This window comes from Mytilus galloprovincialis, chromosome 6 (genome assembly GCF_965363235.1).
Source record: "Mytilus galloprovincialis chromosome 6, xbMytGall1.hap1.1, whole genome shotgun sequence".
In the NCBI taxonomy this organism is placed as follows: Eukaryota; Metazoa; Mollusca; class Bivalvia; order Mytilida; family Mytilidae; genus Mytilus; species Mytilus galloprovincialis.
The window spans coordinates 27,881,180-28,025,358 of NC_134843.1; the positions used below are offsets into that span (position 1 = coordinate 27,881,180).

Below are 144,179 nucleotides of genomic sequence, written 5' to 3' on the forward strand. Positions count from 1 at the left end.
TACCAAATATGCTTGCTGTTCGGTATGAGTCTAGGATCCGTGTTGAAGACCGTTCCCTGACCTATAATGGTTTACTTTTATAAATTGTGACTTGGATGGAGAGTTTTCTCATTGGCACTAATACCATATCTTCATATATATATGACATGCGAAGCCGTATTGCTAACGGTTATGTCATTCCTGAGATCACTTCCTTTTGTGGCGACACTTTGCGATGCATACGACATAGTTAGTACAAATGTTCGGAGTTGGTATGCGTCTTTATCTAGTTTATCCATAATCATGTCTTTTTGATTTTGTTTTTCATGTTCATATACGAACCTTTGATTAAAGTGAACGCTTTCTTTTAAAGATTCTTCGACTTCCATGTCTTACAGTTAATGTATTTAATATTGTCCGTGTTCATCTACGGTGATCTCAGTGAAAGAATGGTGTTATTCATGTATGTTATCTGAATATCAAAATATTATTGACAATACTAAATACCGGATATATGACATGTATACGTAATAATGGAATAAAAGTATCAAACACGATCGAAACAAATGTTTTGAAAGCCAATTGAACAAACATTATTTGAAAAGTTGAACTTGATCAGTTTAGCACATTTGTGTCTATTCGTTTGATTTTTTTTAGCTTAATTTAGAAAGTTACCTTTTCTCTTTTTGAAGATCAGAATTGTTATGATGACGGCACATACAATCATTAATACTACTAGCACACCTGCTACAGTTCCAATTATTGCATTTGCGGATGTTATAGTTTCTGTAAAAATACCTTGTTTTAAAACATAATCATTTAAATGGAAAGGAAATTTAAAAAATCAAAATAAACTTAGAATGCCAAAAAAACTAAACTAGAAGGATACATATATGTTGTATAATCACATTTATAAAAATTACAATGGCAAGTTATTCCTATATTTGTTTCACTCTAAGGTAAAAAATAAATAAAAGAATTGGATATACTTTTTGGGAGTTGAAATATTCATAGACAAAACATATAAATTTCAAGTGTTTTTAAAAATATTTAACAGTAAGTGTATTCAAGCTAAATACAAACAAGAAGCAGAGAACGAAATAACTTCTATACTTTGAAAATCAAACTATGTTATCAAATTTATTCGCTCATAGTGTGTTAATTTACGTTTTTTGATTGAGTTAAGCCTTCCAATTGATATGTTATCGTGTGGTTTTCTATGTTGTGATTTTATGCTATAGTTTCAGAAAAAGGGAGACGGTTTTGTACCATTAAAACGTTTAATCCCGCTTCAAATGTTTGCACCTGTCCTAAGTTAGGAATCTGATGTACAGTAGTTGTCGTTTGTTTATTTGATTCATACGTGTTTCTCGTTTCTCGTTTTTTGTATAGATTAGACCGTTGGTTTTCCCGTTTGAATAGTTTTACACTAGTAGTTTTGGGGCCCTTTATAGCTTTTTGTTCGGTGTGAGCCAAGGCTCCGTGTTGAAGGCCGTAAATTGACACTCACACCACATCTTCCTATATCTATGTATTAATTCTGAAAATCATAGAAATTAAACAGGTTATAATTCAACTAATACCTGACTTTAGAGTTTGTATTGCCTCAATATCTGTATGTTGGCTCTGATTGAATTTATTTTGTGCATACATTCTCAACTCATATGATGTTTCATCTTGAAATCCTGTTAAGGTGTAAACCATGCGTGAGTAAATTTGGTTACTGTTTTGAACTTCCTGAAGCAGCCATTTACTGCTTCCAATTATACGATATTCTATATGAAATTTTTGTGTCTGTCCACCATCATGTCCAGGTATCCACTGAACTGTAATACTAGTTTCACTTGAACTGATTATAGTAAAATTTGATGGAGTTTCTGGTGCACCTAAAATGATTTTTTTTATCCACATATTTAATTTATCCTTATATGCACTGCATACTAAACATATCATGCAGTATTCAATAACGGTTTACTAAAAAATATCACGATTTAGGTTGAGGCTCTAAAGAGCCTGTGTCGTTCAGAAGCATCTCCTGCGGTTAAGAAAATTATGTTAAATAAGAATAAACACATATATGCAATTGACAGTTTTAGATATCCTTATGATAATTTAGGTTGTTTGGTATAATTTAGCTACTTATCACAAATAAAATCAGAAAATTATATTTAAAAGATTGTAAACAATTATAACTCCAATATGATGTCAATTGACGATTTTGGTCCTGTTATTTGTAGATCTGACTATTATTGCTGTGTACAATTTATCTTTATTATAATATTAAAAAATTCCCCAAAATTTGCTTACAATTAACAATTCAGGGCAGCAACCCAACAACGGCTTGTTTGATTTTTCTGAACATTTAATGGGCAAATAGAACTAAACCTGATGATAAAATTGAGAATTGGGCATGTTTATACCCATTTTAGATTTACTTTCAATGCTTTAGCTTCAGAGATAAAAGCCCAAAACTGCATTTTACCTCATTGTTCTTTTCACCCATATCGTCCATGTTGTTTGCCAGGCGGGGTCACCAAAAACATTGTAAATCTATATACTCCTTAATAATATTTTCTTAGTTTGCGGAGAGAGTATTTTTGTAAACGTTGACAACAGATGACGACGGGAAATGACGGATGTCACGCGATGAGAAAAACCAACTTTGCCCTTAGGGCCGGTTTGACCTAAAAAGGTTCAATAGATTGACCAAACATATTTCAAAAAGTTATAAGGTCACTTGAAAGTTTATTTGTTAAATACACCTACGCAAATACACTTGTCTTATATAAACTCATCACAGATACTTAAGTAAGATAAACTGTACTTACTTGCAGATTCCAGAGTGACTTCATGCTGTACGGACTGACTATCATGATTAAGACGTAATGTATAATTGGTAAAGTCAGCCTCCTGTAGATTGATTATAGTCAGTGTAATTCTGTAACCATCCAGCTGTACTTCTACACCATGAAACACATCTTTAACTATTGCAGGTTCTTCTTTAGTGATATATTTGCTTGATAAAAGCAGTACTTTATTTATTTGATACCATCTAAAATTGGAATATTTTGCAATACTGTACACATTAACTTTTATGTCAGTACTGCTACCGAATTTTCCATACTGTATGGAGTTGTCATTATTGTCAGCTGTTATCACCGGTGGAGCTAAAATACAGACATTTGTTAATATATCTCATGAATGTAAACATATCATATGAAAATAACGAATGCGACGAGCATTATTACCCTAAATCCGAAAGATAACAGCTCATTTTTTTGGTGAAAAAAGAAAGATAAGTAAAATGTATAATGTCATAGGGAATGCTTTATAAAGGAAACCAAAAGAATTCATTCAGGTATGCACATAACCTGATTTATTAGCTATTATTTTATTATATAGGACTTTGTCGTTTAGCAAATTATATTGCAAAAAAGTTATCAAAGGTACCAGGATTATAATTTAATACGTCAGACGCGCGTTTCGTCTACACAAGACTCATCAGTGACGCTCAGATAAAAAAAGTTTTTATAAAGCCAAATAAATACAAAGTTGAAGAGCTTTGAGGACCCCAAAACAGAGAAAGGAATAAACAATATTAATCATGCAGTGATTTGAGGTAAATATGTCGCACCATAACTTATAACATATCCTGATCCTGTCTGTTTCAATTGTCCATTTATTCCATTTATACCATTCTTACCAGTACAAACATATTCACCAGTGTCCTGATACCTTTGATCTGCAGGTACTAAAGGTAAGGTCAATATCTGATTATTGTCACTAAAATTTCTGATATTTTCACCATACTTAGATTTATGGCGCCAGGTACAAGTGTTTACTAAAGGATTACTATCTACAGTACTATTGATCTGTCTGAATGACTGAGTCTGTGAAAAAGTTTTATTCTCTACTATGACACCAGGTGCATCTGGAAGAGATAAAAATAGTGATCCGTCACATCTAAACATCGTCCACTAGATATTATTACTACATATACTTGTGTGGTCAGTAGTTGGCAGAGTTTCATATCCAGCTTGGAAAAGGTATCGATTGCAGTTACTTATCCTAATGTTCTTTTCTTGTATAATAATTGAATTTTTCTTGTATTTACTATTTCAAGAAATACAACTTTTTTTAATATTAGAGTATGCAATTTTCAGGACATCATTGTTTGCTTTTAAACACATCAACTCGAATAAAAAAGTACTGAATATGTAATGTCAATATACAAAATTGAAGTATTATTTTTCTGTACTTTGTTGAAAAGTGAAACGTTAAGAAGCTACAAGTAAGACGTAAACACATAAGCAGATGGTATATGAGGTCGAATCAATACACATTCCACTTCAACAATTTCATGGTAGAGCAAAACTAGGCTAGATCATTGTGTTAATAACAGCTTTTCATAAAATCAAGAATATATTTTTAATTTTGTTTTTTGTTTTATTGATATCCATGTCCCGAGCTTATCACATGATTTAAAAAGCGCAACTGCTTAGGTCGAATCCAAACAAATTGCAAATAGAAAGTATTATTTAGTTTGCACATGTAACCAGAGTGCATTGATAGATTATCTCGACAGGATGAATAATGTTATAACTGTTATAAGTGTATCCTTGTTTCTTGCTAAAATGCTTACACTTATATACAAAATTTACGTAAAATTGAAAATGGAAATGTGTCATAGCGACAACAACCCGGTCATAGAGCAGACAACAGTCGAAGGTCACTAATGGGTCTTCAATGTAGCGAGAAACTACCGCACCCGGAGGCGTCCTTAAGCTGGCCCCTAAACAAACATATACACTAGTTAAGTGATAATGGACGTTCGTATAACAAAAAACTAACAAGGTTTGAAAAAATATCGTAAGAATGAAGGGTATGTATTCATTTCATGCATTGTATTGAAAAATGAATTTTTGTCATATTTTTGTTTTCTTATTTACTTTCTGCTAATTATCTGATTTAATTATACAGTGGAGATCAGTTCTAACCTCTCATAAATTCTGTCAGAATCTGTCAGGAGAACTGTTCTAGAACAGTATGTAGAACTGTCAGCCTGACACCTTTTAGTCAGTTCTAGGTTAGAACTGTTCTAGCTAGAACTGATTTGGTCAGTTCTACCTAGAACTGATTTGGACAGTTCTAGCTAGAACTGATCCTGACAGTTCTACCCTAGAACAGTTTTAGACAGTTCTAGCTAGAACTGACCAAATCTTTGACGTTATTTGCTCTTTCTTTCTGCAAATCTATATAGCTGCACAGTACTTCAGTTTTAATTTTAGGTCAAGAGGGACTGTACTATACAAGTTACAGCAATGTTGGAAAATAATTTTGTTCGCATCAATTTATAGTGCCAGCATGCAGGGGCAGATCCAGCCATTCTAAAAAGGGGGGGGGGGGGGGGGGGTTCCAACTATATGTTCCCATTCAAATGCATTGATCGTAAAAAAAAAACTGGGTTCCAACTCCTGAACCCCCCCCTCCCCCCGCCCTTGATCTTCCAATGAGCATGTCCTCTTTTTATTCAAAAGATCGCATCAGAAACAAATATCAGTAGTTTTCATACCTCAGACTGACAGTAACAAGTAATCATGTAACAAAATTATTTGTCTGCATCAATCAAAACTGACCATATTTGACAGCATCAACCAAAACTGACCATATTTGACCGCATCAACCAAAACTGACCATATTTGACCGCATCAACCAAAACTGACCATATTTGCTCTTTTTTTTATGTAACTCTTATAGTCGCATAGTAAATCTGTAATATTTTTATGTAAGGATGGATTGTAAAATCATGAAAATACAAATGATAGAAATATTGGAACACAATGCTACCTAATTTCATTTGCATCAATTTAGAATGCCAGCATGTCCTCTTTTATTCAAAATATTGCATCAATTTAGAATGCCAGCATGTCCTCTTTTATTCAAAATATTGCATCATAAACAAATATCAGTAGTTTTCATACCTCAGACTGACTGGTATAACAAAATAATTTGTCCGCATCAACCAAAAACTGACCATATTTGCACTTTATTATGTACATGATGTCAATCTTAATAGCCGCAAAGTAAATCACGTTTATTTTTATATCAGGAGGGATTGTTTAATATAAATGAAAGCAATATTGGAAAATAAAATTATGCTCACATCAGTTTATAGTGCCAGCATGTCCTCTTTTTCATCAAAATTTTGAATCGTAAACTAATTTCAGTAGTTTTGATATCTCAGACTGACTCATGAATATAACAAAATTATTTGTCCGCATCAACCAAAACTGACCATATTTAATAGCATCAACCAAAACTGACCATATGTGACAGCATCAACCAAAACTGACCATAATTACACTTTGTTATGTAAATCTTAATATATATATATATATATATATATATAGCCGCATACTAAATCACTTATAGTAATACATATTACGATGGATTGTTACCTATAATTCAAATGACAACAATATCAATGAATACATTGGCTACAAAAAAAATTCCACATCAATTTAGAATATCAGCAAGTCTTCTTTTTATTCAAAATATTGTATTGTAAACAAATTTCAGTGGTTTCGATATATCAGACTGAGTGAGAGTTGTTTTAACAAAAGTATTTGACCGCATCAACCAAAACTGAACTTATTTACACTTTATCATGTAAATATACATGTATATGGCCTCATTGTAAACATGGTAAACCAATATTATTTCTATGTGAGGACGGATCGTATGATAAAAATGACATCAACTTTGAAACACAATACACCTTATTGCTAATCCTGAAGGACCCGGCCTCTTGAACTTTTGAAGCATACAACAATGACTTTTCCATTGTGGCGTCAGATATTTTGTTTTATGACGTCAAAATTTTACGGGAACCTGTGTGATATCCAGTAATGGCAGACAAATAGCGACAAGGTGTATTTATACCATATCTAAGAACTTAGCGCACGCACCGTTATTTCCTCTCTGTATCCATAATAATGAACCGTCATTAAACATGCTAAAGTGACTTTTTAACATGTTTAAGTCAGTAGTTTGTGATGTTTTTTTTTAAACAAAACTATTTAATGGCATCATCCAACACTCACATGACTGATTCATATACTTTATTTTAAAAATAAAATAAAAAGTACATGTATGGGAAGTTTTCTTCTTGGAATAGTATACTGTTAATATTATTTGAAGAAGGCAAAGAAAAATGCATGATTTTGTTTGTAGCCGAACGTCCAGGGGCAAATGTTTCATTCATGTTCAGATCCAGTATATTTTTCTGAATTGCAGACTCCCAGATATCATTTATAATCGTTATGGATAAGTCTGGCTAAATTGACGAGATGTTGCAAATGTATATATAGTTTTTTTACGTTGTACAACACTTTTTTCATTAATATCCCATAATTCATCCACTGTACAATTTTCGTTTGAACATTTGTCAAAACAGAATTTTAAATGAATGTAAATCCAAGGCAAACAAGGTAAATTACGATTAAAATTCCATGAATTAAATGCAGAGTTTTATTTAGGAAGAGACTGTTAAAAATGGAGAACGAAGAAACGTAAACAATGATGTTTCCGTATGCAATCTTATAACAATATTTCTCCGATGAGTTCACTTCGATATTTGTACATGTAACGTAATAAAAGTCGTTTGATCAGTATAAAATAATAATAAAAAATATAGAAAATCAGCTATTTAATATATAGCAAAGTAATTGGAAGTGATTTATTTCTTCTAAATTCTAAAGTGCACTTACTGCAGTGACGTCATTTAGAACTGTTCTACAGTCCTGACTGATTTAGTCAGTTCTGCTGACAGTTCTACGGTTAGAAGTGATTTGGACAGTTCTACCTAGAACTGATTTAGACAGTTCTACCCTAGAACTGATCCTGACAGTTCTACCTAGAACTGATTTAGTCAGTTCTACCTAGAACTGATTCTGACAGTTCTACTTAGAACAGTTCTAGGGTAGAACTGTTCAAGGTAGAACTGTTCTAGGACAGGTTAGAACAATTCTATGACAGAATATTCTGACAGTTCTAATGAGAGGTTAGAAGTGATCGCCACTGTATGTCTTTAAATGAATAGACCTATGAATAGACCTATGAGTTACTGTATAATTAGTGTACATAAAATTTTACTTACACTTTACATTTAATGTTAGAGATCCTTCCATAAATCCAGCAATATTGACAGCTCTACATGATAACTTCTGTCCATTATAACGTCTGTCCACACTGTATCTCAAATAAGATGTCACTGTATACTTATCTGTTGATGATTCCTTTTTAGATTGAGATGTAGAGTTTGATGTAATATTTTGTTGTTCCAGGAACCAGTTCATGGCAGCAGCTGGACGACTTCCGGTAGACCGACATGATACATTAAAAGATTTCGTTTCTTCTGTACTCAAAGTATCAAGAGAGAAAGGATCTATAACTGGTTTTACTAATAGCAGAAAATAAAGAAATGAATCAGACATGTCTTTTCAAGATCGGTAGTATTAGTTTTACAGTTTTTTTTAAGATATTCGCTGTTGTTTTACAAAGGCCTAATATTTTATTTCTATATATATGTTATAAGATTAATGACGTCAATTCCTCACGTGTACTAAGAAAGTTATTTATTTGTTTAGTCATGATATATATAAGTAATGAAAATAAACAAAACGGTAACAACTTAACTGCACTAGATGTGCATTTCGAAAATACAAGTCTATTTAGGGATGCTCAAATGTAAGACATTCGAGAAAAATAAAATATGAATAAGAACCAATTGAATAGCTGAACCTGTACAATGAATCGTCTAGGTCATAAAGGTAATATTTTTCTCATTCAAGTTGTGTTTTTTAATTATTGTAGAAATAGGAAATTACAATAAAACATGCTTGATTTTGAGCTGTCTGGTGATTATCAAAGGATGTTACAAGAATAGAAAAAATGCCAGATCTATTACTTTCATTTTCAGATGTATAGAGAATGGCCTCCCAATTAACAATCCACACTTTTCTGATTGGGTTCCATAATACAGCACAATGTTTATAATGAATTTTAGTTGATATTTGCATCTTTTATTTTTTATTTATTTTCAAACTTTTGAATTTATTTCTGGACTTTTGATTTACTAGGGTCTATAGTTTATGTCACTTTTACTGTATTATATTATTTAGTATTGATGCCTATTAACTGACAGTTATGTTAAAACAGAATTGTGGATGATGTGTTTACTTATATAACATATGCACCTTATGGCTACCTTAATATATCATCAGGATTAAAGAAAAATCCTTTGAAATTTTTTTGTATTATTTGAAATTTGATTGAATTTGTTAGTCTATTATACAATAATATGTTGTGTTTATAGGAATAATACTGTTTGTCCATCCATCTTCCTGAAATGATTTTCTCCCAGTTTGAAAGCCTAATCAGAGTCAAGCAGAGAGTCACTTCATGTACCAATGCCATGGAAGGGAATACCAATTGGACTCAAAGGAAGTTTGAATGAAGCAAATCCTAAATGTATGTGTATGATTTGTATTTAATATTGCATAATTCTACCACTCAACTAAATAAATTTCTTCTGCACAATATTTGAATTTAAAATATATATATATATATAATGCTTAGAGATAGTGCTATTACACAACGAGTCAAAGCATTTCATTCTTTTTAGAAGTAATATAAAGAGTTCTCTATAGGTAATTACAGTTAAAAAGTATCTTAATATGTTCTTGATGAAATTAAACCAGAAAAATGTTTGGACTCAGACAATTTACAACATGTTGTTTTCATTTTTTTCCAAACTGCAAAAACAAACGAATTCTTTCGACGAAGGATAGAAAACAGATTCAGAAATATAATATGATACAGATGAAAAAAAATTGAATACAGTGTAAAAATTAGCAACCCTTTCTTCACACAAAAAAATATTCCTGGGACACACATGGATAGGAGTTAAACAAATTTCTTCATGTGTAAGATTTAAAACATACTTTTAACAGTCTAGATTTGTTTTGATTAAGTTACAGTTTTCCACTAAGACCGGGAACACTCTAGATACGACAGGGAGAGAAACGTGTTGAAATTAGATTTGACCTATAATGAGTTTATTTGTTCATTTTGACATCGAGCATCCCTGATGACGGAACTTAATAACTTAATTGTTAGCAGCCAATCTAAAAAAAACAAATTTCTTCAGATTACATGTAAACCAGATTTTATATATGATTTGTAAGAAAACTGCAGGTACAATGTACTACTAAATTAATTGAACAAATGCAAAATGTTGAATTTGTAAAAATGTACATATTCTTTTGTAGATATGGTAAAATATAAACTTTAGAACATTCAATAAATTAAGTCAAATGATGAAAAAGTTATATATCATTATAATGAATACCAAAACAGTTCTCGGCATATCCTTGTTTATTGGAATAACAGGGTTTTTGTAAAATATATACCAAATGTTTTGATAATTGAAAATATTTAAGTGTAAATAATACATTTTTCAAGAGAAAACATCACCATAGCAATGTCTGACTATGTAATAACCTAACTCTTTGAGTTTCAATGGATTACTTTTATGTTTTCGGTAAACATTTGGATTATTAAAAATCATAGATTGATTTCCATGCAGGTATAGGGCTAACAAAATTACATCTAGCATCCATATCAATCACCTAAATACTATGAATGTAGGTTCATTTTAAAGCTAGGAATTTAAACTGTTATATGACACCAAATATGTGTAAGGAATCTCATAACTGCGCAAAAATTTTAAAAAGTCTGCGATTTCCAAAATTTTTAAAACATTTCTTATTTTTGATCGTTTTTTAAAACAAAATATTGCATTAAACTCTATTAATATATGACAAAAAGGTGCGATAACATGTAAAATCACAGAAACAGTCAATGAATTTTATAAACATTTACCGTCTTCTTCAAAATTTAAGATTTTGTGTCAATTTTAGTGTATTTTTGGCGAAAAATAGCTAAAAAAATCAACATCAACGTTGCAAAAAAAAGCTACCTAAAAAAGGGGGGCCTGCCAACATGGTTTTGATATTTAAAAAAAAATTATTAGAAATGTTAGCAATATGTCTGTTAATATTTTTTTGTTGACTGTTTGGATCTCTACATAACTGCATAAAACCAGACCTCTGCATGCTTTTTATTTGAAGATATGAATGTCTAAACATAGCAGTTTATTCAAAGATGCCCTTGACACATAGCAAAAGTAAACAAAAGTCCAAAGTTTTTTTTAACAACTTTGAGATATTGTAGTTTCCTTAATACTGATGTTCCAAAGGACTTTAGTGGCTTAAATCAAAGCATTAAAGAGCCTCATTGCAGTTATGTTGATAGATTGCTTGCAGTTCCTAACCCATTAGATATATTTGGCCTGACAAATAGCCCAAAATATGATATTTTTGCCCTTGATTTCTAAATGGTCATAACTTTTGAACCGCTTGACCGATTTCAAAAATTTTGGCACCAATGAATTTCTTTTTTTTGTGCTCTTTCAGAATAATGTTATTTCATGCACTTTCTCTATACTCCATATTTTGGCTGACATTCCTACTCATGCCTGAGCAGAAAGTTGACGAACAAGGGTTACGTCAAAGAAAGACTAGTCCTTTTTCTAGAATAAAGTTCATTGAAAGATACGAAGATCTTGTTGATAAATATTCCGTATCAACTTTACCAATAAAACAGGATGGTCTTGCAGCACAGATTCTAGGCACTGTGGTTGTTTTCCGTCTTCACAACGTGCTATTGTATTATCTCTTTTTGACTTTATACAATTGAAATAATGTTTAGTACATGTTGAGAAATTTTATTTTGGGGTGTCTCGGTATTTGTACATCCCACTGTTTACGGGTGTCATTAAGTTTATGGAGACAATAGATCGTGAATGAAAACCTAATGGATGTAAAGTATTACGATTGGTTCGTGAAAGCTCTGGTATAGAATCGTTAATTCAATATCGAGAAGCGGTATGCGAGGTCAATTAATAATCTAAAACAATGAATTATACGGACAAATCTACAAAACATAATTACACCTTATGTAAGAATCCTCGATTTTGATTGGTTAATAGCCAGTGTATTTTTCACAAATTTACAGTTATCAAATGAATATCGTTCATTTTTAACGCCGCCGGGGTATTTGCCAAAAGGATATGCTTTTTTATCCTTACCAAAAAATACTCTATCCGACTGGACGCTTGTAACGTCAAGATCATCAATGCGTTTTTAAACATTCGATGTAATTAAACAGATATAGCATGTTCTTGAGGGGTATTTGCGAAAAATACCAGTCTTGAGAATGAATTTCCCTCGCCTTACGGCTCGCAAAATTTAACATTCTTTCGACTGGTATTTTTCGCAAATACCCCTCATGAACATGATATATCTGTTTAAAATAAACTGTCTGTCAAAATGGTTCAACATAATGATCAGTATCTGCGAAAAATCAAGGTTTAAAACTAAACCCGGTCCGTTGTTACAATGGGTAGATTGCTACTCGACATTTCCATGACATTAAATATGTAAACAAACAAGATCTTTTTCGTAATTCGAATGACTCAACTACTTTTTTTCAAAATTTTATTCCATTTTAATGATTTAAATGGTTATTTTGTGTCCGTACAATCAGAAATTTGAAAAAAATGGAAATATTTACCCAACACTGATTTATTATTAATGAATGTTTTAATCCTTTAATATTCATTGATTTTTCTTTATGCTTTCGTGATGCCCATCAATTTCTACTAAAGTATTTGAAGTAATGCTTTATATTCGATATATAAAGTGTTTCATACTTACGCTTAAGATGAATGTTCGCTGAAGTAGTCAACGAGTAGCTTTTAATGCCTTCATATCCTGCTTGACATGTAACATTGGCACCATCATTAGATCTAATAGGTTTGAATGTGAACATGGCTGACTGTTTACCAATATAAGTAGATCCTAATATTATTAATTTTGTATCTGGTGGTGGCTGACCTCCTACAGCTGTACATTTAATAGTCATATCTTGCCTTTCTATACCATGTATCTTATTGTCTGGTGTCACATTTTCTATAATTAAAGCTGATGGTCCAACTACAAAAATCAAATATAACAAATGAAATTTAATAAAATTTGAAAAAATAACACTGTTGACTTTTGACTCAGATTGTAAACAAACAATTCATAACATTATATATAATTATTTCTCTAATTCTTACATTTTTCCTGGCATGTTGATTATTTGTATTTCATCAACGTGTGGTTCATTTTATCTCAGTTCTTCATTGCTCAGAATTTGATTGTGACGTCGAATTTTCTTGCCTTTTCTTATTTCCTATTGTCACATTTAAAAAAAATTAAAACACTGGGCGGGCCTCGCGTTTTTAAACTTGAAAATTTAACTATCTAGAGTGGATAAATATCGTATCACACTCGATGCAGTGGTATAATCATAACATCTTGGCCACAAATTTATCTGTTTAGCATTAAATTTATATTAAGATCCATTTTGTTACATCTCGTGATCCATTTTATTTGACAATCGCCAATGGCAGTCAGCAGGGTTTAAGAACATCAGTTGTTCGACCTGTTAGTCAAATGCGTTTTGTTTAAATATACTTTTTCACTTTTTTGGTCTTTTGGAAAATGTTGTTTGTGCTGTATTAAGACCCTTCTACATCGAAATTTGTTTTACATGCACACGTATAAAAATTGCGGTATTTATCCAACGCAATCATAGGTTTGAACGTAGTTTTCAATTTAGACTCGTCATCAGTATTGTTAAAACTTGTGACACTTGAAGAAGGCCATTTGTTGAGCCGAAATATTTGTCAACACGATTTAATAACAACATTTTCGTATTATAACATCTTATATCAGTACCGTTGTGCAAATCTTTAGACTGATATATATATAAAGTGCCTAGCAAATCAACCTAACGATGTTAGAGTAGATTTGACTCGTTACTTCCTCCCCGGCGCCGGGGCTGGAACCTGTACTTTATTTTCTAACTTCTACGACAACACCGCCTAGCATCGCGCAGAGACCTTATCCCCTCCTCTAACTCTAGCTTATAAAAATAAGCTTTCGTTTCGGGAGGTGTTACCTTTTTGTAGGAATTAAACAAGGATCTCTGATACAATACACGAAGTGTTTATTTTTAGTGTACAGAAATGATCATCTACTCATCTCTTCGGTATAATTGCAGGATGCTAATCTATTTTTAGAAGCATACAATCACTGTAAATAAATATATGTATATGTCTGTCTGTGTGTAGTGACAACTACAAATTATACCTTGTCCATCGGATTTCTTATGATTAAGAAATACCAGGCCTTAGAATATGTATAAAGTGCCTAGAAAATCAACCTAACGATGTTAGAGTAGATTTGATTCGTTACTTTCTCCCCGGCGCCGGGGCTGGAACCTGTACTTTATTTTCTAACTTCTACGACAACACCGCCTAGCATTGCGCAGAGACCTTATCCCCTCCTCTAACTCTAGCTTATAAAAATAAGCTTTCGTTTCGGGAGGTGTTACCTTTTTGTAGGAATTAAACAAGGATCTCTGATACAATACACGAAGTATTTATTTTTAGTGTACAGAAATGATCATCTACTCATCTCTTCAGTATAATTGCAGGATGCTAATCTATTTTTAGAAGCATACAATCACTGTAAATAAATATATGTATATGTCTGTCTGTGTGTAGTGACAACTACAAATTATACCTTGTCCATCGGATTTCTTATGATTAAGAAATACCAGGCCTTAGAATATGTATAAAGTGCCTAGAAAATCAACCTAACGATATTAGAGTAGATTTGATTCGTTACTTCCTCCCCGGCGCCGGGGCTGGAACCTGTACTTTATTTTCTAACTTCTACGATAGTCCTATAACATATGACTTCGCATTCTTATTCAATTTTTAACGTTTTTATACTGATATTTTCATTTTTTATTTTTTTTGAATGCGAAGTCATATCGAGATACGTTAAATTCCTTTAGCACTTTCCGACATGATTTCAGGTCGGAACAAAATTGCTTCAATCTTCTTTCTATGTCAAATATTTAACGGGCCAAATATCATTTTAAATAACTTTAGCACGAAAACTTTTAAAAAAATTACTTACTTGTGATAAAGAAATAGTTAATCCATCACTTTAAGAAAATTTTATTCTCGAGTCGGAGCTCAATAACACCAGTTTAAATATGGCGCCGAGATTAAAATAATTTTCGAAATATAAAATCCAAATGAAAAAAAACGAACTTATGGCATCGTTTAACGAAGATTGGTTTCAAAGTTTTTTAAACGTAGTTTCTAGCTTTAAGATACAGAATAGAATACTACAGTTTGTTTCAAAAAGACAAAAAGGAAATTCTTATTAGCGTTTTTATGAAACGATAATCTATCCTTGAAAGAAGGGAGTTAATTTTTCACACCACATGATCAATCATGCATTGTGAATAGGTTTTTTTTTATATCTCAATCGCAAAAACTCCCACATTTTTCCTAAGAGAACCATTATGTTTTAAAGAAAAACATTACCCCCTACCCCCCCTCTTCTAGAATTTTGTTTCAGAACCTTGATAAAGGAAAACGTCGAAAAATAAAAATAAAAATGTTTTACTTACGTCTATATAATTATTATGTATACCTTAGTAATTTCAACTAATATTTTCATTTGTCAGTCTCTTGAATAGTTCCCAAATATATGATATAAAATGTGCATTTCTGAACATTGTTTTGCATTTAGTAGATATAAAAAAGGGTATGAGTGCCAATGAGACAACTCTCTATCCAAGTCACAATTTATAAAAGTAAACGTCAAAGTACAGTCACTGTCTTCAACACGGAGTCTTGGCTCACACCGATCAGCAAGATATAAATGACCCAAACATTACTAGTGTAAAACCACTCAAACGGGAAAACCAATGCGGTCTAATCTATATAAAAACGAGAAACACTTATGAACCACATCAACAAACTACAACTACTGAACATCAGATTCCTGACTTAGGACAGGTGCAAACAATTGCAGCGAGTTTAAACATTTTAATTGTATCAAACATTCACCCTTATCTGAAACAATAGTGTAACATTGTATTTATAATACCCCGTTCTAGATATTTGACCCCTTCAAATCTGTACCAGGAGAAAACATAACCCAATTTTATACAAATGAGCTGAAAATGCAACCCTGTCTGTCGGAACATACCCGTCTCGGTATCCTATATATAGGTAGTATCCACCAGGAACAAGTAAAATAAAAAATGGCCATTGGGGAAGTGTCACACAAAACAACCATTTCATGTATTGATTTACATACCGATTTTGTTGTATAAAAAGGGTGTCCAAGTCCCCATCGGATAGGGAATTAGTATAAAAAGAACTCAGAGTATGTGTTTAATTATTGAATAAAGCAATCAACGATAGGGTTTGCTTTTTTTTGGAAAGGGGAGGGGGGGGGGCGTACGCCCATTACGCCCTTGCGTGGACCCGCCCCTGAAAATTTCAATAATTTCCTGAAGCTAGATGTCCTCGTCTGCAAACGTTCATGGAATAGCATGTCTTTGGTATTCATTCCAGTGTCTGATAGAAAAGACTGGACACGATAAAAAAATAACCTCTAATATTTTTGCCTTTATAGATACTATTAATTTACGCCATCTTTAGTTCAGACGAGTTGATCGAAATATATCGGTGAGCTCACCTTTTTAATGAACTCGCAAGTTCCAAATTGAAAGATATAAAAAAGAAGATGTGGTATGATTGCCAATGAGACAACTATCCACAAAAGACCGTGTGGCCAAAATGACACAGACATTAACAACTATAGGTCTCCGTACGGCCTTCAACAATGAGCAAAGTCCATACCGCATAGTCAGCTATAAAAGGCCCCGATAGGACAATGTAAAACATTTCAAACGAGAAAACTAACGGCCTTATTTATGTAAAAATATGAACGAATAAAAAATATGTAACACCTAAACAAACGACAACCACTGAATTACAGGCCGGCTCCTGAAAAGAGTTGGTATTGCTTTGTTTCATAAAAAAGAATGGCCAACGTAGATACAATTATCTTGTCTTAGGGAGGGATAAATCCTACTTTGTAAAGGACCACTCTGATTCAAACAAAAAATTCTCTGATACTGACATTATCAAGATGCTTGATTTCTTGATTGACAACATATCTGTTACGTTCGGAGGACGTATTTATCAACAGACTGTCGGCATTCCAATGTGAACAAATTGTGCCCCTCTTCTTGCCGACTTGTTTCTTTATTATTATGAGGCTGACTTCATACAGGAACTTCTTAGGAAGAAAGATAAGAAGTAAGAAATGTCCTTTAACTATACTTTCCGCTATATAGATGATGTTCTTTTACTAAATAATTCAAAATTTGGTGACTATGTTTAACGCATCTATCCCATTGAACTAGAGATAAAGGATACAACAGATACAGTTAAGTCGGCCTCATATCTTGACTTACATCTAGAAATTGACAATGAGGGTCGGTTGAAAACAAAACTTTACACCAATAAAGGGTATATATCTCCCAATTAATACGATATTCCCGTGCTTGCATTTCCTATCATTATTTTCTTGATAGAGGGTTGCTGCTCACAAGGAAGCTAATAAACCAAGAGTTCCAAATGGTGGAGTTGAAATCATCCTTTCATAAATTTTACGGACGCTGTCACGAGATGGTTGACCGTTATGGCATAACCGTTACACAAAACAAATGATATCGGATGTTCCTTACGTCGTTACTACAATCCCCTTCCCTTTCATGAATGTGACCTACCGAATTAGAATATTTACCTGATTTGTTATCACATAAGCAACACGACGGGTGCCACATGTGGAGCAGGATCTGCTTACCCTTCCGGAGCACCTGAGTTCACCCCTATAGGTTTTGGTTGTGTTCGTGTTGCTTATTCTTTAGTTTTTTATGATGTGTCGTGTGTACTATTGTTTGTTTGTTTGTCTTTTTCGTTTTTAGCCATAATGTTGTCAGTTTATTTTCGATTTATGAGTTTGACTGTCCCTTTATATTTCGTCCCTCCTTTCCAAGCCAAACCATTACTGACGGCCTTTCCGACTCACAACTTGCAATATGACCTACAAGTTCTTCTACAAATTTGGTGTTCCTACTTATAGCCACCAAACCTGTCTAATTGCTTACGCACTGCGTGTTGAGGCATTTTGTGTAAAAAGAATGCCACATGTGATTTCCCGCTGATGATCATATTGATATCATAGACAAGTTTTCTTGCTCAATTAATTTAGTAAAGTCTGAAATATTGCATGCATATGACATACATGAAGTAGCATGTATTTAATTAGACATGTTTGATGTCTACAATTATTCAAATAAAGATAACAAAAAATAGTTGTTTGTGCTTAAAGTTCGGTTGCAAGTATTTCACACAATTAAAACTTAATGCCAAAAAAAATGAAAAAAAATCAAATTTATTAAATATATTTTGTTTGCTCTGTCTTGGAGTAAAGGCATATATAACCCAAATAATATATTCATAGAAATGTTCCACAAAAGTACACACCAAGACTCAAAAGATAGAACTTAAAAAGAATTCAAAGACCCGATGTGTGATAGCTATAGTTATTTTGGGTATGGGACTAAACATACGGGAAGTAGACTTGGTTGTACATATTGGATGCCCTAAATCTGTACTCTCTTAGTGGCAAGAGGCAGGCTGTTGTGCGAGAGATGGCCGACAAGAGCTAAGTCTCACCATTTACGACATGTTCACTGTGTCTTTGAAAAATATCGCTAGATATATTGCGAAAATCGTACAGAACAAAGATAGTATGTTTGTCCGTTCGCAAGTATTGTCACTTCTTTCAGACCAGAAAACAGTGGGGTGCAAGTCTGTCGGAAAGTAATATATGCAGTGGATGGGACTTCGAACATTGTGATTGTTCTTCCTGTAGATCTTGTTCTGTGTGCATTGAAAAGTGTCCATGCCAAAAGAGATGCCTTTGCAATGTACAGACTTTCCTTAACCAAGAACGTGTAGATAACAAACTATTAAAGTTAAAAGTTTCTTGTGGCATTTACAACTAATGGGTGAATGAAGATTGCTTTGCTCGCCCATGGAGTTGTACATAGAGACTTGTCTGGTTAAAACTGAACTGCATACTGTAATTCCGACTAATTGGTGAATGAAGATTGCTTCGCCCGCCCATGGAGTTGTACATAGACTTGACCGGTTAAAACTGAACTGTATAATAAATGTCAATACTGTCAATCCGACTAATGGGTGAGTGAAGATTGCTTCGCTTGCCCAAGGAGTTGTTCGGTACAAAATAGACTGTATATCAAATAATGATACTATCATCGGTGTTTCACTTCCATTTTTATTTAAAAACCAAGCATAAACGATAATTATAAAATTATTCAATTGAACCCATGCAATGTTATCAAACTGTAAACTAAATATAAAATCATTCCTGACTTAAAAGAAAATGACAGGAAGACCGTTAATTGAATATAAATCAAGTATACCGATCATTTACAGGCTTTTTTAATATTCTATCTAGTTGTTATTTTCGATACAAAGAAAATCTTCATGTAAATTTATCATATAACATAATAATTTCTGTTATATCTGTACGTTATTCTTATAGTAAGGGTTTACCATCATGTGCTCCTGTTCAAAGGAGGTTTACACACAGAAGAATAAAAGTTCGTTTCGTTTCACGAAGGAATCCGTTTTTGTATTAGCCGTTTTGAAAGTTTGAACGTGATGTTAATGAATGTTGATGAATGTTGATTTGTTATATTATGGCACATTTTCATTGGATTTAAAGCAATATTATATGATATTTCACTTCTAAGTATGATTGGACACACTTAAAAACAAGGTACACATGTTGATTTGAGAATTTTTTTTTGCTACGCGAATTTTGCCTATCGCGATATGACCTCGGGTGGCACATTGATAGTAAAAAAAAATATCAGAACAGTAAATAGAAATAGTAAATAATGCCCCCGAGGTCATATGTTATAGGACTAACTTCTACGACAACACCGCCTAGCATTGCGCAGAGACCTTATATATATATATAGTCTATAAGAATCTACCAACCAGTAAACTTAATAGGTATTGGATCATCAAAGTTGACAATACTACACAAACAGGAAAAATTATATGAGTCTGAGAGATTGTGTAACAATACCGATAAATAGATGGAAAACAAAACACTAAAAAGTGTTGAATATATCATTGCACAAAGATGGAAAAACTGAACAGATGATATAAATTATACAATTATTGCAAATATTTCGGCTCAACAAATGGCCTTCTTCGGTGACAAAAGTTTTAACAATAATGAGATATAATGTATAAGGTGTAAACATAGATCACTAATAATACAGGTAAGTTTTGGTCGATTGATTTTAATCCAAAATCCTGAATATAATAATATAAACACTAGACTGTAAATTTAATTATTTCTTTCTATTGATTCCATCTGGATGGAGGACACCCAGTGTTTTTATCCAAAACCTCTCCCGATTTTCTCTTTGCCTATTTTGCCATGTACAATCCTGTTCGATCACAAGGATCTTCATGTGATCAAAATCTTTCAGATTGTGATCTGGTAACCTGAAATGTCGGCCAACATTTGTCGGCCAACATTTCAGGTATTGTTACACAATCTTTCAGACTCATATATATATATATATATTTACAACTAGTCTAAACATCAACCCAACAATGTTAGATCTGTAAATTTGCTTTCGCAAATTGTTTGTTCTTCCCTCGCCGGGATTCGAACCCATGCAACTGAGATATTGTGACACCAAATCGCCTGCAATGTAGCCGTCCGACTAGACCACACGACCACCTGGGCTTCATATTGATTCCTCCGTAAAATTACCCGATGTGACTTTGACAAAACCATATTTACCTAGATCCCTTTTTTTGGACAAATTAGTCTTTTTACAATTCGGTATTTTATGCCTTATTTTAAAATAAAATTATACAAAGCACATTTTGTTAGAGGAAATCAAAGGTCTAAGTACTAAAGATAAAATCTGGATTGAGGCAATCCTGTACGATATTTGTCGTAAAAGGGTGTAATTGAATTAGTCTCTGCCTGCTAACGATATTGAAGGGGACTACTATTTTACATATACAATAGTTATCAAAAGTACCAGGATTATAATTTAGTACGCCAGACGCGCGTTTCGTCTACATTAGACTCATCAGTGAGGCTCATATCAAAATAGTTATAAAGCCAAACAAGTACAAACTTTAAGGCACATCTATTTCTTTCAACTCACATATTGCGTTCATCTTCAACTTATTTATTCTTTTGTATACATGTATCTAAGCAAGTGTTCTATTTTTGTGTTTTAAGATACCAAAAACTATGGTCTGTTACTAAGTGATAACCAAACTAATAATAAACGGACACCAATGAGTAACTTAAACATAAAGCTGTTGTTTTTGTCAATTCTTTTTTTATCAAAGTCTATTTTTCGAGATAGATTTTTTTATTATGTGATCACATATGAGTATTACACAAAAAAAGAGTAAAATGTCACAGGATCGACGACATAAGAAGTTTTAACTTTTTTTTAACAAAATCTGACAGTCGATGTTAGAACAATATACTAGTATTAGAGCGGTGACTGAAGGAAGATTTTTTTGACTTTAATCTCCCCATCGAACACACACCTATATAATATATCATTCGAAAGAGGAAACCTTGTTCTATAACATTATGTCTGTCGTCAATACTTCATATGGTCACAATTTTTTTAAATCGAGGTCAAAGGTCATATGTACCAATCTGTGAAAATTTTGAAGGGTTTCAATTTTGACATTTATTTCTATTTCTAATCTCTTCCTCAATACAAACGATACTGTTTTAGCTTTAGAAATGTTTGTTATTATACACAAACATTAATTATAACAATTTTTTTTATAAAAAATGTCCGTAAACGACGTTTTATAAACAAAACTGCAAAAATCCAGTTTTCAACCCATAAAATGTTTAGAGCACCGTAGATTTATAAATATTCTCAATTTCAGATTAAAATCAAGAGTCATGAAGGACAGTACTTCCAAATTTTTTTTAAAACTATCATATTGGGTGTGGTATCAAAACGAAGCAATAATACACTACAGTCAAATATGACCTCAAATTGATTTTTGCGGATGGTTCTGTTTTTTCAAAAGAATACTTGTAATGTTGCTTCTGTTCTTCCACAGTTATTGCGGCTTTCATAGTATTATCTGCTGTTGTGTATTATTCTCTTGTTCTTGTCTATTACATGATCGTTCTGGTATCTGTAACCCCCCTTTTTTCCTTCGCAACGTACAACAATCTTCAAAATTATTCTATATAAAAAATAAGATTTGGTATGATTGTTAACGAGACTTTTCGCCAAAAATTACCATCTGACACATTAGTTAATACTTATGTGTCACCGTACTGCCTTCAACAATGATTAAAACATATACTGCTTGGTCTTCAATTCCCAAAATAACAAATGTATACGAATGATGTAACATCCTTATAAATGAACAAAATAAATTAAGAAAACACACACACATATAGCATATAGAAAGAAACAACAACCACTGCATAACAATCTCAGGACTTGAGACAGACACATACAGAATGTGGCGGGGATTAATTATTTTGGAGGCACGCAAACCCTCCCAGAACTTGAAACATTGTGTACCAGCTAGTGCAACAAGCAACACATTTACGCGTTATCTCCGTCATCTTCATTTTCAGCAAGAATCACAAGACGTGTATTAATATTTTTACACATTTCACTTGCCTGGCATGGACACAGGTCTGTACATGAAAGGTTCTGCTCAAAGCAAACACATTCTTTTGGGCATACAGATTTTCCTTTACAAGTACAAACAAGGTCTTGTAGGAAGTCCGAGGACATTTGTCCCTCGAAAAACACAGGCTTCAAACCATCCTTATCAATCCATCCAAAATTTAATGGAGATCTAATAGGTGGTTTTGGGAGGTGCGATGACATCCATATGCTTGTCTGCAAGGATGCTCGAAGCAAATGTTGTGTAAATGTTGATTCACAGGGGGGAAGCTTGGCCAGAGACGTATCTTTAGTTGTCGCTAGTTTTACACGCATTTTATTGAGGTCACTGTGAAGGTTTTTGAATTTACCCTTTCGATCATACTACGGGGCGCCGAATGGGACTCTTGTGGTTTTGTACAAAATTCAATTCTGTCATAACAAAATCATTTTTGTCTTACAAAACTATGTGCTACAGACTTGTTTTGTGAGAACTTCAATTTTGTGATGACAAAATTCATTTGTGTAGACAAAATTCATTTTTGTCATGACAAAATTCATTTTTGTAGACAAAATTCATATTTGTTATGACAAAAGTCAATTTTGTCTAAAAGGTATGCAAATATAAACATATTTGCATACAAAATTGACTTTTGTTACCTGATATGGATATTAAATCACAAAAGTCAATTGTGTGAGGAAAGATTCAATTTTGTGAGACAAAATTAACTTTTATGAGACAAAATTGACTTTTGTGAGACAAAATTGACTTTTGTGAGACAAAATTCAATTTTGTGAGACAAAATTCAATTCTGTGAGACAAAATTCAATTTTGTCAATTTTGTTGAGACAAAAGTCAATTTTGTTAATTTTGTTGAGACAAAAGTCAATTCTGTCAATTTTGTTGAGACAAAAATCAATTTTGTTGAGACAAAAGTCTATTTTGTTAATTTTGTTGAGACAAAAGTAAATTTTGTTAATTTTGTTGAGACAAAAGTCAATTTTGTTAATTTTGTTGAGACAAAAGTCAATTTTGTCAATTTTGTTGAGACAAAAGTCAATTTTGTGACGACAAAATTCATTTTTATGACGACAAAATTCAATTTTGTAACAACAAAATTCAATTTTGTAACAACAAAATTAACTTTTATGTGACAAAATTGACTTTCGTGAGACAAAAATCAATTTTGTTGAGACAAAATTCAATTTTGTCAATTTTGTTGAGACAAAAGTCAATTTTGTCAATTTTGTTGAGACAAAAGTCAATTTTGTCTCACAAAAGTCAATTTTGTCAAAAGTCAATTTTGTCTCACAAAAGTCAATTTTGTCAATTTTGTCTCACAAAAGTCAATTTTGTCAATTTTGTTGAGACAAAAGTCAATTTTGTCAATTTTGTTGAGACAAAACTCAATTTTGTCAATTTTGTCAATTTTGTTGAGACAAAATTCAATTTTGTCAATTTTGTTGAGACAAAATTCAATTTTGTCAATTTTGTCAATTTTGTTGAGACAAAATTCATTTTTGTCAATTTTGTGTAACAAAAGTCGATTTTGTATGCAAATTAGTTCACAGAAACCAAACTAAACTAATTTGAATACAAAATTGACTTTTGTCGCCCAATTTTCAAATTAGGTAACAAAATTCAAGTCTGTGTAACAAAAATGAATTTTGTCATGACAAAAATGACTTTTGTCCGCTGATAGATAATTTTGTATGACAAAATTTTAAATTTGTAGTATGATACAAATTTTGTTAAACTGAACTTATTTTTGTTGAACAAAAGTCACTTTTGTCCGTACAAAATTGAATTTTGAGTACAAAACCACAAGAGTCCCATTCGGCGCCCCGTACATACAGCATAACAACAAACTTTGAGATTCCTCAACATCACAGTTTGCCAGGTTGACTAGATCGGACACATCACAACACACCTGCTTCAGAACTTTGCCTATACCAAACATTGCCGATGTGGTGTCACATCCTGAAATTGCATGTACTGCAGGTAAGCATTGACTTACGATGGAATACAAAGAATTGCATAGTTCATGTATAGGTATAAAACGTCACGAGGACGTTGCGCACGATATTGGTGTCACTTTGGAAATGTGGGTTAGAAGGCGGGTTATTCAAATTCAAGCTCTTATCCTATACAATAAATATCCATGTTATGCATATCATTCGAAAGGAAATAAACCACAGAAATCAAAAACATAGATGATTTTGTGCTTTGTCTATTTTTTAAAAAGAAAAACTTTGCTCATTTCGATGCCTATAACGTCACTTCAAGGGTGTCCCGCTGTTACAATTTTGTTTTATGTGAGTCTTTAAAATCCCAGTGCGGATTCATTAGTAAGTAGAATGGTTAAAAATGTTGCAATTGTTTTGTATTCATTTAACTTAAAATGAAGAAACAGACGTTTTAAACTTTAAGAGAAGGAAGATCGTTAAAAGAGTTTAAATAAAAAGGAGAAAAAATGTCCCAATTAGCTGTTCAACCCGTAAATTTTTTTTCTGTCTTCACTTTCATAAGATATAACGGACGAAAATGGATTTTAATAATATCAGAAAAATTATAAATGTCCCGAAGAAGCTATCTGAAGTCATCATTAAGTAACTGCGGTCTTATTTCAAAAACATCGTCATTTTCCCCGTGTCCAATAAAATGTCCCGATGGACAAAATACCACAAAGAATAATTCAGAGGCTTTTTATCAAACGAAATTTTACTACATCTCAATTTTTTAACACCTGTTAACTGATATGAATGGAAAATACATTTAATTTCCTTTAAAATGAAATGATATGTACTTTTGTTTGAGTTGCAGTTAGAAAATCCGAAACATCTTTGGTGCTAGTTACAGTTCCTGTTTCAAACCATAGTTCTGTTGTGTTTTTCATAGAAGAAAAGTAGTGGACACAAAGAACTATAACATCCGTGTCAGGGGATTTCACTATAATCCTGCCTTTCAAGTTACCACTACCAAACTGCTTATCAGCATAGATTGCGTGCAAAATCATACGAGTATCAGCTTCTTCATGCGTACTGTAAAGATCAACTCAGTCTTTGACAGTTTTATCATAAATGCGTTTTACGATTTGAGAATCGGAAAAAGTTCCAGCTTACGTAAGTTCATTATTACTTACTAGTGCATTAGGATTCTTTGTGTGGTAACCAACTATAAAACTACCAAGAAACTTGAGCAATGCTTGCTTATTTTCGTTAGAAGATAAACACTTTTTCCAGTCTGGAAGGGATCGACCTTCGATTATTTGGAAAACTTTTGCTGTAAAGTGTGATCTACGATCACGTTCCGCGGCTTTGATAGAAAGTTTGACGTCATATCTGTCAAAACACCAACAACGGAAGATGCTTTTGAAAAGCCGCGGAGCTGAGATTGAACGATCTCTGTCCCAATGTCACCAAAAGTTTTCAAATTTTTAGCATTGATACACTGGATAAGAGCCATACCATCCCTTATCAAAACTGTAAGCGATTTATCGAAGTCAGGGAGAGAGTGACAATATGATGTCTCGTTTTCGAGTTGATGACCAAGATCGGCTTTACATGATTTTCTCATGGTTCCATCATCATGAAAAAGGGCTGTAGGGATTACAGTAACAATTTTTCTAACAAAATATATTTTTGATGTTTTACAACAAAGAAATAGAATATAAACATATACAAACAAACTATGTACTATATACTAGTGCACTTAATTGAAAATATTTGTGGCAATTTCATATATTAGTTGAGAGTAATTATTGACCATAAGGTTTAATAATACAAAAAACGTGATGGAAGAGATTTGATCAAGTTCCGTGTTAAAATTTCAGTTTTTTAGTCTATTGTTTTTCCTTTGATATCTAAAGGTCTTTTCATATTTAGGCTCCAAAATTTTTATCAGTAACTTGTTTTATAAAGTACTTTATGGTTAAAATATTATTGGATGCTTTTCAATACTACTATAAAGAAGAAACTAAAGTTTGTGTCTGAATTTGCAGATAAAATTACCTTAATTTTCAACAGTCAAAATTAAGTAAAATTATGAAATTAAAATAAAATAAAATACTGAATATAATTACGGAAGCCCTGGAGTGCCATGCAGAAAAAAAATTTCAACTTGTGCGCACAAGTTACAAACTTGCGCGCACAAGTTACTATCTTGTGCGCACAAGTGACACAACTTGTGCGCACGAGTTACACAACTTGTGCGCACGAGTTATTAACTTGTGCGCACAAGTTGCACGTATTCTTATAGACATGCGCTGTTTGGCTAAAGAGACTACTTTATGGAACGCCGTAGCTGCCGAATACAAACATATGTTTATATACATGAATGCACATACTTTTCAATGTCTGCACATGTTTTTTTCTATTTATACACATACTTTGCATATATATGAACATAGTTTACTTTATATGCACTTATTTTTTATATATATATGCACATACTTTTCCTACATATGCACATCGTTTACCTTATATGCACATACTTTTCTGTATATGCACATTTTTTATATATCTATTTGCACATATTTAACCTCATATGCATATACTTTTTTCTTATTCTACATATGAATGTACAAATGTAGTTCTGCATGTGAATACTTTTCTCAGTATATATGAACATAGTTTTTCAACGTGAGAATTACAATTCATATTAATGTTATCTGGGTTTTTTTCAAACTGAACTAAGCCTAAGGGTTCCAATATCATAAAAGGAATGTTTATTAAGAATTTCATAATGTTGTATGTTGTTCAAGTAAGCAACTGTTGGAATCGTTTTATATGAATTCAATATTATTTTGGTATGTATGATGGTATGGCGCTGTTGTCTTCATCTATAGTCACTTGGTTTTTATGTCAAAACGTTGAAGGAGTCGATTTGTTTTTATCGGACCACAGATGAATTGTCACGTTGTAATTGGTTAAACGCCGTCACGTGGTGACCCCCTATGAGACCGTATGGGGTTAGTAAGCTTCATATGGGGTTCATGACGCGTTAATGGCGACGTCATCTATTAATGTTGTTGTGTTTCATTGTTTATTTTTCAACAAAACTCCGTAGAAAAAGTCCAGCGTCCGATAAATTCGTTATACAGTTAACTACTGACCCCCTACAAATCCATAGAGGGTGAATACAATTCATGGATTTTACTAACCCTCTATGGATCCGTAGGGGGTCAGTAGCGAACCATATAACCTATAGTATTATATTTTAACACATGGATTATTACCACTAACGGGTCAAAAGTTGAAAAATGCATTCTTATAAAACTTAATTTAAATTGCCATTTTCCTTACCAAGTTTAATGTGTTTTCAAAGTATTCAGTATAGTCTAAGATCTCAAAATGTGAATTGTTTTCTATTATTATGGTGTTATAGAAAGGACCAAAGACGGGGAATTTTTTTTATGCCCTGCCGATAGGCGTATGGGGCATTATACATGTATTACCCTTAATCGTCCGTTTTACCGTCTGTCTTTCCATCTTTCCATTTTATTTTGCAGCACTCTAATTCAACTTTGCCTCTACTTGATTTGATAAAGCTAATACACAAAGGTAAAAAAAACTATAAAACGCAAAAGTCACCTACTGTACCACAGTTCTGCTCCTTTATAACTAGGAAAATTTCATTTCTTTTTTGTTTGTTTTTGCACTCTCACCTTAATCCCCAAATGCTGAAAATGTAGACGCAAAACAAGAAATGCAGAGTAAATCAGACAAATCATAATTTAGAACTGCAGCACGTCATATCATATTTGATATTCAAACCTTTTTAAAAGCTTTTCAATACGTTTACTATACATTTTATTTTTACGGCGTCGGCGTTGGCTTCGCAATGTATTAGTTTGTGATTAGGTCTAGTTTATGTTGAACCACAAGTGGTGGTTCAATGATATGTTTTATGCAGTTGTATAAGTATTAGAACATCTCATTTCCATAGATAATATTTGGCCCTGTCCCCTTAGTAATTGTCTATTGACTTTGAAAATTTATTGGCATTTGCAAGTCATATTTTTATTTTGGTTTCAACATTTGCATTGTCAAAATTACAAAAAGTCGTTACATAACCATTTCAGTTTATTTTTTTTAATATTTTAAGGAAGTTATATATATACAGGTCCCTCGTGGGAAAATCGTTGACTACTATTCAGACGTTTTATATATACATAATATAATTATTTTCTGTGACTGTTTCTTACATTAATTTGTAGGATCCTTTACTATAGATAATTTAGCTGATCTGTAACAATAACATCTTCATGCCTTATATATCATGTACTGTAGTACGCCGCTAGATTAAAACTGACGTGGAAAGGTAACACATGGCCAGCGAAAGCTCTATTATTGTAGAGCCCAGGTGGTCGTGTGGTCTAGCGGGACGGCTGCAGTGCAGGCGATGTGGTGTCACGATATCACAGTAGCATGGGTTCGAATCCCGGCGAGGGAAAACCCAAATTTACAGATCTGCCATTGTTGGGTTGATGTTTAGACGAGTTGTATATATATATATATATTTGACCTACTGCATTATTACATACAACATATATATATGACAGACGGAAATTTCGAAACATAAGGCTATTACAAACAAAGTATGAAGCATCCAGGTATTCTATCTTAATACCGAATACAAAGCTCTATAGAAATAGTTTTCGCCATCGCTGGACAGTAATACCTTTGTCTCACTCTATGAAATTTTACATTCACTGTTTATAGATTATTCCAACACCGACAAAGTGCATTCGGCTCTTACTAATGTTTTTACTAATAAAACATAAAACCTGTTTAAAAAAAAAGTTTGAAATCACGAATGCCCCCGCTTAAAATTTTCAATTTTCCAAGTTATAAAGGGGCATAATTGTCCAAAAAAGTACTGCCCAAAATTCTAACTCGGCCTAACTTTGTGTGATTATTAACATTGTGTGTGAATTTCAATAATTTTTGATAAGGCAAATTAACGACAGAGTGCGGAAACCAAACTAAATAAAATTGAGAATGGAAATGGGGAATGTGTCAAAGAGACAACAACCCGATCGTAGATAAAAACTACAGCAGAAGGTCACCAACAGGTCTTCAATGTAGCGAGAAATTCCGTTCTTCAGCTGGCCACTAAACAAATATATTCTAGTTCAGTGATAAAGAACGCCATACTAATTTCCAAATTGTACACAAGAAACTAAAATTAAAATAATACAAGACTAACAAAGGCCAGAGGCTCCTGACTTGGGACAGGCGCAAAAATGCGGCGGGGTTAAACATGTTTGTGAGATCTCAACCCTCCCCCTATAACTCTAGCCAATGTAGAAAAGTAAACGCATAACAATACGCACATTAAAATTCAGTTCAAGAGAAGTCCGCGTCTGATGTCAGAAGATGTAACCAAAGAAAATAAACAAAATGACAATAATACATATATAACAACAGACTACTAGCAGTTAACTGACATGCCAGCTCCAGGCTTCAATAAAACTGACAGAAAGATTATGATTTCATCATATGAACATCAGGCACAATCCTTCCCGTTAGGGGTTTAGTCTCATACCATCATGACATATATGAGAAGAACATAACCCGTGTCATGCCAACAACTTGTTTTTGAATAAATGTGTTTAGTTCCGACGCAAAGACCCTATAAGTGAATCAATATTAATGCCAAAATATGCAATCTTTAATGACCTGACAACAGTATCGTAGCTATATCCCTTAATAAGTCTATTCAAAAGTTTTATTAGTTTCTGAGGTGAATATTGACACCTTTGTGCTTTATAAAGAATATTTCCATAAAAAATTGGATGTGAAATACCTAAACGTATAAGAAGTCTGCATGTTGAGCTATATTTACGAATGATGTCCTTATACCGATGATAAAATTTAGTTCATGGTTTGACTAGTTTGTGATATCGAAAACCCTGGTGTAATAATTTTTCAGTAATACATAAATTTCTCTCGTTAAAATCTAAAACATTGTTACATACACGAGCGAATCGTACAAGTTGAGATATATAAACACCGTAAGATGGTGACAAGGGAACGTCACCATCTAAAAATGGATAATTAACGATAGGAAATGAAAAATCATCTCTTTTATCATAAATTGTAGTATTTAGCTTTCCGTTAGTGATATAGATATCAAGATCGAGGAACGGGCAGTGGTCATTGTTAGTATTAGCTTTATTTAAAGTAAGTTCAACAGGATAAACTTCTTTAATATACATACTAAAGTCGTCATTATTGAGAGCCAAAATATCATTCAAAAATCTAAAAGTGTTATTAAATTTATGTATCAGATGTTGTTTCGATGGGTTTTTGCTTATTTTTGTCATAAATTGTAACTCATAGCAATACAAAAACAGGTCCGCAATAAGTGGTGCACAGTAAGTCCCCATTGGAATTCCGATATCCTGACGATATACGGAATCCCCAAAGCGAACAAAAATGTTATCTAGTAAAAATTCGAGGGCATATATAGTATCAAAGCATGTCCAATTGACATAGTTTTTTTTGTTTATTGCTACTAAAAACTGACCTAAAAGAGTTTGAACATATATATTCACATTCTGACTTTTTAAATGCCCATTTAATTAGGTGTGTGAGTTTTTTCTTAATGAGAATGTGAGGCAATGTGGTATACAGGGTAGAAAAATCAAAACTTTGAACAGATTCAAAATCACCAATATAAGCATGCAATTTATCAACTACTTCCAACGAGTTCTTGACACTCCAAAAGTAATTAATTCCACTATTTTCGAAAGCCTTATTTGAATAATTTATTATCAGGTTTTTAATTGTACCAAGTGTGCTGGTAAGAAGAATAGACAATTTAGTTGTGTAACAATGGCTTGAAGACGAAACAAATCTATATTTGTAAGGTGTTTTGTGTAGCTTCGGAAGCCAATACATAGTTGGAACGTTCATTGTATTTGGCTCTGCTTGTAAAGCGGTAGCTAAAATGCATTAATATAACTTGTGACCCGTTATCACTGAATTGTTGGGACAAAAACCACTGAATTCAACAATCCATTAGTGATAATAATCCTTGTGTTAAAATGTAATACAAACGACTCATACAAAATACAAAGTTATGGCATTAAAACAAGTGACTATAGATGAAGACAACAGCGCCATACCATCATACATGCCAAAATAGTATTGCATTCATATGAAAATGATTTCAAAAGTTGCTTAATTGAACAACATACATCATTAAGAAATTCTTAATTCACATTCTTTTTATGATACTGGAACCCTTAGGCTTAGTTCAGTTTGAAAAAACAACAGAAAAGCATAATATGAATTGTAATTCTCACGTTGAAAAACTATGTCCATATATACTGAGTAAAGTATTCACATGCAGAACTACATTTGTACATTCCTATGTAGAATAAGTTTGTGCATATATAGAAAAAAAGTATATGCATATGAGGTTAACTATGTTCAAATAGATATATAGAAAAGTATGTGCATATAAGGTAAACGATGTGCATATGTAGGAAAAGTATGTGCATATATATATATAAAAAATAAGTGCATATAAAGTAAACTATGTTCATATATATGCAAAGTATGTGTATACATAGAAAAAACATGTGCAGACATTGAAAAGTATGTGCATTCATGTATATAAACGTTTGTATTCGGCAGCTACGGCGTTCCATAAATAGTCTCTCTAGCAAAACAGCGCATGTCTATAAGAATACGTGCAACTTGTGCGCACAAGTTGTGTAACTTGTGCGCACAAGATAGTAATTTGTGCGCGCAAGTTAGTAACTTGCACGCGCAAGTTGGTAACTTGTGCGCACAAGTTGAAATTTTTTTTTTGCATGGCACTCCAGGGCTTCCGTACATAATAGTTCGACATATGATAATAACTTAAGAAAAAAATATATCAATTAAATGTAAACAAATATGTTCAAATTTTCATTTTGAAAAAGGGGGGTTGAAACATTTCAATATACTACTAGTCATTAAAACGACTTTTTAGAAAAATGTGACCATACGAACTTCTGACGACAGGGCAAAAGATAAAGAAGATACATTTGTCTTCAAGTTAAGACCATGTTTAGCCGTGTTTTATTCGGGGAGATTAAACTCGCTATCTAGACGACTTTTTACACTTCTGTCACCGCACTATATATCTCAAACAATGTGTATTAAGCATGTTTAAAAACGTTTAATCCCGCTGCAAATGTTTGAACCTGTCCTAAGTCAGGAATTCTATGTACAGTAATTTATGTAGTTCATACGTGTTTCTCGTTTCTTGTTTTTATATGGATTAGACCGTTGATTTTCTGTGTCATAAACATATGTGTTGAGTATTTCAGAGCACCATTTTTTTTTATCTGGGCTTTCTATAGAATATTTTTGAAACTTGAGCTAACATGGTTACTAAAGCTTGTACACAGGTTAAATAAGGGGAACTTTGATTGGTTCCAGTGATGGTTATTGTCTTATATGCAATGAAATGTTATGTGATTTTTTTCTATAGTACTGGACAGGATAAAACTTTACTCATGCCAATTATTTCTTTATTTGAAACAACACAATTTTTTGACAAGTGCTAATTTAACAAAGACTTAAAATGAAAAATCATTGGTGGTATTACACCTTATATGGGAAGCTGTACATGCACCTTTGACCCTCCTGTGAGTACTCTCATGTGGTAAAATGTCATGCTATATTCAAGTGAAATATTACAAAAAATTAAATACTCTGAGTGAATTGAGTCTCCAAAACTAATTTTATTAGAAAATGTCCTTGAAATAGGACTCTACCAAGAATATTCAGTTGACAGAATTATCCATACTTAGTGTTTTGGAGAGTTTTTTTCTCCTTATTTATTCTATTCTGCTATGATAGAACATGTTCCTAAGAAATACTTTAATAAATATATAGTTATAAGTGAAAGAATTTTTGTTTATGCTGTAACAACAAATTATTCACTAAAAGAGAAGCATTTTATGCCCCTTTCTGGAACTAAGTAATGGTGAAAATGATAAGTTAATATTGATATTAAAAGACCTCCGAAAAAAAAGGGATGTTCAGATCCACGAGCCCGAAGGACTTTTACTGACTTACAAACCGTCAAAAACATAAGAAAAGTACGCAATAAAACACTTGCAGAAACCTTAATCCCCTGAATTGAACCAGTCTAAATATATCAAAATTAAATAGTACTCATACTGGTCTATACAAATAACCGTTACCGAATTGCATTTGAAACGGACCGATTAAATGGCAGAAGATCATTTTATTGTCTATTTATTATAAAATTTTAGCATTTAAATAACACCATAGGATAGTTTTATAAAAAAATAAGACTAGTGTGGAACTAGCCGGCGTTAATATTCATGAGGCTAGCCGTCAATAATATTCATGAGATCAAAACCGCGTTCGATGAAATGTTTTGGGTAGTTATAAGATTGTGACAATAAAATAACTTTTGCTGTTAATATCCATTATGGTTATGCTATTTATAGCAATATAAAGTAATTAGGAAATAGTAAGCCAATAGGTGTCTTCTGCAAGGTCCGCGTCATTTAAAATGAAAGTAAATGAAAAGTTTAATTGCATTGCCTCACACAACACAAAACAATTATGAACATTAAAATGTTGTTATTATTGAATCAATGTAAACTATAGTAATTAAAACAAGATGATTAAATATAGGGTAATTAAATGGAATTAATTGTCATATGGGCATTCCATAATCTGTTCGTTGTCTACAAATATAGTCCAATTCTAAAACTAAAATATACAATACATACGATAGTATCACACAATTAAAAAGATCAGAAAAACAAGAAACATAGTTTATTGAAGGAATATAATCAACAGAAAAATAGAAACTGTCAAATACTATTTCAATGACATCATTCTTCAAAATTACGGAGATCAATAAGAGTCCTTAATCTCAACATTACCAGTCCATTTAATTGCCTCTAAAATGGCCCATAGCACTTATGCCCTCGACCCGTACGAGTTAGTCAGAAAAGGATAAGGGGGGTACCCTGGTATATCACAAATTCGAAAATGAACTATTGCCGGCTGGCCAAACGAAGAGATTCTCCTTGTGGGCAATGATACCAGAGGAAGAGGTACTTATTGCCTTTAAAATGGCCCATAGCACTTATACCCTAGACCCGTACGAGTTTGTCAGTAGAGGGTTCAAAGGGGGGATATGGTATCCCGGATACAACGAATTCGAACTGAACTATTGCCGGCTGCCAAACTAAGAGATTCTCCACATCGACCATTATACCAGAGGTAGAGGTTGGTATTGGCTCTAAAATGGCCCATAGCACTTATGCCCTAGACCCGTACGAGTTAGTCAGAAAAGGATAAGGGGGGTACCCTGGTATATCACAAATTCGAAAATGAACTATTGCCGGCTGGCCAAATGAAGAGATTCTCCACGTGGGCAATGATACCAGAGGAAGATGTACTTATTGCCTTTAAAATGGCCCATAGCACTTATACCCTAGACCCGTACGAGTTTTTCAGTAGAGGGTTCAAAGGGGGGATATGGTATCCCGGATACAACGAATTCGAACTGAACTATTGCCGGCTGGCCAAACTAAGAGATTCTCCACATCGACCATTATACCAGAGGTAGAGGTTGGTATTGCCTCTAAAATGGCCCATAGCACTTATGCCCTAGACCCGTACGAGTTAGTCAGAAAAGGATAAGGGGGGTACCCTGGTATATCACAAATTCGAAAATGAACTATTGCCGGCTGGCCAAACGAAGAGATTCTCCACGTGGGCAATGATACCAGAGGAAGAGGTACTTATTGCCTTTAAAATGGCCCATAGCACTTATATCCTAGACCCGTACGAGTTTGTCAGTAGAGGGTTCAAAGGGGGGATATGGTATCCCGGATACAACGAATTCGAACTGAACTATTGCCGGCTGGCCAAACTAAGAGATTCTCCACATCGACCATTATACCAGAGGTAGAGGTTGGTATTGGCTCTAAAATGGCCCATAGCACTTATGCCCTAGACCCGTACGAGTTAGTCAGAAAAGGATAAGGGGGGTACCCTGGTATATCACAAATTCGAAAATGAACTATTGCCGCCTGGCCAAACGAAGAGATTCTCCACGTGGGAAATGATACCAGAGGAAGAGGTACTTATTGCCTTTAAAATGGCCCATAGCACTTATACCCTAGACCCGTACGAGTTTGTCAGTAGAGGGTTCAAAGGGGGGATATGGTATCCCGGATACAACGAATTCGAACTGAACTATTGCCGGCTGGCCAAACTAAGAGATTCTCCACATCGACCATTATACCAGAGGTAGAGGTTGGTATTGGCTCTAAAATGGCCCATAGCACTTATGCCCTAGACCCGTACGAGTTAGTCAGAAAAGGATAAGGGGGGTACCCTGGTATATCACAAATTCGAAAATGCACTATTGCCGGCTGGCCAAACGAAGAGATTCTCCACGTGGGCAATGATACCAGAGGAAGAGGTACTTATTGCCTTTAAAATGGCCCATAGCATTTATACCCTAGACCCGTACGATTTTGTCAGTAAAGGGTTAATAGGGGGGATATGGTGTCACGGTATACAACGAATTCGATCTGAATTATTGCCGGCTGGCCAAACTATGAGATTCTCCACGTGAGCCATTATACCAGTGGTAGAGGTAGGCATTTCCTCTAAAATGGCCCATAACAATCATGCCCTAGACTTGTGCAAATTTGTCAGCAGACGGTTTAAAGGGGGATATAGTATCCCGGTGTACAACGAAGTCAAAATGAAATATTGCCAGCTGACCGACTAAGATAATCTAAACGTGGACCATATTAGCAGAGGTAGAGGTAGCCATTGCCTTTAAGATGGGCCATAGCACTAACCCTGATTGCGTTGTCAAACATATCAGATGTATGGAATAATGTTGCCTCGAAAATTACCCATGGTTCTTATGTCCTAGATCCGTACCTGTTGAACAGCAAAGGGAAGTACTCTTGTATATCACAAAGACCAAAGTAAGAGTTTCTCCTTGTGGGGTAACAACAAGATTAGCGTAGGTGTTTTCTCTAAAAAGGCCCATGTATCGTATATCATAGATCCGTACGTATTGGTAGGAAAAGGGTAAGGGAAGTACTCTTGTATATCAAAATATTCAAACATACTTTTACTTGCTGGTCATTTTAAAGGTAATTAGTACCTTAACCTCTGTATCATGGTCCACGAGGAGAATCTTTTAGTTTGACTAGTCGTCAATAGTTCAATTCGACTTTCAGATATATAAAGGTGCCCATCTTTCTCTTTGCTGACTAGGTCGTACGGTCTAGGGTATAGTAGTATGGGTCATTTTAGAGGCAATTCCTATTTCTTCCTCTGATATAATGACCCACGTGGAGAATTTCTTAATATGGCCATCCGGCAATAGTTTTTTTCGACTTCGTGATGAATCGGAGTACCACAACCCTTGTTATCCCCTCCTGACAAACTCGTACGGGTCTAGGACATAAGTACTATGGGCCATTATACAACTACTACATATACCTCTTGTGTCATGACCCATGTGGAAAATGTCTTGGTTTGGCCAGCTGGCAATAGTTCATTTCGACTTTGTGATATATAAAGGTACCAACCTTATCCTTTCCTGGCTAAGTCGTACGAGTTAAGGGCATTAAAGATTTTTGTCATTTTTGAGGCAATGGACACCTCTCCCTCTGATATAATGACTCGTGTGAATAATTCTTTCTATTCAAGCTCTAATGTCAACATGTCACACATGTTACAATGAATATGGGCACCGAGAACGTAAAAAATGATTTGTCAATGATCGCCAAAGTCCAATTTACTCTAGATACATAGTCCTGAATCTGAACTACATATTTCCGACGTTAATGTTCTATGTGTTTCCATCTGTGTATCGGTAATATTTCCTAAGCGAATTTATGTATTCCGGCTTCCATCTTTTTATGTAGTTTTTAAGAATTAATGAAAGAAACTTCGATTGTCTAGCCAGTTACTGGTTCATGCGTAGTGTCTTTGGTTCCTGGTTGTAAACTACAGTCTTTAAGGCCGTTATATGGTAGCGTCTTGGTCCGTTTTCAATATAATAAATGTGACGGAGTAAGGGGTTCGTCGTCCGCGTTTGATCCGATGAAACGTATGTTAGTGGGCGATCACTGAGTAAACGTTCTACTTCAGTCATTATCGTGTTGAGTGTTTTATTGTCCATATGTGCTCGTTTAATGCAGTTTTTCGTTATTCCTCTCAATCTCTCCCACCATCCATCGAACAAAATTGTTCCATAAGGATTAAGCTTCTCGGTTACATGATGATTTTGATAAAAGTTAAATTTCTTATGCTCTCGCATCATACAAATCATTAACAAATAATAAACGTGATGCATGGAAGAATTCTAACAAAGCTCTTTGTTAATTAAAGCTCGATATAATATTGTCAACATAAATGTATTTCTTTAACATTGCTGTCCAGTCTGTTGAATTGCAGTCAAATGTTTACGTATAACAGCATTTAGGATAAACGGAGAGAAAGTTGCTCCAAATTATACTGACTTGAATCTGTTTGCGGTTAGTTGACTATTTGGGTCATCCGGGTTACTACGCATAAGAGAATCTGGTAACATCACGATCCTCTTCCTCCAGCCCATAATAAGTAAAGTTTGGCCAAAGATCCATCAAACAATCATTTAAGCTTAGATTAATAGGTGAAGGTTTGCAGCTACAGTCAAATACAATTCTGATTGGCGTGGTTGACGACTTTTTACGGAAATGATGGTGCGGTATGGAATGAACAATTGTTTTGGCTGATCGTTCATCAACTCTCTCGATAAATCTACGTTTTTCTTGTTCATTAATAATTTTTCCGTTTTTCTGTAAAAGTGTAAGTTCACGATTAAGACGCTTAAAGACATTTTCTGTTCTCCGTTATTCGATACTTCTGTTGTCTAGTAAGGTGTGGTATTCCTCCTTACAAGGTAACTTATCAACATATCTTTATGTTTCCATATGGTAACCTCTACCATTTGATTTATATACATCTTGGAATTGTCTGTTTTCAGATTTGTTGTCACTATTATTTATACTAGCAGCTTCAACTTCCATAAATTTCTCCATTATAAAAGTTCTACTCTTCAACTTTGTGACCTACTAATATGTTCATCATTGACGTAAGTGTGTGATCTGGATTTGCAGGTATTCAATTGATTGTGCCGGACAGAAGGTTACGGATTTCCGACTTGACGGTAGTAGGTCCTGTTCCTCATACTATTCTATCATCGACAATTGACCAGTAATAATCGAATTAGATATAATTCAATAGAGAATCTTCAACCATTGGGTCATGTGAGACCGGATGGTCTAATTTCAAGCCAAACAAATACTTTAAATTTGTTATATTACGTACATAAGTCTTCATTGGTACAGCTATTTCTGGTACAATCAAAACGTTGATAGGTAATTTGCCGTTGTCTGTGCCATCACTTGTGTCACAAAATCCTGACAAGTTTATGGTCTTCTGTCTGGTAATTGTCAAATCAAGCTTATTTTTCTGCGATGAGGGCATATGTGCGCCCTTGTCAAATAATGTGTTTGTGTAAGTACATTGAATGCCCGAACTTACTTGCGCTACGACAGTTTTTAGTCTGTGTCTGTGAGTGAAGAACTGTACCCGTTTTCTTCGCGTTGTGTTGTGTTTACTGAATTGTGTTACTAGTAATATATTCATTAGTGTTACTCTGTTTTTCATCTTTTTAACCTCGTCTTTGCATAAACTAGTATGCTGCTTTATTTTACATTTCCTGCAACTTTTGTGTGATTTGCAGTCAGCTGTATTGGGGGTCAAAGACAGTTAAAACATAAACGATGCTGTTTAACAACAGAAATATTTGCTGTTTGATCAATTATCTTAGTGCAATTAACGGGAACATGTGATTCGTTACAAAAGTACACATGATTTTACGTTTATTTGTGTTGATTTATTTTGTACGTACCTTTGCATTGGTGTGAAATGCTGCTGTAGTGGTTTAAGTTTCCATATGATCAGAGGAATTGCCTCTCTCCATAATGTTGAGTTCTTGAGATAGTATATGTAGTAGTTCATTTAATTGCCAACTATTTGATTCATGGTGTCTTGTAAGATTTATGCGTACGTTCCCGGTAACTTTTTCAATATGATAGGGACCAATAATGGGTCATGTGTATTTTCTGTCTGACCAAGGGATTCTAAACCACGTACATATGTTTCAATTTTGTCGTAAAAAATAACGTAATCTCTTGTATGAAGGTATGTAAAATTATGCATTCATGTACGTTTGCGTGATGTTGCGAACTTGTGGCATTTGTGTTTAGCGTTGATGTTTGTACTTAGATAAATTTTGCTATTGGCTGTATTTTTTTTCTAAATTAAATAAATAATCATCCGAGTTAACGATTTCTGTTTCGAAGGTTATTGGAATCAACAAGTTTTGTGCCGCTCTCCCCATTTTTCGTCGAATTTCTGGAATATTCCGGAGACGGCACTACTATGTCCTGCTAGTATCGATTTCAGCTGTAAATTCATCCTGGTCACTTGACACCAATATCGTTAAGAGGTTCACTTGACAACAATATCGTTAAGAGGTTCACTTGACACCAATATCGTTAAGAGGTTACATCGGACAACTATATAGCTAACAATAACAAAAGCGAATAGAATGTATGTATATCTAATTTGACTATAATGTCAACACGTGACACTTACGTAACATTACAATGATTAACAACAGCGAAAACTGATCAATTACTCCTTAACATATTGTCTAAGTATCGGTACCCAATACGATTGTAATACGTAAGTAAGCGTAGCATTGAGTCCGAATTAAGTGAACGCTCGTGTGCGTCTGTCACTATCAGTTTGGTAAGTAAATGATTCGCAGGTAATAAATACGGAAATTTGGTATTCTCTAAAATGATTCCGCTGTGAATCCTTCCATTGCATCTCAAAAAGCTACCGTCATCTATGAAGAGTCACAATTGTCTAGTGCTAGGATATTGCCTTGTGTTTTTATCTCAGATGTTTGGTATATCGGTATATTGGTAGTTAAATATGAACCGATGAACGTAAGCAGTTACTCAAATCACTTTCCTGAAAATTTCAATATTTCCAATTGTCTATAACGTTACTGATATCATAGTGATCGTTATGAACTTCATTGTTTAGAAATTCCTCGTCTTCGTTTTTTTCTGTAATTGTCAATACCGTTAACTAATTCTGTCTTTTTTTAAAGGACACTATCGATGTATTGATCGACGTCAATTCCTCGTGTTAAGAGATTGGTTGGGTTGCATTCTTTTGGGCAATATCTCCATTAATGTTGATTTTGTAGATTTTGTTATTCCTCACAATAAATCGTTTTAACAGTTTCGATGATTTAACCAGTGCAATACTATACAGCTATCCGACCAGAAAGCCACGTTTTTACATTAGAAGGTCGATTTAACATGAAAAGCTAGTCTAGTTCCAATAACTGCGGCCATAAGTTCTAGTTGTGGTTATGTAAGGGTTTTCACTTGCGCTAATCTGCTTTTCGCAATCACTAACGTAATTTCGGTTCCGTTGTTCAGATAGTCAGTCGCAAAATACGTGTAGTTCAAGGTATACCGAAGATTAGATGAAACAAAGGAGAATACAAAATTCGATCAAGTAGAAGTCATTACAACACTAGGAAAACTTGTGCAAACACAAACATTGTTTTAGGACTTGAATGAACAAATTCTAAAGTTAACGGAACCGGAAGATGTGGTAAATTAGATTATTTCATTCAGATGAATTTTCGGTTAATATGATAACCTTGATTTGACACGTACGTAAGTTCATACAAATGTCCAAAATCCTGCAGTCCCGTCACATTGAATCAAATACTAATGTACTAGAACGCACACTTTAAATCCAAAAACTATACCGTTTGTTTCAACGCAAAACATAGCAAACCTACACAACGCCTTGTCGTTTGAAAACCAGTTTGCCCAAGCCATTCTCACAATCAACACGCAATAAAGTACATTTCCTGCAACTTTTAATCAGAGTAACGTACCAAAACTTACGCTTCCAACTTTCGAAGGCACGATTTCAGAATGGCAAACCTTCTGGGACTCATGTGAGTCGTCCGTACATCTTAACTAGTTACTTAAAAATATACAAAAGTGTAACTGCTTGAAAGCTCATGAAGTAGAACACGAAGCACTAGATTTAGAAATTCCTTCGCCTATAAATCAGTAAACAAGCTTACGAAGTTTTTTACGATCAAATTGGAGGTAGCGTCAAGGTCTAGAAACTTTGGGTAAGACACATGAAACATACGGCACACTACTTCTTCCCATTATTGTCTACAAATTACCCGTTGAAGTCAGAAAATATCTCGCGCGATGACATAGAACAAAAACGTTGGTATAACGGACCTCCCTGAAAGCATATTAGACGATATCGTTATACCGGACACAGGACAAAAGAGTCGACATCCGAAATTGGTGAAATATAAATCTTACAAGAATATTGAGACTAGACCTAGCGTTTAATGTCACGAAATACATCCACCAACTCATTGCAGTAAAACAGCCGACACATAATGCCGTATGAACAAATTTGTTATCTTTAACTACCTTGGTATACACAGACTAAACGAATGTAAATCTAAACGCACATTGTAATGAGAAACACCACACAAACTAATGTAATGCACGTTAAACCCACTATCTTCGAATTCGCCCAACGTTCAACTCGTGAATGACATTGATGATACGGAACATAATACTACTATTTTGTATTCTCAACGGACAGAATTACAATCGAATGTACTTTTGAAAACTGCCGTGGCACAAGTAGGCTCAAATCAGTTCTTTATCGATACGGATATTCTTTTTGACGAAGGAGGGCAAACATCTTTTGAAACGCAAAACTTAACTAAATTTACAGATAGCGGGAACATAAATAATATATTAATCGGCATTTGGAGGTGCAGAGAAAAACGTGAGACACATAGAAAAGTCAACAATCTATCTGAAAACCGATGTAGGACACGTATTGTCAATCAAAGTACTGATAGTACAGATGATCGGCATGCCTATACAGAATCACATACGTAATATTGATACACAGAACGGTTATTTGCGTGGTTTAAAGATAGCGCACACGGTGACAAAGCACGATTCATTCGAGATATCGTTGCTGGTAGGCGCATATCACTACGGGGACATTGTTAAAGATTATATAGTCCGTGTAAACGATCCGACCGCCGTGAAATCCAATATCGGATAAATGCTTTCGGTACTTACATACGGTAAGAAAACAAACACGTCGAAGACTAGTATGTGTAATGTTCTAGTATCACACAAAGTTAAAGAATTCAATCTGGAGAGATTTTGGAATTTAGATTCAATAGGAATAAATAGTAGGGAGGTAGACGAAGACGACAATGCATATATTTAAGTCTATCAGGACAGATCAATTGAGTTCTGAGAAAACAAATATTCCGCTATGTTACCTTGAAAATGTGATGAATTGCCTATAAATTAAGCAGTCACGAACAGAAGGACAGAAAACGTCCTTCAAAGACTTACTCAAAACTCAGATATGTTAAAGAAGTACGGGAACATTATACAATAACAGGAACGAAGAGGATTCATAGAAAAGGTAGATGAAACAGATGAATTTAAGAAAAGTATCACTACATTCCTTATCATCCTGTACAGAAGGAATCAAGCACTATGCCTATCAAAATTGTTTACGACTGCATTTGTCGACATCGCATAATTCGCAAAGTTTGTATGACTGATTTGTATGTGGACAACATTCTGTTAAGTTTACAGAACGAGGGTGGGCTGACTATAAGGAAGGGAGATCAATGATGGAGGAAACTGGATTCTATCTACGATCCTGGACGTCAAACCGTGTGGATATACGTAAGCTAGCTAAAACGGAAAAAGTACTACTATATGCTGACAAAACACAAAAGTACTTGGTATGCTATGGAATAGCTGATTCGATGATCTGATGTACCAGAAATTAATACAGCCGCTTTGTGAAAAATTGTGCAAATCATGCTACAGGAATAAAATTTGGCATAGACTCAGCTCAGCTGTTACTCTTTTATTCAAGATAAGGAGGCATTTGAAAAAAATGTCTCACATCCGGTAAAAATCTTAAATGGCCGACATCATACTTAAATCATCCAAATATCAGAGGCTAGTGTAAGTGTGTGAAAAGCGGTTTTTATCATGCTGATATAATAATATTTGGAACAAACCTTTGTTATGTACTACTTTTGGATATTTTATATAGATTAGATGTCTTTTAAAACCCTACTTTCGGTAAAATCCGACATGGCGGACATTGTACTAAAATAAGCTTATTTTTAAAGGAGGGTATTGCTACTATCATTAAATTGTTCAGGAACCTTTCTTTGATGCTGCTAATGGATACAATACATAAGACATATGTCTTTAAAAGCATTACTTCCGGTTATAGTCAAACTGGCGGACATGAAACATCATTATTTTACTTTAATATTCAACTTTATTTCAAAATGTAAAGAAACTGGTTTTTTTTTGTGCTGGTCAGTTACCATTTGGTTTTGGCTTTAAGTTATCTTCTAAACCACCTATTGTATTCTATAGATAATGATTAAATACAAAGCTAACACTTCCGGTATATAAAACCAATTTGGAGTAAATTTCAAAGATGAGTCCTCAGTCCATATCTTCGAAATAGAGCTTTTATTTGGATAGATTGATGAAAATAAGATAAAATCACTGTAGTACTAACACATCTTTAAAAGTACAGATCATTTATGGCCGCAAATATTCACAATCGGAAAGCTGATTTTCCTCATTTACTAAGACAGCGGTGGTATTGGTTTTTACATCAATAATGTACAAGCTCCTGATAAGGTGAAGAGGCCTCACAAAGAGTTGTCCAAAGGGGTTCCAATGTTTCATATTTTCCCCGCCATTATAAGCGTCTGGAATAGTAAGCATAGAAACCAAATCTCAAGCTTGTTACTCATCCACACCCGCCATGGTATATTGCACGTTTTACATGATGAAAAACATTAGACCGAGTCGTTCAAATATCATCAATAAGTCTTTCCACTTTCAAAAACATGTTTTCTTGCTTCGTAAACCCCATCTGATAAGTTTGTTCGATCTTACTACAAAACCACGTATCGTTTTATCAATGGCATTATCAAATCCATATCTGGTGATGTTGGTTGATCAATCATCATTCTAAATCATTAAGTCACATCTTCAAACGCCATCCATGTCAACAACGAAGTTCCCTTTCAAGTAAACGTGCACTTGAAAGGTCACGGATAGATTATATCTAAGGCTTTTTCCACTTCCAAATACAAGCCAAAGTTAATCTGCCCCCATGTCACGGAATAATGACACAGCAATGACAGCAGCATCAGTATCGACTGTTCAAGTCATGAGTCAGTTAAGTCTGTGAATCAATGCATCAGACACATGTTTTTTTTGTATATTGATTCTATAGTATAAGCCTATTCATTTTAATATGGGGTTAAACTTGAAACACCATCATGTGGTGAATAACACAAAACATCCTGAGCATTTGTTACTACAACTAACTCTTCCTCAAAATCTATTGAGCAAGCGCCTGTGAATAAAAACTAAAAAGTTCTTTCTTAATGTCGTCATCTCTCAGAAAACTTTACCAATTTTGAGATTTGTTTCGACTCTGGATTCGTCTTTGTATTCTCTTACCCCTAAGTGTATTTCTTTTTTCTTGTGGCAGCATTCAAACTACCGGTATTGTCTATATATGCATTCATCCACTGTTACAGTGTCAAGTTGTTTCATAACGAGTATGCTGATAGGGTATTATGCCCTTATCTTAAAAAGCATGAAACTATTATGATAAAGTTTTGGATGCATATGACAGTTGTAGCAACACATGTTCAGGATATTCTATCTTTACCGCCGTGATGCGTTTCAAGTTAAACACCATATTAATACATATGTATTAAAAGGCTGACACTAGAATCATGGTGCATGTGTCTGATGCAGTGAAACACGAAATTAAACAAGTCATTATTCGAACAGTCGTTACTGATGATGCTGTCATTACTGTTTCGCTATTCCGTGACATAGGGGTAGACGAACTATGGATTGTGTTTAAGAGGAGGAAAAGCTTTGGATAAATATATATAAATGACCTTCCAAATGCACTCGCGATTAGGGATCACACACAAATATTGTGATCCATTTTCCGGTTGTGATACGGTTCTCTGTTTTCTTGAAAAGGGGGAAAAAGACTGTTTGGGAGACATTGATAGCATTTGAAGATGTGACTTTAACTTAAAGAATGATAATTGATCCGCCTAAATCACCGGTGTTTACTGTAAGATAGCAAAAAATAATCATATGGGGTTAGCATGGTTAACAAAGCAAGAAATATCTATTTACGCAAAAGGGTAGGTTAATTGAGGTTATCAACTTAGTCTAGTCTTTTCCAGCATGCAAAATGTACAATATACTAAGACACGTGTTTAGGGGACGAGCCTGAAATTGGCTCGTATGCTACCAAGTCCAGGCGCTAATGGATGACGACGGAACAAAGAGGATCACTTTTAAAAAACTCTTTCTGAGGGCTCATCATGTTGTCAGAAGCTTGCACATTGTGGATGTAAGAAAGGTTGTCGCGGTTGTTTTTATGAGGAAAATCAAGTCTCCCGTGCCCTGCGTCGTGTGCATGTGGTGGTAACTGGGAATTTACAAGTTTTTTTGCCAAATAGTGGTAATTTTTAAAAGGTTTAGTACTTAAGTGATTTTATTTTGATTAAATCAATCTATCCAAAGCTCTACATCGAACATATGGAGTGAGGACTCATCTTTGACATTTACGCCATATTGGTTTTTTTTTACCGGAAGTGTTAACTTTGTATTTAAATATTAACTACAGAATATGATAAGTGGTTAAGAGGATAAATTAAAGCCTAAAGTTGATGACCACCACAAAAAAAAACCCACTTTCTTCACATTTTGAAAAAAAGATAAATATAAAAATAAAAAAATGACATATTTATGTCCTCCATTTTGAATATTACCGGAAGAAAGGATTTTTAAGACATATTTCTTATACATTGTATCCCTTGGAAGCATCAAAGAAATGTTCCTGTACAATTTAATGATAGTAACAATACGTTAAAACACATTTCAATCCCCCTCCCTAAAAAATAAGCTTATTTTAGTCAATGTCCGCCATATTGATTTCTACCGAAAGTAGGCTTTTTAGAGACATTTTATCTATATAATATATCCAAAAGTATTACATAACAAAGGTTTGTACCAAATATTATTATAGCAGCATGCTGATAGATCCTTTTCACATAATGTGGATTCATTATTATTCGTGGGATACCAATTTTTCGTGGATTTCGTTGGTACAGGCAAACCACGAAATTTGATGTTCAACGAATGATAAATTTTACAAAGGCTTGTACTAGTATGCAGACTTCGGTAAAACCACGAAATTAAATATCCACGAATATGTAAGTTTCCCTGAATCTCCGAAAATTGGTACCCACGAAAATAAATGAATCCACAGTACTAGCCTTCTATATTGGGCCAATTAAAGTATGATGTCCGCCATTTTTTATTTAACCGGCAGTGAGACATTTTTTTCAAATGCCTTCTTATCTGAAATAAAAGAGTAATATTTCAGGAAGGTCTATGCCAATGTTCATGCTTATATCAGGATGTGCACAACTCGTCTGAAATATACTTGTGGCCGCCGGACTAAATGTGATATTCCAATACTAGACATTGTAACAAAAAGTGAGATTTTGAAAATTCTTCGAAAAAATACGATCAAATTAGAATACTTAGCCCGGTCACAATACGAACAAAGAAGCTCATACAGGATCTATGGAAAAGTGGATTGAATTGGGATAAACACGTTTCGGAAAACTCTAAGGATTACTGTAGCAAGCGACTTTGAGAAAGCGACACACAACGTATTTCCGAGATATTATTTCTCCGTTAATTCTATTTCGGAATAGTCTGGTATCTTCTGTTCTCCGATCTGACTGATTTCATTTTTTCGAGATCCGGGTCACGGTATCATAAATAAAGATGATAATTAAGGCAATATGTACTACAACAACTGTTCAGCCAGTACATTAAATATACATATTCGTATTCCAAGGCGAAGTCACTGACAGTACGACGTCGACAATGGACAAGTACAATAAATCGGACGTTATGCTCCCGCGATAGGTTAACCAATAATGGCTAACGTGGAGATTCTCTTAGTATGGCCAGTCAACAAAAGTTAATTTCCATTTTTAACCCTCTTCTGAAAAATCTTACGGGTCTAAGGCATCAGTGCTTTTATCCATTTTAAAGGTAATAACTACCTTTGTCCCTGTTATCGTGGCCCTAGTGGAGAATCTTTTAGTTTTGCTAGTCGGCAACAGTTCAATTAACCCCTTTCCCTTTGCTGACTGACTCGTACGGGTCTAGGGCATTAGTGTTATGGGTCATTTTAGAGTCAATATCAACTTCTACCTCTGGTATAATTGTCGATGTGGAGAATCTCTTAGCTTGGCCAGCCGGCAATTGTTCAGTTCGAATTTGTTGTAAACCGGTATCCCATATCACCACTTTTAACCCTCTACTTACTTACTCATACGGGTCTAGGGTATAAGTGCTATGGGTCATTTTAAAGTCAATAAGTACCTCTTCCTCTGGTATGGGCGTCAAGTTGGTTACCTATTCCCTATTCCCTATTCGTTACCTATTCCCTATTCCCTATTCGTTGCCTATTCGTTACCTATTCCCTATTCCCTATTCGTTACCTATTCGTTACCTATTCCCTATTCCCTATTCGTTACCTATTCGTTACCTATTCCCTATTCCCTATTCGTTACCTATTCGTTACCTATTCCCTATTCCCTATTCGTTGCCTATTCGTTACCTATTCCCTATTCCCTATTCGTTACCTATTCGTTACCTATTCCCTATTCCCTATTCGTTACCTATTCGTTATTTATTTGATTTTTAATATCCTTCCCCCTTTTTAATTATGGCATGGAATAGTTTAATATGGCTGCCGTTACCATGGAAACGGCACAATTGTGAAAAAAATGAGCTTTTGGTTTTTGGTGAACTGTTTGGATATGCTTCAACTCAGAATCATCATATTTTAAAACAATGTAGGTGCCCACTATATACAGGTGTTGGATGATTTTGGCGATCATTGGAACTACTATGTTGCCATGGAAACTACACCAAAATTTTCAAAATTCTAAAAATGCTCAAAACTTCATGAAACTTCACAGTAATGATGAGCAACATTGGAGTTGGAATTTCCAAAATAGGTCTTGTTACCATGGAAACAATGCAAAAAGGTCAAAAATTTCAAAAATAAGAATTTTCCGCAAACTGGATGAAACTTTACAGGAATGGTAACTGGCATAGGCAGAGTTGGATTTTGAAGTTAGAATTTTCAAAATGGCCGCCGTAACCATGGAAACAGCAAAAATATCAAAAATTCAAAATGTTCAAACTTAATGAAACTTTGCAAAAATGTTACTAGACATCTGTATATGCTCTCTTTGACTTTGGAATTGTCAAAATAGCTGTCGCTCACCTGGTAATAGGGGGAAGGGGTGCCTTCCGTTATTGCTAGCAATTACAAATCTAGTTGTTAATAGTCTTACATATGGTAATAGTTCTGAATTGGTTGAGGTAAAATGATCTTTTTATGACCTATTTATATGTGTTTGTGGTCAACCGATCCTTTTACATGTTCGATACGCATTTGTTCCTTACTTGTTTTTTATACGTTCTACCTTTTAACTGCTTTATGTCCGTATGTTTGAAGATGGATCTTGGTTCGACGGGATGAAATCACCGTGTTAGCGCTTGCGTAAAAACGAAGATGTGGTATGATTGCCAATGAGACAACACTCCACATTAGACCAAAATGACACAGAAATTATCAACTATAGTTCACTGTACGGCCTTCAACAATGAGCATAGCCCAAACCGTGTAGTCACCTATAAAAGGCCCAGAAATGACAACCTCATACAATTCAAACAACAAAACTGACGGCCGTATTTCATATACAAAAAAATAAACGGAAATATGTAACACAAAAACAAACGATAACTACTGAATTTCAGGCTCTTGTCTAGGGACAGGCACATACTTACATAATGTGGTAGAGTTAAACATGTAAGCAGGGTGTACATCGTTTCGGAGCATGCTATTACCTTCTTTAATTCGTTCCATCACTCGCTTATAATTCGCTTATAATACGTGTATCTTACGTTGCACCTTTTAAAACATGATTTTCAATTGTTTTGTTGTCTCTGGTGGAAGATTTGGGCTCTTAGAGGTGATATAACTCTATAAGTGCATTTGTATCCGTTCCAGCGGTCGGATAATACCCTGTTAAATATTCGTTACTATTTCGCTTTTAAAAAGTTTGTTGTACGTTGCACCTTTTAGAAAAGGATTTCCAATTGTGTTCATATCTCTGGTGGTAATAATGTGTTCTTATAGATGAAATACCCCTATAAGCGCATATGTACTCGTTCCAGCGATCGGTTAATACCCTGTTACCTATTCGTTACCTATTCGTTACCTATTCACTTATAGTACGTTTGTTGTACGTTGCACCTTTTAGAAAAGGATTTTCAATTAAATTCATATCTCTGATGGTAACAATGTGTTCTTAGAGATGAAATGACCCCATTAGAGCGCATGTACCCGTTCCAGCGCTCGGTAAATAACCTGTTACCTATTCGTTACTTATTCGCTTTTAATGCGCGGGGTATACGGTGCACCTTGAAATAAATCGTTTTTTAATTGTGTTCAGGTCTCTGGTGGTAAGAATGTGTTCTTAGAGATGAAATGACCCTATTAGCGCGCATGTACCCGTTCCAGCGCTCGGTTAATACCCTGTTACCTATTCGTTACCTATTCGTTACCTATTCGCTTATAATACATTTTTTTATACGTTGCACCTGTTAGAAAAGGATTTTCAATTATGTCCAGGTCTCAGACGGTAACAATGTGTTTTTAGAGATGAAATGACCCCATTAGAGCGCATGTACCCGTTCCAGCGCTCGGTAAATAACCTGTTACCTATTCATTACCTATTCGCTTTTAATGCGCGGGGTATACAGTGCACCTTGAAATAAATCGTTTTTTAATTGTGTTCAGGTCTCTGGTGGTAAGAATGTGTTCTTAGAGATGAAATGACCCTATTAGCGCGCATGTACCCGTTCCAGCGCTCGGTTAATACCCTGTTATCCATTCGTTACCTATTCGTTACCTATTCGCTTATAATACATTTTTTTATACGTTTCACCTGTTAGAAAAGGATTTTCAATTATGTCCATGTCTCAGGTGGTAACAATGTGTTCTTAGAGATGAAATTACCCTATTAGCGCTCATGTACCCGTTCCAGCACTCGGTAAATAATCTTGTTACCTATTCGTTACCTATTCGCTTTTAATGCGCGGGGTATACGCTGCAACTTGAAATAAATCGTGTTTTAATTGTGTTCATGTCTCAGGTGGTAACAATGTGTTCTTAGAGATGAAATGACCCCATTAGAGCGCATGTACCCGTTCCAGCGCTCGGTAAATAACCTGTTACCTATTCGTTACCTATTTGCTTTTAATGCGCGGGGTATACGGTGCACCTTGAAATAAATCGTTTTTTAATTGTGTTCAGGTCTCTGGTGGTAAGAATGTGTTCTTAGAGATGAAATGACCCTATTAGCGCGCATGTACCCGTTCCAGCGCTCGGTTAATACCCTGTTACCTATTCGTTACCTATTCGTTACCTATTCGCTTATAATACATTTTTTTACACGTTTCACCTGTTAGAAAAGGATTTTCAATTATGTCCATGTCTCAGGTGGTAACAATGTGTTCTTAGAGATGAAATGACCCCATTAGAGCGCATGTACCCGTTCCAGCGCTCGGTAAATAACCTGTTACCTATTCGTTACCTATTCGCTTTTAATGCGCGGGGTATACGGTGCACCTTGAAATAAATCGTTTTTTAATTGTGTTCAGGTCTCTGGTGGTAAGAATGTGTTCTTAGAGATGAAATGACCCTATTAGCGCGCATGTACTCGTTCCAGCGATCGGTTAATACCCTGTTACCTATTCGTTACCTATTCGTTACCTATTCACTTATAGTACGTTTGTTGTACGTTGCACCTTTTAGAAAAGGATTTTCAATTAAATTCATATCTCTGATGGTAACAATGTCTTCTTAGAGATAAAATGACCCCATTAGAGCGCATGTACCCGTTCCAGCGCTCGGTAAATAACCTGTTACCTATTCGTTACTTATTCGCTTTTAATGCGCGGGGTATACGGTGCACCTTGAAATAAATCATTTTTTAATTGTGTTCAGGTCTCTGGTGGTAAGAATGTGTTCTTAGAGATGAAATGACCCTATTACCGCGCATGTACTCGTTCCAGCGCTCGGTTAATACCCTGTTACCTATTCGTTACCTATTCGTTACCTATTCGCTTATAATACATTTTTTTATACGTTGCACCTGTTAGAAAAGGATTTTCAATTATGTCCAGGTCTCAGACGGTAACAATGTGTTTTTAGAGATGAAATGACCCCATTAGAGCGCATGTACCCGTTCCAGCGCTCGGTAAATAACCTGTTACCTATTCATTACCTATTCGCTTTTAATGCGCGGGGTATACAGTGCACCTTGAAATAAATCGTTTTTTAATTGTGTTCAGGTCTCTGGTGGTAAGAATGTGTTCTTAGAGATGAAATGACCCTATTAGCGCATGTACCCGTTCCAGCGCTCGGTTAATACCCTGTTATCCATTCGTTACCTATTCGTTACCTATTCGCTTATAATACATTTTTTTATACGTTTCACCTGTTAGAAAAGGATTTTCAATTATGTCCAGGTCTCAGACGGTAACAATGTGTTCTTAGAGATGAAATGACCCCATTAGAGCGCATGTACCCGTTCCAGCGCTCGGTAAATAACCTGTTACCTATTCATTACCTATTCGCTTTTAATGCCCGGGGTATACAGTGCACCTTGAAATAAATCGTTTTTTAATTGTGTTCAGGTCTCTGGTGGTAAGAATGTGTTCTTAGAGATGAAATTACCCTATTAGCGCGCATGTACCCGTTCCAGCGCTCGGTTAATACCCTGTTACCTATTCGTTACCTATTCGTTACCTATTCGCTTATAATACATTTTTTTATACGTTTCACCTGTTAGAAAAGGATTTTCAATAATGTCCAGGTCTCAGACGGTAACAATGTGTTTTTAGAGATGAAATGACCCAATTAGAGCGCATGTACCCGTTCCAGCGCTCGGTTAATAACCTGTTACCTATTCATTACCTATTCGCTTTTAATGCGCGGGGTATACAGTGCACCTTGAAATAAATCGTTTTTTAATTGTGTTCAGGTCTCTGGTGGTAAGAATGTGTTCTTAGAGATGAAATGACCCTATTAGCGCGCATGTACCCGTTCCAGCGCTCGGTTAATACCCTGTTATCCATTCGTTACCTATTCGTTACCTATTCGCTTATAATACATTTTTTTATACGTTTCACCTGTTAGAAAAGGATTTTCAATTATGTCCATGTCTCAGGTGGTAACAATGTGTTCTTAGAGATGAAATGACCCCATTAGAGCGCATGTACCCGTTCAAGCGCTCGGTAAATAACCTGTTACCTATTCGTTACCTACTCGCTTTTAATGCGCGGGGTATACGGTGCACCTTGAAATAAATCGTTTTTTAATTGTGTTCAGGTCTCTGGTGGTAAGAATGTGTTCTTAGAGATGAAATGACCCTATTAGCGCGCATGTACCCGTTCCAGCGCTCGGTTAATACCCTGTTACCTATTCGTTACCTATTCGTTACCTATTCGCTTATAATACATTTTTTTATACGTTTCACCTGTTAGAAAAGGATTTTCAATTATGTCCAGGTCTCAGACGGTAACAATGTGTTCTTAGAGATGAAATGACCCCATTAGAGCGCATGTACCCGTTCCAGCGCTCGGTAAATAACCTGTTACCTATTCGTTACCTATTCGCTTTTAATGCGCGGGGTATACGGTGCACCTTGAAATAAATCGTTTTTTAATTGTGTTCAGGTCTCTGGTGGTAAGAATGTGTTCTTAGAGATGAAATTACCCTATTAGCGCGCATGTACCCGTTCCAGCGCTCGGTTAATACCCAGTTACCTATTCGTTACCCATTCGTTACCTATTCGCATATAATACATTTTTTTATACGTTTCAACTGTTAGAAAAGGATTTTCAATTATGTCCATGTCTCAGGTGGTAACAATGTGTTCTTAGAGATGAAATTACCCTATTAGCGCTCATGTACCTGTTCCAGCGCTCGGTTAATACCCTGTTACCTATTCGTTACCTATTCGCTTATAATACATTTTTTTATACGTTGCACCTGTTAGAAAAGGATTTTTAATTCAGTTCATATCTCTGGTGGTAATAATGTGTTGTTTTAGATGAAATACCCCTATTAGCGCGTATGCACTCGTTCCAGCGCTCGGATAATACCCTGTTACTGATTCGTTCCCTATTCGCTTTTAATGCGCGGGTTATACGCTGCACCTTGAAATAAATCGTTTTTCAATTGTGCCCATGTCTCTGGTGGTAACAATGTGTTCTTAGAGATGAAATGACTCTATTAGCACGCATGTACCCGTTCCAGCGCTCGCTTTATACCCTGTTACCTATTCGTTACCTATTCACTTATAATACGTTTGTTGTACGTTGCACCTTTCAGAAAAAAGGATTTTCAATGGTGTCCGTGTCTTTGGTGGTAACAATGTGTTCTTAGATATGAAATGATCCTATTAGCGCGTATGTACCCGTTCCAGCGCTCGATAAATACCCTGTTACCTATTCGTTACCTATTCACTTATAATACGTTTGTTGTACGTTGCACCTTTTACAAAAGGATTTTTAATTCAGTTCATATCTCTGGTGGTAATAATGTGTTCTTTTAGATCAAATACCACTATTAGCGCGTATGTACTCGTTCCAGCGCTCAGTTAATACCCTGCTACTTATTCGTTCCTTATTTGCTTTTAATGCACGAGGTATACGTTGCACCTTGAAATAAATCGTTTTTTTAATTGTCTTCATGTCTCTGGTGGTAACAATGTGTTCTTAGAGATGAAATGACCCTATTAGAGCGCATGAACCCGTTCCAGCGCTCGCTTAATACCCTGTTACCTATTCGTTACCTATTCACTTATAATACGTTTGTTGTATGTTGCACCTTTTAGAAAAGGATTTTTAATTGTCTCCATGTCTCTTGTGGTAACAATGTGTTCTTAGAGATGAAATTACCCTATTAGCGCGCATGTACCCGTTCCAGCGCTCGGTGAATACCCTGTTACCTATTCGTTACCTATTCACTTATAATACTTTTGTTGTATGTTGCACCTTTTAGAAAAGGATTTTTAATTGTCTCCGTGTCTCTGGTGGTAACAATGTGTTCTTAGAGATGAAATGACCCTATTAGCGTGCATGTACCCGTTCCAGCGCTCGATAAATACCCTATTACCTATTCGTTACCTATTCACTTATATTACGTTTGTTGTACGTTGCATCTTTTAGAAAAGGATTTTTAATTCAGTTCATATCTCTGGTGGTAATAATGTGTTCTTTTAGATGAAATACCCCTATTAGCGCATATGTACTCGTTCCAGCGCTCAGTTAATACCCTGCTTCTTATTCGTTCCTTATTTGCTTTGAATGCACGAGGTATACGTTGCACCTTGAAATAAATCGTTTTTTAATTGTGTTCATGTCTCTGGTGGAACGGGAACATGAGCGCTAATAGGGTAATTTCATCTCTAAGAACAACTTGTTACCACCTGAGACAGGGACATAATTGAAAATCCCTTTCTAACAGTTGAAACGTATAAAAAAATGTATTATATGCGAATAGGTAACGAATAGGTAACGAATAGGTAACAGGGTATTAACCGAGCGCTGGAACGGGTACATACGCGCTAATAGGGTAATTTCATCTCTAAGAACACATTCTTACCACCAGAGACCTGAACACAATTAAAAAACGATTTATTTCAAGGTGCACCGTATACCCCGCGCATTAAAAGCGAATAGGTAACGAATAGGTAACAGGTTATTTACAGAGCGCTGGAACGGGTACATGCGCTCTAATGGGGTCATTTCATCTCTAAGAACACATTGCTACCGTCTGAGACCTGGACATAATTGAAAATCCTTTTCTAACAGGTGAAACGTATAAAAAAATGTATTATAAGCGAATAGGTAACGAATAGGTAACGAATAGGTAACAGGGTATTAACCGAGCGCTGGAACGGGTACATGCGCGCTGATAGGGTAATTTCATCTCTAAGAACACATTCTTACCACCAGAGACCTGAACACAATTAAAAAACGATTTATTTCAAGGTGCACCGTATACCCCGCGCATTAAAAGCGAATAAGTAACGAATAGGTAACAGGTTATTTACCGAGCGCTGGAACGGGTACATGCGCTCTAATGGGGTCATTTCATCTCTAAGAACACATTGTTACCACCAGACATGAACACAATTAAAACACGATTTATTTCAAGGTGCAGCGTATACCCCGCGCATTAAAAGCGAATAGGTAACGAATAGGTAACAGGTTATTTACCGAGCGCTGGAACGGGTACATGCGCTCTAATGGGGTCATTTCATCTCTAAGAACACATTGTTACCGTCTGAGACCTGGACATAATTGAAAATCCTTTTCTAACAGGTGAAACGTATAAAAAAATGTATTATAAGCGAATAGGTAACGAATAGGTAACGAATAGGTAACGAATAGGTAACGAATAGGTAACAGGGTATTAACCGAGCGCTGGAACGGGTACATGCGCGCTAATAGGGTAATTTCATCTCTAAGAACACATTGTTACCACCAGACATGAACACAATTAAAAAACAATTTATTTCAAAGTGCACCGTATACCCCGCGCATTAAAAGCGAATAGGTAGCGAATAGGTAACAGGTTATTTACTGAGCGCTGGAACGGGTACATGCGCTCTAATGGGGTCATTTCATCTCTAAGAACACATTGTTTCCACCTGAGACATGAACACAATTAAAAGACGATTTATTTCAAGTTGCAGCGTATACCCTGCGCATTAAAAGCGAATAGGTAACAAGATTATTTACCGAGCACTGGAACGGGTACATGAGCGCTAATAGGGTAACTTCATCTCTAAGAACACATTGTTACCACCTGAGACATGAACACAATTAAAACACGATTTATTTCAAGTTGCAGCGTATACCCCGCGCATTAAAAGCGAATAGGTAACGAATAGGTAACGAATGGGTAACAGGGTATTATCCGAGCGCTGGAACGGGTACATGCGCGCTAATAGGGTCATTTCATCTCTAAGAACACATTCCTACCACAAGAGACCTGAACACAATTAAAAAACGATTTATTTCAAGGTGCACCGTATACCCCGCTCATTAAAAGCGAATAAGTAACGAATAGGTAACAGGTTATTTACCGAGCGCTGGAACGGGTACATGCGCTCTAATGGGGTCATTTCATCTCTAAGAACACATTGTTACCACCAGACATGAACACAATTAAAACACGATTGATTTCAAGTTGCAGCGTATACCCCGCGCATTAAAAGCGAATAGGTAACGAATAGGTAACAGGTTATTTACCGAGCGCAGGAACGGGTACATGCGCTCTAATGGGGTCATTTCATCTCTAAGAACACATTGTTACCGTCTGAGACCTGGACATAATTGAAAATCCTTTTCTAACAGGTGAAACGTATAAAAAAATGTATTATAAGCGAATAGGTAACGAATAGGTAACGAATAGGTAACAGGGTATTAACCGAGCGCTGGAACGGGTACATGCGCGCTAATAGGGTAATTTCATCTCTAAGAACACATTGTTACCACCAGACATGACCACAATTAAAAAACGATTTATTTCAAGGTGCACCGTATACCCCGCGCATTAAAAGCGAATAGGTAACGAATAGGTAACAGGTTATTTACCGAGCGCTGGAACGGGTACATGCGCTCTAATGGGTCATTTCATCTCTAAGAACACATTGTTACCGTCTGAGACCTGGACATAATTGAAAATCCTTTTCTAACAGGTGCAACGTAAAAAAAAATGTATTATAAGCGAATAGGTAACGAATAGGTAACGAATAGGTAACAGGGTATTAACCGAGCGCTGGAACGGGTACATGCGCGCTAATAGGGTCATTTCATCTCTAAGAACACATTCTTACCACCAGAGACCTGAACACAATTAAAAAACGATTTATTTCAAGGTGCACCGTATACCCCGCGCATTAAAAGCGAATAAGTAACGAATAGGTAACAGGTTATTTACCGAGCGCTGGAACGGGTACATGCGCTCTAATGGGGTCATTTCATCTCTAAGAACACATTGTTACCACCAGACATGAACACAATTAAAACACGATTTATTTCAAGGTGCAGCGTATACCCCGCGCATTAAAAGCAAATAGGTAACGAATAGGTAACAGGTTATTTACCGAGCGCTGGAACGGGTACATGCGCTCTAATGGGGTCATTTCATCTCTAAGAACACATTGTTACCACCTGAGACATGGACATAATTGAAAATCCTTTTCTAACAGGTGAAACGTATAAAAAAATGCATTATAAGCGAATAGGTAACGAATAGGTAACGAATAGGTAACAGGGTATTAACCGAGCGCTGGAACGGGTACATGCGCGCTAATAGGGTCATTTCATCTCTAAGAACACATTCTTACCACCAGAGACCTGAACACAATTAAAAAACGATTTATTTCAAGGTGCACCGTATACCCCGCGCATTAAAAGCGAATAGGTAACGAATAGGTAACAGGTTATTTACCGAGCGCTGGAACGGGTACATGCGCTCTAATGGGGTCATTTCATCTCTAAGAACACATTGTTACCACCTGAGACATGAACACAATTAAAACACGATTTATTTCAAGTTGCAGCGTATACCCCGCGCATTAAAAGCGAATAGGTAACGAATAGGTAACAGGTTATTTACCGAGCGCAGGAACGGGTACATGCGCTCTAATGGGGTCATTTCATCTCTAAGAACACATTGTTACCGTCTGAGACCTGGACATAATTGAAAATCCTTTTCTAACAGGTGAAACGTATAAAAAAATGTATTATAAGCGAATAGGTAACGAATAGGTAACGAATAGGTAACGAATAGGTAACAGGGTATTAACCGAGCGCTGGAACGGGTACATGCGCGCTAATAGGGTAATTTCATCTCTAAGAACACATTGTTACCACCAGACATGAACACAATTAAAAAACAATTTATTTCAAAGTGCACCGTATACCCCGCGCATTAAAAGCGAATAGGTAGCGAATAGGTAACAGGTTATTTACCGAGCGCTGGAACGGGTACATGCGCTCTAATGGGGTCATTTCATCTCTAAGAACACATTGTTTCCACCTGAGACATGAACACAATTAAAACACGATTTATTTCAAGTTGCAGCGTATACCCTGCCCATTAAAAGCGAATAGGTAACAAGATTATTTACCGAGCACTGGAACGGGTACATGAGCGCTAATAGGGTAATTTCATCTCTAAGAACACATTGTTACCACCTGAGACATGAACACAATTAAAACACGATTTATTTCAAGTTGCAGCGTATACCCCGCGCATTAAAAGCGAATAGGTAACGAATAGGTAACGAATGGGTAACAGGGTTTTATCCGAGCGCTGGAACGGGTACATGCGCGCTAATAGGGTCATTTCATCTCTAAGAACACATTCTTACCACAAGAGACCTGAACACAATTAAAAAACGATTTATTTCAAGGTGCACCGTATACCCCGCTCATTAAAAGCGAATAAGTAACGAATAGGTAACAGGTTATTTACCGAGCGCTGGAACGGGTACATGCGCTCTAATGGGGTCATTTCATCTCTAAGAACACATTGTTACCACCAGACATGAACACAATTAAAACACGATTGATTTCAAGTTGCAGCGTATACCCCGCGCATTAAAAGCGAATAGGTAACGAATAGGTAACAGGTTATTTACCGAGCGCAGGAACGGGTACATGCGCTCTAATGGGGTCATTTCATCTCTAAGAACACATTGTTACCGTCTGAGACCTGGACATAATTGAAAATCCTTTTCTAACAGGTGAAACGTATAAAAAAATGTATTATAAGCGAATAGGTAACGAATAGGTAACGAATAGGTAACAGGGTATTAACCGAGCGCTGGAACGGGTACATGCGCGCTAATAGGGTAATTTCATCTCTAAGAACACATTGTTACCACCAGACATGACCACAATTAAAAAACGATTTATTTCAAGGTGCACCGTATACCCCGCGCATTAAAAGCGAATAGGTAACGAATAGGTAACAGGTTATTTACCGAGCGCTGGAACGGGTACATGCGCTCTAATGGGTCATTTCATCTCTAAGAACACATTGTTACCGTCTGAGACCTGGACATAATTGAAAATCCTTTTCTAACAGGTGCAACGTAAAAAAAAATGTATTATAAGCGAATAGGTAACGAATAGGTAACGAATAGGTAACAGGGTATTAACCGAGCGCTGGAACGGGTACATGCGCGCTAATAGGGTAATTTCATCTCTAAGAACACATTCTTACCACCAGAGACCTGAACACAATTAAAAAACGATTTATTTCAAGGTGCACCGTATACCCCGCGCATTAAAAGCGAATAAGTAACGAATAGGTAACAGGTTATTTACCGAGCGCTGGAACGGGTACATGCGCTCTAATGGGGTCATTTCATCTCTAAGAACACATTGTTACCACCAGACATGAACACAATTAAAACACGATTTATTTCAAGGTGCACCGTATACCCCGCGCATTAAAAGCAAATAGGTAACGAATAGGTAACAGGTTATTTACCGAGCGCTGGAACGGGTACATGCGCTCTAATGGGGTCATTTCATCTCTAAGAACACATTGTTACCACCTGAGACATGGACATAATTGAAAATCCTTTTCTAACAGGTGAAACGTATAAAAAAAATGCATTATAAGCGAATAGGTAACGAATAGGTAACGAATAGGTAACAGGGTATTAACCGAGCGCTGGAACGGGTACATGCGCGCTAATAGGGTAATTTCATCTCTAAGAACACATTGTTACCACCAGACATGAACACAATTAAAAAACAATTTATTTCAAAGTGCACCGTATACCCCGCGCATTAAAAGCGAATAGGTAGCGAATAGGTAACAGGTTATTTACCGAGCGCTGGAACGGGTACATGCGCTCTAATGGGGTCATTTCATCTCTAAGAACACATTGTTTCCACCTGAGACATGAACACAATTAAAACACGATTTATTTCAAGTTGCAGCGTATACCCTGCCCATTAAAAGCGAATAGGTAACAAGATTATTTACCGAGCACTGGAACGGGTACATGAGCGCTAATAGGGTAATTTCATCTCTAAGAACACATTGTTACCACCTGAGACATGAACACAATTAAAACACGATTTATTTCAAGTTGCAGCGTATACCCCGCGCATTAAAAGCGAATAGGTAACGAATAGGTAACGAATGGGTAACAGGGTATTATCCGAGCGCTGGAACGGGTACATGCGCGCTAATAGGGTCATTTCATCTCTAAGAACACATTCTTACCACAAGAGACCTGAACACAATTAAAAAACGATTTATTTCAAGGTGCACCGTATACCCCGCTCATTAAAAGCGAATAAGTAACGAATAGGTAACAGGTTATTTACCGAGCGCTGGAACGGGTACATGCGCTCTAATCGGGTCATTTCATCTCTAAGAACACATTGTTACCACCAGACATGAACACAATTAAAACACGATTGATTTCAAGTTGCAGCGTATACCCCGCGCATTAAAAGCGAATAGGTAACGAATAGGTAACAGGTTATTTACCGAGCGCAGGAACGGGTACATGCGCTCTAATGGGGTCATTTCATCTCTAAGAACACATTGTTACCGTCTGAGACCTGGACATAATTGAAAATCCTTTTCTAACAGGTGAAACGTATAAAAAAATGTATTATAAGCGAATAGGTAACGAATAGGTAACGAATAGGTAACAGGGTATTAACCGAGCGCTGGAACGGGTACATGCGCGCTAATAGGGTAATTTCATCTCTAAGAACACATTGTTACCACCAGACATGACCACAATTAAAAAACGATTTATTTCAAGGTGCACCGTATACCCCGCGCATTAAAAGCGAATAGGTAACAAATAGGTAACAGGTTATTTACCGAGCGCTGGAACGGGTACATGCGCTCTAATGGGTCATTTCATCTCTAAGAACACATTGTTACCGTCTGAGACCTGGACATAATTGAAAATCCTTTTCTAACAGGTGCAACGTAAAAAAAAATGTATTATAAGCGAATAGGTAACGAATAGGTAACGAATAGGTAACAGGGTATTAACCGAGCGCTGGAACGGGTACATGCGCGCTAATAGGGTAATTTCATCTCTAAGAACACATTCTTACCACCAGAGACCTGAACACAATTAAAAAACGATTTATTTCAAGGTGCACCGTATACCCCGCGCATTAAAAGCGAATAAGTAACGAATAGGTAACAGGTTATTTACCGAGCGCTGGAACGGGTACATGCGCTCTAATGGGGTCATTTCATCTCTAAGAACACATTGTTACCACCAGACATGAACACAATTAAAACACGATTTATTTCAAGGTGCAGCGTATACCCCGCGCATTAAAAGCAAATAGGTAACGAATAGGTAACAGGTTATTTACCGAGCGCTGGAACGGGTACATGCGCTCTAATGGGGTCATTTCATCTCTAAGAACACATTGTTACCACCTGAGACATGGACATAATTGAAAATCCTTTTCTAACAGGTGAAACGTATAAAAAAATGCATTATAAGCGAATAGGTAACGAATAGGTAACGAATAGGTAACAGGGTATTAACCGAGCGCTGGAACGGGTACATGCGCGCTAATAGGGTCATTTCATCTCTAAGAACACATTCTTACCACCAGAGACCTGAACACAATTAAAAAACGATTTATTTCAAGGTGCACCGTATACCCCGCGCATTAAAAGCGAATAGGTAACGAATAGGTAACAGGTTATTTACCGAGCGCTGGAACGGGTACATGCGCTCTAATGGGGTCATTTCATCTCTAAGAACACATTGTTACCACCTGAGACATGAACACAATTAAAACACGATTTATTTCAAGTTGCAGCGTATATCCCGCGCATTAAAAGCGAATAGGTAACGAATAGGTAACAAGATTATTTACCGAGCACTGGAACGGGTACATGAGCGCTAATAGGGTTATTTCATCTCTAAGAACACATTGTTACCACCTGAGACATGGACATAATTGAAAATCCTTTTCTAACAGGTGAAACGTATAAAAAAATGTATTATAAGCGAATAGGTAACGAATAGGTAACGAATGGATAACAGGGTATTAACCGAGCGCTGGAACGGGTACATGCGCGCTAATAGGGTCATTTCATCTCTAAGAACACATTCTTACCACCAGAGACCTGAACACAATTAAAAAACGATTTATTTCAAGGTGCACCGTATACCCCGCGCATTAAAAGCGAATAGGTAACGAATAGGTAACAGGTTATTTACCGAGCGCTGGAACGGGTACATGCGCTCTAATGGGGTCATTTCATCTCTAAGAACACATTGTTACCGTCTGAGACCTGGACATAATTGAAAATCCTTTTCTAACAGGTGAAACGTATAAAAAAATGTATTATAAGCGAATAGGTAACGAATAGTTAACGAATAGGTAACAGGGTATTAACCGAGCGCTGGAACGGGTACATGCGCGCTAATAGGGTAATTTCATCTCTAAGAACACATTCTTACCACCAGAGACCTGAACACAATTAAAAAACGATTTATTTCAAGGTGCACCGTATACCCCGCGCATTAAAAGCGAATAAGTAACGAATAGGTAACAGGTTATTTACCGAGCGCTGGAACGGGTACATGCGCTCTAATGGGGTCATTTCATCTCTAAGAACACATTGTTACCATCAGAGATATGAATTTAATTGAAAATCCTTTTCTAAAAGGTGCAACGTACAACAAACGTACTATGAGTGAATAGGTAACGAATAGGTAACGAATAGGTAACAGGGTATTAACCGATCGCTGGAACGAGTACATATGCGCTTATAGGGGTATTTCATCTATAAGAACACATTATTACCACCAGAGAAATAAACACAATTGGAAATCCTTTTCTAAAAGGTGCAACGTACAACAAACTTTTTAAAAGCGAATTAGTAACGAATATTTAACAGGGTATTATCCGACCGCTGGAACGGATACAAATGCACTTATAGAGTTATATCACCTCTAAGAGCCCAAATCTTCCACCAGAGACAACAAAACAATTGAAAATCATGTTTTAAAAGGTGCAACGTAAGATACACGTATTATAAGCGAATTATAAGCGAGTGATGGAACGAATTAAACAAGGTAATAGCATGGTCCGAAACGATGTACACCCTGCTTACATGTTTAACTCTACCACATTATGTAGGTATGTGCCTGTCCCTAGACAAGAGCCTGAAATTAAGTAGTTATCGTTTGTTTTTGTGTTACATATTTCCGTTTATTTTTTTGTATATGAAATACGGCCGTCAGTTTTGTTGTTTGAATTGTATGAGGTTGTCATGTCTGGGCCTTTTATAGGTGACTACACGGTTTGGGCTATGCTCATTGTTGAAGGCCGTACAGTGAACTATAGTTGATAATTTCTGTGTCATTTTGGTCTAATGTAGAGTGTTGTCTCATTGGTAATCATACCACATCTTCGTTTTTACGCAAGCGCTAACACGGTGATTTCATCCCGTCGAACCAAGATCCATCTTCAAACATACGGACATAAAGCAGTTAAAAGGTAGAACGTATAAAAAACAAGTAAGGAACAAATGCGTATCGAACATGAAGTAAAAGGATCGGTTGAGCACAAACACATATAAATAGGTCATAAAAAGATCATTTTACCTCAACCAATTCAGAACAAAAAGTGCCACGCATGTTTCACGCATGGAAAAGAAAACGTGTGTAAAACGTATGTTTTTTGTGCGTTTAACGCATGTTTTTTACAACATGCGTATAACAGGCGTGCAAAAACATATATTAAATATGCGTTACAAAACGCATGAAATATTTCACATGTGTAAAACATGTGTAAATACAAACTCATGTAAAATACATGTTTTACATGCGTTTTACATGAATTTCAAAATTATATCTTTTTTATGACTGATTTTTTATCTTTGGCTTATTTTTGTTTAGTTTTGTAGTGGAAATTAACAATTTATAAATGAAAGACATGATTGGAACCCCTCCTTTATCCTTGGTTGGGAAACCCCTTTGAAAAATGGGCTTTTGGCTGGATCCGCCACTGAAGAATGTAATAACTTGAAAGTTTGAAAAATAAATGTAAATTACAAAAACATGTCTGCCTAAAATATTTAATATCTTAATTTCAAAGCATTTTGTTAAGCTTGAATAGACAAAATTTACACATGGTTAAAATGAAATGCTGTAAAGTATGTAGATAAATTAATGTGTTAACTGACTAAATATACATTGTGATATTTGATATGCTGTCATTTATTGTATTTTCCTTTACTTCTCATCATTGATGTCCTCCAATAGAAGCATGAGAGTATTATCTGACACAAGTTTGGTAAATTCTATATTTTGATTCAGTTTATATTAAAGTTCTATTCATCACAGTCCTGTTGCTACAAATGACTGGAACTGCTTCCTAGCAGAGTTACTTCTCCTTTTTAATTTGCCCATTACATTTCCGTGTGACAATTTCTTCTGTAAACATAAAAAAGGTGATTAAGTAAAAAGACATTTGTGATGTTTATATAAGAGATGTTGAATTTCACAAGAACTGAATGTAACTGAAAGTTAAAAGTTCACGAAAGGCAAATATATACTGAACATTCTTATGAAAAAAATGCGCAAAATCAACAAGTTATTATACTTGAAATAATAACAAATGCAGTTTTCTAAAGCAGCTTAACTCCTGCAAAAAAAGCTAATCTGCAACATTTATTGAACTCATCCATGACTTTGGCTTGCCAAACTAACCTTTGAATTTGATAAAAAAATTATAAAAACAAACATGAAGTTGAACAATAGGATTGAGATTGACAATGCAATTTTCATTATACTTTCCATTTTAAAGGGGAACTATTAATTCCTGTAAAAATAGTTTCTTAGCACTTAATTTTTAAACTAGAAAAAGTCAAACACCTTCCTTTTTAACAGAATTTCAATGCATAATTGACCAAAGCTGATTATTTAACTGGTCTTAGCAAAGGTGGATTTAGAGTGGGGCCAGGTAAACATTTGGTTGATTATATAGGGAATCACTGAAGCATGACCGGAGCGGGCGCCCTCTTTGGCAGTCAGTGGCCTCCTACTTATGAACAAATGATGAAAATTTCTAAAATCCTACAACTCACATAGGCTTGAGAGAGCTCACAATGCTATTTTCCATATCATTTATATTTCCAAGTGGCAACATGTGTACAAACTACTATTATTTAACTTCACCAAAACATTGTATGGGAAAGAGAATGTGCAAACATGAAAAAAACTGGATAAAATGAAAACTTGTTGCATTTACTTTATCCCTGCAATGTGTTGTTTTGCAAGACAAAATTTTAAAAAGATGAAAAAGTACTAACCTAACTAGATATGCAAATGCAGTGAAAAATTTGCGGCTAGCATATAGACATAATAAAGGACAGATTTTTTCTGTAAAATTCCTGTTGCATATATTCATACCTTCTTCAGATGAAGGATAATTTATAGCATGGCACATTTGGTATTAACTTTCAGTAAGCAAAATATTTACCACTTGATATCTCTTCAGATTTATTGTTTGTTGGGATGCTGTCCCACTAAAATATACTTTACACATTCTTTTATTCAAAAACAGATTAACTATTAAACAAAAGTTATTGCAGAATAAAACTTCTTACCTGATGAGTCCATTTTTTCTCCAGTGTCGATTACAAGTACATTTCCTTTTCTTTTCTTTGGTCACGTTTTTAAACAGTGTCTTCTGTCCCAAAAGTTTTTTGTTATTGCATGTATTGACTTGCTTGGAAACTTTAATAAAAAATATATCAGTTATAGATAATTAAACATGTTAAACAAAAATTGTAAAACGAATTTCTCTGATAATTACATCTATACATATATATATGTGTACGGGAAAACATGGTTTATATATAATGTTTGAGTTTTTATTAGCTTTTAATGAGCTTTCAATAACTGAAAGTACTATTAAGTTTTGATTGTTTGTCTTCATGTTAGAATTTTTTAGCTTTGTACCAATTCAATGAATCAAAACAATTTCTAACCGATTTCACCACTTTGTTCCTCTTTTGTGCTGTTACACAACAGTCACAACATTCTATTTATGCCTGTTCCAAGTCTGGATGAAATTTAGTTGTTGTTTGATGCAGTCTGCCATATTTGATTTATTTTGGCAAATCATTTTACATTTTGTCATGTCAAGCCTTGATGGCCTGTTATACATTTTTTGAAGCTGACAATATGAGCTTTGTTCATTGTTAAAGGTATTAAGGTGTCCTATATAGATGCTTAAATCCAGTTCATATAAACATTAGTAGATAGTAATCTCATAGGCAATCATACTACATTGATCTCCTTATTTTCAATATTGTTATTCAAAATTGTATTATTTTTAACACATGTATAACTAGTAACAAGGAATATAACTCAAGTTACAATCTAATGTAGCTTAGTTAATAAAGCTGCCAGTGTAGTGTGCATTCCAACACAAAAATGTATATATCTTAATTTGTTTAACACTGTGTCTGAATTCTAGTCATTTTGCCATGTTTGGAAACCTGGTCAAATGGGCACCTAAGCCACCTTTGATAGTTAATATGGCATAACAAGTCAAATCCGCCCCTTGTTAATTCGGGTACGCAGTAGTTCAGTCCATACCCAAAATTAATATTATGTTTTGCAAGTGAACTGTTGAAGACTCCCATAACAGTGGCGGATCCAGAACTTTTCCTAAGGGGGGGGGCCCGCTGACTGACCAAAGGGGGGCCCGCTCCAGTCATGCTTCAATGATTCCCTATATAATCAACCAAATTTTTCCCACAAAAGGGGGGCCCGGGCCCCCCTGGATCCGCCTAATTGTTTTATAAACTATCTAATATAATTGAACTGATCCTTAAACCTCCTTTGAAAAAGGAACCATATTTTCACAGGTAGAATCTAGGTGCTCTATTTATATACAGTGTTGTTTCTCCATCTACAATTGGACATTTAACCAAATTTACATGATCTTGTGTGCTCTCTGTATAAACAATCAATGGAGCCACAATAGATCTGCATGTTCCTACTGGAACCTATATTTATTATTATAATGAACTTTTATTTCATGACAACTGCACAATACTAGCAAACAATAGTATTTATTGTTTTTAAGTATACAGGTAAAAGCATATATATATAGGCGGATCCAGGGGGGGGGGGATTTCCCAGATAGCAAACATGTGTTGGGCCAATATTGGCATTCTGTTGGCAACATTGTTGGGCCAATGTTGGAAAACTATGTTGGGCCAACGTCATTTTGCTCATCGGCCCTCAGTTGGCCCAACATGTTGGGTCTTTGTTGGCCCAACATCAGTATGCCAACAAGGTTAACTATTTGCCAACAATCTGCCAACAATGTCAACTATTTGCCAACAGTCTACCAACGTCGTCTAGTTTTAAAATTATGTTGGACCAATGTTGGTCGAACAGCAGTATGCCAACGATGGCTTCAGTCTGTCAAACATGTTTTTCATGCATTTCTTTTTATGTATTAAGAAAAATTTATCTATTGTATGTAATGTATATTATATTGGCAGGTCAATCTCGGCTGTCATGTGGAGAGTGTGATATTGCACTCGTGTCAAATGAGCAGCTGAGTTCAGTTGATTAGTTTAACAACTTGCAGAAACTATATTCAAATTTTATTTGTTTTTTTGGGCTGGTTTTAAGTATTTTTTGTTTGTGCATAAAATTATTCAATCATTAAGATAAAAACATTTAAATGACTACACAGATTTGAAAATATTAGATAAAGAGAATGAAGAGCACATTTTTTGGTTTGCACTTTGAAATAATATCTAAAAAAAATTAAAAAAATCTGTGGTATAATACGGGGAGATAAGAACTTAATACGTTGGCATATTGTTGGCACAATGTTGGCTCATATTTCAATATTGTCATGAAATATCAATGATATGGTTTTTTTTTGTATAAATATACTGTTTTAAAAACTTGAATTATTCAAAATACTAAAAAATTTCTAGCTCTTGGCACAGACGGTTTAAAATAGTCCTATTTGGGAAGACTTTAATATTATTTGATTTTTTACTAAGTCCTCAATGCCCTTCAAACACAATCTATAGTCTCTATGATAACATAGAATCATTCAAATTAAGTTCGAATATAATTGATTCAGTAGTTTCAGTCAGAAGATCTTACACTGAACCAATGGATAACGTAAGTCAAATATCGTTGGGCAAGCTACTTTAAAAATAACAGTTGGTAATAAAATGTTGGGCCAACATTGGGCCAATAACACCAAAATGACAGTTGGTGGAAAGTCGTTGGGCCAACAAGGGGCCAATAGTGTCAAAATAACTGTTGGCTGAGTTTTGTTGGGCCAACAAGGGGCCAATAGTGTCAAAATAACTGTTGGCTGAGTTTTGTTGGGCCAATGTCGGTTTCTTGTTGTGCTGCCAACGCCAACTATTTACCAACTGTGCCAACCAATCACCAATGTTGGCCCAACAAAGTATTGCTATCTGGGTTGGTTGATTATATAGGGAATCATTGGAGCATGACTGGAGCAGGCCCCCCGTTAGGTCAGTCAGCACCCCCCCCCCTAGAAAAAGTTATGGATCCGCCACTGAAAAATCAGGAAAATCAAGAAAGGCAGATTATCAAAAAAAAAATCAATGATAAAATTTAATTGTTTTCTCTTCTTTTTATCCTCATCTGTATATACTGTAGTAGAGAAGAGAACTAATAATTACTTTCAAATTAAAGATGAAAACCGTTTTTAATATCAGGTGACAGTTAAAAAATCAATTGCAGAAATGTCGTGAAAAAAGGTGCCGATTTGACTTTAATAAGGTGACGAATTACCATGCAGGTGCCCGTGTGTTTTGTGTCCAGTAAAATTATTTAGAAATTACAGAGTTTTTCATGTTAATTAATTCACCGTATCGATATACTTACACTGAGTGAGTCTTTGCAAAATTGTTCATTCTGTTAGGTACATAGTGGCAAGTGATAGTCCTACCGTATTTTATTTATAAGTTGTACAAAAATAACCGCGGGAAATACCATTACACTGGCATGGAGACTCAGAGGAAATTACGGAATCCACATTCATATATTTTTTTTAAGGTCCAATCGGTTACATTCAAATATTAATCATGTTTACTTGTTTTTATTACTTATAAATCTACGCATGGTTTTCAATCATTTAATGCCGTTTAAATGGAATTTTTAATGCTTCGCCTTTGGTTTAATATTAGCCCGTACGGTTCACCCGGAAACGAGCGTTCAGACAGACGACACTGATATTGACATCATGATTCTTGAAGCAAAACGCAAATTTTATGGAAGATATGAGATGCAGCTTGGACAATGTAGGATATCTTCAATCTAGGACACTAAAGACAAGATGGGTAAGAATTCAACTTTAATATTTTATTCGATTAACATTTCACGAAGGATTTTAAAATGCCATTTCCAAAACTGATTTATTTATCCACAGGACTCAGGAGTTTGAAATCCTATCAATAACGGGGTAAACATACACCAAACTTGAATATCACAGTAGAGCTTCACTCGAATCAATCTTCTGTGATTTATCCAGTTTTAGTAAATTATAAAGACATGCACGAACTTAAGTTAAGACCGTAAAGTAGAACCAGATGACCATTTATGCTTACACTTATGCTTACACTTCCGTAGTCCAAATAATTATGACATCTTGAAAGGCTATTATAATTTTTTTCTTTGACGAAGTAAGGCGTCAAAGAAAAAAAATATAACAGCCTTTCAAGACGTCATAATTATTTGGACTAACACTTCCGGAGCACCCGCGATCACCCCTTGTTTTTGGTGTGGTTCGTGTTGTTTATTCTTTAGTTTCCTATGTTGTGTCGTGGGAACTATTGTTTGTCCTTTTCATTTTTAGCCATGGCGTCGTCAGTTTATTTTCGATTTATGAGTTTGACTGTCCCTCTTGTATCTTTCGTCCCTCTTTTATCTGTTTATAACCATTGAAATGTATATGTCTCTTTGATAACTACATTTTTTGGTAGCGAGTGAAACCGGAGTGAGGTTAACACTGGCTTCATAATATTCCTGTTGTCTTCCCAAGTTCTGAGATAAACTATCAAAGCACGTAAACAATAAGATGTTTATTTAAAAGACATATATATAAATGGTTGAATATAAGTTATATACAATACCATAAATATACAGTGGGGCTGCCGCTAGTCTACTTGTTAATGTTATTGTAACAGTCCCTAAAGTGGGAGCCATAGGATGAGCGTCCTCTCAATTCAAATCCTTTTAGTAAACTCTCCTGAACCCAATGAGTGACATCATACTTATAGTTCCTAGCTAGGGACAAAGAGTCCAATAGGGTTTGGAAGTCTGGCAAGATCAAAGTCCTGACAAGACTAATAACATGGCAGGTGGCGGTCTTGGGAGAAAGAGTTACGAAACTATAACTGTATAAGTTATACATTTGTACTTAAGACATACCTGCCAACTTTTCAAAATGCCCATGGGGGTTTTACGTGCAAGATGGCTATAGTGTAAAACAATGTAGTCCTACAAAACCTTCAATGGGGCCTTCAAATACATTTTAAAGTTGTTTTTTGGCTTCTCCTTACTTTAACAAGCCTATGGCCATTTTGATTTTAAAATTAATTGTTTTGTTAAAAATTATGGACAAAATTGATCTTTCAAAATTATTTTTTGGAGCCTTCATGGGGGAAATCCCCCACAAATAGTGACAGTTGGCAGGTATGCTAACAATACATGTACATAACAACAGACTAGAGGATTGTGAAAACAAGTGATCTGGCAGAAAATGAATATCCTGGTCTGGTTTCTCAATCTGGGGTGACTGGTAAGAACACATTCATAAATCATGGGCTTTAAGGAATCTTATTTAAGAATGTCATATCAAATTAAAATTTTCAGAGAATTGGATTATAAAATTACAGAACCAGGTGCTCTGCAGGGAGCAGCTTTCTAAGACCCGCTGAGGGTGAACCATGAATAGTTGGGGCTAGTATATCATGAGTATTGACACAACATTCAAGCTTGATACAGGTCTGAATTTGGATTCTGATCAAATTTTTGACATACATGTAATATGAGTTTCTGACACTAAGCAAATGTCAAGATCTTACAAATCTATTGCGCAATATTGTGCAGTTAAAAATTTCTTCTTTAAACTTTTTAAAAATTTGGAATTCAAGAAATTTAATGACATTTTGTCATTTTTTTTATTAAATCGCTATTGGTAGTAAAAGCTTGTCTGGCCTACTAAACAAGCCCCTGTGAACCACTAAAAAACAATAAATTAAGCAGCTTTGACTCCATAATAAATGAGATGCTCAAGCGCAGCCAATCATATCTGCTTAAATGTTTTGTAAAGATATTTAACATGTTTAACATGTTTAACAATGTCAATATTAATGAATGTATTAACAACAGGAAAATTTCCTGAAATATGGGCTAAAGGATTTATTGTCCCATTACATAAAATCGGATCTAAAGATTACCCATCAAATTTTAAGAAGCATCACGATAGGAAGTTGTGTAGGAAAACTCTTTTTAAAAATACTCAATAATAGATAAGAATAGTTTATATAAACTATAACATGTATAAGAAATATAGTTGGTCCAGAGTGGACAATGCTCATTGTTGAACGCTGTATGGTGACTATGGTTGTTAATTTCTGTGTCATTGGCAATCATATCACATCTCCTATTTTTAGAGGACGACTGCAAGTTCTGGTGGATGGTCTTAGAAAAATATCATAACATGTACATGTATACCGGTATGATAGAAATTTTTTTTTCTCTGATTAGTAACTGTGTGGATGATGAATAAATGACAGGGATTTTAACCTCACTGCAATAATATATAATATTGTAGCACTTGGTACAATCACTTTTTAAACGACCGCAAAAATTAAAAAATTTTTGGTTGTATACTGGTATCACGTTGGCGTCGTTGTCATCCGAATACTTTTAGTTTTCGCACTCTAACTTTAGTAATTTTAAGTGAATGGAAATCTATGAAATTTTAACACAAGGTTTATGACCACAAAAGGAAGGTTGGGATTGATTTTGGGATCTTTGGTCCCAACATTTTAGGAATTAGGGGCCAAAAAGGGCCCAAATAAGCATTTTCTTGGTTTTCGCACTATAACTTAGGTTTAAGTAAATAGAAATCTATGAAATTTTGACACAAGGTTTATGACCACAAAGAGAAGGTTGGGATTGATTTTGGGAGTTTTGGTTCTAACAGTTTAGGAATTAGGGGCCAAAAAAGGGCCCAAATAAGCATTATTCTTGGTTTTCGCACAATAACTTTAGTATAAGTAAATAGAAATCAATGAAATTTAAACACAAGGTTTATAAACACAACAAGAAGGTTGAGATTGATTTTGGGAGTTGAGATCCCAGCAGTTTAGGAATTAGGGGCCAAAAAGGGGCCCAAATAAGCATTTTTCTTGGTTTTTGCACCATAACTTTAGCATGTTTAGTATACATGTAAGTAAATAGAAATCTATGAAATTTAAACACAAGGTTTATAACCATAAAAGGAAGGTTGGGATTGATTTTGGGAGTTTTGCCCCAACAGTTTAGGAATAAGGGGCCAAAGGGTCCAAAATTAAACTTTGTTTATTTCATCAAAAATTGAATAACTGGGGTTCTTTGATATGCCGAATCTAACTGTGTATGTAGATTCTTAATTTTTGGTCCCGTTTTCAAATTGGTCTACATTAAGGTCCAAAGGGTCCAAAATTAAACTTTGTTTGATTTCATCAAAAATTGAATAAATGGGGTTCTTTGATATGCCAAATCTAACTGTGTATGTAGATTCTTAATTTTTGGTCCTGTTTTCAAATTGGTCTGTACATTAAAGTCCAAAGGGTCCAAAATTAAACTAAGTTTGATTTTAACAAAAATTAATTTCTTTGGCTTCTTTGATATGCTGATTCTAAACATGTACTTAGATTTTTGACTATGGGCCCAGTTTTCAAGTTGGTCCAAATCAGGATCCAAAATTATTATATTAAGTATTGTGCAATAGCAAGAAATTTTCAATTGCACAGTATTCAGCAATAGCAAGAAATCTTCAAATGCACATTATTGTGCAATAGCAAGAAATTTTCAATTGCACAGTATTGTGCAGTGTCTTCCCTAGAAAATTCTTGATGCATGGTGGGTCTAAGATGAATTTGCAACGCGATGCGCGACGTTTTGTAGAATTATTTTTATTACACTTGTGAAATGAATTGTGCATGTCAGTTTAAAAACTTCACATAAATCTGCAATACAGTCAGGAACAATTCTTAACATTTTCTCTCAAGGCCAGCCTGGATCCAAAAGTTTTTTCAAGGGCCCTGTAGAATTTTTTTAGGCTCTACCAGGTTTTTTTTTACTACAGGCACATACATATTAATAGTTTTGAATGTTCTTATACATGTATAAAAGACAAAAATATATGTTTGAAATACCTTATACATGTAGCTTGTTTCTGATTATGATGGAAATAACAAAGGAATTAAATAAACATGAGTTTTTCAGAATTAAAATCCATTTAACCATGTATTTTCAGACTGGTGAACTTTATATATATTTGTAATATTATTGAAAAAAAAAAAAAAAAAAAACAGCCCCCCTTTCCATACCCCTAGATGTAAATTATTTTAATAAAAAAAAGTACTATCAGTTTCACCCCAAGAAATTATTAATTTTTCATCTTAGCAGTTAATCAAAATGATTTCCAAAATGAAATTCCTACGGTCTATAAATAACAATGAAATGTAACTGTTTCCTGTTAATAAGGGGTTTCCCGAATTTTCCCGCCAAAAAGCACATGGCTTTCAACAATTGTAAACAAAGCATTCAATTTGTGATCATGGATTACAGTTTTAATTAGTCTAATTTGGATAAAGATATTCAACTTAAGGTACAGTCAAGCAATGTTTTTACTTTCTTCTGGATTAAAATTAGTTAGAAAGATCAGTTTCAAAAATAAAAACATCAAAACAAAAACGATCTGAATTGTGAATATTCAGTGACCCATAAATTTTTTGAACTCTGCTACGGAGATCAAAGTTACATCATGTTTCAACCTAATGATGTGTATTCTCTGTTACAACTAATCAACTGCGTTTGATATAAATATTTCGATGTCAGACTTATGATTTCAAAACGTAAAATTTATACTGCAAAAGGTTTACTTTTTATTTTTTCACGGAAGGATATTTGGAAGCTGTATATCAGGCTATAATATTTATCATTAAAACAATTTGAACTCCCGATTTCTATTATGCAATCGAAGTCTTGAATGTTGTTCTATCTAATCAACGTGGTTGTAAAATCAGAGCATTGCATCTAATTATGATCAATTATCAGTCCAGTGAGTTTGAAACACCTGTAGAGTTTTGTCAATTGTCACTTCATATTATAAGATAATAAATATTTCACACATAGCGGGATGCATAGCGGGTATGATAAATGCATGGCGGCCGAAATTTTATGCGTAGCGGTACCGCCATGCATGAATAGCCTAGGGAAAACACTGATTGTGCAATAGCAAGAAATCTTCAATTGCACAGTATTGTGCAATAGCAAGTATTTTCAATTGCACAGTATTGCGCAATAGCAAGAAATATCTAATTGCACAATATTGCGCAATAGCAAGAAATTTTCAATTGGAGTTATCTTTCTTTGTCCAGAATAGTAGTTGAATCAACTTAAATCATTGTTTTATACAATATACAATATATATTCACTTTTACTACCAACTGATAAATTAAAACAATCTTTACCATTCAGTGATAACAAGCACTTTTTTTACATTTTAATATTTTATGATGTATTTAAATGAGTAGTTATTGTTGCAAACTCCATTAGAAATTTGAATTGAGATCAGTTTTGGAATAAGGGAAAGGGGGATGTAAAAAAAAGGGGGGGTCAATTTTTCTCATTTCATATTTCATAAATAAAAAGAAAAGTTCTTCAAACATTTTTTTGAGAGGATTGATATTCAACAGCATAGTGAATTGCTCAAAGGCAAAACAAAAATTTTAAGTTCATTAGACCACATTCATTCTGTGTCAGAAACCTATGCTGTGTCAACTATTTAATCACAATCCAAATTTAGAGCTGAATCCAGCTTGAATGTTGTGTCCATACTTGCCCAAACCGTTCAGGGTTCAACTTCTGCGGTCTTATAAAGCTGCGCCCTGCAGAGCCTCTGGTTATCATTATACTATGGTTTGTTTTAATACAAAAATGTATATAAAATATTAATACAACTGTTCAAAATATATAGCATGATATTCCCTCAACCAATATAGTGAGTTCAGTATAATATACACTTCTTAGTTTTATTATTTGATTGACATGAATTGTTTATACTGATATCTGAAATATTTGCCATTGAGACATTATGCAGACTGCCTTATGTAGGCATTAAAAATTTAAGGGACTGTTGGTCCATCTTTCAGTATTACATTGGATGATGATTCATTTTTTGTTTCCTTGTGTTAACTTTAGTTTGCAATTGCCTCATGCAAAGGATTAGGTCCAGTAAGACCCCTTTTTGGCCCCATAATATAGCAGTTTTACAAAATTGTTTAGATGTAAACTTCTAGTTATTCATCGGAAAGTAGAATGCTACTGCTACATTAATGTGGGCTGTTTTCAACAATACAACGCACATATATCGGGTACTAGCATCATTAAGTCATGCTAAATTACTGAAATCTTCACAATTTTAGAATTTTAGTTAAATTTTGGACGTTTTTTTGTCTTGAATGAAAGTGGCCGCATTGGTGTCCATTCTTAAAAATATTGAAAAGTAAGTTGTTTTTGATGATAACACATAACATATATAAAGGTTGAGGATGAACACGAATCAGCCGTTTCAATTAATATTTTATAGTGTGTCTTTCTATGTTGTGATGTTACACTATTGTTTCAGATAAGGGTGAAGGTTTGGTACCATTTAAAAGTTTAAACCCCCTGCAATTGTGTGTCACCTGTCCTTAGTCAGGAATCTGATGTTTAGTAGTTTTCGTTTGTTGATGTAGTAACTAAGTTCATAAGTTTTTCTCGTTTCTTCTTTTTATACGCCCATTAATGTGAGTACATATGTATTATGGTATACAGTTGTCTGTCTGTCCATGGTCAACATGTTGGACATTAACTCATAAATGCTTTAACCATTTTGCATAAAACTTCGGTGAATTGTTTATATCTATTGACATGAGCTGCCTTTCATTTTTTATAAGGTTTAGATTTTAAGTTTCTGAGTAACAGGGTTGTTCATAAAAAAAAGGTGATTTTCCAGTTTTTAGTCAATAACTCAAGAATGTTTTCTCCTACTTGCAAGAAATTTTGGTGAATTGTTTATCTCTGTTGACATGAGATCCCTTACAATTTTTATAATTTTAGATATTGGGTTTTTGAGTTACCAGATTTTATTCATAAAAAGATGGGGAATTTTTCCAGTTTTCGGACAATAACTCAAAAATACTTTCAGCAGCTGTTCTCGTGAAATTTTGTGAATTTTTTATAGCTTTGATGGAAGCTCCTTTTAGAATTATAAAATTTTAGATTTTACATTTCAGAGTTATGGCATGGGGTTTTATTCATTAAATAAAGGGGATTTTCCAGTTTTGGACAATAACTCAAAAATGCTTGCAGCAATTCTCATTGGATGGTTTTACTCTAGTAGTAATTTTTTGGGCCCTTTATAGCTTGCTGTGCATTGTGAGCCAAAGCTCTATGTTGAAGACTGTACTTTGACCTTTAATGGTTTTACTTTTACATGTTTTATAAATTGTGACTTGGATGAAGAGTTGTCTCATTGGCACTCATACCACATCTTCTCATATCTATCATCTTCATTTTGGCTTTCACATGAACACATGTGTCTGTAATTGTAAAGTAATATGAAAATAGTTTCTGTAAAATTTTTATGAAATGGATTTCTTTTTATCCTATAGGCTAGTTATCAAATTTGACCTCCCCTAGTATGTCAGGAAGGTACATGTACATGGATGTTTAAAAAATTCCACAAATGGTGAAGAAAATGGCAAGGGAAGACACCTAGTAAACGTTTCAAGTACAATTCAGCAATGGTAAGTATATTTTTTGTATGGTGCAAGATTTTTTTGCTGTGTTGAAAACAATTTGTGGCCTTCCGTTGTTTTTTTGCTCTTTGTCAGACTTACTTTATTGAATATATATATGTACTTTGTAAGACAACTTGCATTCAATACATTATTTATGCTGAAACTTTATTACTATATATTAAGGTAACTTTGCTGTTACAGTCTTTGCCAAACTAAAATTTGAACTTTTCTACTATACATTCAACTAAAACATCTTGAAAGTTCTTTCTGTCTGAGACTTGTTGGTAAGACAGAGTTTGGGATTCACTGCTGTTACAAATAGTAAGGAGAATTTATTAAAAAAGATATAATGCAATAGAGAAACAACTGATAACTTATAAGGGGTATACTATACATGGTATATATCAATGAATCAACATTAGTAAATACACAGCGAAAAAAAAAAGAAACACATACAATTGCAAGATGGCCCCTCATGGAAAATTGACCATCAGGTCAAAATACAGCTATGGCAATTTAACCCCCTTGTATGGAAAATTGAACATTGGGGTAAAATAAAGATTTTGGCTTACAAAAAATGTATATATCTGAAAATAAAGCATTTAGAGCAAATCTGACATGCGGTAAAATTGTTTAACCAAATATTATGAAACTTACACACCCTGATAATATCAACTAAATGCAGATCAAGTACAAATTTGGGTAGGTCACTTTTACTGTTCTGGAGTTATTTCCCTTATTATAACATTATACCTATGCAAGAGGGGGCATCATCTGTGTCCCATGGAGATAAAAAAAAAAAAAATTATGAAAATGGACAAATCTGACATTTTGATAAACCAAATATTTATAGTAAATCTAGTGTTTTATTTAGAGATGTCTAAAAGGATGGAACATCATGATCCAGCATGTATTACAGCTGATTTCCTTATGCTTGCAAAGTAAAACTTTGGTTGGCTTGCTTGCTTTGTTTGTATAATTGTTTATACAAGCTTTGTGAATAAGATTGACATCTTTAAACAATATATATATATAATAGGCATAGTTAAACCTGTATATATTATATTTGAATTCAATTGGGTGTTATCCTAATATGATTGTACAATATACAAACAAAGCAAGCAAGCTAACCAAAGTTTTGCTCTACATGCATTAGGAAATTAGCTGTAACCCTGTATGGAAAAACACTGTCATTGAGAGTGAATTGAAACTATGTGTACCTTTACCATGTTCATAATTAGTACAAAATGACATCTAATAAAGAATTAATTCAAAACTTAATTTTAATTCATTTAAAACAGGAGTTTCTGGAAAGCCAAGCAAAACCAAAGGATATTTTCATAGAAAGGACTTCTGTAGGCAAAACAAGTAGGTATGTGTATAAATATATTTATATTTATGTAATATTTGGAACGAGATTTAAAAAAAAAATGTTTTAATCCTTGCTCTTCCAAACACATTGCAGTTGTTAAAGTTTCATGGGTTACCTATAAATGAATGAATGAAAAGTTTCAACTTCATTCTTATGGTTATAACACTTTAAAAACTGCTCGATTTTGTAAGTAAAAAGATCAGTTGTGGTTACATTTTGTATTGCAAGATTGTTTTTATTACAAATATTAATTGCTTCCAATTTTTAGCTACATATATTAAAGTTTAATATAAAAATAAGAAGATGTGGTATGATTGCCAATGAGTCATTACTCTCCACCAGAGACCATTGAAGAAGAATTTAAAAATTAGCAAAACTCATGCCAAATGTAAAATTAAAAATCATGTGTCTAAGACTTAAATATCAATCAGTAAACATCTAATTGATTTAGAACTAGAGAATAGACTGCCATTAATCATAGGATAAGGACATGATCTTGTACAATGCCAAAATATAGGTATCAACAGTTTGTAAAACTGGTCAACATACATATGTGTATAACAATAATGTTTAATTTGGTTTTTATTTACTGATAGCAAAATCAATATTTATATTTATAAAATACTTTCCAGTTTTATTCAAATATGTTGTTATATCAAAACGAGACAAATATAAAAAAGTAGATGTAGTATTATTGCCAATAAGACAACTCTCCACAAGAGACCAAAATGAGACAAAAAAGCATGTTTAAAAGTCACTGAGGATATGTCATTATTTTTAAAACTAACAACTTACAGTATATGGGAATAAATCAAATTAAGTTTTTAAATGTATGAATGTAATTTATTTTTTTCAGATGAAGACAACTTCAAGAAGAGTGACATTTAGAAGATAGAACATTCTATTGATATTGTTATTATGACAACAACAAAAAAACATAAAAAGTTGTGTAACGTTTTGAGATTGCTGTATAAAATAAAAATAGAGTGAAATCAAATTTTTGGAAGTTTTTTGAAAAATTTATATTCTGCAACAACTAGACAACAGAGAAAAAAAATATGCATGAAATTCTTTAAAGTGGATTTATTGAATTTTTCATTTCACATGTTTAAAAAAATAATACAATCTCAGATTTCTCAAGACATTGGTTATTATCAAACCGGCAAGGGACACAACTTCAAAATTGTATTTAAATTGATGCTGGAGGAAACATCTTATACACTTTTGGGGTTTTCCTTTTCATATTACATGCATAAGTCAACAAATGTGTTTGTCAAAGTTTAACCATAAGTAACATTTTAACAAAAATTGTCAAATACATGTACAACATTCCACAAAATCCATTTAAGACAATTTTGACCTCTTTTTAAAAGAGTTGTGGTATTACTGCCAATGAAACTACAGAGACAAAAGATTGTCGGTTTATATTCCATGAAATATTTCATATCATGGTCTTTTCAATCATCTTAGTGTCAAATGTACCTGATCAAGGTTTTAGAAACATGAAAATCATGTTACAGATATTTCTTTTGTTTATTGGTGTATTCAAACAGGAAAATTTTAAAGACTGATGAAAAGTGAAGTCTGGTCTGCAATATATGATTCTGATGTTGCTTGTTAAACATATCAAAAGGAGATTTGTGGTCAAAATAACATGAAGAGATGTTGTATGATTGCCAATTGGACAACTATCCAACAGAGTCCAAATTAAACTGATTAAAGCAATCCAGGGAACAGCCTTCAAAAGTAAACATAAGTAGTCTTGGTTGTGTGAAACATATGGAATGTGAACTAGTAAACTTGACAAAGGTTTTATGGATGATTTGGAATAATATCTTATAATTTGTTTGAAATATGCATTATACGCATGTTTGTTACACACATGCTATACGCATCATTTAAAACGCATATTATACACATGTTTCTTACAACACATGTTTAACGCATGATTTTGAAACATGCGTTTTACATCACATATATTTTTCATGTGTAAAACGCACGAATAACGCATGTTTTAAACATGCGTTTTACATAACATGTATTCTTCATGCGTAAAACGCATAAATAACGCATGTTTTAAACATGCGTTTTACATAACATGTATTTTTCATGCGTAAAACGCATGAATAACGGATGTTTAAAACATGCGTTTTACATGCGTGGTAGGAAAAAGACGTTTCCCATGCGTTACCAAACATATGTTTTACATATGTAAAACATGTGTAAAACATGCGTGGCACTTTTCCATATGTAAGACTATTAACAACTAGGTTTGTAATTGCTAGCAATAACGGAAGGCACCCCTTCCCCCTATTACCAGGTGAGCGACAGCCATTTTGACAATTCCAAAGTCAAAGAGAGCATCTACAGATGTCTAGTAACATTTTTGCAAAGTTTCATTAAGTTTGAACATTTTGAATTTTTGATATTTTTGCTGTTTCCATGGTTACGGCGGCCATTTTGAAAATTCTAACTTCAAAATCCAACTCTGCCTATGCCAGTTACCATTCCTGTAAAGTTTCATCCAGTTTGCGGAAAATTCTTATTTTTGAAATATTTGACCTTTTTGCATTGTTTCCATGGTAACAAGACCTATTTTGGAAATTCCAACTCCAATGTTGCTCATCATTACTGTGAAGTTTCATGAAGTTTTGAGCATTTTGAGAATTTTGAAAATTTTGGTGTAGTTTCCATGGCAACATAGTAGTTCCAATGATCGCCAAAATCATCCAACACCTGTATATAGTGGGCACCTACATTGTTTTAAAATATGATGATTCTGAGTTGAAGCATATCCAAACAGTTCACCAAAAACCAAAAGCTCATTTTTTTCACAATTGTGCCGTTTCCATGGTAACGGCAGCCATATTAAACTATTCCATGCCATAATTAAAAAGGGGGAAGGATATTAAAAATCAAATAAGTAACGAATAGGTAACGAATAGGGAATAGGGAATAGGTAACGAATAGGTAACGAATAGGTAACGAATAGGGAATAGGGAATAGGTAACGAATAGGCAACGAATAGGGAATAGGGAATAGGTAACGAATAGGGAATAGGGAATAGGTAACGAATAGGTAACGAATAGGCAACGAATAGGGAATAGGGAATAGGTAACGAATAGGGAATAGGGAATAGGTAACCAACTTGACGCCCATTCCTCTGGTATCATTGCCTACGGGGACAATGTCTTCGTTTGGCCAGCCGGCAATAATTCATTTCGAATTTGTGATATACTTGGGTACCCCCTCCTTATCCTTTCCTGACTAACTCGTACGGGTCTAGGGCATAAGTGTTATGGGTCATTTTAGAGGCAGTACCAACCTCTACCTCTGGTATAATGGTCGATGTGGAGAATCTTTCAGTTTGGCCAGCCGGCAATAGTTCAGTTCGAATTCGTTGTTAACCGGAATACCATATCCCCCCTTTTAACCTTCTACTAACAAACTCGTACGGGTCTAAGGTACAAGTGCTATGGGCCATTTTAAAGGCAATAAGTACCTCTTCCTCTAGTAGCATTGCCCACGTGGAGAATCTCTTCGTTTGGCCAGCCGGAAATAGTTCATTTTCGAATTTGTGATATACCAGGGTACCCCCCTTATCCTTTCCTGACTAACTCGTACGGGTCTAGGGCATAAGTGCTATGAGCCATTTTATAAGCAATACCAACCTCTACCTCTGGTATGATGGTCGATGTGGAGAATCTCTTAGTTTGGCCAGCCGGCAATAGTTCAGTTCGAATTCGTTGTAAACCGGAATACCATATCCCCCTTTTAACCCTCTACTGACAAACACGTACGGGTCTAGGGTACAAGTGCTATGGGCCATTTTAAAGGCAATAAGTACCTCTTCCCCTGGTATCATTGCCCTCGTGGAGAATCTCTTCATTTGGCCAGCCGGCAATAGTTCAGTTCGAATTTGTTGTAAACCGGTATCCCATAACCCCACTTTTAACCCTCTACTTACTTACTCGTACGGGTCTAGGGTTCAAGTGCTATGGGTCATTTTAAAGTCAATAAGTACCTCTTCCTCTGGTATCATTGCCTACGGGGACAATCTCTTCGTTTGGCCAGCCGGTATAATTCATTTCGAATTTGTGATATACTTGGGTACCCCCTCCTTATCCTTTCCTGAATAACTCATACGGGTCTAGGGCATAAGTGCTATCGGCCATTTTAGAGGCAGTACCAACCTCTACCTCTGGTATAATGGTCGATGTGGAGAATCTTTTAGTTTGGCCAGCCGGAAATAGTTCAGTTCGAATTCGTTGTTAACCGGAATACCATACCCCCCCTTTTAACCTTCTACTGACAAACTCGTACGGGTCTAAGGTACAAGTGCTATGGGCCATTTTAAAGGCAATAAGTACCTTTTCCTCTGGTATTATTGCCCACGTGGAGAATCTCTTCGTTTGGCCAGCCGGCAATAGTTCATTTTCGAATTTGTGATATACCAGGGTACCCCCCTTATCCTTTCCGGACTAACTCGTACGGGTCTAGGGCATAAGTGCTATGGGCCATTTTATAGGTAATACCAACCTCTACCTCTGGTATGATGGTCGATTTGGAGAATCTCTTAGTTTGGCCAGCCGGCAATAGTTCAGTTCGAATTCGTTGTAAACCGGAATACCATATCCCCCCCTTTTAACCCTCTACTGACAAACTCGTACGGGTCTAGGGTACAAGTGCTATGTGCCATTTTAAAGGCAATAAGTACCTCTTCCTCTGGTATCATTGCCCACGTGAAGAATCTCTTCGTTTGGCCAGCCGGCAAAAGTTCATTTTAGAATTTGTGATATACCAGGGTACCCCCCTTATCCTTTCCAGACTAACTCGTACGGGTCTAGGGCATAAGTGCTATGGACCATTTTAAAGGCAATAAGTACCTCTTCCTCTGGTATTGTTGAGAAACCCACGAACTTTAGCGTGACGTCCTGCGGACGTCGGTAAGGAACTTTCATTTGTAACGTCATGCTTTTGTTGTTGTTACTTTATACATGAATGTGGCTTATGCAATACAAATATACACCTTAGAACTTTTGTTTCCTTCACGATATTATGGTGCCGTGACTGCTGGAAAATGTCAACAAAGTTAAAAGGAACACGTTCGGGACACAGGAGCGCTCTAACAAGGCTTTTGCGGAGATTTGACGATGTGACATCTAAAGAAGAATTTGACAGAGATGAAGTTTCAACCATTTTGGATTTGATCATTGATGAGCAAAGATTTTTGTCAGACTTAAACAATCAAATTATTAGTGAATTATCGGAAGAGGAACTTGAAGCGGAAATTTCTGATTCAGATGAATATTCTATAACTTTAGAGACAAAAATACGCAAAATGCGTAAATGTTTAGAACCAACCGCCCGTAGCTATTCACTCCCAGTAACAGATAGTTCACTTAATCCCTGAGCTCAGAGTTTTGATGTCAATAGAAACCAAACATCATCGTTCTATTCGCAACTCATGTATGCTCCTCATATGTCAAACAGCAACAACCAATTTCACAAATTACCAAAGTTAGAACTTTCTAAATTCGACGGCAACATTCTTAATTGGCAAGCATTCTGGGAATCTTACGACACAGCAATTCATAGTAATCCCTCATTAACAGACGCCCAGAAATTCAACTATTTGAAAACACTACTTCAAAACGAGGCTTTGACTACAGTTTCGGGTTTTACGCTTACAAATTTAAACTACAGTAAAGCAATAGATTTATTACACCAGCGATTTGGACAGACTAAAAAAATCACGCACACGTACATGCAGACTTTGTTAGCTCTACCCGCACCCGAAAGTACAGTACAATCATGCCGCAGATTTTATGACAAATCAGAAACGCTCATAAGAGGACTAGAATCACTAGGTCAAAGTCAGGAATCATATGGTGCATTACTTATACCTATTATGCTCAACAAATTACCAAGTAGAATTAAGGAGAATATTACACCCGTGAACATGGTTTAAAACAGTGGTCGCTTGATGAACTCAGACAACACTTATTTAATGAGATAAGTATATTAGAAGCCGGACAAAGAGTTAATTTAGAATCAGATGAAACATTGCATAGCACAGTATACCTTGCAAAAACTGACACAAAAAATAACTACAATAACAATAACAGAAAGCCACAGAGAAGTGAGGTAGCCGTTCACACGCGGAAACCATGTATTTATTGCGGTGAGTCTCATAGCCCTAATACATGTATGAAAATTGTTGACCAAAAAGCCCGTCTAGAAATCCTTAAACAAACGAAAGCTTGTTTTAATTGTCTTGGCAACCACCGAGTTACAGATTGTAAGTCTAAAGGAACTTGTAAACAATGTGGACGAAAACATCATACCAGTATTTGTTTAAATAAGAGTCAGTCTTCGTTTTCTAGCAACAGTATTTCGAATCATAACAATAAAGATAATAAACCCGCTTCATCAGATAAGCAAGAAATAGCCGAAACCGCATCAGCAATGCACTGTACTACATATTCACAAGTACTTCTCAAGACCGCGAAAGCTACGGTGCACTCAAACGCACAAGTCAGTATGGACGCAAACATACTATTCGACGAAGGGGCTCAGCGCTCGGTTATTACAGAAAGTCTAGCGGAGCAACTAGAACTAAACACTAGTAACCCGAATTTAACTTTGATCGGACAAAAATGCATTAACGCTGTTTAAATGAGATTAATCGTCATTTGATAAAGATAGACAAAAATTAAAAATCATTTTTAATTTATTTCAATGCATATCAAACCATTTTAATGCCAGTCAAATAGATTCGCTTGCAGTCGTTCAATTTAATTCAAGTTGGCGGTAAGTTACGTCAAACAAATAGGCCACGCCCCCGTTAAACTATTTCAAACTGGTATTAATTCGTTTTAAACCGTGTTGAGACCCGAGCTTTTAACAGGTGAATCACTCAAGCAAAACAACATCGATGTATCTTTCGTTTATTTATTTCAAACGTAATCGACTTATATATATATAAATGCGTGTAATATTATTAAAGATCATGAAAGTCATATACTTCACAATTTAAACAAATGAATGATCAATACACGTAACATATGAGGAATTTAAATAAAACAATAAAATATTGATGCACGGTTTAAAAAATTCAAAACTTGTGAATCTGTTAAAAATAAAATAGTTAGATGTTTAACATATTTTTAATTTGCCCAAATGCAGTAGATCTATATCTCACATATTCGTTTCAAAACTTGCTGAGTGCTATGAAAACTTGTGACATGTAAGTAATGTATGGTCCATTGCAATGACTTACGAAACTTTAGGTATTCCTGTATTTTTCCGTTTCTCTTTTTCTGTCTTGCTATAGTGTACTCGTAAATTAAATATAGACACGGAAATTAGAGTAACAAAAAATAGTTATTTTTCACATAGTTTAAATCGATGTATCTTATATTTTCGGTCAACATCAAATATTCCCTAGCTGTATATTGATATATGAAATAGCTTGTAATAAAAACAATGTTGTGTTAAATAATAAAAAATAAAGGTTAATTTCACCAATAAATGAGTAGTTGAACATTATTTAGAACGTGTCGGTTTTTCCTTGATATTGCCGAAAATCAGTGATCCGACTGACACGAGCGAACTGACAAAGCAACTGATTAAACAATCATAATCTCATTTTTTTTTATGTAAGTTACAATTATTGTTCCTTATATTATCCAATGTTATCAAAATCGTATAATTATGTTAATTTAGAGCAAAAGATATTATTTTGTCAGAAAATTTGATTCGTACAAATTAATTAGAACTAGCTAAGAAAATGACATTTACCAAATAATTACAAAATTTAAACATGTGTTATACCAAATACTTCATTGTATACTTCTGAAAGGACTTTTCGTCCTGAATATGCATGACACTTTTGCCACTGGACGTTTAAACAACCACTGAATAATCAATTAATCATTTTTTTTTCTCTCAGTAAAAATGAATTAAACAATATAACTGACACAATTGGTGTCTGTTGTTTGTTTGTACAGTAAACATACTGAATTTGTTTTTATTCCTTATATACAATTTCAAGTACGTATGAAAATTCATACATATTTCGAAACATCCTGACACTTCAAATTTCTAGGGGGTGAAATTCTCGGGGTTTTACCTAAAATTCTTTGGGAAAATGCAATCTTTAACTCCAATTTGAAACCAAACGGTAATAGATATCCCATGGTTTTTTTTAAAATGCAGGTCTGATTTGATAAGGAGATTTGAAAAAATGATCTTAATGGTAGTTGAAATTTTACAGTGCAATCATTTTGTGTCCGTCGTTGTCTTTCATACATATCAATTGGTGTATCCACTGTTTGCTGTTCGTAATCTGTTGTTTATGGCAGTCAGGCCTCGCGATCGGTGTCCAAATTTAAGCCCCCACTTAGGTAAATTAATGATCATTTATAGGGGAGAAGCTATTTTTCTCGATGCAACATTATTTTCCTTCCTATATTTTTTCATTTAATCATAAACCGATGCATATATTAAATGATATTTAAAAAATTTAAAACCTATTTTTATGGTAAATATATCTAAATTTCAGGTTAATTTTCTTATCCAAATAATTATTTTTTTCATTTTTTTAAGGTAATAATGTTATCAGTTACCAGTTATCAGACACGTGTCTAATAGTTTAGTGATTTTCGGAAAAATTAACGAAAACCGGCACAGGCATTGTTCTATCATCATTTGTGATCTTTTATTGATTAAATTTGAATATATGTATTAAATATCAATATCTATCTAGATAAGAAATGTGTTAACATTGTACAGCACCGCTTTTAGTCCTTAGTACTATATTATAACTCATTAGTGCACTTAGGAGTCCTTAGTCGTGTTTAGACGCACCATTTTTTGCTCTTTGGTCGGATTGTTGTCTCTTTGACAAATTCTCCATTTCAATCCTCCATTTTATTCAATTAGTTTTTATTTTCTTTATCTCTCTGTTTGATGATTTTACAGACAAAAGCAATTCGCAGAATTAATCTAAAAAGGCAGACATTAAACTCTTTCTTCTTAAAACTGTTTGCATTTAAACCTTATTGCATGACATTGAAATAGTATTTTATTATCAGTCTTATCACATAGTATATGACCTTAATAAAGTTTCCTGTATAATGATTTTTGACAAAAAATTTCTTACTTGATAATTGAAGAATTCGTTCTTTTTGACACATTTAAAATTGCTGCCGTAAATGTTATTTTGCGCGACGTCAAACTGTGAAATATCGGGAAAGAAGTATTTTTTTCGAGATTTAACCATTAGCTTAAAGGGAAACTCCGCAAAAAAAAATTAAACATTGATAGTATGTCCATTCTGTATAAAAATGCTCAAATTCATTGATATTAAATTTTATTCTGCTAGACAAGAGATCACCATCAATTTTAAAATTAAGAGTATCAATACTCTGCGTGCCGCCAATTTGACCATCTTTTCCGTTTTTAGCCACGATATGTTTATGAACCACAAAAGACCGAAACAGTAACCTATTGTAGTCGTAATTGCGAGTGGATGTACGGTTGTATTATCCGACTTACTAATTTGATACGGAAAATGTTTTTTTTTTGTAAGTAACCAAAGTCTGCATGTCGTTTTTAACTGTTTATATGGGGATTGGTTAAAAAGTCATAGTTCAAAGTCATTAATGATCATTTAAATAAGTGTTCCGTGAAAATTGTTTTCGAAAATCTAATTTGTTCATAATTCTTTTATGTAATAAACTTATTTTAATAAATTCGGACCTTCCTTTGTTTGATCACCTGCATGGCTAAAGGTATTACTCCCAAAGGTATTGTGAGGTGACACGTCCAGGTATTCAAGCGATTTCCTGTCGAATGTATAATATACATCTCTGTCTTGCGTGTCCGATAGTGATATATACTAGTCAATATTACTAAAACTCATACGCTTGTTTATAAATAACATTTCTGTCGTAAGAATATTTTTTATAAAAATCTAAATAATTAAAAAAAAAAAAAGATTTGATAAAATAAAAATCTGTTTACACATTTTTTTCCAAGGGTAAATTTGGGATAAGTACTCGTCTCGTTGTCAAAAGTGAAGGACAGTTTGAAACATACCAGAAATATTGATTTAACAAAAATATATGCACTTGTCTGAAATGTTACTGTGATAATTATACTTTCCTTTAAAACTTTCCTATTTAGGGAACCGTCGTTTAGTAAACTGACTACAAATTAGAAATAAAAAGATACTCGTCCAATTAGCATTAGTCACAATTTGCTTGGTGTATTTGGTTTTGATTTATTTAAATGACTAACTGTAGCTATTTTATAAATTGCATATTCCATTCTAACAGCAAACTGGTGTACAAATAACATGTTACATATATATTTTTTAAATCTATTTGTCATGTGTTTGTACTTGTACTTTTTATAAATAAAGTCTCATGTTACCCCACTTCCATAATTAGCAAGCGGTAACGTATATATTTCTTTTTGCCTAAATGTTCGTAAAATTTGTCAATTTCTTTGAAAAAATTAGAGGCAATGATTTAAAATTTAACAACTAAAGTTTCAAGTGACGGGTGTAAATTGTAGGATTGATTGTTGGTTGCTTAACGTCCAGTGGCAAATATTTCATGCATGTTCAGGACGAGAACAACTTAACACTTGAATACAATACTAGGTAGGTTTTGTAATAGAACCGATCCGGGAAGATGTCTGAGAAAAATGTGGACTGACACTGGACAATGAGGGTATATTATGAGCAACATGTCCCTCATGGCCTAACAAGGCAACTATGTTAATTCTCTTTTAGTCGTTTTGTTTCCGAACTTGTACATGTACATCATTTCCAACTCAAATCACACACAAAAAAAAACTACACTACCAGCGAGTACCCATGCAAGCGGAAATTACCACGAATTGAAAATCTAAATGATTTTAAGATCTAGCTATTTCAGTCTCTTTCTGCTGTTTGAATACAAATTAGTCAGTCTTTTGCTTGTAAATTTCGAGAAATTTTTTTGTAACGGAACCAGTCTTACTTAGTGACTAAAGCCAGTCCCAACTATTAGCTTGCGTTTATAGACGTAAGTGGGTACTTGGGACTGGCTTTAATCAGACTCTATTAAACGGGACCTGATTTTTTTAATTTTGTTTTTTTCGAATCAAGTTTCTATGTATTTTGCAGCCTACGGTACCCTTCTCAGGCCTGATTCCGATGTTACTGTATGTCCTGTGTAAACTTGGTCTAGCTGGCACTTTATTTTTAAAATGTTTCCGAAACTATAACGGATTTATGAAACTGTTTACATTTGGAACACATATAATGTTATTCGGCAAAATAACCATGTTAAACCACCTTTTTTTACATTGAATTTCCATGCTAACAAACTATTTTCAAAGTATGCTTGTATTGTACTTTTTCGCCTTATTCTATCCGTATTCTCATCCAAATAAATTTCCCTTTTCCATTTTGCCCGAGCGGTGTTTTTGACGACCATTTTAACACGAATAGTTGTACGAATTCCCGTTTTTTTTTACACATCATCCTAAGTTTCTATAGATACATGTAAGATTTCTATTTTCAAAACAAAATGTAATAGGGATACAGCGTGCATCATGAAAAATATTTATTGCAAAATAAACTAAGAATGAAATAAAGTAATAAAACTCAGTCTATTTTGCATAAGAACATATAGATAAATCGTTCATTTTTATAGGTTAAAAATGAGCAGAAGAATTGCTGGAACACGATAAAGCAACCTATGTCAAAAAGTTAACCGTTACGTATTGCATAAAAACTTTGGACACTCTTCATCTCGAAAAAGGTACCATAAAAATGTCAAATAGTTTCCAAAAATATTTGTTTTTATTATCTAATCACTTTGTGATTGCAGAACCTGCTGCATTGGCTTGTATGTGTGAATGTTATTCAATAACGTCAGAAACGATAACTCGTGGCGTAACGTCATAAGTTGTGTCAACTTACTGTCAAGACAAACGCTTTGATAGAAAATAAAGGAATATGGAGTAAACGTACACGGGTTCAGTAATCGCACACAAAGTCAATGCTTAACAAAAATACGAATTATCAATTGTCAGCGTTTTTATTCCTGTTCATCTTTATAGTCGCTAAAGGGTCTTCAACAGTGAAAGATTAACTTGTTTACCAGAACAACAAAAAGACACTAGGAAGAAAAGATCTGAGAGTACTTAAGTTACTGACAGCTAGTTCATACTCTTACGTTTGAAGTCTTCCTGTCCATCATACCGCAATCATTATTTTAGAAGACCATAAGTGAATGAATAATTCGATTTTCTGTCTCAGGACCTGCGCATATATATGAAATACTTACCACTGAACATTGAACCAAGTAAAATCCAGAGTTTTGCATTTACAAGAACTCGTACGGATGAGGATTAAATATAATCTCTATGATAGATTCACTTGTACTTTACCCTTAGGCTGTCTTCGTGTACTGTAATTTGTGGTTTAAAGGAATACGAATACTTTATTTCTCATAAAACTTCAATTACTAGTTATCAAGAAGATACATAAACATAACTATAAGGTAAAATTATTACATGCATGTGTTAACGATTCAATAAAATTAACATGGAGAGCTGACTTTCACATTTATAACTTTTACATAGTTTTTCTTATATTACAATATTTGAAGAGTTAAATTGTTAATCAACTTTAAATATATATTAGGGTTTGACTAACAGTAGTTCCGTAAACATTGCCTTCTTTCTATAGTTTAGATGTTCTACAATTCATAATGCAATGGTACTCGTCATCAATGTTGTTTGTGTCACAGAGACGACATATTCTGTCTTCTCTGTGTAAATCCTACCACCTTCTAGACTAAAGCGGCAAGCGGCGACTACCACATCTGCGTATTTGCGTAATATATGAATTTAGTAAGGTAAAAATGAAAAGCAGTTTTCAAATTGTTAATTCTTTTTGAAAATACGACAACATTAAGTTTTATGCGATTCTGCAATTAAAACAAAGCATTCTTGTTGAAACTGGTCTTTGGTTTTTTGTTTTAAACATTTTGATACCCATTTATCACTACAATTTAATTCGAAATAGTTGTAATTTGCAATTTTTTTTTAAAGGAGTAGGTCCGGTAAGGGCCGATTTTGGCCTCAATTTTCAAGTTCATCTGACCAAATATTTTAGACACTTTTAAAGCACTTAAGTGTCTATTTCAATTGATTCAATTAGTTTTTGTGAAAGATTTTAACTGATTTAGTCATTAAAAACGCCCCGATTCAAGCTTGAATATAAAAAATCTATCAAATTTGCCAAAAATCGTCACTTTTCAGATGGTTTTTGTCAAAAATGAAAGTGGCCGCATCCGTGTTCATCCTCAACCTTTATATATATTATGTATTATCATCAAATACAACTTACGTTTCAATATTATGAATGAACACGAATGCGGCCACTCTGATTTTTGACAGAAACCATCTAAAATTTAACTAAAATGCTAAAATTGTGAAGATTTCAGTAATTTAGCATGACTTTATGATTATAGTACCCGATATATGTGCATTGTATTGTCAAAAACAGCCCATATCTATGTAGCAGAATCATTCTACTTTCCAATAAATAGCTTAACGATTACATTATCACAACTTTGTTAAACTGCTATATTTCGGAGCCAAAAAGGGGTCTTACTGAACATACTCCTTTGTATTTTTCCTCACTAGGTAGGTGAAATTATGTATAAAATTAAATTTATTGTAAATTGCCAAAATGCATTACGAGCATATTCTATCATTTTAAGTTTGAATTAAGAGTCTAAACTTTTTCAAATATTGAATACGCAACAAAACCATGTATTATTTATGTTTATGTCAAAGGCGTTTGATTGGGTATTAGTTAAAGGTAGGCGTGGTTTTCGGTAACTTTCCTCCAATCAACTGACAAACATGTGTGCGCTGATGCGTGTAAACTGGCTATTGTAACGTGTGTTATTCCAGAATCCATCGTGCGTGACCAATGTTTATTGTAAAATTTCTTGTCATGTGAGCACATTATCAGACATACAAGTTCTAAAGGTTACAACTTAGATTTGCTTTTTGAAAGATTATTTTCGGCAGTGCCCCTGATATACGATGTAAAGTGTTATAAGAAAATTATAAGGTTATCTCGATCGCTTTCGACAAAATATTATTGCATGAATGGTAAATAGCTGATTTTTATTTCTAGAAATGATTTGTGACTGTTATAAGTAAAGACAACTATATGATTTCTGGTTTACGTTTACAATGAACACACTACACATTTTTCTGAAATATCAATCATTTTTGGACAGACTTGCTTTTTCCTTGTATTTGTAAAAAGTATAAGACGTTTCATTATAATTGAATACTTCAAAAATGCTTCAAAATACTATAGGCCTGTATTGTTGTTATTTTTTAGGGTCAATGACCCCCCCCCCCCCCCCCCCAAAGTAAAATAATTGTATATTTTATTTGAATAATTGTTGTAAAACGTAATAGAAATTAAGGTCAGCCAAACCCAAATTCAGCAATAAGGAGTGACATTCACCGGATTTAATTTCTTATAGCGATTTTGAACTTCTTGTTTTGTTCAATAAATAATAGTGATCTTCTTATCTTGTTCAATAAATAATAGTAAAATTTGCTTTCCATATACATGTTTGACTTCCTAAATAACACTAGGAAATTAAATTTGTCACAATTTCGCTTTTGTCTTCTGCCCAAGTTAGTTTAATAAGGTATTGTAATATGCACGTGAGATACTTGTCACTGAACAAACAGTAACTATCCACCAATCCCTCAGTGATTGCAATACCTCTGTTACATACCCGTCATTTTGTCACATGTTTGGTACTATTCTTTGAACAAAGTTCGTGTTGTAAGCCGAATTTGTCCTACATTTTAATTGTTCTTGTCAAGTAATAAATTCCTTGAACTGGTTTAAATGTTAAACTAAATCCTATGAAATCTATTTGGTGCATTGTTTTTTTTTAAACACAATTTTGTTAATTTGAGCGTGTCAACACCTAGTCTAGTAGTGATTTCGGTTAGTATTTCCATACAACAAAAGTTTATATTGGTATAGTAAGTTATTGTTTTATTTTACATGTTTACCATTGGTGACATCAAATAAATTGTGTTGCAGGTTGAACTAAGCTATACGAAATTTTAATATCATATCTATATAATATGCAAACTAAAGGATCTAAAATTTAAATTATGTATGTTTATACTATAATGAATACGGAGCGGGGGTATTGCACGAAGTCATCCAGACTAGCCGAATTATAAATCCTAGCCTCCGTACTTTTATGATACATTGATGTCAAACGGACTACAGTTAAAAGTTACATTTTTTGAAATTTACTTTGCACTAAATATTTAGTAAATGACATTACATAGGAATAACTTGTGGTGTATTCATGTATACTAGTATGTAATAATAATAAAAAGAAACCAACAGCACTATTTGACGAAGACGAAATTAAGAATTGAATTTTAACGTCCAGTGGCATATATTACAATGATGTCGAAACAGAACTTGAAATTGACAATAGGTATTCATAGAACCGTCGCTTTTCCAAAGAATTCACGCTTAGTTGCGATTTCACGTGCTATTTCACAACTTCGGGTTCGCATTAGTTATATTTGTACAAAATAACTAACAATAAAAAAAATGTGATGATCTCTTTAACTGTTCTTGAACGTTCTAGTTTTAATATAAATCTGTCATTTTTCTATGCTGTATTCGTACTTTCGATCAAGCATAGCAAGTTCGATCTAGACCTGGACATTTATGCATTAAACAATATTCATTCGTTGTACACATTTATTGTAGAACATGTAGAAAAATCCGTCTTTTAGGATAAAAAAATCTACTTTGTTAACTCGGATAGAAAACTTACAATAAAGTTTATCCTATTGAAACATGAACGAGGACTCCATTGAGAACACCTTGGATTGAAAGATTGCAAATCTACTGACCAATGAAATGCTTTGGATTTAGAACGCGGACCTCAACGAGAACACCTAGATCGATAACACACTGTAATATTTAGACCGTCGAACAGATAGCGATAATTCCAGACTTCTTCTTCTTTTTCTGTTAGTTCAAACAGAGACATACATGTATGTATGTCTCTGGTTCAAATAAGGTCACAATATAGAAGAATACATGCTGCCAAGGAATTGTATATGAGGAAGTGTATATTTACAATCCCTTGATGCTGCTGTACATGCCTGATTGACAAAGATTTAATAAAAAAATTGAATTATTCATAAAAATATGTATTACAATTTAAGTGTTTCTATATTAATATTGTGATTAAAAATATGCATTTTATGTACTTGTTTTGGTTTCGATTTGTTTATTCAAAGCTCGCGAAAACAGCTGATCTCTTAAGCCAGTAACAGTAGTGGTAGATATTCACAGATTTTTTTTTACATAAAAACACACTATTACATATACATGTGACAATAATAATGTGTCTGTTTTTTAAACCAGTTCAGACTTAGTGTGTATATGTCTCCGCTGATAATAATTCTATGTTCGATAATATCAGATTATTACATGGCATTTTTCATATCGCATGTATTATCAGACCTAGGTTCAATAACAGCCCAAGAGCCGCATGGCTCGAGGGCTGATATTGACCGAGGGATGATAATACATGCGATATGAAAAATGACATGTTATGATCTTTTTATCATATGCTTCAACAGTAGAGAAAAATAACAGATTCACATATTGATCCTCTACGTGGTTTCCGAAAAGAAGTTGAAAGAGTAAAAAGTTCACGGACGTCGGACCCAAAATTTGATACATTCAATATGAAATCTTTCCATCATATGCCTCAACAGAAAAAAACCCACATTTTAATATAGACGAATCGACAAAAAAATAATTCAACAATATACACAATGAACATTGTTTGGAAAAGTCAACTTTTTTAAAGTAACTTTCTAAATTATGTTTCAGAAAAACTTAAAAAATTCATTTATTTAATATTCTTTTTTTTTAATTAAATTTAATTATTTTACACAATATACTTTCCAGTATTCAAATAATTGTTTTGTACACTACTTTGTAATGTTTTTCACTGAAAACGTAGCATTGAGATGTATTTTCCGGAATTTGCCGAGTATCACCGGAATGCCATGTGATAACGTTACGGAAAGGCATGTGATAACAATCGAAGCATGTGATAAACTTTTCATATCAGCCCGCTAAGCACCAATTCGAAAAATATGGAAAATACTTTAATTTAATGCTATTATCATACGATTAAAATCATATGTTATTTAGTCTAAGTTTATGATAATATCAGATTATTACATGGCATTTTTCATATCGCATGTATTATCAGCCCTAGGTTCAATATCAGCCCAAGAGCTGCATGGCTCGAGGGCTGATATTGACCGAGGGCTGATAATACATGCGATATGAAAAATGACATGTTATGATCTTTTTATCATATGCTTCAACACTGGAGAAAAATAACAGATTCATATATTGATCCTTTTACGTGGTTCCCAAATAGAAGTTCAAAGATTGAAAAGTTCAAGGACGTCGGACCCAAATTTAGTACATTCGATATCAAATCTTTCTACCATATGCCTCAGCAGAGCAGAACACATTTTTAATATGGACGACTCGACAAACCAAAAAAAAACCCAACAATATACATAATGAACACTGTTTGTAAAAGTCAACCTTTTCAAAGTAACTTTCTAAATTATGTTTGAAACTTATGAAGAATGCATTTATTTAATAATTTGTTTGTTTTTTTATTTTTTTTTTTTTTGTTGTTGTTATTAATTTACACAATATACTTTTCAGTATCAGACTTAGTAAATAATTGTTTTGTACACTATTTCGTAATGTTTTTCACTGAAAACGTAGCATTTGGGTGTATTTTCCGGAATTTGCCGAGTATCACCGGAATGCCATGTGATAACGTTACGGAAAGGCATGTTATAACAATCGAAGCATGTGATAAACTTTTCATATCAGCCCGCTAAGCACCAATTCGAAAAATATGGAATTTACGTTGATTTAATGCTATTATCATATAGTAAAAATCATATGTTATTTAGTCTAAGTATATGATAAACATAATTATTTGGAATTAAAAGTTGTATATATAGTTATCAATAATTACATTTTCAAAATCATTTATTTATTTAGACTTGATGAAGATCTACATGATTTAACGAATAAATATACGAAGATGTGGTGTACTTGCCAATGAATTAGATCACCGTACAGCCTTCAACAACGAGCAAAAACCTAACCGCTTAAACATTTATAAAATTTCCCAAAATTACAAATATGAATTCAAACAATTCAAACAAGAAAACTATCGGCCTAATTGATGTACAACGCTTATAGAAAAATATAAACAACAACGACAACCACTGGTCACAGAAAAAAGGGTGTTCAAACCATATGTCCCAATTGAAAAATATTTTCGTCAAACAAACGGGAGTTCTTATCTACAGAACAAAACCCGGATCCGCCACTGTACAGTTTCCTGGCTAGTATACCTGTAGGATAGTCAAAGATAATGGCGTAAAAAAATATTTTCTTTATTTATGTTTTTATTCCATTCTGTTCTTCAATTTATCGATTGATTAATAAAAATACAAAATCAATTATTTTAGTTAATCTACTAGTAATTAATGTCAGTACGATCTTTTTGATAAGATTGTAAGGCCTGTATTGCTATATGGCTGTGAAATTTGGAGATTTAGTTTTATTGATGCAATAGAAGGTGCATTTCAAGTTTTGTAAACTTTTCTTAAACTTGAAAAAATCAACCCCAAGCTTTATGGTTTATGGAGAGCTATGCGCTTATCATACGTCAGTATTTGTGGAACACCGTATGGTATCTTTTTGGTCTAACATTGTAAACAGTTCCGATAGTAAATTATATAGATATATTTATAAACTCAGCGTAGATGGTGGATTTACTTTCGATTGGTTGATTTGTATACAAAATATCTTAAATAAATATGGATTTTAAAATATTTGGTTGAATCAGATTAACTATAATTTTAATCCAAAAGGGTAAAAATTGAGCATTAAACAGAGAATTTTTTTTACCAATTTCAGCAGACTTGGAAATCAGAAATGAATATTCTCCAAAAGTATTATGTTAAAAACTGTTTAAAGAAAACTTTGAATTTGAAGAATATTTAGACTTATTACGTTATAAAGATAAGATAACGTTTAGAACTGGAAATCATTGGTTAGCTATAGAAACCGGTAGATGGCGTAGAATCATGAGACAGGAAAGGTACTGTGTACTTTGTAACTCTCAAGAGATAGGTTGATGTATATCACTATATTCTAAACTGCACAGCTCTAACAGAAAGTAGAAGACCTTTTCTTAAACCTAACTATGTTAGCCGAGTAAATGTTTCGAAATTGGGCACTTTATTTATTTCAAAAAATTATTGTGTAATGAAAAATTTGTGTAAATTAATTTGAATTATATATACATAAAAGTATGTTCTCCAGGCTGATCAACAATCTCTCATTCTTGTTGTTCGTTTTGTGCAAACTTGTTATACGAAAAATCTGTATGTTAATATTATATGTAAAATTATCTTTCTTTTTACCGTTAACTTGGTTTTATAAGCAATAAAGAATCTAAATTAAATAATACAATTAATTTTATTTAGTTTTTTGGATTTAATTACCTTAAATTAAAGCATGCGAAAAGATATATTAATGTAACTTTTTCAAAGTTAGAGTTGATCAATTATTGATTTAAGTGAATAAATCAAATTTATTTTCTCGAGGAATAAATCAATTCAAGAACATATATATTGTTAGGTATACTGTTCCCAGATTGAATAGTATACAAATCCTAGTTCTTATATTATAGTAATAATTATTCATCGGCGAAAAAGATAGCATCTTTATTGTGTTGGAAGTTTATTGTGTTGGAAGAATCGTAAAAGTGTTTTATTTTCTAAATTCTATTTATTTACTCCGACATCGTAGAGTTTAAAATTCTTTTTTTTTTACCATAATGGACTTCATATTGTGTATTGAACTGAAACACGAACGCGGACCTCAATGAGAACACCTGGATTGAAAGTTTGCAAATGTGCCGACCAATGAAATTCATTTTACTATGTAACGCGAACTTCAACGAATGCACCTAGATGAAATATTGTGTATTGAATTGAAACATGAACACGGACCGCGATGAGAACACCTGGATTGAAAGTTTGCAAACGTTCCGACCAATTTTGATATGTAACGCTAACTTCAACGAAAGCACCTAGATGAAATTTTTTATGTATACGACAATTAGGTTTTTATTTAGACATTACCGCTAAAATATAGTCAATGAAAATTACATCAGAGCAACAATGCATAATTGTTTCTTTTCCATTCTTGTTTATTTTAATAATGTTTATGTTGATTTTAATTTGGTAGGTAGACTTATATTATATGCCCTAAACGTAAATATACGTTTTTTTTTTAAATGCATTAGACGCAAGAGAATATCGACTTAGAGCAAGTCAATGTCGTAAAACGTAAATCAACCAACCCATCGTTATCACAGACTAAAATTGATCTCATATAAACAGAATATATGTTCATTTATAACAAGACTTTTTGTACGTCACGGTGCATGACAGCACAATAATCCCTTTACAGAATCGGAACCACAATTCACAATTTTCTAATTGTGCTGCTTTTCCACAATTAACGCCCGTTTCGCGTCAGTGACCGATATTACAATTTGACACAGTTTAAAAAGTTTATTGAGTTGTTCCTTCATTTACAATGTTGTGCAAGACTTAACTGTTTATTAAATTCAACAAATGTCAACATTATATTCATTCATTTTATTATTTAACACAACATTGTTTTTATTGCAAGCAATTTCATATATCAATATACAGCTAGGGAATATTTGTTGTTGACCGAAAATATAAGATACATCGATTTAAACTATGTGAAAAATAAATAATTTTTGAAAGTTACTTTAATTTCCGTGTCTATATTTAATTTACGAGTACACTATTGTAGGACAGAAAAAGAGAAACGGAAATATACAGGAATACCTAAAGTTTCGTAAGTCATTGCAATGGACCATACATTACTTACATGTCACAAATTTTCATAGCACTCAGCAAGTTTTGAAACGAATATGTGAGATAAAGATCTACTGCATTTGGGCAAATTAAAAATATGTTAAACATCTAACTATTTTATTTTTAACAGATTCACAAGTTTTGAATTTTTTAAACCGTGCATCAATATTTTATTGTTTTATTTAAATTCCTTATTTGTTACGTGTATTGATCATTCATTTGTTTAAATTGTGAAGTATATGACTTTAATGATCTTTAATAAAATACACGCATTTATATATATAAGTCGATACAGTTTGAAATAAATAAACGAAAGATACATCGATGTTGTTTTGCTTGACTGATTCACCTGTTAAAAGCTCGGGTCTCAACACGTTTAAAACGAATTAACACCAGTTTGAAATAGTTTAATGGGGGCGTGGCCTATTTATTTGACGTAACTTACCGCCAACTTGAATTAAATTGAACGACTGCAAGCGAATCTATTTGACTGGCATTAAAATGATTTGATATGCATTGAAATAAATTAAAAATGATTTTTAATTTTTGTCAATCTTTATCAAATGACGATTAATCTCATTTAAACAGCGTTAATGCGTTTTTGTCCGATCAAGTTAAATTCGGGTTACTAGTGAAAACAAAACGGAACAGAAGCCATATCAATTTCTGGATTTGGAGGAGGTAACGGATCAGTACGCCATTTGAAAACCGCTGACATATTTGTACTCACGGAAGACGGAAGCCGCATACAGCTGAATATACTCATTGTTCCTGAAATAGCTTCACCGATACGGATACATACTACCGAGACAACTAACTTACCATACTTGCGCGGATTAAAACTGGCACACCCGTTTTCAGGACATGACGTTTTCTCCGTGAATTTATTGATAGGTGCTGACCATTATTGGGATTTCATTGAAGATAAGATAATACGAGGCAACGGTCCAACTGCAGTCAAGTCAAGAATAGGGTATTTGCTATCCGGCCCGACACAGAAATCAACAGAAGGAACTACTTCAATGATGAACATTTTAATTAGACACAATGAAGAGGAATATGATTTAGAAAACTTCTGGAAAATCGAGTCATTAGGAATAACGCCTCAGAATAAGGAGAAATCAAACGCAGAATATTTGGAAAACTTCATATCTACAAATATATCGTACGATGCCAATACTTGTAAATACACAGCAAAACTTCCGTGGAAAGACGAACATAAACCACTTCCGTCCAACATCGACATAGCTAGACGAAGAACAGAAAATGTAGTACGAAGACTCAGCAACGATCCGTTTTTACTTAGAAAATATGGTGAGATTATAAACGACCAGGAAAAGAGAGGATTTATTGAACGCATAGACAACCGAACAACAAGCACAGAACATGCGCATTATATTCCTCACCATTCAGTCAAGAAAGATTCCGCGACGACACCCATCCGTATTGTTTATGACTGTAGCTGTCGTCGATCACAAGACACGCCCAGTCTGAATGATTGTTTGCGCAAAGAACCCCCGATCTTAAACGACATATCAACACTTTTGATGCGTTTTAGAGAGAATACATATGCTGTTGTTACGGATATAGAGAAGGCGTTTCTTCAAATCACGCTAGACGAGAAAGATAGAGATATGACGAGATTTTTCTGGCTAAAGGACTCAACAGACCCTACATCAAAGTTGATTACTTACCGCTTTAAAGCTATCCTATTCGGCGCAACGTGTTCACCTTTTATATTGAATGCTACCTTATTAAAGCATTTACGTGAACAGTCTAGTCATACATCTGAAACACTCATAGATGGATTATACGTAGACAACATAATTGCAGGCTTCGACGACACAACTGAACTATTGAAGTTTTATGAAGAGTGATGACCAAAGGTGGATTCAACTTACGCTCATGGGCATCGAATAGTACAGCACTTAACGATTTAGCTACATCTCAAAACGTTAACGATGGAGATAACTGTATTAAAGTTTTAGGATTAAGATGGAACACTAAAGATGACCTTGTTAGTTTTGGATTCAAACCATTGTCTATGCTACCAGATTATCAAATTACGAAACGAGAAATACTAAGAAGATCGTCAAAAATCTACGACCCACTTGGAATTATTAGCCCAGTTACAGTGCGTAGCAAGATACTATTGCAGGATTTATGGACACAGACACTAGGTTGGGACGAACAAATACCTGATGAAATTAGACCGCAGTGGCATTCTATCGATCAAGACTTGAAAAAATGCACCGAGATTGAATTTTCGAGACGTTACTTTGAAAATATGGACACTGCCGATGAACCTACCTTACATGTATTTACCGATGCAAGCGCAGTAGCGTACGGCGCTTGTGCGTACTTAGTAAAAGGGGAAGAGTTATACTTTGTCATGGCTAAAAATAGAGTGGCACCTTTGAAAAAGTTAACTATACCACAACTTGAACTTATGGCAGCATTAGTCGGAGGACGGTTAACGTCACATATAATGTCAAGTTTACGGAACGTTATCGAAATCAAAGAGCTCACATGTGAACATAGCTGGAAATATTGCCCTACAGAACACAACCCTGCTGATTTATTATCACGTGGTTTATCGTATGAACAATTGAAGAATAACAAACTATGGATGCATGGTCCGGACTGGTTAACAGACGAGAAACAATGGCCGAATGAATTTCAAATCGACAATAAAGTGATGACCACAACTTGTAAGGACTATGAGAACCAAGAAACGCAAGATAACATTATACGGACGAAGAACAACGTATTGAACATAATCAACGTTGATAGATACAATTCATTCAACAAAACCGCGCGTATCGTAGGTTACGTACAGAAATTCATAGATAACTGCCGTAATACAGCTCCTAATACTAGAAGACTGACCACAACATATCTAACACCAAATGATATACATAATGCAACAATGAAGTTAATTGAAGCTGTGCAACACGAAAGATACAGTGATGTTTTTGAAAGCTTATGTTCAAAGTCAACGCATAGTTTGATACGTCAATTACGTTTGTATCTGGACAAAGACGGATTAATACGATGTGGTGGACGCATTAATAACGCACCACTTCCAGAGAATGCAAAATTCCCGTATTTAATACCAACAAAGCATAGATTAACAAAACTACTTATAAATGATATTCACATTGAAAATTTACATTCCGGCATAGGAGCTACCGTAACTTATTTGAGGCAAAAATATTGGATACCTTCAGCACGACAAGAAGTTGGATGCGTAATTCGAAAATGCGTAAGTTGTCGAAAAGTAACAGGAGTTGCATACAAAGCACCAGATCCTCCACCTCTACCAAAAGATAGATTATCGTCCGAAGAACCATTTACTATATCAGGCGTCGATTTCAGCGGCGCGCTTAACATCAAAGAAGACGATGGACTACTTCGAAAAGTGTATATATGTTTGTTTACATGTGCCAATACTCGAGCTATTCATCTTGAAATAATTCCAGATATGACTGAAAAATCGTTCATGCTAGCTTTTCGTAGATTCATAAGCGGAAAATAGATACCAAGAGTTATGATATCGGACAATGCTACAACATTTGTTGCCGCCGCGGAGGAAATACGAAAGTTAACGGACTCTAAATCTTTACATGACAAATTGTGCCAATTTGGAACCACATGGAAATTCATACCAAAACGTGCCCCATGGTACGGCGGATTTTGGGAAAGACTGGTTGGACTAACTAAAAATTGTCTAAAAAAGATTCTTGGACGCGCATGTATAGATTTACCTCTGTTACAGACATTAGTGGTGGAAATTGAAGCTAACCTTAACAATAGACCGCTTACCTGTATATCGTCAGACATTGCCGATCCAGAGCCGCTTACCCCGTCGCATCTATTGTATGGAAGACAAATTAAATCTTTCCCATATCCGTTATATACAGATGAAACAGACTGTTATAGTGCCGATTTAACAACCAATCATGAAACTATGAATAATCAAGCGAAAAGGAGATTCCGTCTTATTGAACAATTTTTAGCAAGATGGAAACATGAGTATTTGACCTCCTTACGTGAATTTCACCGGGTGTCTGGAAATAACAATCAAAGTGTAAAACTAGGAGATGTAGTCCAGATATATGATGATAATTCTCCACGTACGACATGGAAACTCGGTGTAATTGAAGAACTTACCTATGGAAACGATAACCTTGTGCGATCTGCGACGGTCCGAACATATAACTCTAAACTAAACAGACTAATTGTCAAGTTATATCCTTTGGAGATTTGTGAATCCGACTCAATTACTACACAGACGCAAAGATATCAGCGAAGAGCCAAGACAGATGCCGTAGAGAAAATCAGAGAGTGTTTAAAGTGACATTTTTCAATTATATTCAAGTGAAGTGACAGTAAATCTGAGTTATTTAATTTATATGAGACATTAATTTTTAAAAAGAAATATTCATTTCATTTATTTGTAAAAGGTTCATTCAGTTCTAGAACAATTCATTTAATTTATTCAGTATATTTGAGACACTTTCTGCGGCCCCGGAGAATGTTGAGAAACCCACGAACTTTAGCGTGACGTCCTGCGGACGTCGGTAAGGAACTTTCATTTGTAACGTCATGCTTTTGTTGTTGTTACTTTATACATCAATGTGGCTTATGCAATACAAATATACACCTTAGAACTTTTGTTTCCTTCACGATAGGTATCATTGCCCACGTGAAGAATCTCTTCGTTTGGCCAGCCGGCAATAGTTAATTTTCGAATTTGTGATATACCAGGGTACCCCCCTTATCCTTTCCTGACTAACTCGTACGGGTCTAGGGCATAAGTGCTCTGAGCCATTTTATAGGCAATACCAACATCTACCTCTGGTATGATGTTTGATGTGGAGAATCTCTTAGTTTGGCCAGCCGGCAATAGTTCAGTTCGAATTCGTTGTAAACCGGAATACCATATCCCCCCTTTTAACCCTCTACTGACAAACTCGTACGGGTCTAGGGTACAAGTGCTATGGGCCATTTTAAAGGCAATAAGTACCTCTTCCTCTGGTATCATTGCCCACGTGGAGAATCTCTTCGTTTGGCCAGCCGGCAATAGTTCATTTTCGAATTTGTGATATACCAGGGTACCCCCTTATCCTTTCCTGACTAACTCGTACGGGTCTAGGGCATAAGTGCTATAGGCCATTTTATAGGCAATACCAACCTCTACCTCTGGTATGATGGTTGATGTGGAGAATCTCTTAGTTTGGCCAGCCGGCAATAGTTCAGTTCGAATTCGTTGTAAACCGGAATACCATATCCCCCCTTTTAACCCTCTACTGACAAACTCGTACGGGTCTAGGGTACAAGTGCTCTGGGCCATTTAAAAGGCAATAAGTACCTCTTCCTCTGGTATCATTGCCAACGTGGAGAATCTCTTCGTTTGACCAGCCGGCAATAGTTCATTTTAGAATTTGTGATATACCAGGGTACCCACCTTATCCTTTCCAGACTAACTCGTACGGGTCTAGGGCATAAGTGCTCTGAGCCATTTTATAGGCAATACCAACCTCTAAGTCTGGTATGATGGTCGATGTGGAGAATATCTTAGTTTGGTCAGCCGGCAATAGTTCATTTTAGAATTTGTGATATACCAGGGTACCCCCCTTATCCTTTCCAGACTAACTCGTACGGGTCTAGGGCATAAGTGCTCTAGGCCATTTTATAGGCAATACCAACCTCTACCTCTGGTATGATGGTCAATGTGGAGAATCTCTTAGTTTGGCCAGCCGGCAATAGTTCAGTTCGAATTCGTTGTAAACCAGAATACCATATCCCCCTTTTAACCTTCTACTGACAAACTCGTACAGGTCTAGGGTACAAGTGCTATGGGCCATTTTAAAGGCAATAAGTACCTTTTCCTCTGGTATCATTGCCCACGTGGAGAATCTCTTCGTTTGGCCAGCCGGCAATAGTTCATTTTCGAATTTGTGATATACCAGGGTACCCCCCTTATCCTTTCCTGACTAACTCGTACGGGTCTAGGGCATAAGTGCTCTGAGCCATTTTATAGGCAATACCAACCTCTACCTCTGGTATGATGGTTGATGTGGAGAATCTCTTAGTTTGGCCAGCCGGCAATAGTTCAGTTCGAATTCGTTGTAAACCGGAATACCATATCCCCCTTTTAACCCTCTACTGACAAACTCGTACGGGTCTAGGGTACAAGTGCTATAGGCTATTTTAAAGGCAATAAGTACCTCTTCCTGTGGTATCATTGCCCACGTGGAGAATCTCTTCGTTTGGTCAGACGGCAATAGTTCATTTTCGAATTTGTGATATACCAGGGTACCCCCCTTATCCTTTCCTGACTAACTCGTACGGGTCTGGGGCATAAGGGCTATCGGCCATTTTATAGGCAATACCAACCTCTACCTCTGGTATGATGGTTGATGTGGAGAATCTCTTAGTTTGGCCAGCCGGCAATAGTTCAGTTCGAATTCGTTGTAAACCGAAATACCATATCCCCCCTTTTAACCCTCTACTGACAAACTCGTACGGGTCTAGGGTACAAGTGCTATGGGCTATTTTAAAGGCAATAAGTACTTCTTCCTCTGGTATCATTGCCCACGTGGAGAATCTCTTTGTTTGGCCAGCCGGCAATAGTTCATTTTAGAATTTGTGATATACCAGGGTACCCCCCTTATCCTTTCCAGACTAACTCGTACGGATCTAGGGCAAAAGTGCTCTGGGCCATTTTATAGGCAATACCAACCTCTACCTCTGGTATGATGGTCGATGTGTAGAAACTCTTAGTTTGGCCAGCCGGCAATAGTTCAGTTCGAATTCGTTGTAAACCGGAATACCATATCCCCCTTTTAGCCTTCTACTGACAAACTCGTACGGGTCTAGGGTACAAGTGCTATGGGCCATTTTAAAGGCAATAAGTACCTCTTCCTCTGGTACCATTGCCCACGTGGAGAATTTCTTCGTTTGGCCAGCCGGCAATAGTTCATTTTAGAATTTGTGATATATCACGGTACCCCCTTATCCTTTCCAGACTAACTCGTACGGGTCTAGGGCATAAATGCTCTGGGCCATTTTATAGGCAATACCAACCTCTACCTCTGGTATGATGGTCGATGTGGAGAATCTCTTCGTTTGGCCAGCCGGCAATAGTTCAGTTCAAATTCGTTGTAAACCAGAATACAATATCCCCCCTTTTAACCTTCTACTGACAAACTCGTACGGGTCTAGGGTACAAGTGTTATGGGCCATTTTAAAGGCAATAAGTACCTCTTCCTCTGGTATCATTGCCCACGTGGAGAATCTCTTCGTTTGGCCAGCCGGCAATAGTTCATTTTCGAATTTGTGATATACCAGGGTACCCCCCTTATCCTTTCCTGACTAACTCGTACGGGTCTAGGGCATAAGTGCTCTGAATCATTTTATAGGCAATACCAACCTCTACCTCTGGTATGATGGTCGATGTGGAGAATCTCTTAGTATGGCCAGCCGGCAATAGTTCAGTTCGAATTCGTTGTAAACCGGAATACCATATCCCCCCTTTTAACCCTCTACTGACAAACTCGTACGGGTCTAGGGTACAAGTGCTATGGGCCATTTTAAAGGCAATAAGTACCTCTTCCTCTGGTATCATTGCCCACGTGGAGAATCTCTTCGTTTGGCCAGCCGGCAATAGTTCATTTTAGAATTTGTGATATACCAGGGTACCCCCCTTATCCTTTCAAGACTTACTCGTACGGGTCTAGGGCATAAGTGCTATGGGCCATTTTATAGGCCATACCAACCTATACCTCTGGTATGATGGTCGATGTGGAGAATCTCTTAGTTTGGCCAGCCGGCAATAGTTCAGTTCGAATTCGTTGTAAACCGGAATACCATATCCCCCCTTTTAACCCTCTACTGACAAACTCGTACGGGTCTAGGGTACAAGTGCTATGGGCCATTTTAAAGGCAATAAGTACATCTTCCTCTGGTATCATTGCCCACGTAGAGAATCTCTTCGTTTGGCCAGCCGGCAATAGTTCATTTTAGAATTTGTGATATACCAAGGTACCCCCCTTATCCTTTTCTGACTAACTCATACGGGTCTAGGGCATAAGTGCTATGAGCCATTATATAGGCAATACCAACCTCTACCTCTGGTATGATGGTTGATGTGGAGAATTTCTTAGTTTGACCAGCCGGCAATAGTTCAGTTCGAATTCGTTGTAAACCGGAATACCATATCCCCCCTTTTAACCCTCTACTGACAAACTCGTACGGGTCTAGGGTACAAGTGCTATGGGCCATTTTAAAGGCAATAAGTACCTCTTCCTCTGGTATCATTGCCCACGTGGAGAATCTCTTCGTTTGGCCAGCCGGCAATAGTTCATTTTCGAATTTGTGATATACCAGGGTACCCCCCTTATCCTTTCCAGACTAACTCGTACGGGTCTAGGGCATTAATGCTCTGGGCCATTTTATAGGCAATACCAACCTCTACCTCTGGTATGATGGTCGATGTGGAGAATCTCTTAGTTTGGCCAGCCGGCAATAGTTCAGTTCGAATTCGTTGTAAACCGGAATACCATATCCCCCCTTTAAACCCTCTACTGACAAACTCGTACGGGTCTAGGGTACAAGTGCTAAGAGCCATTTTAAAAGCAATAAGTACCTCTTCCTCTGGTATTATTGCCCACATGGAGAATCTCTTCGTTTGGCCAGCCGGCAATAGTTCATTTTCGAATTTGTGATATACCAGGGTACCCCCCCCCCCCCCCCTTTATCCTTTCCTGACTAACTCGTACGGGTTTAGGGCATAAGTGCTATGGGCCATTTTAAAGGCAATGATATAAATTGTTAATGTTAAGATTAATGACTGAGATTGGTCTCCGTAATTTTGAAGAATTATATGTCATTGAAATAGTACTTGACAGTTTTTATTTTTCTGTTGTTTTTATTTCTGCAATTAACTATGTTTCTATTTTTTCTGATCTGTTTAAATAGAAAATACTGTCTGTATTGTATGTTTTAGTTTCATGATTGGACTATATTTGTAGACAACGAACAACGAACAAATTATGGAATGCCCATATGACCAGCAATTCTCTGTAATTCCTAAATTTCTATACTAGTATTCAATCATTTTTTTTATTTATTGTAGCTTACATTAATTCAATCATCACAAAATTTTAATAAGAACTGTTCTTTACTTTATTTGGTTGTTGTAATGTCCCATTAAATTTCTATATTTAATTATATTTATTTCAACTTGTTATTGCTTCAGTTTACAATATTTCTCTTATCACAGAATGTTAAAAGACCATTACTTTGTTTTATATTTATGGAAGCATTTGCATTGTTTTTATTACATTTACAATGTTATTTAAAGACGCAGACCTAGAAGTCCTTGAAGAAGACCAAAAGTTAATTTAGTAAACGCGGACCTCGAAGAAGACACCCATTGACATGCCTGTTTGAAGTAATATCACATATAAACAGAGTTATCGTTCATAGTTTCTAACAACACTTCTTCGAACGCAAGTCATCTCATGAATATTATTGCCGGCTCATGAATATTATTGAAGGCTGGCCTCATGAATATTAACGCCGGCTGCTATCGACGGCTAGGTCCACACTAGTAAAAATAAGGGGTAAATTTATATTTTTGAATTCCAACTTTTCTAAATTACTATTTTTCATTTTATAAATGAACAAATCAAAACCCTATACAGACCTCATTAGTTTAAACATATTTATTTATAGTGGATTGGGAAACAAGTTTTGCAACTTATATTAATCCCTTTCCACTTTGCAGGTGCGAGTGCTGCCTTGTAGCGGCATTAGCCTGCTCTTTTTCTTTTTAACGTACAAGAGATATGACTCTCTCTTAATGTAACACGGGTCAGTCATTTATCGTCCCCTTCCAACGGACTATCATCGTTTCTTCGAGACCATACTCGCAAATGGTGTCACGGGAGAGCCGAAAATTCAGTTGCTGAAATTTTCATCCCAGACGGGAATCGAACCAGGAACAACTGACCAATGAATGTTTTGTACAAAAATGTCTTGTTATATATATTTAATGTTTTCAATTTGTCAGTAATCATGAAACAGATTCGTAATGACCAGACCAAATGAAAACAGTAAGTAAAGTCTCCCAACAATAAGTTATTAAACAGCTAGTTTCTCGTCTTCTAATCGAACAGACCTAGATGCATAAGGTCCTGCACAATATTCAGGTATTTTGATCAGTGGCGGATCCAGAACTTTTCATAAAGGGGGGGAGGGGGTAGCCGCTGACTGACCTTAAGGGGGCCCGATCCATTCATGCTTCAGTGATTCCCTATATAATCAACCAATTTTTTCCCGTGAAAGAGGGGACCTGGCCCCAGGCCCCCTGGATCCGCCTATGTTGATTCTGTAATTTTCCTAAACTACGTTACATGCAAATGCGAAATAATTAGTGTTGTCTGTTCAGTCCAATTAATGTATAAATATCATTTTAATATTTTAAAATAAAAAACTACGCCTGTAAACTTCAATGCATACAATTGTATTGAACACCCTAAATGTAACAACTTTAGCAGCAAGATATGTAGGTTTGAGTGGCTCGATCAAAACGTGTATAGATGAGAAATTTTCTTAATTCTTCAATTAAATTACAAAGTATTATATGAGAACAAACACTTTTATTTACGTCGTCCGTCATTCCCTTTTCACGGCTATAGATGAAGGATAAACACGTTGAAAAAACCCTTTTATCATTCTTAGTTTCATAATCGCCTGACATAATCATATATTATAAATAATAATAAAACGGTAGATATTAAAGAACCATAGTAAAGAAGTATTTAAAAGAAATATAATTTTTCAGTCTTGTGGTAAAATGCACGACATTTAGCCTTGCAACAGCTCGCCACAGTGGGACCCCTTAAAAAATTAAAGCAAGAGTTTTTAATTTGCAGAGAGAGATGATCCCCTAAATCTACTCTGATGTGGGCCATCATTATTTACGTGTAGTTTCCGCTATCATTTAACGCATCTAATTTAAGTTAAACACTTTTAGCTCGCATTAGTAACCATGAGAATTCGCTGAAACTGTATTGTTTATTATGCTGGAGGTTTTGGTGTGATATTCTTTGCGACTGCTCTCCTGGTTGGTCTCGTTTGCATCGAGAACGGGAGGACTTTGGTCCGAATCCCGACCGGGTCAAACGATGGGTGACTTATTTCCCTCCGAACTGATAGTTTGTGAACTTTTACGTTAAAAATTCCGTCTCAGTATGTCGGTCTAGTACAAAGCAGGGTTAATTTTCATATTATATTTCCATTCCATGTTTTTGTCCTGAAAATTCATTTAATTTGCCACTGGACGTCATCCATAATCATTATTTATTTTACCGTTACTATACAGTGAAGTGTTTTTCTTCTACGGATTTATATTACACCTTCTATAATTTCCACCGATCGCAATTAAAAAGGGGCATGTAAAACTTTTCAACCAAACACTTGTCTAAAAACTAGACTCCGTATTATTTAGTCATGTTGCGGTTTTGGGCTTTTTTGTTCTGTATAGCATGTAAATTCTTCTTGCTATTACAAAAGTCTGTACGTTGAATGTTTTGATTGATGCGTGTCGTTGGGTTGCTGTCGTATTGATGTACAATTGTATATGCGTTTTCAAAACCAAAGGATTGATTGGGTATAGAAATATTGACATCTCTGGATTTCTCCCTTCCGACAGTATATCTTTGCTAAAATTGGGTGCGGCCGTTTAGCTGTTCGGATGTAAAAAATATGTAGCCTCGTTTGGTCGAAATAAAAATGTCGTATATTCGATGCCCGGTGTAGTGAGAGTTTCACGCTATCTATACGTTAAAGAACCAGCTGAATAAATCGTTGAGGGGGAAATACGATCTACGATTGAAATTTCTAAAAAAAAAACAACAAAGGTCACCTGGATCTTCAAAAAACTCAGCTAGAGGTAAAACGTATGCTGTACTAGAATAAAGTTGAAACATGATCAAAACCGCAAGAAAAGCTATTAGCCCCCCCCCCCCCTCTTTTTTTTCTCCACGGAAGACGCACGCCAAAAACAAAACGACATGAATTTACGATCAATACAGCCCACTAAAATTTAATGAAATATGGACCAATTTTGTAAATAAATTCCTATTGCAGCCAGCCTTTCCCTGTTTCGGACAGGTTTGTGTTTCCACTCAAATACCGTCTGATTATTGACCGAGTATATTTTAAAATCAACCAAAGGCACTTTGATGGTATTTTTTTTTCCTTTCCTATTATGGACCCCTTGAATTTAAGAGGACGTGTCTAATTAGTCATGCACGATTAACTTTTAGTAAATTGAACCTGCAACTTAAAGACCTACACCGGGTTAATAAGTTCGAGGTACAATAAGTAAAACAAAAGAAATCCTATTTGAAATGGGATCGTCCCAAGTATCTTAAATAATTATTTTGCGTTGAATAACAATGAAAATGCACGACCAGGTTTTTAAAAGGGGAAACTTATTGGTGATATTACACCTTAAAGCCAAAAAGTGAAGTTATAACATGAATAACTATATTAGTGTTACACTTTCGATACTCACCAATAACTATAAGTTGCTGTGAATGTACTTTTGTAGTTTTTGAAATTGAACACACATATGTTGCTTGATCACTCTGTCTAATGTCTGACATATTCAAGTGGTATTCTCCTATACTGTGATCGCCAGTAATTTTTAATCTCTCTTTGACATCTGTATTTCCTAAAAGTGTGTTTTCTGACAAAATTGTTGAACCTTTTAGCCATAGGAGCCTTTGCGCTAATCCTGCATTTGCTGTGTACATGCATTTCAATTCCATTGTCGATCCAGGAAGCGCAAGTAAAACGTTGGTCCTAACAATACCTTTAATAATATAAATTAGACACGCTATATGTTTTATAAAGACACAGTAGTTTGATCCGGTTAAATAAAATGAAAGTATAACCAGTTTATGATATTTTTGAACTAAAATAAATAAATGATTGATTTATGTTTCAACTAAGAGACTTAGTTTCAACATTTTTAACAACATGCAATTATTATTGCAAGTTTAATAATTGTTAAAACAAGTTTTTCTATGGTTTCATCAAAATTTTGGAAGTTTTGGGAAATACTCTCGAGATTTTTTTCCGTATTGACTCTATGGATATCATGAGACTGAGTGTGAGCATTAGTGACAGACAAATTTTACATAAATTTAAGAGCTAAATGTTACTTCACAGCATGACTTGCATACCGTTATCAAATAATTGTATCACAGTTGATAATTGATATGTTACAAATACCGCGTTTTCACGATTGTGAACATTTAGAATGAATTTGATAACTGCATGAGCGACTCAAATCGTTCTAGGGTTCGTGATACCACCGTGTATCATCGCCACCGGAAATTGGGTACTAACGAAACGGAGAGAAATAGAAAAAAAAAGTAAACAAGTTAAAAATTCATTCAACTTAAAGCATTTCCACCCATTGGATGAGGGTGCCGCTTAAGAAATGATTTTCTGATATATAATTCTTTAAATTATTAGGCCGTTAGTACAAAATTAATACAAGATTTTGTGTAATACTCCAAAACTTGCCACTTAGTACCGGAAAATTTCGAGGTCGATCGTCCTCTGTCGCCCCATTCTCCAGATATTTAACTGATTTTCATTATTTTTCCAGACACGTTTTTAGATTATTATAGTGTGGCATCATATTTACTGAAATTTGTTGTCAAAAAGATGTATTTTAAAGAATATAGACCATAAAAAATAAAGTCTAGGCTACGGCATGATATGAATTTTCGACTTAATGGAAGTTCATTTTTTCACGCCTGTAAACCATATAGAACCAAAGAAGGAAGAAGGAGAGATAACATTTTATTTTAAAGCTGTGCGTATAAGTATTGCATTACGACCTTTAATTTCTTTTAAAATGTATCTTTGAAAGTAAATTCAACTATTATTGTGAGATACGATACCACGAGTCTTTTTTAAACCATGGATACATCCTTGTTCAAATAATATGTTTGTTATGTAAAGATAACACATTAAACTTCCTTCATAATTTGTTTTCTTCTATACATAGATCTTTAACAAAAGGTCTTTTTTAAGTTCTTACAATATCACCATTTTGATTGAAATTTGTTCATGAACAGTTTATCATACAAAGTACTACACATAACCATTGAAAAGTATCCAATAAATAAATGAATCGTACTTACTTTGTAAATTTAGAATTATAAACAACAGGTAGGACGGGTGTTCCATTATGCTATTTGAATTCATGTATTTACAATGTTATAACAGGAACAGTTATTTTTAAACGTCCTTCATCGGAAACGAACATACTTAGAACACGACGTACATGTATATGTGTTTTCATATGAAATGTTAATTATTATCATTTTTAAAACGAGAGGTTGGAGTGATTTAATTTATAAATTACTTATATATATCTGAAGTTAAAAAAATCATCTTCTCATTATCTAACATGTTTAATTGGTACTCAAGCGGTGTAATTTCAGCACTATTGTCTCTATCGTTGCTTGTGTAAACAAACTGTTAAACCTCGTCAATTAATAATAAGATGGCAGTCTATTGCACCTGCCCCAAACGGAGTTCGAATCTGGCTATTGATAATTGTAGATATAGAATTATATATTGAACAGTTGTATGAAATTGTTTGTTCCACTGAATCAAGAAATGGATTGCTAAAGTTGCCTGTTGAAGACAATTTAAAAACAGAATGGAAAATAAAACTTACAAATTCATTGGATTAATAAATCATAAACAGTAAATAAGAAAGCCCTACTGCCGATATATCTACTATGATTGGAGAGGTTTATAACTGTGTGTTTATCTTCTGGTCAAGACCCCAATCAAAACTATTTATACGGGTAGCAAGAACACATCACGAAAACGTACATGTCACAAATCATTGCAGTACTATTAAGGATTTGTAACTGATAAATAAGAAAGGCATGCAATATTCTTTAGTATGAACGGTTCGAATATGTTACAAATTCGTAAATAGCGTAAAAAACTTGTGACTTCATTCAGCAGCATATTCTTATTCATTAAATATAACGATTAGTCACGGGATTGTCGTCGATTGGAGACGTAGGGCATCTTATTCACCTTTGGACTAATCATGAAGAGAATACCAAGTCTGTTGTCTGCATATACAATCGTGAAAAAACACACACATAAATATATATAATTCGTCTAAACATCAGACCAACAATGTTCGATCTGTAAACTTGTTTCGCAGTTTGTTTTCGTCCTCACTTCAATCGAAATTATGCTACTGAGATATCGTGACACCAAATCGCCTACACTGTATCTGACGCGCTAGATCACTCGACCGCTTTGCAATTGGCTTCACAATAATAAAGCGTTATGTGGCCGGGGGTTACCTTTCCTCGTGAGTTTATATTATGTATGAAGAGCAGCTGAAATAGTTACAAATCAGCTGAAATATCTACTGTAAAGGGTCCTACAAATTAATGCAAAAGAGAGTCACAGAAATAATTATATTCATAAGTACGTCTAAACCAGTGACAACTCTACAACAGATTGATCCATCACCAGCAGTGATTGTGATACATAGCTGTGTACATTCTATATATATTTAAAAGAAGATGTGGTATGTTGCCATGGGGACAACTCTTTACAAGATACCAAATGTCACAGACATTAACAACTATAGGCCACAGTAAGGCCTTCAACAATTAGCGAATCCCATATCACCTAGTCGCCTATAAAATTCAATAAATTCATATTTGAAGGCGGATTTCTTTTGCCTTGAAGTGTTTTTTTGTAAATCTTTAATCAACTATTCTCAAAATTAGTGATTACTATGTTAATATTAAAATGCATATAACCTAGTAGTAACTACAAATTTAGTCCAGAGCGATAAATTAGGCATACATTAAGAAGACAACGAGAGACCTGTTCCACGCATTCCTTATCTTACAGTTTCTTAAATGTGTATTTTTTTTGATAGCGGGTTGTTGCTCACAAGGAAGCTATGAAATCAAGAGTTCCAAATGGTGAAGTTGAATCATCTCTTCGTAAATTTTACGGAAGCCATCACGAGTCGTTGACCGTTATGGAATAACCGTTTCACAAATGATATCAGATATGTTCCTTACGTCGTAACTACAATTCCCTTCCCTTTCATAAATGTGACCTACCGACTTAGACTATTTACCGGATTTGTTATAGCAAAAGCAACACGACGGGCTGCACATGTGGAGCAAATCTGCTTACCCTTCCGGAGCACCTGAGACCACCCCTAGTTTTTGATGGAGTTCGTGTTATTTATTCTGTAGTTTTTCATGTTGTGTCATGTGTACTATTGTTTGTCTGTTCGTCCTTTTCATTTTTAGCCATGACGTTGTCAGTTTTTTTTTTCGATTTATGAGTTTGACTGTCCCTCTTTTACATGCATTTGTTTTTATCTAAAAATCAAAACAACGAGAACAGTTAAGTTCGTCATGTCAAAAGTTTTAATTGCAAAACTGATTACAAGGAACGTAGTCTTTATACGTATATAGCTGGCAAATGTTCCGCAGGCTTTTATGAAGAAAAATATAGCTATTCTAGGGTATGAAAAATGTTAGTATATGTAGATGTGTTTTAAACATTTAAGTAAATATTATGTACATTTGTACACATCTTTAAAGTATCACGCAAATAGTTTTATAAAACAAAGAAGGTGCGGTATACTTGACAATGAGATACCTCTTCACGTGAGACAAAATCAAGTAAATGCAAACAACTATAGGTAATAGTAAGGCCTTCAAAAATGAGCAAAACACATAGTCAGCTTCAAAAGTCTCTTGAATGATCAATGTAAAACAATTCAAACAAAACTTGCTATTCCACAAGGAAAATTCAAGTCGAAAAGTCCCGTATCAAATGGAAAATCAAACGAATTGAACGAAACTGTCATACTTCTGACTTTGAACAGGTATATCCTAATGTAGACAATTGTGGATTGAACCTGATTTTATAGCAAGGTAAACATCGCACTTGCATGACAGTCGCATGAAATGGCATCATACTGACAAATCAAACAGACAATAACAAGTAAACATTTCAGAAATGGGAGCACAGTAGTCAACATTGTGTAGGAATTTCATTATTTCAAACAAAAATATTTCAACAAGGAATAACAAAAAAGCATAGACAACGTACAGGCTAAAAAAGACAGAATACTAAAAAATTACAACAACACAACAAAACATTTACAAAAAGTGCACAACGACACAAACATGATGTTTTAAAGAATTGACTAAATCGTGAAGGTTAATTATTTACACTGACAAATAAAATAACGCTGTAAAACCTTATCAAATAATAAACAAAGTCAGTATATATAATATTTACTTCAAGAATATCATTCATTATATTGTGTAGTTAATATGAAATATTCATCAAAAATGTCTAAATGTCGATTTCACAAAAAATTATGAACGATAGTCATGAACGATAAAGTATGCCTACGATCAATCTTAGTCGTAACATTTTTCTTATATCTCAAATGGTTTTAGATGACTGAAAATTACTTTTACGATACAAATGTTATATAATGGTTGAAGATGACCTTTTCAAACACACATTATTAAATAGAAATGAATGTCAATACGACAACTATATATCCACACTAAGTAAAAGTAAATCATTATAGGTCAACTTACGGCTTTGGCTCAAAGTGAACAGCAAGCTATATCGGGCCAAAAAAAAGTGTAAAACAACGATTTTATCTACATAAAAATAAAAACAAGAAACACTTAGGAACCACACAAACAATCGACAACCACTGATCACCAGATTCCTGACTTAGGACAGGTGTAAACACATGCAGCGAGTTTAGACGTTATAATAGCCACCAACCTTCACCCTAACCATGAACAACAGTGTAACATCACATCATAGAAAGACACACTTTCAATATTTTTAACAGTTTTTAAAACAGCCAAACTAAAGAAAAAAGGAAATAAAGAAAATCGACAAAGAACGGAACTTCAATAAAAACGATAAAATTACATAGATGTCTGTCTTCATTATTTAGTTTTGTTTGTTTCCTCTACCATATTTGTGACATGCTAAAACATGTATTTTTCTTTTACTTCTTTGGGTTTAAGTTTGAGCAGTAAGAAAGAAAGAAACTATTTTTATTCCACTTTATTTATTGTATATTCAGCAATTTGAAATACTTTTTCATTTCTGATCAATTGACTTAATTTTCTGGTCTAAAAAGAGGACTTGACCGGACGATAACTATGATTCATGGTTTTACGAAGTAGTCAAAACTGGTAAATAAAGGTAAGACAATTGTTATATAGAACACGACATTAGTACATCGATTTTAAAATATTGCACATCGATAAGTAAGAGAAACATCAAGTTTGACAACAAAGGAGCGAAGTAACAAAATCAAAAGTGATGACACGATATTATTACACATAAAACTTTATATAAATCAATAACGTCATCGCCACCATATAAAGACTCCATGTTGTTATATTTTACATACTTACCCAGAAGACGACATAAGCTCATCGTGTTTAGTATTTATAATATAGAGTTCAACTAATTAACGGGTATTAGATTGCATTTTTTATTATTAATTTTATTGACTTTTTTAGTGATGAACACTTAACTTCGAATACCTAATACATAACCGTGCACACTAATTATTATACAGTTTGATTAATGCAACTCTGACTCGTTTTCAATATAAAACCATGTTGATAAACTAAGTGTTTCATATACCTCATTGGCATATAGTTTGCTTAGTTGACCTGAAAAAAAAAATCAAATAATCGCATTAACAGAATATTAACTGATGTCTTACAATTAATATACCAATGAGAATTAAAAATGAAAAATACGTATAAGATGAAGAAAAAAAATGATGCATTATTGGACAATTTTGGAAACCTTTATTTGTTCTATTAAATTACTGTCTTTTTTTTTTCTCATTTGCTAATAGTTATGAAATCTTCTTTGAGAAAGCTTTTGGCAAAACTCACGAGTTGGTAATGCAAGATTTGGAACAATGTCCGTGTAAAATTGTTTAAATTTTCATTTTTACACATGATATGCTAGTAATAGGCGAGTGATATGAGAGCCAAATTTACATTTTTAATGCACCTACCTAACACACGGCTAAATTATATATCACTAGAAAGCTAAGAATGTGTACTTTCTAAATATCCCAGTCGTCAAAAGAAATTATGGTGCATTTTTTTTTAAATCGAGGTCAAAGGTCATGGGTGCAATTTCAATTCACGGATACTTCCAGTTGTAAAATCGAGTCAAAACAAATGCAAAAACGAAACAATTTTAAAGGAATGCTGTATTACTGTTGGGAAAATATATTTCTATCATAATATTAATTAATTTTGGTTGATTTTGACGGTAACGCATGTTACATAACGTTTTCTCTCGGAGTCTTTGAAAATCAACATTTAAGTCACACAAATGTATCTGTAGTCGCCCTTGCATTATCTAAATCATATAATACCTCCATATCATTTGATTGCACGTATTTACAAACATATATATCTGCAAATTTGATAAAAATAATCCGAAACAAAATATTTGAAGCAAGGGGAAAATATAACATATGACGTATTTTTAATTGTTTAGAAAAGTCCCATGATGAGCTGTTTATTAAAATTGAGGAAGCGTATGGTCTCCTGTTAGTTTGAAAGCCTGACAACCATAGAGCAGATTTTCTTTTATATATGTTGCAATATGTTGATATATAAAAAAAAAGATGTGGCATGATTGCCAATGAGACAACTATCCACAAAAGACCAAAATGACACAAGCATTAACAACTCATACATCACTAAATCAGATATGATAAGAGTACTAACAAACATAACTAAAATGAGTAAAGTGCTACTGGTATATTTATATCAACAAATTGACAATTTTAATATAAAACATCACAAGGAAAATATGATCACTCATTGTACGTCAAAATGTGTTTGATTTTACTTCTGTCGGCCGCCGTGTATCTTGAGATATATAATTAATCAAACAACACTTGACAAAGTAGTTTGTACTCTTTTTAAATATTACACTAGTTCGGCTACTTTGGCACTAAGTATTACGTTTTTTTTATCTTGTTTCACCGCTTCAAACGGAGGACAAGGCTATCCTAATATTGAACCTTTTATTTGGCTTTCTAATGTTAAAATCCCGTGATCGAAACGTCGGACCAATGGGATGTTGGACCATTTAGGTGTCGGAATATTGCGATATCGGAATATTATAGCTTCATTTTAACTTGTAATCTCATCATTTTTATCGGTCAATATATCCATACAAAGACAACTTCCTTGGCATGGGCATATATCAGTACTGCAGAGGTTTTGCTCAAAGCGGACACAAGATCTACTATATACAGATTGAATTAAAAATTTGGAATAGACATGAGGGATTTGTCAAAGAGACACCAACCCACTAAAAAGCAGGCAACGGCCAAAAACCACCCATGGGTCGTCAATGCAGCAAGAAACTCCCAAACCCGGAGGCGTTCTTCAGCTGGCCCCTAAACAAAAATGTACTACTTTAAAATGATAATGGACGTCATACTAAGCTTCGAAACATACTCAAGAAGTTAAAATAAAAAATCATACAAAACTAAGAAAGGCACGATGCTCCTGACTTGGGACAGTCGCAAAATTGCGGCGGTTTTAAACATGTTTTGGGAAATCTCAACCCTCCCCCTATACCTATACCAATGCGTGAACAGATCAAATCTTGTAGAAAGTTGGATGACATCATACCGGACCGATGTTGCCTTTTAGCCAACCAAAGTCATACGGAGATCTTTTATTGTTTCTGTAGTTGGGTCGACATTGTCTTGGATAAAATTTTAGCCCCCAGAAGAAAAATATTGCCATGTTTAATGTATGCCCCATTTTCATTGTTTCTAATCTCCTGATCAGTCAAACTTGTTAATAGTTATCAAAGGTGTGTCCATAAACACGGTGCATTGGTAGTGATAAACCTAAATGAAAAAGAGTAAAAAAAATATTTATAGATAATATACATTCTACTTAAGCCATACATCTAAGAACTTTGTCAATAGGAATATCGTACGCTTTATTAACTGCCGCAGATGTGCCATCATCCAAAAGACAACACAGAAATGTTTTTAAAGCAGGTGGCATAATTTCAATTGAATAATCCAGTGAAATGTTTTTAGATAATGGATATTCATCTGATTGGATTACAACTTTACCCTATATCTGCTTCCGTAAAATAGCTGCACTAAGTGCTTGCAACCAGTTTCGCAGTCACTGCTCAGATCTTTTAATTTTACAGACCGAATATCACAGTCATTATAAACGGGTAATTTTCCGTCATTACGGCATAAGACAAAATTATAGAGCTACTGTATACAATATTGGATGTACCTTGGCCTTGTTGAAGTTGTATACATGTAACTATGAAGCTGATAATATGTTGTGTAGTTTTCTCGGCGGCGATCCTCGGGCAGAAATTAAGCCCGGTTAACTGATCAAGTAATTAAAGTTGTTAACCAGAATACTTCCTTGTGTACAGGCACGTCATCTTTAATCGTCGAAATGTTAGTAAAAGCTGTTTTATGTTAAGAACTAAATAGCTCTTTAATTTCTGATTTCAAATTTTGTAGCAAATATTTAGCGATGCAAGCTCGATGGTATAAAGATTTAATAGTAAAATTATCATGAGTTATTTTGTAAATCAGATCATTGTAGGAGATATATGTAGTAACACTCAATACAGCTTGAGTTTGCTCCTCAGAGGATATCTTATGAAGTTGTGTAACTTGCTTATAGGCTTTATACATTTGCAAAATATACAAACAGACAAATCAGAATGAGTTGTAGATCTACTGTCATCGTTGATATATGAGAAGATCTACTGGTCGGTAGAATTGGTACATGTAGTACAAAGTCTTTGTACAGACAAAACAGAAGTTGATAGGTTGTGCTTACTTTTGAAATATTTATAGCAACTCTTATGATATTTTGTATTTTCAAATGGGATGTTTTCATTTTTTTCATATTCATCGACCAGTCTTCTGTAAACTTCATCTTTTCGTTTTCCCACTGCGGCAATACAACTGTATCTTCATTTAAGTGTTAACTACATAGTTTCTATGTAGTAAATATATGACAGACTATGCATATGTGTCAATAAATGGATAGTTTTTTTGCTTTTTAGCAAAGGAAGGGTTTCATTGTGAACTGGACTGTGAAAATTTGACACGACTCGGAAGATTTTCTACAACTTTCCGATACGATTCCTTATTTAGAAAGGGGTGAATTCTACAGAACTCAAAAACTATGTTTTACTTTGATTTGATCTTTATTTTGGGCGATTTTATATCTATTTAAGCTACACTGAAGTTAAAGAAAGAAATAGAACCGTTTAAATATGATTTATCGTACTCTAATAGCACTATTAAGTACATGGAAATCGACTAATATATTCAGTAAAAAACGATAACGAAATAGATAAGGGATTCCGGAAATAATAGTGATTTTACTCAATATCATAAAATTACAGAAATTCGTGATTTTAAGAAATGTTGAGATAAAGTCTTGATCTTGAATGAAAAAACGATAACTGATGAGTAATTTGGTGTGATCTAAAACGGATAGATTGCAAAAACATTTAATAAAAATTTAATTGTAGATCCGAAAAGGTCGGGATTATGAATATTTTCGTACAAAATGTCAAATATTTAGAAGGAATGCAAAAGCATGCGGACTTACAGTTGTAAATATTGTTTTTCATTATTTTAAGAATCTAATTCACTTAATTATTCTGTCTAAAAGAAGAGATACGACTAATTTCCTTTGCTTGAAAAACATGTCGTAATTATATAATTTTCAACTAATTTCTGAAATAAACGTCAATTTTACAAAAACTGCACCGTACGATTTTGTGACGACCGGGCAAAAATCAAAGTTTAATCATTATTCTTTCATTAAAAAAAAAAATTAGCCGTGTGTTAGGTGGGTGCATTAAAGTCCTTAACTAGACGTCTTTTTCAAATATTACACTCGCCTATAATACACTCAATAAAATTGACCTGCATTCAGTTCAATCTTCAATTGTCAGTATATTTGGAAAATAACTCTAACAAAGTGTGATCAAAATCAAATAGGCATTTCCAAGTACTTTTTTTTGCATATTCATTCAACGAAATTATAAAATAATAAAGTTTGATTCCATAACATCAAAAACGTTTAGATAAAGACTTCTTGAAATTGACGAAATTTGATCTTCTTTTTAAAGTTTTATATATATTTGGTTATCGCTTCACAACTTTCTAAATCATCGTAAGCCCTTAGGAATTATTGTATTACATCAATGATTCTCAAGTCTCTTCACAAGTTATTTTAGAGGTATTTTTTGTAATGTTAGTTTTTCAAATCAATGACCTAAATATAGACATATAACTTACCTATCATTGTGTACTTTTCCTGCAAATGAACATCAACTTATTCATAAATGAACGAATACACGTTTAAATTCTTATGAAGTATTCATTCTTAACATTTGTATGATGCAAGGAAATGACCATTGTAACTGACTCATGCGTATGTTATTCTCTAGATTTATGTTCTATTTTTAACGTTTTGTGACCGGTATTTTTCTCAGGATAGTTGATGAAGTCTTCGATAATTAAGTCTAATCGCCCATGCGATCATACTATCCCTGCTCATTGCTGTAAATGAGTTTATATTTGGTTGTTAAATTATGAAGGAACATTGTGTGTTTTTTGACAATGTGAGATTGACTTTATTTTCAAAAAGAATATTCATCAGATCCGTAATTATACCACATCTTCCTATATCTATATCCATCTAAACTTATAACTGGAAAATATGTAAGTCTCTATTGGTTCAATCTAATTAAAAACCGATCTCTCATCGCTCCTGTTTCTGATATGTCGCGTGGGACATATCAGAAACAGGAGCGATGAGAGATCGGTTTTTAATTAGATTGCTATTGGTTTCACTGTGTATTGTTTTACCTTTTTTACTTTTAAAGACCAGTATGATAATGATACACACAATCAGCAATGCTACCAGGATACCTGTTGTGGCACCTATAATCACGTCTATATTCGAAGCTGTATTGGCTTCTGTAAAAAGACAATACCTCAATAACCAGAAGGAAATACAGATACATTCTTGGAAAAAATGTAAAAAGTTATTCCAGTGGAATACAGTAAGATTAAAAACCCGGTAATTTTTCTGTTTTATGAAGTACATAATAGTGCGGCAGAAGATATCAACGATTAAAAGGATTAGAAAAAAACACCAATACCATTGCATAAAACAAATTGATGAAAAGAAAATATATTTCATAAAGCACTTTCATGAATGTGACCTACCGAATTAGACTATTTACCGGATTTGTAATCACATAAGCAACACGACGGGTGCCACATGTGGAGCAGGATCTGCTTACCCTTCCGGAGCACCTGATATCACCCCTAGTTTTTAGTGGGGTCCGTGTTGTTTATTCTTTAGTTTTCTATGTTGTGCCATGTGTACTATTGTTTTTCTGTTTGTCTTTTTCATTTTTAGCCATGGCGTTGTCAGTTTGTTTTAGATTTATGAGTTTGACTGTCCCTTTGGTATCTTTCGTCCCTCTTTTAAGATCGAAAGAGAATCCATAAATAACTGGTATTGATATCATATCTGAAGGAAGAGTACTAATGCAAATACACTCATAAGCCTATGTTTGTGAAGTCACCACCGAGGAAAATACGATAGTGTGGCTACTACAATTAGAAATGATCCGTGGTCCGATGCAACATGTATATTGTCAATTCAATCTTAATGGTGTCGGTTACACTTCTGCAGGAATGTCTCCATCTTAATGACTAGGAAGCATTGTATCAGTTGTCAGAAACAACCCTTCGATCAAAGAAATAATTGTAGAAAATGCAGGCTCTGAATATCGGGAAAATTCGTTACTGTGACAAAAATTGTGCTGTATTCATAACTATTTTGAGAGGACCATTATAAACCACTGAGCGCAAAAAATAAAATTAACTTTGATGAGGAATTGAAAAAAAGGAGAGGTAGGTTTTGATTATTAAGACAAAATAGTTAATAATGTTAAATGTTCCAAGTTCAAACCATCTTTTTTCTAGTTATTATAAATCTGTCTTGTGTTATGGTCTTGAAATAAAGGTTATAAGTACTGACGTTGTTTGTCATCTTAATAATATCTTATAGTGTTCTTTTGTTTGTCTATGTAAATTGTTAACTATTACTGTCTAGTCCAATTTTGCTAATATCCTTTTGATATTGCTTGGTACAACATTCTATCATTGTGGTATTGTTCAATGATCATTTTTGTGTAATCTTGTCTTTAATCTTTACTTCAATCTGTAATTTGTCTTTTATTGCCATTTTGTTCTTCTTTTTGTGACATGTTTTTTTTGGTTTTATAGTGATTAATATCATAACACAAATTGACTGGTGTATCCTTATTTTGGATATCTTTAACTACTTTGTCTATTTGTTTTGCTCACACATAGCCATTGCTGTTGATATAAAGGAAGTCTATGCGGTTGCAAAACCAGGTTTAATCCACCGTTTTCTACATAAGAAAATGCCTGTACCAAGTCAGGAATATGAAAGTTGTTTTTCATTTGTTTATTGTGTCAACGATTTAAAAATAAATGTTTTTATCTAACAAAAAAGGTTCAATGACGTCACAATGGTAGGTGCAAATGACGTCATAATTGGGGAAATAAGCACAAATACATAAATTTGGATGGTTTTTCGAAATTTTGACCACCGCACCATGCTTCCACCAATTAGAAATTTTAACTTTTTGACAAGTTCATACATATCAAACTTCGGATAAAAAATCTTTTTGGTGTAAGGTTGGTGCGATAGTTTATTTTATATTTTTCATAGCCGAAGCAATATTTGACCTATTCATCTGACAAAGTTTAATTTATACATTCTTATGCCTATAGGAACTTTATTATTTTGTTTATGAATGAAACGTGTATTCCTAATATTATTTCCGTAAGTATATCTAGTTAAATGTTTTTAACAATTCCGTAAGCAATAAACGACATGTGTAAGGGGGTCAATAACAACTTTGAGAACATTTTTTTTTAATTGCGAAATTTTAGATAGACCTTCAATATAATAAAATCTGTACATTTCTTATGTTTCTGCTACTTATCAATTCAAAATCTGGTGTTTGAATGGGGCACTCTTCTCTCTCTGGTGTTAGGGTCGGATCTATGATTTATGTAGGGAAAAAGGGGGGGGGGACCGAATTTAAAAGATTGCTTTGCTTAGATTTACGTAATTGGAAAGAAACACGATAGAATGAAATTCAAAACAGTGTGGCTGTGGCCATTGATTGGCACATTAAATTCATCCATTGACTGGGACAATTTACATGAACGTTTGTCTGTAACGACCACTGTTCACGACGTACCAACGATAAACATTTGAACTGTGGGGTCACCAAAGGTTTCTTAACGCCTTTAATTATAAAATAATTCGAAAAATTAATCAGGAATAACCTTTATGTTTGATTTATACAATTGATATAAATCAAAACATCGTGTTATTCCTGAGTAATTTTTCGAATTACTTTATAAAGGTGTTGAGGACCTTTGGTGACCCCATAGTTTAAGTGTCTTTAAAAAGTACATAGTGATCAGTGGTCGTTACATACAAATGTTCACCTAAATTGTCCCAGTCAATGGATGAATTTAATGTGTCAATCAATGGCCACAGCCACACTGTTTTGAATTTCATTCTATTTATATTGAAAATGAAACTACCTATATTCCAATTGGTTGTGTCTTTGTTGGTAATGAGCATAGAGAACAACTTCTAGATAATTTGATGGTAAGAGAACGGAAACGGCATATGGTAGACTATCCGTATATACATACATGCATCAGTATTGTTAAAACTTGTGACACTTGAAGAAGGCCATTTGTTGAGCCGAAATATTTGTCAACACGATTTAATAACAACATTTTCGTATTATAACATCTTATATCAGTACCGTTGTGCAAATCTTTAGACTGATATATATATATATATATATATATATATATATATAAAAGTCTATAAAAAGGACCAACCAGCAAATTTACTATGTACCGGATCGTCTAGAATAGGCGATACTATGCAGATAAGGAAAAAATTATATCAGTCTAAAGATTTGCACAACGGTACTGATATAAGGTGTTATTAAACGAAAATGTTGTTATAAAATCGTGTTGACAAATATTTCGGCTCAACAAATGGCCTTCTTCTTGTGTCACAAGTTTTAACAATACTGATACATAATGTATACGGTGTGAAAATAGATCAGGTGATAATACAGGTAAGTTTTGGTCGATTGATTTTAATCCTGAATATCATAATTTAAACAAAACACTATAAATCAATATACGTGACTGTGTATATTAACAATAAAAATAAGTGAAAACAAAACTGTTAGTATTTCTTATTGATGCCGTTTGGGTGATGTACATTAAGTTCCTTTATCCAAAAGCTTTCCCGAACCTGTCGCTGTGCATCACTCCAGTGAATGTTCTGTTCAATCACTAGAATTTTCATGCGGTTAAAGTCATCAAGTTTGTGATCTGACTGTCTGAAGTGCTGAGAGACTGGAAGAAGTGGCTTCTTAGATATATCACTCCTATGGCCATTGAGGCGTTTGTGGAAAGGCTGCTTTGATTCACCAACATATTGGAGGCCACAAACCGAACATTCTAGTATGTAAATAACATTCATACTTTTGCAGGTAACATTGCAAAATATCTTATAGTTATTTTCGGTTGCCTTACTGTGAAATGTTGACGAATGCTGCATCTGTAAACAGCATTTGCAGCGTTTTTCTCCACACGAACGACATTCTCCAGAAGTACTTCTATTATCAGACACTTCAGCCCGCACTAGTAGGTTCCGTAGACTACTAGGTTGCCTAAAAGCTATCATTGGAGGCTCAGGGAAAATCTTGGACAGTTTGGAATTCTTTTCAACTGATTTCCAATGCTCACGAATGACACCAAAGCTGTTTTTGAGAGATGGGTGATAAGTTAGAACACATGGAGTCCTTTTGCTTTTCTTTTTAACTTTGTATTCCAATAGTTCACTCCTCGGAATTGACTCCGCTTTCTGAAAGCTTTTATTGATATTTCTGTGTTTGTAGCCCCTTTTCTTCAAGCGAGTTTCAAGTTTACGCAGTTGTCTTTTAGTTGTTTCTGTGTTGGAGCATATTCGCTTGACTCTAAGTGCCTGACTGTATGGAATGCTCTTGGTAAGATGAGCAGGATGGCAACTTTTAGGGGACAAATATGATAAGTGTCAGTAGGCTTAGAATATAAATCTGTAGATATGATGCCCTCTGTGAGCGAACTTGAAGTATCGAGGAAGGCGATTTTGGATTTAGACTTCTCATGAGTAAATTTGATACTTGGATGTATGTTGTTGGCATGAGTGATAAAAGTGTCTAAATCCTCGTCGCTTTTATTCCATTTCATATCCACATCATCTATAAATCTAAACCAGGAAAGCGGTTTTTCGATGGAAGTTTCAAGGAGTTGTTTCTCTAATTTGCCCATAAATATGTTGGCATATGACGGAGCCATTTTGGTGCCCATGGCAGTTCCATTTACTTGCAAATAATGATCTCCATCAAAAGTGAAGTTGTTTTTCTTAAGTACCAGCGTGAGCATTTTGACCAGGCATTCAGTAGGTGGATATTTCACTGGTCTGGAATTCCAAACTTCTTTGCATGCATCGATGCCATCTGCATGTGGAATATTAGTGTAGAGGGAGGTAACATCCATGGAAACAAGAGTCGTGTCGGAGGGGAGTGGGTTTAAGGCCTGCATTTTTCTAAGATAATCGGTTGTATCTTTGATGTGAGATGGTAAGTCTTCAACATGTTGACGAAGATGGAAGTCAACAAATTCCGATATTTTTTCCGTCGGATGACCGTTCGCTGAAACTATAGGTCTTCCTGGGTTATTGGCCTTATGAATTTTAGGTAATAGATAAAATCTGCCCGGTTTTGGGTTTTCTGGTTTCAAATATTCAAGAGTTTTGTCATCGATGAAACCATCGGCATGCATTTCTACCAAACTATTAGTAATATCTCTGCTAAAAGATGTAGTAGGATCAGAGTCTAGTTTTTGGTAGAACCTTGCATCGCTAAGTGGTCGTTCAGCCTCTTGAATATAGGCAGTTTTATCCATGACAACCACTGCACTGCCCTTGTCTGCAGGTTTAATAACGATATTGTTGTTAGATCGTAAGTTTTTTAGTGCAGTCCGTTCTTCATTGGTAAGATTGTCAAAAGGTTTATTGTTATTTTTAGTGTTTTTAATAATGTCCGACTTAAAGTTATCAATAAAAGATTCCAAGGTAGCATTTTTGCTCGGTCTAGGGATCCAAGAACTCTTTTTAATAAATTTGTAGTTGTTCTCTTCTTCTGAAATTTCTGAGTCCCCATCCGCGCTTATTATGTTATCCTCCTTCGACGCGAAATATTCCTTAATACGTAGACTTCTGGCAAAATTGTCAAGGTCTTCCGACAATTTGGTGTCATTGACAGGAGCAGGTAGAGGACAGAAGTTAAGTCCTCTAGAGAGAAGAGATTTTTCCGAGTCCGTTAATTGGTGTTGAGAAAGATTGACCACGATGTTGGAGGGTGAATCAGTCTTTTGAGGTCTACGTTTAAAGCGTCTAATTCGTTTAGTCTTTCTCTCTGATGGTAAGGAAGGGTGTGTGTATTCTATGCCATCCCTGCGGAATTTTCGTTTTTGTCTTTCACTTAAGTTGTTGGATTGTATAGTAGTTATATCCTTGAGACGAGTGTTGATAGCATCACAATTGTCAGATGTTAGATCTCTTTTGCAGCTATTCAAAATGGTGTTAAACTCGCCAGTGAGAGTTTTGAGATGTCCTTCGCAGTGTTGTTTGAGGAGGACCACTAACCGCTTTGAACAATGGAAGAGGGTTTGGTCCCATCTGCGAAGTAGTGTTTTGGATAAAGAGCCAGGTGCTTGTGGCTTGATCTTGATTTGTAGTCCGTTAGGAATACGTTCATTAAACTCGTAGTTAATCAAATTAGATAAATGGTGTTCAGTTCTAATTTGTTTTTGTTTAATAGCTCTAAGTTCTTTAAAATAATCATTGATGTTCATGATATAAGAGCTAAAAACTTAAATTTGCTGGGATTATGTGAGTAACATGATACAGGTCATTCAGGGGGAAAATAATATAAAAGTCTATAAAAAGGACCAACCAGCAAATTTACTATGTACCGGATCGTCTAGAATAGGCGATACTATGCAGATAAGGAAAAAATTATATCAGTCTAAAGATTTGCACAACGGTACTGATATAAGGTGTTATTAAACGAAAATGTTGTTATAAAATCGTGTTGACAAATATTTCGGCTCAACAAATGGCCTTCTTCTTGTGTCACAAGTTTTAACAATACTGATACGGTGTGAAAATAGATCAGGTGATAATACAGGTAAGTTTTGGTCGATTGATTTTAATCCTGAATATCATAATTTAAACAAAACACTATAAATCAATATACGTGACTGTGTATATTAACAATAAAAATAAGTGAAAACAAAACTGTTAGTATTTCTTATTGATGCCGTTTGGGTGATGTACATTAAGTTCCTTTATCCAAAAGCTTTCCCGAACCTGTCGCTGTGCATCACTCCAGTGAATGTTCTGTTCAATCACTAGAATTTTCATGCGGTTAAAGTCATCAAGTTTGTGATCTGACTGTCTGAAGTGTTGAGAGACTGGAAGAAGTGGCTTCTTAGATATATCACTCCTATGGCCATTGAGGCGTTTGTGGAAAGGCTGCTTTGATTCAACAACATATTGGAGGCCACAAACCGAACATTCTAGTATGTAAATAACATTCATACTTTTGCAGGTAACATTGCAAAATATCTTATAGTTATTTTCGGTTGCCTTACTGTGAAATGTTGACGAAAAAAGGGGCTACAAACACAGAAATATCAAAAAAAGCTTTCAGAAAGCGGAGTCAATTCCGAGGAGTGAACTATTGGAATACAAAGTTAAAAAGAAAAGCAAAAGGACTCCATGTGTTCTAACTTATCACCCATCTCTCAAAAACAGCTTTGGTGTCATTCGTGAGCATTGGAAATCAGTTGAAAAGAATTCCAAACTGTCCAAGATTTTCCCTGAGCCTCCAATGATAGCTTTTAGGCAACCTAGTAGTCTACGGAACCTACTAGTGCGGGCTGAAGTGTCTGATAATAAAAGTACTTCTGGAGAATGTCGTTCGTGTGGAGAAAAACGCTGCAAATGCTGTTTACAGATGCAGCATTCGTCAACATTTCACAGTAAGGCAACCGAAAATAACTATAAGATATTTTGCAATGTTACCTGCAAAAGTATGAATGTTATTTACATACTAGAATGTTCGGTTTGTGGCCTCCAATATGTTGGTGAATCAAAGCAGCCTTTCCACAAACGCCTCAATGGCCATAGGAGTGATTTATCTAAGAAGCCACTTCTTCCAGTCTCTCAGCACTTCAGACAGTCAGATCACAAACTTGATGACTTTAACCGCATGAAAATTCTAGTGATTGAACAGAACGTTCACTGGAGTGATGCACAGCGACAGGTTCGGGAAAGCTTTTGGATAAAGGAACTTAATGTACATCACCCAAACGGCATCAATAAGAAATACTAACAGTTTTGTTTTCACTTATTTTTATTGTTAATATACACAGTCACGTATATTGATTTATAGTGTTTTGTTTAAATTATGATATTCAGGATTAAAATCAATCGACCAAAACTTACCTGTATTATCACCTGATCTATTTCCACACCGTATACATTATGTATCAGTATTGTTAAAACTTGTGACACAAGAAGAAGGCCATTTGTTGAGCCGAAATATTTGTCAACACGATTTTATAACAACATTTTCGTTTAATAACACCTTATATCAGTACCGTTGTGCAAATATATAACTCGTCTAAACATCAACCCAATGTTAGATCTGTAAATTTGCTTTCGCAAATTTTTGGTTCTTCCCTCGCCGGGATTCGAACCCATGCTACTGTGATATCGTGACACCAAATCGCCTGCACTGCAGCCGTCCCGCTAGACCACACGACCACCTGGGCTCTCATAAAAGAGCTTTCGCTGGCCGTGTGTTACCTTTCCACGTCAGTTTTAATAGTCACAGAAAATAATTATATTAAATTTTCTCTGACTGTATCTTACATTCATTTGTAGGATCCTTTACTATAGGTTATTTAGCTGATCTGTAACAATTACATCTTCATGCCCTATATATCATGTACTGCAGTACGCCGCTAGATTAAAACTGACGTGGAAAGGTAACACACGGCCAGCGAAAGCTCTTTTATGAGAGCCCAGGTGGTCGTGTGGTCTAGCGGGACGGCTGCAGTGCAGGCGATTTGGTGTCACGATATCACAGTAGCATGGGTTCGAATCCCGGCGAGGGAAGAACCAAAAATTTGCGAAAGCAAATTTACAGATCTAACATTGTTGGGTTGATGTTTAGACGAGTTGTATATACATTATGTACACAGCCATGTATCACCATCATTGATGGCGATCCGATGGATATATATATATATATATATATATATGTATGTTTAGTTGACCTTCCCATGATGCATGGAAACAAGTGCCTGAAGTATGTAAGCATCCTACATGTCTGTTACTTTTTTAAAGGTTATGTTTTGAAGTTTTATAATCATGTGTAAAAATAATGTGTTATTTTAAAAATGGACCCGGTTTTGTTGTTACGCCCCATTTGTGGGAATTATTTTTTCTGGCCTGTGCGTCTGTTTGTCTGTTCGTCTGATCGTCCTTGTATCCCGCTTCAGGTTTATGTTTTGGGTCAAAGTAGTTAAATCTGACATCAGACTCAGACTTCTTTTGAACTTAGTTTTACTGTGCGTATTGTTGTGTGTTTGATTTGTTCTACTTTGGCTAGAGGTAAAGGGAAACAAACTCAGAGGGGGTTTAATATCTTAAAATAACATCGTTAAGCCCGCCGATTTTTGCGCCTGTCCCAATTCAGGATTCACTGGCCTTTGTTAGTCATTGTGTTTTGGGCATACATGTACTAAAGACACATTCTTGTTTTCAAGTATTTTGGTGTATATATAATGAATATTGCCATGATAATTAATCAAATACCAAGTCATACGACACTAAGATTAGCGAAAGATAAACTAGTCACAGTGACAAGAACTACAATAAAACAAATAATATATATAATGAATATAGAAAATTTTTAAGAAAACAGATTTATTTGAGATAGTAGCATGTACCAGTTTTGTAATGCTATAGAATGATATGGTTATAAATCTGCACGTCTGAAATAGATAATTAAAATACAAAGAATTTTGAAAAGTGAACCCTAACAATGCAATCCTCTACATATGTCTAGAGGGGTGGGGGTGTACTTCAAATCTTAATTGATAGGAGGTGCCGCTGTTTTGTTACCTCACCCAGTTTTACTTTTTAAAAATATATACCTTTTCATATATTGCGTAGGAAAAAAAGCTACCTTTTCCAATATTGATTTGGTTTCATGTGGTTTTATGTAAAAGAGGAATACTTAAGTGTCAAAAGAGAAACATTGGTTGATAAAGACACAGCGGGAACACCAAACAAGTTGACAGTCAAAGAAGTTATGGGAACTTTATTGTCCTTATCATATATATCTGATAGTTTTCTTAACTTTTTACTTATTTTAAGCTAAAAAAAAGGTGATCTATTCCAGAGGCATGTCCTATCATCTTGTAACTAAAAGTGCCCCCCCCCCCAAACCCCTACCTGAAACATAACTACTGTTACAGTAATGGAAATACACTGACATTTAAAACACCTTTTAATGCATGTGTCTGTATTTATTTTAGATAATTAATATTAAGATTTCTTAGCGCTAAATATGTGTTCTTGTCTTTATATTATTCTTCTTGTCACTGATAAGTGAGACCCCACCCGGCACTAGAAGCACAATATGTATATATCAGCAATACCTGGTGTTTTGTTTTGTTTGTTTATGTTTCAATATTGCTTTTCCCCTTTACATTTACTTTGGAGTTTGTTACTTTTTACAATTTGCATCTTAAATTGCCTTTCTGTTGCATCATATTTAAAATTAAATCTTGTAAAATAGAAAACAAATTGTAGTCGCCATGGGCACATATGTGTTGCTAGGGAGAAACAACAGTGAATTTGGCAAAAATGTGCATTTAATTAGGTAAAATTTAAATAGTATACAAGTGTAAAGTTCACTACATGCTAAACAGGTTTAATTTCGAATATAGATATATTAAAGCTGTATAATAATCATATGTGATGAGTTTAACTCCGCTATCATATTGGTTGATAGGCAACATAATAAACGAGCTAGACCCAAAATTCAATTATTTTCAGAAGGTCTATGGTATAGACTTACAACATGGCAAATTAAATGAAATTTGGGGGTGGGGTCAAAAATGGCCCTTATAGCCCCTAGTCCTTTATATAGGATTTCCCATCTTTGAAAGTTTGGTACTTTTATTACTTTGCTTTTTTGTACATACCTTGTTGTTTTAAGGGTTGACTATAAAATTAATAAGAGTATGGAAACTCAGTTCGTAATAAATGACCAAATTAAAGAAAACACATCCAAATAATACTTTTTTAAAAAGAACTCACGATTGTTCTCGATTACCCGCTAACGGGATTTTATGAATTTAAGCGGTTTTTTTCATTGTTTGTTCATGAAATATTGCATTTTATGACTTTGAGTATAATTGTCTTTCTCAGGGAATACAACCATTTGACTGGTAAAATTCTTCTCCTTGTGATGCTGACCAATTTTGCTATATGTACATTATTATTTGTAAAGTTAACGATAAAATTAAATGAAATAAATTATTCCTTTGTAGATGACATTCAATGGACTCGTAGTCAACTTAATCAACGAACATTCACCTATATAATATAGATACTGCAAACACTGATCAACGTACAGAGTCATTGATAAACCGACAAACCGCTTTTAAAAAAGTCTCAAATCAGCTTTTTACCGAATGTACAAAATGTAAGTATATTTATCTTTTATAATCAAATAACAAAGAATTGGTGAGCAAATATGTTTTTATTTGATAATTGTTCCATTCAATTGGTAACATTGTAAAGTTAATGATGCGGTATCAATTGGAATGCGTATAACGAAAAAAAAAAACATTTATCTTTATCTTAAATTATATTTTTAAGACATTTTCTCTCAAACAATTCTCATTTAAAGCGGAAAGCAAATGATTATTAGCAACACGGAAGAGAATATTACATTTTTCTTTATAGAATTGAGAATGGAAACGGGGAATGTATCAAAGAGACAACAACCAGGAAATATTACATTTTTCTTTATAGAATTGAGAATGGAAACGGGGAATGTGTCAAATAGACAACAACCAGACCATATCACAGACAACAGCAGATGATCACTAATAGGTCTTTCAGCGAGAAATTCCCGCAGCTGGAGGCGTCCTTTAGCTGGCCCTTTAAAAATATATAGGCGAAAAAATGCGGCGGGGTTAAACATGTTTATGAGATTTCAACCCTCCTTCTATACCTCTAGGCAATGTAGAAAAGTAAACGCATAACAATACGCACAATAAAATGCAGTTCAAGTGAAGTCCGAGTCTGATGTCAAAAGATTTAACAAAAGAAAATAAACAAAATGACAATAATAAATAAATAACAATTGACTACAAGCAGTTAACTGACATGCCAGCTCCAGACTTCAATTAAAATGATTACATTTGAAAGATAATGTCTTCATTTATTATGCTTTAAAACTCGGTGATCAATATTATGTGGGAATACAACATGAAAGGAAAATGGGTAAAATTGAGGTTACGAAAACAAGAACATATTTATTGTCATCTGTGAAACTAATTTTCAAAAGCGATCCACCATACAATTTTTGAAAATACTTACCGACTGATTTCAGAGAAACGTCATGCTCTACATACAGGCTACCATAATAAAGCCGTAGGGTATACGTTGTAAAATCCGCCTCTTTTAAATCAGGCATCGTCAGTGTAACCCTGTAACCATCTAAATGTACGTTTACACCATGAAACCTATCTTTAACCATTGAAGGCTCTTCCGTCGTAACGTATTTTTTCGGGCCTAACAGTATACTTCCTTTATACCAACGAATATTGGAATACTTTGGGATACTGTACACATTTATCTTCAATTCAGTACTTTGACCTAATGTTCCATATTGTATGGTATTGTCTTCATTGTCAGCTGTTATCACTGGTGGAGCTAAAACACAGAAATTTAATCCATTAATATTAAATTGATGTTAAAGTAAAACAGATATACAGTCAACGGAAACATGTAGATCAATTTAAATAGGAAGTTTATATACACTGCAATATTTATACATGAATAAACTATATAATAGGAAGGTTTATTTCTTGAATGCAAACATCCTTTGATTTACCGACAATTTACCTGTAATATTATGCTGGCATTCGAGGAATAGGTGCAAGAAGTTATCACAACAAAAGTGCATTCTTATTAAAACAATAATACTAATTAAACATAGGTAAATTCCATGAAGCTATATCAAATTCATGCTTGTCAAGTTGTTGAACATAATTTTTTGCTGTTACTGCTTGATCAATATGATCTTCTCTTAACATAAAACTTTTTAATTTTATTGTTGCATCACAAAGTCAACATGCTACTATTGTCAGGAATTCAAGGATGCACAAGTTCTACAAAAGAATCTTTGGACCTTGTAAGTTTTCTTTTCAAAATTTTTCAATTGTGTGTGCTGTTATATCATCAAATACTACTTGATGGAATTTCTCGAAACTTTATCTCATGTTAGATTACACGGTTGTATTTTGTTCCATTGTTTATGATATTTTTCTTGGTTCTGATATCACACCCTTATTATTTATTTTAAGTGCTTCATAATATATTGTTCGTGTGTTTATTATGTATAATTTGAATATTATATTATTTGTTTGTAGACAGAGCACACAGACAATAATACATATATCATAACATTAGCTAACATATAAGCAGATTGACAAAAAACACTACTTATGTTATCTGATAACAATTGTTGAATATTTCAAACAAGCATTTTTCACATTCAACAGTCCATTACAAGTGTAAGGATTAGTTACTGGTTCATTTGCAAAGTTCATATTCAATAATGATATTCAAAATGATATGGAATCCTTTTTTTTTATTTTGAAATATTGTATTCAACTAGAATTCCTTTAATTTTCGTAATATGTCATATGATTAGAAACATTTCCATTCCCAAAATATTTGTTTTTTATTAAAAAGTGATAAAAATGTTTTAATATCTTTATTTCTTTAGAATTCATAATAATTTTAACCGAAAAATCTACTATTTATTCTTATCAAAAAGTGAACAAATGTTGCAATTTTATCAAAATCACCAATAAATTTTAACATTTAGATACATATAAGATAATTTAGACAGTTATAAAAACACCTATTGTTCTTGTATAAATGTCTTTTGAAATATTTTTGTTGGCATGCAAGGAATAGGTAACATATACTTGTAAAATGTTGGCATTCGAGGAAGACACCAATAGGAAGATAATAATATTATAAAGCACACACATAGACCATGCTATATTACTGAAATTGCTACGAGTGTCTATGCCGTGTGTCCTTTCTTTATGAAATCCCCTTTAAGATGTTTAATTAAATTGATAGAAAAAATATAACATGCATGCTTTCAATGTTTCCTACAGCAATTAACAAAAAGATGGCTTTGGATATGGAGTCTTGATACCAGGATGTCATTTGGTAACAAACTGATTAACCGATATTTTTTCATTTAATTTGATTAAAGTATGCAAAAGTCAACTACCATCCCCTTCCCTTTCATGAATGTGACCTACCGAATTAGACTATTTACCGGATTTGTAATCACATAAGCAACACGACGGGTGCCACATGTGGAGCAGGATCTGCTTACCCTTCCGGAGCACCTGAGATCACCCCTAGTTTTTGGTGGGGTTCGTGTTGTTTATTCTTTAGTTTTATATGTTGTGTGTTGTGTACTATTGTTTTTCTGTTTGTCTTTTTCATGTTTAGCCATGGCGTTGTCAGTTTGTTTTAGATTTATGAGTTTGACTATCCCCTTGGTATCTTTCATCCCTCTTCTATTCAGCCTCAAATATGTGCCCCCTGATCAGGTCCATGTTCTCTTTTTGAATGCGTGATACTGCGTGCCTTTATTCAGCAATGCACATATATGTATTCCATTACAAACTTTGGAAATATACATGTGTACTGTTATGTTTGTTACTTGATCATATTTTAGATTAACAGAGGTATTGTTGAAAAATATCTAGGGTGTCCTGAGTCAGTAATGATTGAAGGCTCTTTGATCAAATCTGTGTCCTTTCACCTAATGTAATCATGCACTTTCGTGTGTTGAATTGCAAAACAAACGTTACCGCTGAAATCGTGTCCATAGTTCCAATGTGTATGTGCTCAGCTGCAGTGTCTTTCTCATTTTCTACTACCGTCACAGTAGCGGGACTGAACTACGTACATTGTGTTATGTTCAGCTCCAAAGTTTCACTTGTCCCTAGCGTTTGTTAAGTGAGTAACCTTTAATGGTTTGCTTGCTCACAAAAAAACATACATATCATTATTTATACACACGAAAGATGTTTCAAGTTTTCGTGAGATCACTGAAAAATTGCATTGGATAACGGTTATCTAGTTTAGTGTTTGAATTCGGCATTAATTTACGTGTTTTTTTTATGCTGGTCACAAATAACGAGGATTAATATTATAAGAGCACAGACAGTTTTACTTGTGAAATGATCAGATTAAAACAACAATGGGCAACGGATTTGAAAAACAAAACCAAATGGTTACGAATTTAAGATTCATACCATCCCTGGATATATATTTGACTTTCACATAATGTATGAACATTATTTATTTCTAACCAAATATGATCAAACGAGAGAATATATTAACAAACGTTTATGTGATCAGTATTCTAAAATAAGCATACCCTACCATTACTTGTAACATATCCAGAACCTATCTGTTTCACTTGTCCATTTTGTCCGCTGATTCCATTTTCAGCTGTACAGATATATTCACCAGTGTCTTGATACCATTGATCTTTAGGTATTGTAGGTAATGTCAATGTCTGGTTATTAACTATAAAATATCTGATATGTTCTCCATACTTTGATCGATGGTGCCAAGTACACGTGTTTATTGTAGGATTACCATCAAGAGTGCTACAAATCTGTCTTTGTGATTGATTATATGAAAAGATCTTGTGTTCTACATTGACAGTGGGTGCATCTGTTTGAAATAATGATTAATTTGCGTAATTCATATCATCATCAAACAATCATGCTACTGTATATTACAAATATGTAACACACAATTCTTTTGGGTAACACGATATTACGTGACATGAAATAAATCATTAAATTTTCTTTTAATTGCAAGAAAGGTCGAATAACTCCCAAAACACACCATCGGTGAAAAACCCTGTTAATCACCGGCGAAAAACCGTTTGAATTTCTTGACTTATACACGAGTTATGATCTCTCATGAAAATGACGTCAAATGCGCTAATAAACAAATCGGTGACGTTCTCATATCATGAAGACCACATAGACACGAGACAATAAGCCTTTGGACATGCATATATTGCTTATGATATCTCTTCCTTTTTCAGGGATATCAACATTTTACAAAAAGATTCTACCTTTGTTATACAAACGATAAATATCAGACTAGAATGAATTTTTGAACGTTAACTTGTGTACTATGAATTAAGGTAAGCGCTTTTTTCCATGCTTCAAAAGCCCTTCCGCTGTTATTTCGGTGTAGTTAAACAATGATTACCCCTTAAAAAGCGACGAATATTCAACATTGTCAACCCTTAAAAAATATTCTACTTCGGGCTGCGATCTCGGTAGAATTACCTTCTCGTGTTGACAATTTTGAATATTCTCCTTTTCTACGGGTCATAACTGTATTTAGGTGACATCAATAATAGATAAAAGAGTTTCATATGCCTATATAAATGATGGAAGATATAAAAACGTTCTCATCTACCAATTTAATTAAATTGCACAACTTCCTTCGCCAGGTGCGTGGTATATAGGAATTCAAGCAAAGACGAATTGCCTAGAAGAAACTTTTGAGTACGGGTACTAGCTTAAGACTGATATGTGGTCTATCATACCGTTACTTGTGAACAAACACATAAATACCGTATTTTTGGTGTTGAATTATACAAAGAAGAGTTTGTATTCAAATATTATTAACACAATTAGCTATGCTATCTATGTATTATTTGTAACTTGACGTTAAACACCAATCAATCATCATCGTCATACAAAAATATCAGGATGTGGATACATATTATAAGATATCTCCAACGATATTTTTTGTAGCTGGCATAGTTGAACACCAGCATATACATATACATTTCATCCAGATCTTTTACGTTTGTCATTCCCTTGTTAAAATTCGTGGTCATTTTGTCAGAAGCTGGAATATTCATGTATTTGAATGACTGAGTGATATACCTTTGAAACAAATTTTTAAGAAAGACAACCGGGGGAGGACATATTTGAGCGGATGTAGTTAAAGCAAGAATGTGTCCTTAGTACACGGATGCCCCATCCGCACTATCATTTCCTATGTTCGATGGACCATGAAAATGAGATAAAAACTATAATTTGGCATTAACATTAGACAAATCAAATCATAGGGAACAGACAGACGGACGGGCGAACAGACAGACGAACGGACGCTAAGACCAGAAGACATAATGTCCATAAATGGGGAATAATAAAAATAACAATACATTGATAAGTAAGTTATGCAAAATATTCAGTCTATGAACATTAGTTTAAAGTGAAGAGCCAACGAATATTCATTATATTGAGAAGTGATAATGCTAATGTCACTACATTCCAAATACATTGACTAATCATACGTCATTTCTTTTAAACTATATGGAAAACATTCTATAAATAATGACTACAGGGACAGGGTTTAATAATATCTTTTGAATTGAGATTCGACAATACTTCTACAACAGCATACTATTATTGACTTGCCACTGATGATTCCCCTTAAACTAAACGTTATCAAAGTTACCAGGCTTATAATATAATACGCCAGATTTGCGTTTTGTCTTCATAAGACTCATCATTGAAGCTCAAATCAAATTATTATCCCAATCTAATACATGTATACAAAGTTAAAGCTTCAAAGAGTATAGACCATGCCTGCGGAACTTAAGCAAACTCATCTCCCAGGAAATAAGATGTGCTTATGTTACTACAACTGCATACGTATTTCTCACATTTTTTACAAATAACATATCAACCGCGTTACAATAATGTACTTGCAAATACTTTCAAATTTTTCCTTCTTTACATTTTTTTATCTATAATATAGGAATGATTACAAAGTGGCATCTTATAAAATATGACGTATTTGTTAAATCATCAAACCTCTTGAGCATTTTTTAAGAATATCATTGGTTGAAAAAAATGACCTCGTGGATACCTTGTATATTCATTTACACGGTAAGTAGTGGTGATACTTCCATTTATAAAAAACAACGCGGCGTTGAGAAAAATTGGAACCGTTCCACCCGGCAGACAACATATGAAAAAAGAGGGTGAACAATTGATGTAAATGCTGAAAACACATCAATTCAAAAACATAACATCCTTGTTATGCATTTAGTTTTAACACCACATTTTAAGATAATCGGTAAGACAAATTCGTTAAACAGTGTAAAATACCTCATTCGATATATAGATGGTCAGTAGCACACAGTATATGCATGTCAGTAACTGCTAGTAGTCTGTTGTTATTTATGTATTATTGTTATTTTTATTAATTTTTTTTGTAACCTCTTCTGACATCTGACTCGGACTTCTCTTGAACTGAATTTCACTGTGCGTATTATTATACGTTTACTTTTCTATATTGGCTAGAGGTATAGGGGAGGGTTTAGATCTCAAAAAACATATTAAACACAGCTGCATCGATGCGCCTGTCCAAAGTCAAGAGCCTCTGGTCTTTGTTAGTCTTGTATGATTTTTAATTTTAGTTTCTTGTGTATAATTTGGAGTAAAGTATGACGTCCATTATCACTGAACTAGTATATCTTTTTGTTTAGGGGCTAGATGAAGGACGCCTCCGTGTGCAGGAGTTACTTGCTGCATTGAAGACCTATTGGTGACCTGCTGCTGTTGTCTGTTCTATGGTCGGGCTGTTGTCTCGTTGACAGATTCCTCATTTCCATTCTCAATTTTATATTTTGTAAAATGAGTGAAGGTTGACTTACATTTGATATTTAATGTTAGAGATGTTTCCATGTAACCAGCAACATTACTAGCTCCACATATAAGCTTCTGTCCATTATATCTTCTATCCACCCTGTATTTTAAAGTAGATGTCACTGTATATGTATTTGTTGACGAATCATGTATAGATTCGGTAGATGAGTTTGATGTAACGTTACTGTTTTGTTGTCCAATTAACCAGTATATGAAGGTTGTAGGGCGACTTCCATATGATTGACATGATATATTAAAACTTGTTGCTTCTTCTGTATCCAATGTATCAGGAGAAAAAGGAGTTATATTTGGCTTAACTGAGAGAAAAAAAAGGAAAATAGAGCAAAATCAGGGATAATTCGCGCATTGTGAAAATCTTTTTGATTCAAACAAAAAATCTCTGAAGCTGACGTTAATAAGATGCTTGATTTCTTGATTGACAACATTTTTTTTAACGTTTGGAGGACGTATTTAAAAAACAAAACTATCGGCATTCCATGGGATCGAACTCTGCCCCTTTTCCTTGATTCCTATTAGGCTGACTTTTTATGAAGGTAGCAAAGAAGTTAGCAGCATTCTTTTACTTTACTTTCCACTGTATAGATGATGTTCTCTCATTAAATAAATCGAATTTTAGTAAGTACGTTTAACGCATCTATCTCATTAAAAAAATTAAACGATAAAACAGATACATTAACGTATGTCTCATATCCTGACTTACATCTATAAATTGAC

The 144,179-nt window shown here is 34.5% G+C and overlaps 1 protein-coding gene and 2 long non-coding RNA genes across 4 annotated transcripts; 1 reads left to right on the forward strand and 2 right to left on the reverse strand.

The window, feature by feature from the left end:
• Positions 1-1,551: 1,551 nt before the first annotated feature.
• On the reverse strand, positions 1,552-113,766 carry LOC143078555 (nephrin-like). The gene is made up of 6 exons (XM_076253416.1): positions 113,529-113,766; positions 12,819-13,097; positions 8,138-8,440; positions 3,614-3,910; positions 2,808-3,146; positions 1,552-1,865 (listed from the first exon to the last, which is right to left on the reverse strand). Exons 1-6 carry the CDS (start codon positions 113,617-113,619, stop codon positions 1,552-1,554), a joined length of 1,623 nt encoding a protein of 540 aa, XP_076109531.1. The 5' UTR covers positions 113,620-113,766.
• LOC143079309 (uncharacterized) lies at positions 64,984-70,395 on the reverse strand. Its single transcript, XR_012979376.1, has 3 exons — positions 70,262-70,395; positions 66,967-67,096; positions 64,984-65,791 (listed from the first exon to the last, which is right to left on the reverse strand). It is a non-coding gene; the product is annotated as an uncharacterized LOC143079309 (long non-coding RNA).
• On the forward strand, positions 70,579-80,807 carry LOC143079308 (uncharacterized). 2 transcript variants are annotated; one of them, XR_012979374.1, is made up of 4 exons: positions 70,579-70,716; positions 78,310-78,444; positions 79,740-79,810; positions 80,667-80,807. It is a non-coding gene; the product is annotated as an uncharacterized LOC143079308 (long non-coding RNA). The 2 variants fall into 2 exon arrangements; XR_012979375.1 differs by having other exon boundaries at positions 79,740-79,806.
• Positions 113,767-144,179: the final 30,413 nt, after the last annotated feature.

Coding starts and splice junctions, on each gene's coding strand:
- LOC143078555 (XM_076253416.1), bottom strand. CDS start 113,619: ATGTCAGACATTAGACAGAGTGATCAAGCAACATATGTGTGTTCAATT. Junction 8,441..12,818: donor AGCGAACATTCATCTTAAGC/GTAAGTATGAAA, acceptor TTCTGCTATTAG/TAAAACCAGTTATAGATCCT. Junction 3,147..3,613: donor AGGATATGTTATAAGTTATG/GTGCGACATATT, acceptor TCTGTATTTTAG/CTCCACCGGTGATAACAGCT.